Source organism: Chroicocephalus ridibundus, chromosome 2, assembly GCF_963924245.1.
Source record: "Chroicocephalus ridibundus chromosome 2, bChrRid1.1, whole genome shotgun sequence".
Taxonomy (NCBI): domain Eukaryota; kingdom Metazoa; phylum Chordata; class Aves; order Charadriiformes; family Laridae; genus Chroicocephalus; species Chroicocephalus ridibundus.
Window position 1 is genome coordinate 19,480,901 of NC_086285.1, and position 144,179 is coordinate 19,625,079.

Below are 144,179 nucleotides of genomic sequence, written 5' to 3' on the forward strand. Positions count from 1 at the left end.
ACAGAAGGGAATTCAGGAACACGGGCCTCGGCAATTGTTTCTGGGGAATTGGAGACAACCGTATAATAAAATTGCTTTCATAAGTTGATCAAAACCCATCTTAAATTAAAGTGACAGAAAATTCACTGGGGGAAAGTTAAGGGACATTGGAGGTTAAAGAGAACAATTTTTGTCTTTTTGGTCCTTACCCACACAGCCACAGTAGCCATAAGGCACAATAACTCGTCAGCTTCTCAGCTGCACAATTACTTTTAAGCTGTTCCATTTATATGGAATTTGATTTATGAAACAGATCATGCAATTAATACAAGGAACAAAACCTCATCACTAAAGAAGATGATGCTTCTGCTGCCCCTGAACTGACAGAACAGCCACCGCTGTGGGAGGCGGGAGACCCCCCCTTCACCCCGTAGGCCTTGCACAACAAGCTAAGTGCTAACAGAAGGCAAATTTTATTTTGGATGGATTTAAAAAAAAAAAAAAAAGAAACATAGTTTATATTTCTTCATTTCCCCCTGTCAGCCGTCAGCTGTGCCTTGCGGAAATGAGTAACAATTTGTGATATTGGGCACTACAGAGATCTTAGTAGTTTGTGAAGTAGTTTTCATCTAGCTTTTATACCAGCTCTATACAGCATCGGAAAGTTCACTTTGCACTCGAGATCTTTCGGCTCAGCTTCGCCACTCTGCATTTTGGAAAGGGGTTGACTGTGTATTAGGTTTGATTTGCCTTTAGTAAAGTAGTTCTAGTGTCAGGCCAAAGTATCACAGTGGATAATTGTGTCTGCTTTATAGTCAGGCGCTTTTGAGAAGGAAGGGACCTGTACTTACAACTATCTCTTTTCACAATAATATAAATGAATAAGAAAGTAAGAGCTTTACTGTCAGTGACCCAGCAGCACAAGGAACAGAGATGTTGGCAATTCAGGTGCTGCACACTTCCTGGAATCCAGACTTAAAAGATAATTTTAACAGTCTGAAAATGTAATATCTTTTTGCTTTTTGTAAAGGAAGTGAGGACTGTTTTTCTGTTTTCAGTCATCATCAGTGTATCTTCAGCATCCAATATAAATTCAGAGAATCCATCATACTATTTTGATCACAGATAAAGAAAAATTATACAATTTGGAAGTATATTAAATATTTAAGTATCTGATAATTTTCTAAAATGTGTATTTCTAGATTTCTGAGACTGAGGAAGCGAGAGACTGAAAGAGATCGTGTTACTAACTTGGGGAAGAAACTCTCCATGTTGCATAATGACTCTTTTATCCCACCTATTTAAAAACCTCATGGAAATGCTTTATAAATCTAACTTCTTTTCAATAGGCAAACCTGGTCATCTATTGAAGGTAAACAACTCATTTCCTTTGGAGTACGAATTGTTCCAGAAAAATCTTTCATCGAAAAATGTAATCCAGAGTGCTAAATCATTTAGAACAATAAAATTACTTGCATGAACAAACACAGCTTCTGTCGGTAATTGTGCTTGCTTGCCTTAGGCATAAGTTTGTTACATATGGGAAGTGATAATACTTGTGGTTACAGTTCCCAGTACCGCATTTTCCTTTCCCAGTTCACACTTACTCATAGCTATGCTTATCCATCAGCAGTTACGTAAGATGCAATTCCAAACATTTATAATCCACCTCTTGCAAACTATAAACCACATCAAATTAGTCCCTGCGGTGCTTTGTACTAGCAAAGCAATTTGCAGATCTGTCATGAGCTATCAGTACTATTATTTGTCAGCAGTCAGTATGGCCATTTTTTCTGACGGTGTTACCTGCAAGGCCTTGGTTATATGAACTTATAGTGGCTGTCATGTAACAGAGAGACCCTCAGGGACAAATTTGGTGTCATTTATTTATCAATTTCTGCAAGTTGGAGTACATATCCATCTGATTTGACATCATGAGATGTCCCATTGCAACATCAGCAATGGTTGAGACCACCGATTTCCAGAGGTGATGTCCATCACACCCTATTCATTATGGCAGTCTGGGGAACCCTGAACCCTGCTGTTGCTTGACGAACCTGTTTCACTTATTAGCTGTGTATGTTTCTTCTTACAGACTGTCCTTCAGGATAAGCCCTCTCCACATGCCAGCCATCAGCCCTTAAGAGCAGAGAATGTTTCTTTCCTCAGTACATTTGTTTTCCCTTTTTTCAAACCTCCTCCGTGGGACACGTTTCTTGCTCTTCTCAGTGGAAACCTGTCCCCATCTACTCACCTAGTGCTATGCCTAATTACTACAAAGAAAATTCGGTATCTAACTTAACTTGAAGGGTAACAGCAACAAATAATTCACTTCCTCATCAACATTTCATAATTATTATGTATAACTTTCTTTGTACTAACATTTCCATGTGCCCAAAAAAGTAATTTTCACTTCATCACATTTCTTTAAAATTTGCAGCAAGTGGGAGAAGTTCAGGCCTTCAAATTTTACTGGTAGTCAACATCATAGAATCATAGAATCTGTTGGGTTGGAAGGAACCTTTAAAGGTCATCTAGTCCAACCCCAACATGAGATACTACTACCTCAAAAGGTTTGCCTCTGCAGTCCTCGTGCCAGATTCAACCAGCCAGGTAGGTTCTACCAACCCGATCATCCTGAAAGTGTTTTTTTGACTGACAATAGTTTTCAGCAAACAAAAATTTATATTCTGTTTTGCATAACCACCTTTGAGAGATGGTAAAGGTATAAGAGCACGTTGGAATAAAGAACATCTGCTTAATGTCAAAGTAGTACCTGCTCACTCGGCAAAGACCGTCATCAGTGGCAGCGGCGGATGCAGCCACTACTCTGTCCTCCCAGTTGTGTTAAATGATAGGAACCAAAACCAGAGGTCTGAGGCGTTGGCGGTGGGTGGCACATGGAGCAGAAGGATTAGCAGGAAATGTACACATGCATTCGAAAAGATACCACGGAAGTTTTGCAACCACAAAATAATTTAAAAAAGAAAAAGAAAATTAGTATATCATAATCTTTTTTCTTGACTTGAAATAGACTTGAAAAAAATTCCACAACTTACATTGGATTCCCGTTTAAGCACAAACTGAAGGTAAAGTCTTTTTTTTTCAAACCAAAATGCAACTAGGGCACTGGCTAGAATGGAAACATAAATGATTACTTAGCTCAGGTCTAATCTTACAGAGTCAGCAAAAATAAGCCAAGTAAGATCAGAACCTTAACCATGGGGAAAAAAAGCATGTACAATATGCATGTGTCTCTGTTATATAAAGTCTACTGCACTTGTATTGGTTTGGTAGGTTGTATTATGCTCCTTTCATGCTTGCATTTAAGAAAAAAGAATAACAAGGTATGTGATTTTAGAACACAGATTACATGAAAGCAAAAAAGATATAAAGCCTGAAAGAAAGCTGGGCTGCTTGTAGGCTCTGTTATCAACCTGGCTGACAGGCATTTGAAAGTATGTTGCTTGGTCATTTTAACATTAAGCTATGAAAAATCCTCCCCTGCACAGCAAGACACATAATTTATACTGTTTTTTCCTGCAAATACTGTTATCTGTTCATTATCCCAAAACTCACTACAAGCCCCACATGCTGCATCATATTCAAAACCCCAAACGCTTGGGTTTTGCATATAAGACCATGGTATTATTTGTGCTCTTGATTTAAATATTAAACAATTGAGGCGTTTTTATTTTATTTTAGATTCTTATACTAAAGCAAAATTGATTCAAGATTTACAGTTTAAAAGTCTCTAGTAGCATATAATGCCATGAATTAATGTGGTGTTTCTCTGACCTGGAACCATCACATATTTCTGGGTATTCCACATATTAATGAGTATTATTAACCTAATTATCATTAAGGTTGTTTACTTAAATATAAAAAGCTCATGTAATATTACAAATGCTTATGATAGCCGTTTTAAAGCCCTTCAAAAACTGCAAGAAATTATCACGTCTAGCAAACTTCTGTTAGGAATGCCATCTTGTGGTTAAAAGCTGTATATAACAACGATGCAAGGTAATTTTAACTAAATTTTTACTTGCAAAATACCATTTTTGCAGAAATGAGGTATTCACGTATGACCTTTCAGAACTATATAGTATTCTTTCATTAACCATTGTGGATGAAAACGGTTGTGAATATGGCTTTCCTGTCCTCATCTGTATATAATGCCGATTAATTATGCAGGGAGCACTAGTTTCATTAGGAGATGGGATGCATTTATTAGCATTTTAAACAGAACCAGATTGCCACATGTACTTGGTAAAAAACGCCACTAAATGCCTAGTCTATTTAGATATAATTTAGAGAATTAGTCTAAAATGTATAGAAAATACACACACTTTTCTCAAAATATGTTTCTAGAGCAGAACCTGAAAGTGCACTTTACCTTTTCTAAGCTTTATGGAGCATCTTAAAAGATCAAATTTAACTATAAAAAGGAAATATTGGATTTTTCAATTTTTTTTATATAGATCTTACTGTAAACTGAAAATGAATTGAAAACGGTCACTTTGATCATGAAAGCAGAGAGAGATGCCAGGTAAGCAAGAAGGGAAAGAAGGGCTCCAAAAGCATCTAATAAACTTTAAAAGATATATAACTTTTAAAAGCCTAGAAAAATGAATAATAATTAGCTAAATTCAATACAGTTGACATTTGCATAGGCACTTTGTGTTTTCACTTCATTTTCATAATGAAAGTATATATTGCCCAAACCATCACAACACATACTGTATAATGAAATTTAAAACTAATGAGCCATACCCTAATAGCCATGAGTCAAGTCAGGGTGTGCATTAGTAGTCCATTTGCAATTCTCTAGAGACAGAAAGAACAAGGCTAAACATATCCAGTAGCCTATTTAGCGCACAACTTCTTCTGTGTTCTGATAACATGAGAGCAGAACTGAAATGAGTTCACAATCTCTAGCACTCAAAGCGCTGTGAAATACTGTTCATACTGTCGTTATCATGCAGGTTACTCCTGGGGCAGCCAAAAAGGACTGACGTGATTATTTAGTTTGACCTCTTGCCTAACATGGATCTGACTCGTCTGAATTAGTCCACTTTCTATCAAATCACATCTTTTCAGGAAACCATCTAACACATCACGACTAGGGAAACCTTTACCATTCTGTTACGTGCATTTATCTCTTCTTGTAACGTGTCCAACCTAAAATTGCTGGATCGCTCTTTCTCTGCTAGATGGAACAGACCTTTATTTTATTCAATTTTTGCTCCAAAGATGGTTCTGCTAGGCTAACTCCCCTTTGCTAAACTAAGTAGATTCTGCTTATTGAGTCTCTCATGCCAGTGCTTCTCTTTAATCCTTTTATTGCTCTCATGACTCTTTTCTGTCCAATTTTCCAGCATTACTGGAAATTGTGACTATTGGAGTTGGACATAACATTCTTCTAAAAGGTTACACCGAAGTCAATTATAGATAGCAATATTACTTCCCTGAAAGTATTTCCATTTCTAAACTTGAGGATCTCACTGGTCCTTTTGGCCACAAGGCATGCTAACAATCCATGTTTAGTTGAACATGCACATCATCTCCAGACACCGCTCAAAGTCAGCATTTCCTACAGCAAATTGTTCTGTTTGGTATGTCCTCAAGCCTCTGCTCCTAGAGACAAAGGTCCACTTTAGACCACAGTGAGATGCAGAGTATTTAAGTTTTGTGGCTTCTGGAGATTTTTTTAAGCCCCTGATCTTGAAACCATATTCCAAATGAACCAAAGTTGCTCTACAACTGTTAACACACAAAGAGATCATCCCTCCACTGAACTAAGCGTGAATAAGAGTAAACTGTCGGGAGATTTCCTTTTTCATATTAATTCCTCAGAATACGGACCTTCCACACAGTACCAGACAAGTCTGTGGTGCAACATAAACAGAGTATTTAGACATATGCTATTTTTGATGTGGGTTTATTTTTTTATATATACTTTCCTTCCAGGATGATGCAAATTAACCCACTAACATCTGTCAATCTCAGCAAAGTGAATTACTCTATCATTTACTATACACCTAACTTTCAAGTAAACACAGGACAGAACACGCCTTTCAAGATTTAAGAATATCGAATTCTGAAATCAATTATTTCAGTGGATTTTCTTTATATCACGTTGATAAAGATTTAAGAACATATTTGCAAAGAAAGTGCTACAGAGTGGATCCCACGGTATTTATTTAGAAAAAATATAGTGGATACAAATCACTAATGCATATTTCAGGCATGCCAAACATGATATACTTAATAACAATGTGTGTTCTTGATGTCCTTGAAAAGCAAAGTTGACCTCTTGAAAAAACAATCCTCCGTTTAGAGTTCCATCTGCTAAAATACTCCATCACCTCAAAAACATAAATAGCAATTCTTTCTAAATCATAAGATACTAAAACAGAACTGTCTTTTGAAGTCATCCCTAACTGCTCTATTCACCCTTTACCTCAAATCACTCTCTGTCACCCTGAGAAGCAGGACTGTGACTAAAGGCAAGTAATGAGCAGACGGTAAGTCTGTAAGCAAAACAAAGTGTTTTCCGTATAAATATTCTAATAAAGTGTAAATGTAGACATTACCTTTGTCCTTAGGTTTTTCATGTTGTATCAGTGTTCAGCAAAGATTTATCTATAAAGAAGAATAATAGCTTAAGTAAAGCTATGCTATTACTCCAGGTCAACAAAGCCAGAGGAAATGTGTATATATGCATGCTCACACTCTCTGTAAACCTGGCTTATGTTGATTTAGACAGCGACATCCTATTTTTAGGCAAATAGGAGCAAATTGTGTATACACCAAGCCTAAATGGCTTAAAGAATCCTGCCAATGATCACAATGTAGATTTGCTTTTGTGCATCATTAGCACAGCATTTTTGCCTGAAGAAGTTAATAGAAAATATTGCATGACAACAATCAGCGTGCACATCTGCAAAAGACAAAAAAACAGCACTTGTGTCCACTCTTAATCATTAATGCCCTTTGAACCTTTCATAATACTGATAGTGGGGGAAAAAAAGTGCAATAACAGCAGCACAATGTTTGCTGAACCACAGTATTTTGCTGACTGACATTGAGAAAACCTGGGCTGGGAAGGAGGAAGAATTGCTTCCCTCACTAGCCTATCCCCCTGCAGCCAGCTACAGCGAGTACACTGGACATATTTTCTGTTTCACCCCTCCAGGCCCAGCAGGACAAGGCAAGCCAGAAGATTGTACGTTACAGCTACCACAACAGGGCACCAGCACTTGGTCACAAATACTGTGTACATTCAGGATCACAACACTACTGCAGGCATTTTACAGCGCCCATAACTAGAATCCACAAGCAGATGTGGCGCACAAAAATAGTTCACTGAAGTTATAAGAAAGTCCAAAAATGAATTCTTTTTTTTTTTAGAAATAAGTAAATACTGTATTGTAAAAGCCTTTAGACATTCTGAGAAATGTACTAATACCATATATGTTCTTTAACCACTGCCTTTATACATCTTAAGTCCACACTGAAAGCCCATAACTAAGTATTACTGCTCTTTTTTTTTACTTATGCAATTCATATCAACTGGAAATCGTAACTACAAATTTTACTAATACTTCCTGCTTCAAACCAAGCTTACTGCCATGAACTTTGAAATATTGAGCGTCATACCAAAATAAATTCTATGTTAGTTTAGTTCTGACTCTTTTATCTAATAATCAGATAACTCAAGGTAGGATGTTGGCTTACAACCTGATCTTGTTTACAATCTCAGCTTTTCTTTTAGGTACTTTCTGTGAAAACAAGCTCTTCTTTGTAGACATTTCTATAAAGTAACAGTGTGTGACAAATCGCCCTATGATGTCAAATGGCATTAAGCCCTACAGACCCAGGTACTGCAGGATTTCCCTAGAGTCCTTATGCTGAAACCAATTCCCATTCCAGTAATTCAATCCAGGCAGTTGGGTTTCTTTGGGGTTGTTTGTTTTTTTTAGGATTTTTTTGTGGTTTTGTTTTTTTGGTTTTTTTTGTTTTGTTTTTTTTTAAGATTTGGAATCCTGATTTTGTACTGAGCACATCCAGAGAAAGCAATGTATTTTTTTTCCACTTGGAACTACTGCGAGAATCAGAAACATACAGAAACACAAGGTGGATGCGTATGTACCAGCTACACAAATAATGCTTCTCCTTTGGCAATATGATTATGCAACTTTTTCTTACAGAACTTAGACTATTTTTTTTAATTACATATTTATGGTCTTTCTCACGTTGTGTGTAGAAAATGATGAGAATTCCTCTGCCCAATGAGGAATGGCTGAGCGAGTTAGGTCTTTTCACCCTGGAGGAGAGGAGGCCTCAGAGGGCACCTCATCAGTTTTCCAGTACTTAAATGGTTGCCAGAAGAGGATGGACGCTCTCTCTTCACAAGGAGTCACATGAAGACAAAAAGGGTAAATAGGTACGAGTTGCACGAGAAGTTTCATCTGGATATAAGAAAGAAATTTTTCAGAGTGAGAACACTCAATCGCTGGAATAACCTCCCCAGGGATGTGGTAGAGTCCCCGTTGCTGGAGGTTGTTAAGATGTGACTGGGCAGGGTGCTAGATAATCTCATCTAGGCTCAATATCACACAAAAGGTTGGACCAAATGTTTTGACATCCCTTACAACATGGGCTGTTATATGATTCTGTGAAAACAAAAATAAAAATATTATTTTCCAAAGTTAGTGCAGAAACAGTGAATGAGGACTGAGCGGAGAAAAGAACTAGAAAGGTCCTAAAAAGGCATCCAAGAATGGCAGAATCTAAAAATGCTATTGTGTTACACCTTTGTCATCACCTACATTTAATTCTATTGTAGAATGTATTCACTGTGGCAAACACACATCATGCTTGGGTCTTTTACCTTACACTAGAAGAAAAAATTTTTTAAAATAGTTTGCTAGATGGTGTCTTCTTCACCTCTAATGTGGCAAAACGTAGAAGCAGACACACAGAGGAAGCTGGGAGATATGGCAACAGTTCAAAGCTCCAAATAAGTCCTGACATCTAGGAGATGTTGCCTCTCAAAGAGGGAAAAAATATTACCAATTACCACCTCTCTTGCCAATACTTTCCCTGTTTGAATCTTGGTGGGAACCACAACCTCCCATACCTATACATCCTCACATCTGATGACTCTTAGCTCTTTACCTGTAACTGCACACCATTTCTCTTAGTGTGAAATGTAGTTATATTTTGCTCCCTTGCCAAATATAATTACAGTTAGCAGAATAAATTTGTCCATAATCACACGATTTCCTATGGCAACCTGCTCTATTTTTTTCTGATGCAAAAAAACAATAAAGAGCCTGTCATTAGCAAAAGCAGATTGCTAACATAGGTCTATTTTAGGTTAAATAATGAATACCTCTGATGCTATCACATTTTCCAGACACTGGGATTCATCTTTCACTCTCCTTGATGAGATGCCAAGCACTTTGTGAAGCTTCTTTCTTATATTAATTCATGCAAAGTAGGAACAGAATAGAATGTAAAGGAAATTAGTTTAAGAAAAACATGAAAACAGAAGTAATTAGACCCAGAAAGCAATATGACCTCTAAGATAAACCTTATATTCTAAAAAGTTAGAATGCAAGAAATAAATGTAAATAAATGGTGGTCTGGTTCATATTTAAGGAGACTGCTGCTACTACTAGCAAATTCTTCTATAGCATTTAAAAAGGATTCTAAAGTTGAAAGTTTAAATAGAAAACATATAGGAAAAAGACTACAACACACTGGAGGAAGAGTCACATTTCAAAAATTATTAAAAATACCAAATTAAGAATTCTATTTTATACAGGAAAATATCTAGGAGGAAAAAATGCCTGAAAAACAAAATAACCGGATTTTTTACACAAATGCTGGCCTCACAATACATAAACATTATACAAGAAGATAACACCAAATTGAATGGTTCAATGATTAACAATACAAGTATACTTGAATCTTTGTAGTGAAATCAACCCTCATTAGTAACATACTAACATCATTACAATGTCTTATTATGTTTCAGTGCTCTAAGTGAAGAGAGTTAAAGTTTAACTAATCACCCACTGACCAAATGATCACATCATCCTTGCAGCAAAACAAGAGCTAATAGTTTCAGAAAGGTCAGACTTCATTATCTTCCTCCTTCCATGGAGAACACTTCAGGCTTGTGAAGGAGATGGCACCGCCAAGGAAAGGCGGCACTACTGCTGTCTCTACTATCTATGACCTGCAAAAAAGTATTCCAGTCTTTTATACTCTCAATTCACAACCTTTCACCACTACTAGAAATCTCACGCACGTTACTTACAAATACTGTTGAAAACTTGATAATTGAGTATAAAACTGTGGATATTATGCTGTGGACTGGACACAGGCCAGACGAATCATGACTTTATTAAAGCATGCAGCCTGTTATGAAGGCATCTCAATTGACACAGTGGACCTCTGATCAGTCGCTCAGAAAACTTTCATAAAATGATTTTGAATTAAGGTTTCTATACGGGACATCAGCATACTCATATCAGCAGCACAGACTTGGTGATCATCATTCCCTTTCCTTTTCAGGGTCTCTAACAGGCCCCAGTGGACTGGAGGCAGAGGGCTGTAAGAACTCAGCAAGTGAAGCTGACTTAATGGATTCTGTTTTATTTCTGCAATCCTCAAGGCCCTCAAGATAGCAGGTGCAAACTTAGAATAATGAGCTGTGGATGAAATAATAATTGGGCAAGTTCTATCTTGTAATCTATCTGCAACTACTTTAGCAACAGCTGTGTGTGTATCCAAAATATATCCTGTAGTACTGTACACAGAGTGAATGGCAGCTAGACAGTCCTCCTCAGAGCACCATCCAGCCACCAAGTCCTGCTGAAGCTTTTCAAGTAGATCTTTCCGCAGCTGGAAGTGGCCCTGATTTTCCAGCTGGTTATATAATTGTGTCACCAGTTGTCCATCCTCATTAGCAATCAGGTGCAAGTATCGCTCAAGATTGGAGGACTTCAAAATATCTACTGCTGGTGAAAAAGTGGGAATTAATTTTCTTCCCCTCAAATCATAAACACCTGTTCTTATGAAGTCAGTCAAAACATTGTTTTCATTGGAAGCACAAATACATTTTCTAATAGGAATTCCCATCATTTTAGCATACAAAGCAGCTAATATGTTGCCAAAGTTTCCTGTAGGAATGCAAACATCTACAGGGCTTCCAAAAGGAATAATATCTTGATGAACAAGATCAAGGTATGCAGAGGCATGATAAACTATCTGAGGAAGCAGTCGTGCCCAGTTTATGGAGTTTGCCGCAGCTAAAGCTGTTCCATATTCTACTGTAAGAAAGCCAGTATAATCAGAATTAGTAAAGATTTGCTTTATAGCTGTCTGGCAAAAATCAAAATCAGATTTGACGCCTACTGACCAGGCATTTTCTTTCTGACAGCCAATCATCTGTGATTTTTGAATTGGGCTTACTCCATCCTCAGGAAAAAAATTCATCACAGCAATTCTCTGTTTGTCAGTGTCATGGAGACGACTAAAGCCATCTAGGACAGCACTCCCTGTGTCACCAGAAGTAGCTACCAGAACCAAGTAATTGCAGCTTCTGGGAATGCAGTATGCAAATATATGCGGCACCATCTGTAATGCAAAATCTTTAAATGATGCTGTTGGTCCATGAAATAACTCAAGGAGAAACTGATTGCCCACCAGATGCCTAACTGGGGCTATTTTAGAACAAGTAAAGTTTTCTCCATAAGCAGTTCCAATAATTTCTGCCAGCTTAGAAGCAGGAATATCAGCAGGATGTATGCATCTTTCTAGTATCACCTGGGCTCTTTCAATGTAAGTTGCTTCTATAAGGCTTTGCCATTCTCCAGCAGTGAATTCTGGAAGTCCTCTCTCAGGAACAAAGAGTCCTCCATCAGGGGCTAAACCCTCAGTAACAACATCACTGAAATATTTGTGAGAGTCTTTTTCCATACTCCTTCCAGACCTACTAGACCTAGTTGAAATGAAAGTTTCCAGTTCTGAGTTTTGGTATCTCTTCACAGCATCAAGTACCCTTTCTGCTACAACCTCTGGTGCAATATCCCCTCCACAAAGAACACGGATGTCATACCACCTTTTGTAGAACTGCTTCCTGAACTGAAGTATGTCCTTGAGAGAAATACCAGGAGACTGTCCCACGATGCGATCCACTTTCATTGATTTCAACCTGCTCATAATGACTGCTGTGGGCACATCCAGATATACAACTATTCCATTTTTCTTCATATGCTGCATGCCAGCAGCATGCATTGGATTGGACCCAGTAAGGGAAATGACACTTCCAGATGCTGAAAACTTCAACAGGGCTTTTCCTTCCTCCTCTAAAAATTGCTCATTACCAACATCCTGCAGTTTTTCTGACACACTCATGTTCCAGGTTGTTTCAAGGACATCATCGTCTATGTCTATGACAGGGCAATCTAGTTTCTGACCTACTATTCTCCCGATTGTTGTTTTCCCAGCACCCGGAGGTCCCATCAAGAGAATATTTTTGTTTCCAACAAGAGAATGGCTTGAGAACCATGACTTCCATATCTGTGCAAATGCAGCAGGTCTTGAAAGCATCAGTTTTAAACACATGCTAGAAAGACTGTTTTGGGCTATTTGCCTTAAAGGCCGGTACTGAACAATGTGAAACATCTTCATCTGCTGGGTTGTTTTGTTGCCTTTTTTTTTTTTTCCAAGCCAACTTGACAAGCCACTTAACTGTTTCAAAAAGAAAAAAAACACTAATTAGTCCTTCAGCAAGCATCTAGGAAAAACACCTAAAGGATATGAAATTCATAACAACAAGAATTCAAACATAAATCCAGTTATGACTTCATCAGTGCCAGGGAAGTATTTTTCAGAATAAGACTCATTCCCTTCTCCTGCATAGCTCCAGCTCACTTCCGCTGACATATCCAACTTCAAACAGTCCATGTCCTCAGGGTAAACAGAGACATCCAAACATAACCCTACAATACTATTTGCAAATAATATTGTTTATAGGAATTCAAAACCAATTAGTTTTTTTCTCTAGTAGATTTACTTTTAAGTACACATGTACGAATAAGAAGATTAACTGAATTACCTTCTTGTAATCAAAGTGTTAACAAAACACGCATTTTCCCAGCTTCCCAAGATGCCTTTGATTTCTTATATCATCTTTCTGAAAAAAATAAATGCAAGACTGACTTAAATACACAGAAAACTCACAGACCTGTGCAACAGCAAGGCTGGAAGAGTTGCATCCAATTCTCTTCTGAAGCAAGCTATTTGAAAAGAACTCCTATAACAGAACTGCATTAAGCATAGTTTGTGTGAAGTAAGAGAGAGAGAAACACGTCATGAAGACACTCTACCCTCAAAAAAAAAAAATCACTAGGAAAATTGGATCTCCAACAAAGATTCTAAGTAAGAGACTCTCAACATGGTATTTTGTTTGCTTAGAGAAAGCAACACCATTATCAGCACAAACTGCAGCACAGGATTTGTGCGTATTTAGGGCAAAGGGGGAAGAACTCTCAAAATGAAGGGACAAGGAGATGGCAGAAATCAGCACAAATTTACACAGAAAATCCCTACAGAGTCATTTTTCATTTTACGTAGGCAAACAACTATCACTTTGCTGTTGTTACTTATTCATTGTTCATGACTAAAAATGCTTAAAGGAAAGCAACACTGAACTTCCTTTTAGGAAATTAGTGAGATTTTTGATGTAAATATACAACTCGGTGCTTACTCATAAATTCTAAAAAAATATTTTTATATATATATATATTTGCCATATATATAAAATCAGCATTTTTTAGAAATTATTATTTTTAGTTGCCACAGTATGTAGTATAAAGAGATGGCTGACTAAGCTGCAGGTTGTATTTATTTTTTTTGTCCTGGCACTGTAACACGTAACCAAAATGGTAATCAGCGATTTCTAATAACTACATTTTAAAGACTCAATCTAGCTGCTAGCACCCCAGCATTTGCTTTGCCATGTTTATTAAAAGATTTACATTTATATACTAACTACTTTTACCAGTGAAGAAAATTTTAATGAGAAAGTCTTTCCCCATATTAATCAAGACAGACTAAATAGAACTATTAAAGGAATTCACTATAGAGTAAGTTTCCAAATCCTTCAATTGTTCAGTGCCTTTTCTCCAGATGCTGTCCAATGCAACAGCCTTTTTATCACTGTGGAAAGCAGGTCGCCTGGAATTGCAGTAGAAGGCAGTTGAGCACCAAACAGGAACTGCATCATCTTCCAAAGACCTACTCATGATTAACCTGTGTTTACAGTTGTCACACCAGTCCTTTAAAGACCCTGCTGTTCCCCAAGAGAGTGCATAATATCAAATGACTTCAGAGACACAGGTCACAAACTTCAAAAATGACACAGAAGCTCAAGTTTTGTAAGAGCAACCTACAAAAACAAAGACTCTTCCAGATGCTCCTTGCTCTAGATACTGCTCTATGTTCCTCAATCTGTCTTTGCACTCTACTTCCTTTACCAAACTATTAGTGTACGTTACAAAGTCACAGTACTTCTAATAATTTACAGCTTTGCATTTGCTCACTTCTGCATGGAGAGACGAGCTTGCAAACAGTTAAGTCTCTGTCTGCACCCAGTGCTGTGACATGATGAACACGCTGTAATTACAAGGCATAGATCAGAGTGAAGATGGGCATATCCTACTGCATAGCTTTTTTTCTCAATCCTTGTAAAGTATAAGGGAATCACCCTGTGTAGATGCATTATAAGTTTTTTGTAGTAGTTATTAAAAAGAAAAAACAATCTGCAAGGACTAATTGTAATATTCAGAATCACTATACAGCTGTACTGCAACAGTAATGCATTCTAGCTCTGTAAGTATATATTCACTAGAGGGCCAGAAAGAGATCTTTGTGTTAAACTTCCAGATGTAAATAAGTTATATTCAGGATTAAAAAGAATAATTAGAGACAATATTTTAGTGATTTTATTTCTTGGACATAAGAATCACTTTAAGCGGTATGTGTGAACTAAGGGAGTACAGGCCGAGCACAGTGGCCTGCCTATCATGTCGAGCTGCACTACAGATTCATTTGGGGTGCAGTCACTTGGTATGCACCACACAGCTGCTGGATGCAACATCTGGACTGCTTTATGAATCTAGGCCATACGTATTGTTTGAAATCAACTTAGTTGCAAGGAATTCCTTTATGCAGCTACTCAGTTCAGCCTATTACAGTGTAATCCAATTTGGCACCCACATAACAAGCTTGCAACCACTGAGTGCGACCTGTTTCTCTGAAATCGCTTCTTGTTCAACTGGCAAAACTTTACTGCAAAAACAATTCAAATTAGACTTTACGACTAGCAGAGTTTACCAGACTAGTTAGAACACCAAGCCATCCAACTTTAGTTATAAACCCCATGCCAGAAAGGTGGGGGTTGGGGTTTGGTTTTTTTTTTGAAGCAGAGCTTACCCCTATACCTCCAATGAAATTTTAAGTTTTGACAATACAGCTCGACGCTTTGCTTAGACTGCTGACACCACCTCCGCATCATCAGCAATTACCCGCAGCTTTAACCACCACTGCGGATGACAGCAGTTCTGGTGAAAACTGTACTTTCACAGTGGTATAGACACAAAGCTTGCAACAACATAACCTATGCTTAAAATTCAGCACCCAAACAAGTCAGTGGCAGTTTGCAGCTGTCAAAGACCTCGAGGTGGGTCAAGGCTGACAATTACCACATTTCAAAACTGTTAACACAGGGCAACTTCCAGTTGACTTTTCACGGAGCTTTTATACAGACAGAGAAAAATTTAAAAATCCCAAAGTAAACCATTCAACCTCAGCCTCCTCACTATCATCCCACAGACCACGACCCTGCAGAGGTTCCCGCCTCACCGTTTCGACGCCCAGAAAGTGTCAAAGGGCGACGGGGGGAGGAGGTGGGGGGGGCCGGGCCGGGCCAACGCGGCACCACAGAGCCGGGTCGGTCGCACCCTCCCGGCCAACGCAGACCCAGACTCCCGCCTCCCCTCAGGAACGACGACGGCGGCCCTGCCTTGTCCCCGCGCCTCAGACCGGCTCGAACCGGTTCCCCTCGCCCTCAGGCTCCCCCCGGGCGGCGCGCGCGCACCTACCGGCGGGGGCGGGGACAGCTGCCACCGGTGCCGCGGCGCGACCCACGCGCCACCCCCGCCCTCCCCACCGCGCACGCGCGGCCACCTGCCCGCCCCGCCCCTATCGCGACTCCGCCCACAGCCGCGACACAGCGCAGGCAAACCGCCCGCCGCCAAGTGCGCCTGCGTGGCTCCACCTCCACCGCGCCTGCGCTGCCGCGCCCTGGCCCGAGCCGGGAGCCGTAGGCTCCGCCCCCTCATGGCGGTGTTACCCAGCAACGGGTTCCCCTGGTAACCGCGGGGACAACAGTGTGCCGGCCTGCCGCGGCGGCGGCCTGAGGGGGTGGCCGGACGCAGCCGTTCGCTGGAGTGGGCCGAGGGCCAGGAGGGAGGAAAGGCGAGGTTCCCGCAGCGAGGTGGGCGGCTTCCCCGCCTCCAGGGCCCTTCAGTGAGGTGGGCGGCTTCCCCCGCCCCCAGGGCTCCTCGGCCGGAGGATGCCGGCGCAGCGCGCCCATGAGAGCATCCATAACCTGCCCCCCCTGGAGGAGAAGCAGCCTGTCAAACCTCCCAGGTACGTGGGTGTGACAGCACCGCTTGCTGACACGGTGACTGGTTCTGGCAAGGTAATGCCTCTTGCGGGTAACAGGTATTAAAAAAAACATCTAGTTTTTGCGTAGTTATTGCTCCTCCTAATGAGTCACTACCTAACATCTGAGGGTTTGCAGCCTGCTCCGTGAGCTGATGATTCAGTTTGGTATCTTAAATGCCAGCATGTTCATTGACAAAGAACTTACAAACACTCTCTCCACCCGGAGGAATTACGTGACATTTCTGTTATTTGCACTTATAACAATTTTTCAGTGAGCAGCTGATTACCTGGAGGTTTTTTACATTTTTCTCAGTGCCACACTTCCCTTCTTTTCATGTGTCAGGTGTGTCTTCTGACATTTTTTCTTTTGCTTCTCTTTCTCACCCCTTACCTTAAAAACATTAAAAATGCCTTTTGCCCCCCTGGTATTAATTTCTTTGAGAGTTTTTATAAAGTTCTGATTTGATAATTATGCAAACATATGTTGTTTTTTCAGTTCCTTATTATTTTATATGAAAGAAAACTGTTACAGTTTGCATTTTCAGTAAAAAGTTAACATAGGTCATAACTCAATAGCTTTAAAATGAGTAAAAATATCAGTGACACTCCTTAGAACAAAGATAGTTATCCCTTTTTGGGTAAAAAGTTTCAGATTGGTGAGATTCCTAGTTCTGAACCTTTTCCATGTAAAAATAGATACTACATCTTTTTTTGTTTCCAATATGAATGGAAGATACTTTTGACCAACAGAGGAAAGTGAAATGACAATATGGCAAGGCATACAGCACACTAAATCCATTCCTGTCTTAATATCATTCAAGGATTTGGATACTGCATGACCATCAGGTTCAGTTTAGGCAAGGGATTCCTCAGGTTGGATGCAATCTGACTAAATCCCCTTCTGATCTCGTTGCCTTCTGTTGTCACCCCGCTTCCTGCTTTGGTTCGCAATGTGCCAAATATCCAGCTGGTACAACAGTGTTGAACTTGGTTAGTAGCATGATCTGACCAGTTCTAACTAATGCATACAAAATCTAGGGTCTTTTTTTTTTTCAAATGAGATCATACATACTTCACTGTCAACTGACCAGGTACTACTCATGAAACCAAGGCAAGCATCCTCATTTTCCCCAACTTTGATGTCCCAAGATAACACCTAAGGAATAGTAACTGTCTTCTTACATATGTGTTGTCTTTTCTACCCCTTAATCCAAATGGATTAAGATTCTCAAGTCCCCCATAACCATGTTTTCTTCCTTGCAGCCCTCTCTAACCCTATTGTTATTGATGTATGACAGCATTTAGCCACTTTCTTGGCCTGAAAAGTCACTGAAAAGGTACAACTGCCAAAAATTTGAACAATTTGTCCAAAGGAATGCCTCTAGATGTCTACAAAAGACATTTTTACCTTATGCCAACATGCAATAAACTCAATACCTGCTCATTCACTTTCTCATTCAAAGACTGTGTGAACCCTACTAGGTCAAACTCCCCATGAAGTCATTGCCTTTCTCTACTGTGTGGCTACAATGCCACTCCTAGCAAATGGTGAGGAACGCAATTATTTATCAATGCTTGTGCCTATGTCTATAGCTGTTTGCCATGAATTAACAAATAACAGAAAAAAATAAATAAAACCTTGTTCCTTATAATTAGAGGTATTTCTGGAATAATATATAATCTTATGTACGTAATCTTCTTTCTGATTTTGGAGACCAAATCTCCAGAAGACAAAATAACTCCACATTTTTAATGAAGTCCTCTTCCATATTCTAGTGTTATGATCAAGTACAAATACATTATCAGACATTTGCAGCTGACATATAAAAGTTTTTATCAGTGTTGCTACTATGAATCCCATTCACTGGCCCAGCATTACATCATTTCATATTTCAGTATCTCCATAAAATACGTTGCATTGTGTCTAATTTTTCTGTTCTTTTTTTCCTTACCTGAAAACATGGTGTATAGTTTTTTCATAAACACATTTTTTTCTGTGAAAGAAGAGTACAACTGTTCATCAGCTTTTGTCTACCATAAATTAATATGACATGATTCCTAAAGATGGACAGATTTAAAAGGTACAATGAGGTAGCCTTACCTTCAGGAGCAGGGAGTTCTGCTCCCTCAGGAAAACATCTGTGACAGCTCAGTCCTCCAGATAGAGGCAAGGCTCTCCTAATCAGCTAATGATCAGCATTTGTCTTTTTTTGGAGAACGTGTTTACATAGTTTTGATTAAAGCAGAAGTTACAGTGCCATATGCAACATTACACCAAAACAGCAGTGTTTGCTTACCATGTACATACAGCTTTTTGTGTCTGAGCTCTTACTGATTTTCACATTGGCTGTTTCAGTTAGTGCCAAAACCAGCACTGATTACAATAGTTTAGGGTCATAATTTGATCTGTGGAATGTAAGAAATATACAGTGTACTGTGCTATTTCAGAGCAGTCATCCGTCTCATCTAATCTCTTATAACGGTCTGTAACAGATGATCGAACAGGGCCACTGTGACAATGATACAATGGACAGTAATAAGACAAACTGATGATCGAGGACATTCTGTCCAACCCTTGACTACAGTTGACATGTTTTCTGAAGCATGAGGTTTTACATACCTCTAAAATATGTTTCATCCCATAGGATGAAGCAGTGACTGTTCTCGTAATCAATATAGATCTTATCTTTTTTTAAGCCAACTGAGCTTTTCCTTAAATGTGTTTGGTTGCTGTGTAAGGCCCTACAAAATGGCTTCTGACACAGCCAGCACATTTGCATCCTTGTCACACTACAACCTTTCAAATATTGAAAACCTGGTAAAGTAAGTTCATGATTACTATTTTCCTGTAGATGTACAACAGCTGCATATTTTGGATGCATTTTTGAACGCAACAAATAGACACATTAAAAAAATTTTTCAAAACGAGTTAATTAAAAAATAAAGACCAAAGTGTGTAACGCACAACCTCATAGAAGTAATGAACTCATGCAAGCAATACTCAAAGCTGTTTATTTCCAAAATTTAGGGTTTATTGAGTTTCAAAATGTCTATGTTCAGTATTTATATAAACAGTGCGTACAGGAACCATTTCCCAAAGCGTGATAGTACTGACCTTGGAGACACAAGAGAAGAAGGAAAAAGCAAGCTAACTTGAGAATCAGAAAAACCACTTGTCAGTGCAGTGCTGGGCTTAGCCTTAGTATGGAGTTTGTATGAATTACAGCCCTTATTTGGGAGAGATTACAAAACAAACTAGCTTAGGCTTTTGGCATGAACTACTGCAAAAAATGTATATTCTTTGAAGAAGTATTTTTAATAATTTTCTGATATTTATCTTCTTTATGGCTATTTTTTAATGTCTAAGGTATATATCCACATTTAGACCAGCCGTGAAATGTGAAGCAGAGAAAAATAAAGCTCAGTGGAAAACTATGGGACCAGCAAAAGTTGCAGTGCCATCTCCAAAAAAATTCCTGCAGAAACATTCAAAGGAACCCAAGCTACCAGCAAGTAAGTGTAGACATGACATTTATGAAATCTGCTGTATTTTTTTTAATTTTAAAATTTATATTAATGTTGAAAATAACAGTTATGGAGAATCAAATTTTTAAAAAATTTAGTCATTTTTGTATGCTGAGGCAGTTTCCATTGTTCCTTCTATAGTATCTATGATACCAAAATTATTTCTCTATTTTAAGAAAATGTTTCTTATTTATTGCATAAAATACTGAAACAAGCAACAAGGAGATTATATATGTGATTAGAAAATACAGTAAGTATTTACTGTCATGTGGTACAAACCCAGCTGAAATATAAAGAAAAATTATCTCTGTTTTGGCTGCAGCTATTCAGATGTTGAAGATGTGTCGATGGTATGTCCTATCCTACTGATATTTCAATTTGTAATTATATAGTTTAGAGTTGTACACCATTCTTTTCTGCAACTGATCATTAATATTAAAGTAAATAATATGAATGGGGGTATTAAAAGTGAACTAATTGTTTTTAATGCTTGAAGAGATATGAGAAATGTATGTGTGCCTTTCTTGATGTTATAAGCAACATGCAGCTTTTCTCTTCAGCACTCATTGTTGGCTCTTAATCCCATAGCATTAAATTGGCTAGCAGTGTTCAAAGCATAGGATTTTTTTGAGAGCTGCATGTCACATAAATAAGAAATTTGGAATATTTTGTTGCAAAATGCGTCCTATCTTTGGGCACAAACCATAATTCTGGGTATAAGGAGTTGACAGTTCTAATGTTCAGCCTCATGGCTGGCTCTGCAAAGGTGGAGTGACCTTCTTAGTGCTGCTGGAGTTCTAAGTACACTGCTGTCAGAATTGGTAATTGAGTTCTAAAGTTTGAGCTTGAAATTGTTTTTAGCCTGGAAAAATAGAAAAGCTTAACGTACAGTATATAAAAAAAAAAGCTGTCTAAGAGAAGGTAGGAGTCTAACACCCAAATTTGCGTGGCACATGCAAATGGCTTTAGCACTGCAAATACAAGCTGTCCCAGGAGGCTTTGGAGGCTTAATGCCTCAGGCAATACGGATTATTAGAACCTTAAAGTAAGCTTTGATCCCAGAGGTCCTGTAGGCATCCTGGGTCATTTTCGAATAAAGCCTTCACTTTTTCAGGAAATCTGAATAGCATTCAGTATACTGGAATGTAATACTGCTTGACATCTGAACATGAATGCTTCCAAGCTCCAGACCTTGTTAAATTACCACACTGGTGGTTTAGATGGGCATAGGAAAGAAGGTTGATTCACAAATAATTTGGAGTAGTCTGTAAGATCCCTTTTAAATACTTGTATTATAAAATTACTGTTATCTACTTCAAATTTGCTATATATTGAGATACAGCACTCTGACTCATTTTCCTCAGACAAGCAGCTCACAATATTTCTAGTTCAACTTGTTGATTCAGGGCTTCATAACAGCAATATGTGCTTTGGTGTTTGCATTTGGAGTCAATGTACCGGAGCCTATGGTACATCATAGCTTTGATCCAGACTAGTAATTTCATTGCCGTGATTAGATCCTAACAGATCTTGAGAAGGAACTGTATCATTAACTCAGAAAGTTATTGTACCTTTGTTGGATGGAATTACATCCTTACCTCAGAGAAGTTACACTGCTTAATCACCTCTTTTAAAGCATGGCACTTTCATCATTTGGAATTTAACTACAGTTATCAGTTGTCTAAATGGAATTCTGGCATTGTGTTTGTGGTATCTGTGCCACCTTCAAAACTGGGTTTGATCCAACTATTTAAAAATTAGATTGCAAGGACAGAACAGAAAGACTGAAATTTTTTCCCTGAAGTATGGAATAGTGTCATTCTTTCAGAGTCTGATTACTCACCATTTCCTTACAAAAAGATGTGTTTCTTAACCTTCAGCTGAATCTTATTGTGTTACTGGACTCTGGCATTCATTTTAACCAAGCTCGGTTCCTGGCTCCAGAAGAAGTGAGGGCTCCCAAAACAGCAAGTGTACACCAGTGTACTGCAGATAAGGGTGAGCCAGGGCTCACTGAGAAGCTGCAGAGATATTGTTTCCAAAAGGACATCCTAAGAGAAACAGACATTTAAGTCTGTGTCCTACAGTACTAAGTTATGGCAAGCTATCAGGTTGTAAACCAAAACCCAGGAAAGCACTCGTTCATGGTGTCAGTATCAGGAAACCAGGTGTTGTAGGAATGAGCTCTGTCACATGTGACTTTACACTTATTTTCTGCCAAAGAAGAACATGAACTCAGACCTGAATCAAATCATTATCTCTGATAATGACTGTGAGTTTGAATTATATTTAGTGGGAAATATGGTGGGAGATGAACTGTCTTTCATCACTCACCTGAAGCCAGACTACTCAGGAGATGACTGACTTTCTGTTGGTGCCTTGGAGCAAAGATTACACTAAAAAGGAAGAGTTTCTATAGTGTCTGGAGAAAGGATCATGAGAAGATGTTTATGAGTGTTAGGGAGCAGCAAGAGCGGGGCTTTTCCCTAAGGGTAGGTGAGGCAGAAATTGAGGGCACTCCCAATGCAGGCTGGGCAACAACCTCACCAACAGAGTGCAGTCCCACCACACCAAAGGCAGGCAAGCAGAACAGGTGGTGATGAAAATGTGTCCTATCAGTAGCCTAGTGACCATCATGAAAGATGGGATAATGGGCCAAGCCCATCCACTGGTTCCACACAGCTCTTGAGGAACAGGACTAGGAGCAGGCATGGCTAAGACAGCCACCGACAGCCCAGGGCTGAGCTGAAATGGGGTTACCGAGCCTAAGGGTGTGGGGTGGATGCCCCAGGTGAGGCTGCGCAGGGCCATTAAAGCCTAAGGACCTTGACAACAAGCATCTGTAGTAAATGAAGTTTTGGTTGCATTTGAAAGAAGTCCCGTATTACTGCAGTTAAGAGGAAATGAGTGGCTTTTTATATGGCAAACCCATCTAAAGCAACATAGTATTTCCTAGGTTATGAAACTTCTGTTATGCTAAATAAGCATAATCATTTTCATTATAGTACATTCCCAGTCAATTCTTTTATTGTAGATGCAGTTGGCTTCTATTTTTGTGTAATTTTGTACATAATTTTTCCCTTTTGAAAAATGTGATAACATTAAATTGCAAAGCTCTTCATGGTTATTGCTGAGAATGTTTACATGCTCAATTCACAGGAAAAAAAGAACAGGATAGTAAGAAACTGCCTGCGTTATCAGTGCCACGGAGGACAGATCACCCAGTTATGGGAATTCAGAGTAAAAAGAATTTTATAAATACAAATGCAGTTGCTGCTATCACGGTATTGCCTAAAAAGCCTCAACCTATTTATGTTGATAGAAGACAGGGAGATAAATATCTGCTTGAAACTTCAGGCCTTGTTCCAAAATATATTAAAAAAAAGGTAAGTTTTATTAAATTATAGTGCCAATACTAGTAGCAATACCTATTTTAAGTTCTCTATTGCATTCTCCTATGAAATCTTTGTGATACTTTTTGAGATGTTTAGATACCACTGTTGCTTGTGGTAGTCCTTTGAAATTTATCAAGGAGAAATCACTGGCAGTAGAGTTGTGCCTTGTCTTTGCTCTATATTCACTTGCCTATGCTGTCGTCAAAAAATTGGCAGAATGATGCTCCTAAAGCAATGACATTTGTGTTGCATTGGAAACCCACAGGGTATCTAATAGGGAGACAAATGGAGTTCTGTGGTGAATGAATGTTGTCTCTTTAGGAAAGGCAGGGAAGAAGAGAAGGGGTTGCCCTTTGGATGAAGGAGCTATTGAAATGTATGGAGCTCTTGTGTAGAATTGGCAACAGGCTGATTGAGCTTGTGGGTCAGGATCAGAGGAAAGGCCAGTAAGTGTCAAAAGCATGTTTGACAACACAATGGGATGGAAGCAATCCAAAAAGTTTCCTGGAGCGTGTCAGCAGCAGCTTCTTAACACAGATGGTGGACAAGCCAACTAGTGGTCATGCTCTTCTGGTTCTGCTACTTACAAATGAGAAAGAACTGGTCAGAGGTGTGATAATCAATAGTAGTCTTGGTTGCACAGGCCATGAAGTAGTTAAAGATCCCTTCCTCAGGAAGGCAGGTAGTGGTGTGCAGACCCAGTACTTCAGGAGAGCAAACATCAGCTTATTCAAGGAACTAGTAGGTAGGACCCTGTGGAAGACAACTCTGATAAGCAAAAGAGCTTGAGAGAGCTGACATGCCTTTAAGGACAACCTCCTCCAAGCACAAGAACAGTCCATTCCACTACTCAGGAAAACAAGATGTATCAGGAGCCTGGCTTATCTAAACAGGTAACTCATGGCAGACCATTATGCAGAGAGGCATAATGACTTAACTCATGACAGAGAAAATGCGAAAAAGTGAACCTGCAGCCCTTGCAGTACCTTTGCATGGCTAAACGTATATATAAATAATGCTAGTCATAGTGCTACCAACGCTAAAAGATTTGTGAATCATTTAGCATTTGGTAGAGAGAAGGAAGACTCTGGTACCTTCTGGCAGAGCTAGAGAGGTTTCATTTTACAAAGGATAAGGCAAAATAGATGTGTTCCCCCAGATACATTTGGGATATTCAGAAATTATTTTTCCTCCCAGAAATACAGTTCTGCCACATCCAGTATAGGATAGTTTATCATTCCTAACTGGTCCAATTTTTGTGTATGTGTTGACACTATTCACTCTCCTCTGTGGCATGCAATGCTCAGCAAAAATCAGGATACAGGAAGACCTTTTAAAGAAAGTATCTAAGGAATGTGTTTCAGAACATAGAATCTGACATCATATAAAAATTTAAAATAGCTTGCTATCATTAAGAGGTTTCAAACACCTCACTCGACCATCAGTTCTTATAAATAGACATTTTGGTTTCTGGATTCTGTTGTCTTCCAAGGTTGCAAAAGGAAATTGAAGGGAATTGTGTATACGTTTTGCTCAGGCTACAATCATGTTTGATACTTCTAAGGACACAGTGATTTAAGATTTTATTGCTCACTGGCACAAAATTCCGTTTTCAAGCTGTCTTTGCGAATATAATATACTATGGATGACGGGTATGTCTTTGTTTCCTTCTTAAAAGCACATATAAGAAACTTCTTCCTTACCCTTCTAGGATTATGGTGTTACACCAAAATATATAACGCGGAGAAATGAAGAAGTGAAGAGAGCTCAGAAAGAATATGAGGACAGTATATTGGAGCATCTCAAGAAAAGAGCTATGAAACGGCTATCTGATGAAGAAAGGAGAAGTCTTCTGCAGGTGCATATTTAGATTTAGTGTAATTAGTAACATGTACAAAAGATTAATAAGGTATTGTAAGTCCATATAAATAATAAAAGTATACTAGATTTTTTACTACTTTTTCACTAGATGGAGCTGTAGAACAATTGTAAACTGGACTGAAGGGAGCTGATCTAGCTACAGTTTCAGTCCAGTTTTACAATACTTCAATTCTGTTAGATTCCTATCCCCCTTAATGACTTGGAATTTCAGTGAAACTTCAAAGAAATGCAGAAAATTATTTATATGGATTTAGTGACAGTTCGGACTCTCCACTTCTGAATCATGGAAAAATACAAATTGGTTTGGGGTTTTTTTTCCTGATGCATAATATTGCCACTTTTATTGGCAGTTTCTATCTTCACATTGTGACCTCACTGACTAAAGCATAAGGCCATGCTTTAAAATGTGGCAAACCAGAGTTAAATTGCAATATATTCGTAGAACTATGACTGGAAAAGATTATATTTTGTCAAGCTCTTTCGGATCCTGTCTTTCATACAGTTTTTATTGCACAAGATTTTCTAAAGAGAAATAATACCATAAAAGAAGTGGAAAAAAGACATTTTAAAAGTACATCCAATCCTTGAACTGTAATTTCTCATGACCACATTTTAGCCAAAATTCCTATGAAAATGAGGCTTACATTACAGTGATATCTGTTTATCAGCCTGTTCCTTAATAACTTGATCTTAGCAGCCCCCTGAAACAAATTAGCAGATGGATGGACATCTCAAAGACGCTAAATTCCTACCAAAAAGCCAGCAGAATATCTAGAGAGAAAACACAGTGTCTAACTCACTTGCAAAGATTAACTGGTTAATCAGCAAGATCCAAAATAGCTAGCACAATGGTGTGTCTCTTGCCTATGCAGCAAGCTAGGAATGAGTATGGGAGAGGAGAGGGTATTGCATTGACAGCCATATGAAGAACATAATAGCAAAAGTGAAGATTAAGATATTTTTATGGTGGGAAAGGCATGGGACAAGCTGATGGTCCAGCAAGTTATCTATGCAGCAAAAAGATATGTGCAAAAAGGCATGTGACTTCAGCTGCTCACAATTCTGCATTTAGTTTGATTAAAATTATGTTCTGTATTTTTAAAATACAAGAGCACACTGAAATATTTTTTTAATTAAAAAGTTTTAAGATTATTTTTGTTGACTCAATATTTTCTTTTATTTTTTTTTTTAAAAGTTTGCTCTTTCATGGGCCAATTTACTCATACAGTTGTATTGTCAGGAGGAATTAGTGTCCCCAGGGTATATGGCTTCTACCCAGCGCTCAGCTGTAGACATATGGGAATTCCTGCCTTTTAAAATAATTAACATTGCTAGTGAACACATGCATGCTAACTGATTTGAAAGAATATGTGGCAATAGATGTCTGAGAACAAAATCAAGCCTCATGAACTTACAAAAATAAAGGGAAATAATTTGTGCCAACATTTTTTTTAACTTTCTCCTTTAGGCTTACTTTGGTTGGGATTTTATGAGAATAAAAGAGTATGTTGATAAATGCAGTACATATTTCTCACTGATCCGACATGTATTAGAATTCCTTATATAGAGTTAGATACCCTCTCAGTTTGTGATCTAGCCCATAGCAATAGGGCTCAGCATATTACATTGCTGTGGGGGAGATTTTTACACAGGGAGTCACGATCTGCTTTTGATCTCTCCATTCTGTAGGGATAGAGTAAATTGTGATGAGTGCATGCTCTAATGTGTTTTAAAACTCATTGTTTTCAATGATTTCCAAATCATTTTTTACTAATGTACACAAAGAAGAATTATTTGAAAGAAGCTACGAATGACTATTCTATAAAAGTTTTGGAAATACCGCATTTATTTTCATGACTATATATTTGTGAACTATACCTGACGCCTGGTAGAGCTTTATTTAAGTACTTTACAGCCTTGGATTGCAAAGACAAGTAGCATTACAAGACAGTAAATAAATAAGCTTGTTGCTCTTTGTTTCACATGTTGAGGTAGGGTTTTTGAATTTGTGTAGATATTTGTATATGAAGATTGTTGGAATAACCTTTATGGACAACACTTAGTTGCTTAATATGAATATGCAAAAAGCACGAATTGCTATGCAATGAATACACTGCTTTGAATCAGTAAAATATTAGTTCATATTAAAAAGTGTGTCAGTCTGGGAGAAAAGGTGCTTGACAATAGTGGAGAAGAAGGACATGAGGTTGGAAATCACAATGTGCCATAAAATTAGTATGTCAGATTAATCCAATTTTAGTTATGGAGGAGAACTGAAAACTTTAGTTCCCAAGAGAGTTACTTCAGTTCTTCATTTTTTAAGATACTCTGTGGTCTCCCCTAAGGAAACAGAACTGAGAGCCGGAAACATTTTGGAAAAGTGTTTTCTCACTGATAGCCATATTGTATTATTTACTGATTGCTGCATGAGTTTCTTGTAGCAGGTGTGATTATTAAGTTCACCCATATAGTTTTCATGAGGACATTTGGTGCACTGAATAAACTCTACTAAATCCTCATACATGCATGTATAGGATGTTTAGATTTTTATTATCCTCTTGAGGAGAGAAAGTAAGAGCAGTTGTTGCAGTAATTGTGAGGATGTAAAGGATTTTTCTACCACAGTCTGGTTCCATTCAACATATATTGGTGGATAAAAATTTGTCTCTAACGTTGAATTAACAGGTTTATCAGTACATTTCAGATAATTGCAAAGAGTTTTTTGAGGCAGGGTTCTAGTCTTGGGCTTTTATGATATGGAAGATATGGTTCACTTTGTCTAGTAAGGTAATTCTTTGCATAGCAGCATTCAAGAGAGGTGGCAGTTATTGAAATTATTGTTGATAGGGTCAGTGACAGCTAGGGTTTTTAGACCACATGATAAATAAGTTGCCTATAGATGTTACCGTAAATGTAGATTAGGAAGGGAATGCAGTTATTCAGAATTTCTTCCAAGTAGTTCAAGTAGTTAAAATATGTTTAAAGAACAGTTTGGTCTCTATGGTCTGAGCAAAGTCTCAATTACCAAACATGAAGCTGGTGGTGAGATGATCTGAGACTGCCATTGAATTTTGGTTGAAGTTCCAAGTATTGGTACTCTTGTGATTACTTAAGGTAGGTAACACCACTGTGTGTGACGTGGCGATATCTGTGGTAGCCAGGTAGTTTATGGGGAAGGGATTTCCGTAGTGCAGTTTGTAAGACATTTCCTGTTGCATTTTGGACAAAAGAAGGCTGAGTGATATGGGTTTTGAGGCAGCTTTTATGAATCCTAGTAGTTCCTCAGTGAGCATACTAGAATTAGATACAATGGAGCAATGAAAGTTGCCTATTTGTAGATCACTGAAAGCATAGAAAGTCTCTTATATAGAATAAGGAAGAGTCACTCTTTATTTACCTTACGCAGTTTTTCTTGAAGGTACTGAGGAGTGGAAATGAAGTGTACAGGCTTCCTTGAGTTCCTGGTAGGCTATGATTGACATAATTTTTTCAGTTTAGCATTTCTGTGGCTCGTCCTTCATTGGCTAATTTAATTACTATTTTGTTGCCTCTTAAAGACGGTAATTTTTTCTCTCCAAGGCACCAAGTTTTTTAAAGACCACTCTTTATACTGCATCGGGATGAGTCAAAATTATTTCTGTTGCAACTAATTAGACTTTGAAGCATTTAATCAATTTAGTCCTATACGATGTTTAAACATTATCCATATATTTAATTATTATTTTAACATTGCAGTGACACTTATCAAATGCAATATTAACCAAAACCCCTAAGTACTTTATGTGCAAATTATTCTTAACTGAAGTAAGTTTTTCTCATATATTTCCTTTTCATGTAATGGCACTAGGGGCTGAAGAAGAACTGGGAGGAAGTGTATCGTGACTTTCAGCGTCTTTCGGTAGAAATAGACACCATACCCAAGAAGTTATATAAAGAAAAGCTGGAATTGCAGATGAAACAACTGGAGCATGACATAGAAGTAATTGAGAAGCACAAAGTTATCTACATTGCAAATGAGTAAGGACTGTTTTTCAGATATTGCCTCTCTCCTCCTTTTCTTTTTTTCTATCCCTACATCTCCAAGAACCACCCCCCTAAATTCTCAGAAGAAATTGACACCACCAACTATTCTGAAGGAAATATTTAACTAATATAAGTACATAGCTTCTTAGAAAAGTTGTTACATATAGCCGTCATCTGTTTTGAAATAAAATTCTTAATTAAACTTTGAGTATAAAACCATTAATTTAATCTATTATTCTGTGTAATTTTTATTAACTACTTAGATTTCTATAAATGTCATACAAAAAGCATGAAAAATACTGTTTCATATGCTTCGAGCACTTCTTTCCTTGCATAGCCAAAACAAAGTGAAATAACTGGCTGCTGAAGACAGCTCGGTAAACATAACTTCAGGGTGGGATGGTTTCTGGACTAGTTATTAAAGAGCTGTTGCGCTTTACTTGAAAGCTTGAGCAATTGTATTTCTAAGCAGCTTGGCTTCTGTGTACTCTCTTTTTTATTACCAAAACCAATTTTTATAGTGGAAGCCCATAATAATATAGACTTCACACAATTCATATACTACATGTAGCTTGCTGTGTTTATGTATAAATAATTCTGTAATACTATAGTAAATCTCCAACCAAAGTAGAAAAATGTGTTTCGATTGCTATTATGTGTGTAGCGTTAGAATGAAAGCAATATCCCACATAGCATGTGAGTCAAGGCCTAGGCAGGAATTATATCAGCACATTATACTGCAAGTATTTGCCTAAAAAGAAAAATTGTTTTTCTTTCCTGCTGCTTAACCTTTGCTTCAGAACACAGCTTTTTCTGTATGGTATCAATCATTACCACCAGCAGCTGTTGTGACATCATAGTATCAGACAGCAGCAGAGGATGCTCCCCTCTGATACATGTGAATAGCTTCTGTCACCCTATGTGGAGGTTATAACTCCTTCCCTCTACTTTGGTGTGTATTCCACACAACCTACCAACACTTCTTGATTATGGAAAAAACATATTGTAATGAAAACCATTGAAAATACACACAGAAGGATAACATTCTTACCCTTTAACTCTCTCTGGGAAGTCTGACAAAATAAATTTACAGAATCCAAAGAATGTAAGAATAACTCTGTATTTAGATTTTGAAGAAATGCCAATAACTGAAGGTGTCATGTTCATGAATCAACTATACCATCAGTATAACTAAAGCAAAAAGGTGAGTAAACTCGATTGTTCTGATGGAATTGTTCCTTCATAAAAGATACTAGATATAAACAGAGGCAAGTCTGTCCACAAGCTAAAAGGTAGCATTAGCAGTTGAAGCGTTGTCTAAATTCACTGGTCTGTTACTGATAACCAATGAAATAATAAGAAAATCATCAAAATGCTTCTAGTACTTCATAATTATTTTATCAAGCTGGCATTTTCAAATGGTGCATGTTAATTGGGTAACCATCACAAAACACCTGCTAAATGGGGTATGAATGCTCTATTGGTCAGTAAGAGTTATGTTGCCACAAACTGAAACTATTTCCTGTTGGAAGTTATGCATGACAAAACTGTGTATCTATTTTTTAAAAATAGCAACATGAAATTATGATAAATATCTCACTGGCTCTTCTTCAGAATGAAACTATTTATATCCAGGAAGGAAGGGATCAGATATGGCATCATCACAAACACAGGGAGTTCCTGATTGTATGGCTCCGATAGAGCTGCCTCCAGCGTGCATCGGGTCTGACAGGAGCATATGGGCTCCATGTGGCTGGTCTCAAGGCATGGTGGTTTCTTGGGCTCCGAGTGCATTCCTGGGGACTAAGTCTGGGACAGTTCCTCAAAATCTTCCTTGCAGAGGGGTAACCTCACCCCCCTGATGAAACAGTAAGGGGCAAAATTCTGTGGGAGAAATAATATGGGAGAAATTCCTCACTGATTTCATTTCCCTTAGTTTCTGTATGTGGGTATTATAGGAGGGCACGTTCTGGCCCTTTGTCTATTTTTGTGAAAAATTGGCACCACAAATCTAAAATCTAGCCCTTTCACTGGTACATGTTTCAGGGAAAACAACGTATCTGAACATTTCAGCGCTGATGAAGGCAGACATCTTTCAGATAAGAAAACTTCACATATATGCAGATCAATGGGAGTCCCGTATAAATGTTACTCCTAGTCAATGCTTTCATCTTCGGCTTTATGATGCCTGTAATACTAATAATATAATTACAGGAGAGACAGGTGGCAAAACCTATTATTAAGGTTGCCTGACATTTCCCATAGCCAGGGAAGCCAGCTGCTGAGCTCTGCAGCTGATGGGGACCACCCGCTCCAGTAACAAGAGGCGTATTGAGGAGGGAGGACTGGCCATTTCTCCCCAAGAGTGGACATCCGAGGGAGTGATCTATACTTGACTGCTGAATGCCTAGATTGTAATTTTATTTTATTTTTCATTCTGCCTTGATCTTGCTCCAGCTCCTTTTTGTTATGCAATGTTATGTAAACAAAATGTGAGCAAATTCAGGGCTTTCGTCCTCCAGGCTAAGCAGTGGCATTACAGTAGGAATCCAAAGTGAGAGGAGTTTCTTGTTTGTGTTTTTTCTTTACTGTTTAAAGGGTGCTGAGATATGTGACTGCCATTTCACCAAGTTATAAAAAACATACTTAATTTTTTTTCTAGACTGTACCTCTAACAAATGGTTGTAGACAAGCAGGCATAGCCAAACAGTAGACTACATTGATGTCAGCTGGTGTTGTTGATGCTGCTACGAGGATGAACTTCTCTTCAGTCACAGTACTAACCTCTGTTGTTAATTCAATATTCCATGCCTGCCTCCACATTGACTCCACAGCATGGAAAAACGCACACAAATACGCAAACACTGGAATCACTTTGTCTTCAAATCCTTCCTCAAATGTTCTTTGCAACGGTGCCCACCAAAAATTTAACAACAGCTAAACTGCTGGTGAGCTGAGATTAGGGCTTATCTTGCTGACCTGCACAGTTTCCTTGAACTCCCCTGGCACTGTAGCCAGTTCTTTCTTGTTTTAGGCTTAGATTGTAAGTTATCTGTCATGTGGATCATCTTTTTCTCTCTTTGCTTAGTGTCTGACACAATAAAATTTTTGTCTGTAAGTAGAACTCCTACGTGCTTATAATAATAATAATAAATATGATCATCTGGGGATGAATTAAGACGATGCAATAAAGGGAAGGGATTCAAGTTGTTTACTAAAAGGATCTGTGTTCCAAGAACCCTCATCTCATTTGTTTCAGCAACTGGAAAGTAGGAGTTGAAGGAAGAGAAATGAGATTTAAAGCACTTAACTTATTCCCTGGAGCAGTATGGTTTATTCATGTCTTTGTCATAGAATGTTTTTGAAATACAATGGTAAATGACTTATACCTGGCTTTTTCACTGGTACCCATTAATGCTGCATTTCTCATTTTGGGGGTTCCTGACTTCTGCAATTTGAGCCCATATGTTTTAAATATGGGAGATGGGTGTCTGAAGTTAGAATCTATGCTTTGAACCTAGACAGCACTATATAATAGTTTTGAAAGCTATCACCTCAAACTGCTCAGTCAAAATTAATTAAATTAATGTTTAATTTACTCTTGCTAGGTGAGAGCCCCCATATGGAAAACTCAGGCGACTCAATCCTCTAATTCCCAGAGCTGCTGTAAAGATAGACAAGTACCTCTAGAATTGTTCCCATATTGCTTTGAAAGACACATAAAGCTGAGGAAGCGATGTAATAATTGCCTCTTCGGAGAAAAAAAATTCAGTAGTGTTCAACATGTGGTCCCAAGCACTGCACAATGAGGAAACAACCATATTTTGCTGTTTGCTCAAGAGAATGGTCTGTTTTTTACACAAACCATAAAATTAGCAAATGGTCTAAATCCAGCATTCCAGCACTCTCAGGGAGCGGGTCATTCTGTGCAGCAAGAGAGCTTGGAGGTTGGCCAGCCATGAACATTTATGGTGCCTACGCTCCAGGAGAACTTGCTGGACGAGGTTCTGCTTTTCAATACACTTTTGTTATGGCACTGTTTATTCTAGGCAAGCTGCAAAGTACACAGAATTACATCAAAGACGGACGGAGCTATTCTCGAAAAAAAAAAAAAGTCCTTAAACTGTTACTCGATTACTTGTTTAAAACACTCAGAATTCTTTTGTTTTGCAGATTTTCCCAAATTAGCTGAAGTTTATTTAAAAAAAAGGCAAAAAGACAGATGAAGCCAAGTGAACAAATTCTTTCAAAAGAAAACAAACTCTAATAGTTAAATTCATTACATTGGGTGTGATCCACTATATATTTACAATTGCCTGACCAGTTTTCATGGCCGTATGTGATGAATTTGTCATAGGATATGATGTGAGCAGCAGTTCTTGAAAATAATGCTTTATAATTCAAACGTCAATATTTCTCAATAGCTGGTTAGGGGAAATATTTGCATAATATTAAGAGAAATAAAGTTTATTCTAGTATTAAAGGACAAAAGGAAATTTTTGTTTGGATTTGTTTCAGCTATAAAGAACTCTATTTTAATAACATGAACCTGAAAAGCAGGAAGAGTATCTTCAGGAGCCAGGAAATTGCAAAGTGAAGCTCTCGCTGCTCTAGTTTGGCACAGTGAGATTAATAACAAACAAAAATGTAGTTTTGTATTAAAGATGTTTATCATGGACCAAATAAGTCAAAGCACAGAATTCTGTCAAGCAGTGCCTAACACTGATTTAACGATCATAAAAAATTAAAAACCAGATTAACATCTTGAATGGCAGCTTTTAGCCATTTTCTTGATATCAAAGTTATCGTAGTTCATTTTCAAGGCCTAAGTCAGTCTCGTAGACTCAGTACAGGTTCCCTGTGATAGCTAAAATGCTCTGAGTTTCCCTTGTGGATCTTAGAAGCTGCAATTGCTCTAAAGCTGAACTTTGCAGTTCCCTGGGGTGCTAATTCTGCTGAAATTGAAGGTGGACAGAAGCTAGATTCCAGCTTGCAGTACCACTCCACCACCTGCTGTAGTACAGCAGTCACAAAGGAGAAGTTTAGCATCTATGCTATGGTACATCATAGCTGCCTAATTGGTTGGCTTTTCCTACGGTCCTCTTATGCTCTTGAATGTTGGGGAACGGTTTGAAAAACTGCTTCATGTTCTCCCATATTTATGAAATACTGTCTGGTAAATACGTTCTGCTGTACTCAGGGTCTTCAGCAGCCACCCTATGGACGAGGTAACTGCCTCACATAATGCGAAAGGACTCAAAATTATGGAATATATTAAAGCTGGATATGAAAAAAATTTAGAATTCCTTTCAATGCCCTAAAGTACTGTATCTGCTAGACTTTTGTTTTTAATATTCTCTTCAGTGACCATTTTACCCAAAAATCTCTTTCTCTGCAACAACTGTAGGTGTTTGCTTACCTTGTAACCACTAAGAAATGCAGGTTTATGCTTGATAAGATTGTTTACAGTTCTGCTGCTCACATAACAGCTGCAGCAACAGGCAGAACCAGAATAAGAGCTCTTACTTCATCGCCTAATTGGCAAGCCTCTACCTAGGTAAGCCATACCTCTTGAAATATTCTGGATTTTCATGCTTTTCTTGTCTATTTTTGGTGTTTACATATTAAACTGAGTTGTCAAATGTTTGTTATAACTTCTTGGGAGGAGAATACATAATGGAGTTGCAAAGACTAACAGGTAACTCCATGACAATGTTTGTCTTGGACTGCTTTCTTGATATATCCCTGCCACCAACCTTCTATTTTCAATATTTCTTTACATTAGAGTTGTGAAAGGGTGGATACTACATGTCCTGCTTTTATCAGTATCAGGATAAGAGAGGAAAAGATGCGTAACTGAAATGATAAAGTTCATTCTGTAAAGGCCCAAGATATAAATACATTCACAAGGCATTTGCATATAAGTCCTAACTCTGCTTTGTTTCTCTGTGTGTTGCCTTTCCCATCTGCTCGTTTATGTCTTTTGGCTATGTGTCCAGACCTACCCAGATTGACTTCTAAGTACGATCTACCCTATTTTCTTTGTTCTTTCCCACTTTGATCATTTCCCATGGTTGTATATCTAAAAGTGTTTATTCTTTTCCTCCTATCTTTAGTTTATAAACAAACAGCTAAACAAAGATAATAGGAAAGTTTTTCAGAATGCTTACAGTCTTTTTCACAGTTAAGACCCTGATATCATGTTTTAAATAATCATATTTTGGCCCTAATTAAAAAAGATTTTGAAAATCTATTCTAGATTCATTCATTCTATACTGGCTTATACTGTAAAAAACAATGTAAACAGTAAGTGCATATACCTCCAGAGCAAAATCCTTAGCAGCTTCATATCCATCTAGCAGCAGTACCCTCCAAACTGTACCCAGCTTAATTTATCTAGATTTCATTTACATATTCTTATTTATTGTTATTAGTGAGACATGACACTTCATTACACTTCTTAAGTGAGCCCTATAAAATTGTTGGAAGAGAAAAATACCAAAAGGAAGGCCTGACAAAATGCAGTCATCCAACCTTGACGGGAAGAACAAACATTTCCTGCTTAAGTTTTTCAGCACAATGCCAGAGGAATTTATTTTTTAGTATCTTGTTCATCTTTTCCAAATTGTTAAGCTTCTGTCTGTGGTGTTCTGTCTGTGGTGTAGTTAAAACAATCTCCTGTATTCCAGCAGTCTGATAAAGAATGTGGTTAAAAAAGACAGAAGACTGTAATAGTAACCCAACAAGTCCAAAAGGTAGAAGAAACCAGTACTCATATAGCAGTGGCAAAATTAATCTGAGATTCAGGCTGAAATCCAAATAGCTTCAGCACTATAGAGCCTAGTTCTGTGATGTTTATGCAACGGCAGCTTTATCTGTAATGTGGTGGTAAGTAAATCAGATTGCATTAGCTTTAGGCTGAATCTGGGCTTTAGAAAGGGTTCTTGCCCCCCTCTAGGCAAGAAGAATCTTCAAATCTTGAAAAGTGTTGTGGGTACAAATCAGTAGCATTTAATCCCAAATTTGGAAACATTAGCTTTTCTTTCTCAACAGTTGTACGAAAAGTTGATATGCACTGAAATGCAAAAGTATTTAGGGATTTTGCCCATTATGAAAATCTATATATTTTACGAAAATATTTTTATTTGCTTTATGTAGGCTTGTACAAATCTGTATATGCTGTTTATCAAATTCACTACTTTTTATTAAGTTTATTTTAAAGCCCTGTGAACAGAAACTATTTTTTTCCAGCATACCTCAAGTCTTCATATACAGGCATCACTTCCGAGGCAGACATATTCTGCAGTTGGTCTCTCTCACTTTGTAAACCTGGTCCTCTGTTTTGTCAGACACGTTGTCAATTGTAGCAATAGTTCTTCTAAGAGTAGTTCCTTAACCCACCAAAAAGCAAACAGATCTGGTGTTATATAAGAAACAAAGATCATCACAAGATAATTTTCAATTGCTTTAGTACTTATCCAGACTTTAATTGGTGATTCAAGTACAGAAGCCTTCTTAACACCATATTCCTAAGCTATTATCCTACCAGTTCTAATGTAAGTGCACTAACAGGATGCACCTAAAAACCAGCCCATGTTGGGCTCCAAACTCCTACTGTAGACACACCCAGGGTGTTCTCTGGATTCATCAGTTATGACTTGTGACCTACAAGTGTCAATGACTACATTCTAGAATAGAAGTGTACCAAGTTGAAATGTCTTCCTACTTGGTCAGTAACAGCCCCTTCGATCTCACTAAGCATATTTCATTATGCCCATATCTCCCCTAAAAGCAACTTTTTTTCCCCTTTACTGATTTCTAGTATAGTAACAGCAGAATTCTACCAGTTGTACATTTAACAGATAAATACCAGAAATCATAACCAACTTTCACTTTTAAGAAAGTGAAAAGCTGCAATTTTACCCACAGTGGACTGGGACGCTGTTAGCATTTTTCCCAAAAGATGGGATACAAAAAGGATAGTGCAGGTCCAAATCTGAACAGCTTATATGGGAATGTAAAGGTAGACAATGATCAGAGGAACCAAAGAGAAGAAACAAGCTCCTTCTCCTCTGTAAGGCTGTGAAAGCAAAATATTAATAATAATCTTAACAGAATTGGAAGGGGGATGGTGGAAGGCTCTGTGGCTCCTGATCTGTTTTCCTTCTACTGGACAGACAGCATGAATGACATGGCCGGGGGATGAAGGCATGAGGAAGACATAGCTTGCTCCAGCATGTAGAGAGCAGTGGGGCAGAAGGAGCTCCAGTCCAGAAGTCAGCAAGGTTAATGAACTATTGGAAATTTGCTTTCTGGCATCCTTTTTTCCTCCCTAGAGTATAATCATAAGAATATAACCTGTTAAAATGTCAGTTTAGACCACACCAGCTTAATCTTATCCACTAACTTCTTCAGCCCAGGCCTCTTGCCCAGCTCTGCCCACCATCCTGCGGGTCTCCCACCGGCACTGGCCTGTCCAGGCGCCTCCACCCCGTCCCCGGCACCAGAGGTGTCCAACAGCCCTAGCGACACCGCTGTGCCCCACACACCGCTTTCTGAACACCCGTCCCATGCCTTTACGCACAGTTTAGCTGATGCATTACAGCCTATTTCCTCATCTCTTCAGAGAGGCAATTAAACTTTGTCACGGCATTAACCAAGCTGATGACCGCCTGTTTGGCGAGGCCCGGCCGCCGGCGGGCACACCGTAGGCCCTGTTCCCTAGGGAGGCGGGGGACCGGCCCCAAACACAGGGGGGCAGCCTCCTCGGGCTCCCCGCAGCTCGCCGGGCGCCGGCCCCCCTCCGCCGGGGAGCAGCGGCGGGCGCAGCCCGGCCCCCGGCCCGGCCCCGCCCCGCCGCAGCCCCTCGGGCGGGCGCGGAGGAAGATGGCCGGGCAAGGCGGCAGCGGAGCCGAGGCGCGGAGCGGCGGAGGCCGCGGCGTTGTGGTAAATGCAAAGCGTCGCCCGGCCCGTCTCGGCCGCTCGCCCCCCCGCACCGCGTCCCCGCCGATCCTTCCCGCCCGTCCTCCGTCGCCCGCCCCTCGGCGCGGCTCACCCGGCGCTTTGTGCTTGATCCCCCGGCACCGCGCTGATCCCGCTGCCCGGCCCCCGCCCCGAGGCCGCCGCTAGCCCCCGCCTCTCCCCTCACGTCCTTCCCGCCCGCCGAGCCGCCCTGCGAGGGTCCCCGCTTGCGCCGCGCTCCCCCGACCGGCACTCGGGCCGCGTCCCCTCACCCTGCTCCGCTCCCCGCGCTTGCGTTGCCGCCTCACGCCGCAGCCCGCCCTGGGGCTGCCGGAGGTGGACGGGGACGGTGCCGGCCCCGGCGGGAGGGTGCCTGTGGGCTGCCCGGGCTAGGGGCGGGCAGGCCGGGCGGCTCCCCAGGCTTCCCCGGGCTTTTGGCTTCCACCGTGAAAACGCCGTCCTGAACGATCCCGAGCGGCGGTGTCGCCAGGTTGCCCGGGTAACTGAGATCCATCCCTAGGGCTCCCACCGAAATGCTCAGAGGCCTTTGGGGATCCGGGGGGGCTGCACAAGCTCGCCGTTGGGCTGCCCCTTGTTTTTCTGCCGTGGGAAAAAGCCCAAACTTCGGCAGTGTGTTTTGAGTACTGAAGAGGTTACGCAAAAATGAACGAATATGCTCCTTATTCTGAGGGACAAACCAGATTTTCCTGTGGAGCAGATACCCTCGCTGCCACCCCCTCAGGTACGTTCTTTACTGTGGCGTTGGGATTGTAGCCCGCTTGGAGAGCAGCCGCCAAGGCGGTGGCCCAGCCCATGCCAGCGTCCCCCCGTCCCTCTTCCGAAGAAACCCATCGCTGTCTCGGACACCACTGTGCATCAGCCACCTCCCCTGACACCTGTGGGGGTAAATGACATTTTTAAAGCGGGTGACTGTGTTTAGCACCAAAGCGACGTGAGGGTATTGCCGAGGAGGAGATGAGTGCCCATCACCGTGTTCTGCTCTCCTGATCTCATTTCTGCTGCTTGCTGCACACAAATGTGTGCATGCGCTCCCCAACCTCCCCAAAAATTAACCAAAAGTAAGGCCAGTGCAGTATGATTTAAGTTTACAAAAGGTGGACTTTCTTGATGCTTGCCCCCTTATTTTATACCAAAGCAGAATCTGGATCATTGTCGCTTTGAAGCGAGCACTGCGCTCAAACCTCAGACGTACCCACTTTGCCAGACAGCAAAGCTAGCAACGTTCTTCCAAAGGTGTTGCAATTGAGTGTCTCCAGCTTCTCTCTTACTCCTCAAGGGAATGCTTTCGGGTATTGCCATGTATTTGTATTCCTTCTTGTATACATTCACATCAAGTTTTTAAAGACCTACTGAAGAATTTCTGCTGGGCTGCTTGAACATGCCAAGCCTGAACTTTAAAAATAGCTCTTTCTTTCACCATAGGACTTTCTTTACACACTTGTGTACCATTATATTTAGTAAATATATTTATTTATCTGGTTGAATACTGTCTTTTTATTGAAACAATCACAAATATTTCCTTCATATTTTCAAGGGCTAAAGCCAGGAGTTTAATAAAAGTTGAGTTTAATTTGGGGCAGATATTTTTTATGCTTAGCTATTAAACTGAGGATAATTGCACTTTTTTTTTTTTAATTAACAAGCAGACTACTCATAAAAATTTACAGTTACTTGAAAATTATCCTATAGCATAATGCTGTGAATAGCTGTAGGATAGATGATCATAGCTAAGTCTTATTGTTGGGAAGTGCCTGTCTAAAAGAAAGAAGAATATGAAATAGGCTTATTACATTAGAAAAATAAGTAATTAGAAAGTACGTGTGAATTTAATCTTATTTGTCAAATGCCAGTGAGCACTCGTAAATGAGAACTACTATATTATTGCAAAGTGATGCAGTTTATGTTCTTTTATTCAAGAGATCCAGAAGGGCAGATAGGAGAATCAAAATTTCATCCTGATCCTGTTTCATAAAGGACTTATTGTAACCTAAGTAAAACCTATTGGCTCGCATGAATTCCAAAGTGGTTTCCATCCATTTAGTTTGATCTTCTGCATCACACCGAAAACATGCAATTTGGCGAGAATGCATAAGCAATACTGACAAAGGTTCTTAGTGGGTGTTTATAGTACTTACGCAATTTAAAGCACTATCTGAAATTGTTTCATTTTCTGTTAAAATGCTTTTGAACAAAACCATGCCAGACAGTTCATTGCTACAAAATGTTTAAAAAGTGTCAGCCACCCCTATGTACTGAAAATGAAGGTGGGAAAATAGGCTTCCCAGGCCTTCTGCAGAAGTGTTTTTGGAACAAGATTTGCCTCTAATTAAAAACCTCGCCAAAGAGGATATTTATAATCTCCCGTTTCTATGGAAATGAGGAACATAACTAAGTAACTTTTTTCTTTTGTGTAGTTTCAAGGCTTGTGTAAGTCAGGGGAAAAGCTTTTATTGATTCCAGTGACCTCCAAGTCCTGCTCTTTATGGGCAAATGTTCAATAGTAGTTACCAACAAATAACTTTTATTGATACAGAAACTAATGGGCAGAGTTAAGAAAACACGACAGTCGAGGTGTCTGTAGCTGTCAATTAATATGGAAAAAAAGGCCAATCAAACAAAAATCCATGAAGCAGAACACTGTTTCAGTACAGTGTGAGGCAGGGCTATGCCTAAATTCAGGAAGACTGGATGTGGAGGAGCAGCTCAGCATCAGATATGTTGTGTTAGCCTGGATATTTTTGAGATATTTTTTATTTCTCTACTACATGAAATCATAAGCAGAGGTTAGCTTCAGTGACAGTCCTGTAAAGGACCCTCATATATTTAGCAGAAATGCCATTAAGACGTGCACTTCACAAAGGCAAGTTTCTCACCATTTATCCTTCTACTCAAGGTTCATGTGGCCAAAGCTGTAGGAAGAAGGACGATATGTGACTTGAGGAACATGATTGTGAAGAAAACCTATTAGGTGTTGCTTTTTATCCTGAATCAATATCGAAGCAAAGCTTTGTAATGATTCCAAGATAACTTGTGAACCTGCAGGTCTTGTCTTTCATAAGGAATTGTGACAGTTGTTCATTTGGAGTTTGCTTAGTTCTTCGTCTGCTGGCTTTGCATGCTCGTAGCTTTCTGAAGGCTTTATCTGTTGGCTGATTTTTGCCCCACTTAATCTCTACTGCCACTGTATGCTGCAGGATCTCCTAATTGTTGTATTCTGATACTTATGAAACTAACATATATTAAATCTGTAAAATATTTTTTTCTGTCAATGTATGGATTTACAGACTAGCTGATAGTGACATGAGATGCAAACATTTTGTAATCACTTTGATGATTTACCTAAATTAAGAACCTCACCTTTGGCACGAAGTACAGTCTCCCACTGATTTGTACAGATACTGTCATTCATGTAGCATGTAATTTATTCTCCCTATGTGCTGTTTCATCTGTATTTATTTATTTATGTGTGACTTTAAAACCAGAAATGTACAATTTTAGTGTATGATTTTATGACTTTTAATCCCACTGCCTGAATCTTCCATTGGAGAATCCCCACTTACTGGTAATCTTACATTTGCATTTTGAGTTTGAAAGTAGTAAGAAACTTAGACTTGACACTAGTTTAGTATTAAATATTTACTCTTTCTATCTAATTGTTTGCAATTTCAGGTGAAATTTCCCAAGTTCTGGGGGGAAAAAACTGTGGCATTTGCTTTCTGAGATACACTGAGAAGCAAAATAATTAATAGGAAAAGTGAAATAGTAAATTATAACTGAAAGAGAGTATGTCATACAATTAATCCAGCCAACAGAGTGTACTAGAACGCTGATTTTATATCAGTTACATATTGTCAAACACCATGAAGTATTCTTAACAGTGCTGTTTGCTGTTCAGATTTCAGACAATTGGCCTGGATACAGTCTGGATTTGTTCACTTATCCTCAGCACTACTATGGAGATCTGGAATACGTGCTCATACCTCATGGCATTATTGTTGACAGGTATGTGTAGTTTGAATGTTACTAAATAAATTCTTTGGTCAGTAGTATTATTCTTTATTATTCTTTTTTATAAAGCTTGTCATTCACAGACAGTGTGCATATAACATTTGTCCTAAAATATTATATTAGCAATTATAAAAATACTTTTATTTATTTAATTTGGAAAGTAAAAAAAAATGCTTGAAGGTTAGGAAATGCTAGACTTGTGGGTTGCCTTTGCAACTCCCTGTCTAATTTGTTTCACCTAATTTCTGATTTGGGCACTGAATGAGGCAGGGGTTCCAAAACAAGGAAAGTGTGATCATATAGTGAAAATGGCATTGGAATGTAAATTATAAGAGAGCTGAACTGAAGATGAAAGTGCAGGTACAAAGCTTTGTATATAGTTATACTTGAATGTCCCACTTTTACTCTAATCATCCTGTGTTTTTAATTTAAAAATGAGAAAAAACTATGCTCAGTTATGTACAGCTTTGGCAACTCCCCAGTACGAATTATTAATGCTGAGTAACTTAATGGTTCCCGACTACACCATTGACTTTTGCCATTCAGCACAACCAAAGAGTGTGTCGTGGACTGTTTGGGTCCCCATGCTAGGTTTGGAGGGTGGCAGTTGGAAAGCTTGATCATCCCTCATTCCTTACCTTGTAGTAGTTCCCATGTGCTCTCAGTGTAGGCTTTTGATGGTGCTTTGGTATTTGTACAGCTCAGTGTTCATGCTCAGTTACTGTTTTGAAGTAAATCTGTTAAAAATCTTATTAAAAAGTTACAAAATGGAAATGGTAATTTTCAACAGTGTATTTATTGGGAATATCTGAATGGAATTTCATGGGACATTTTCAACCTGCAGCTTTCTACCTACCACATTTGGACAGTCAGTTGCAAGTACTGAAATTGTTGGAACTCCTTGAAAGAAGTTTGTAAACATCCATCATAAGGAAGAGTTATGACTCTTGTATTTATTTTTAAACACAAGCTTTCTTTCATTGCCTTTTCAGTTACCATTGTGTTGAATTTTTCCTCCCTTTTGTCTAGAGTCAACTGACTTTTAATTCCTCTTTTTTAAATAAGTATGTTAGAACTTCAGTTCTCATAGAATTCAATATACATTTTTTGAAGTAAGCATTGAACTCCAGTGTTGTTGTACTCCAGCAAAATGAACACCACTGTTTTTTCTTACTCCAGCTGAAAAGACTAATTCTGTTGTAACGGAATAGGATGTGGAACTGAATATATTGTGATCATGCAAAATTTTCATGTGGGAAGAAGGCTCAGCACTTGAGAAAATTCTCTTGTCAGCTGGTAGCAATTAAATACAGGTTAAAAAACTGCTATGTTTTTATTTGGAAATTAAAATTAGTACATTTTTGTCTATGCTGGAATTTTTGGAAATTTCAGTTCCTCAAACAACTTGAGGAACAAGATTAAAAAAACGAAAATCACCAGAGAAATGTTTCTTCTTAATGAGAAGCTTTCCCCATTATTCTCAGACTTGATAAAATATGATAAAAGACTAGTTTACTAATCTTCAGTAAAGTAAGTGAAAGTCTTTTAGTAATCTTCAGTCTTACATCAGTAAAAGGAATTATCTATTTCAGGTGAAACAAGATGATCTAATGATATCTTCTATTTTTCAAATCTAAAAAATATTAATTACTGCTATATGGAATTTACTTCAGCATAACAAATACAGAGATGTAAAAATGAACCGACAGCTTTTGATCATAACTGTATATTATCTGCAATTTAGAGCTTATTCTTGTCTGGCACATGCACACGTGTAGATTTCGCTATAGTTCAATGTATTTATGTAGCGGCAAATGGATTCCCATATTACAGTGGGTATAGAAAAAAATACGAAAAATGTAATCATGAAAGACATGGGATAAATTATAGGATTATTTAATAAATTGCATCCTGTCAAGAAGTCCACTCTTATTGAAACTACTAATCTAGTTCAGAGAGCTGTCAAATAAATTTCCAGTTAAATTGTTTACAGAAAATAATGCACTGAGCTTTTTTTCCTCAAAACATCAAACGACATTGTTTGGTTTTCTGTTGATGCCTGCTGCCTGCTTTACATCTAGAAATGACCTGGTACCCTCTTTTAGGTCTAGAAATGCCATCTACCGTGTTCTTTAGAAAGCAAAGCTACCTAAGATAAGCATTCGTGTTTATTATTTTTATCTTGAAAATTTATGTACTACTTATATGGCAGAAATGTGTATCTTTTGGGTTCAATCATCTGCCACATTGTGTTCTCAATGCAGAATTGTCAAAGAGAAGACAGATATGGGAACCCTGCAATTCCGGGTTCATTGAAGCATAACCTTGATTATTCTTACGTGTGTGAACTTGAACAAATCACTTAAGCTCTTTGCACTCTTCTTTTTTGCTGTAGGAAATAGTGATGATGTGCACTCTTTATAAAATTTTGATTGATGCTATATTTCTTTATAGTATTTGTGTATATCTTTATTAAAATTGTAGGGGTAGCGTCTTCAAAGCCTATCAGTATGAAATATTTCTTATAATTCTCTTTCCTATCTTTCACTGAATTTATTGTTCTTGGGTAGTAACTAACATAACAAGTTGGGGACTGTACAGGATTATTTTATATTGATGTTTACTGTGAGGTAAAACTGAAAGCTAAGTCACATTCTTTACTCCAAAGTCTCTGAAACGCTTACAAATCCAATATATATTGAGATGCTCCCTTTTCTATAGCTGGGGAATTTATGCTTTTAAGGTTAATCAGTTTGATTCATAAGCTTTGCATCTTGCATCCATCACTTTATATCTGCCTACTGTGAACTTGATCCAAACCCAGACAAGTCAAGTCAAGACCCTTAAAACATTGACTGTCAGTCAAGCCATATACTCACCGTAGGGTTTCTTTGTAACTACATGGAAAGCATATCGTCAACCTAGAGAATCTGCATCTAATGTTATTTTACCCTTATTTTTTTTTGCCCCAGGACAGAACGATTGGCCAAAGATATTATGCAAGACATTGGAGACAATGATATTGTGGTTCTCTGTGTCCTCAAAGGTGGCTACAAGTTCTGTGCTGACCTTGTGGAGCACATTAAAAATCTCAGCAGAAATTCAGAAAGGTTCATCTCCATGAAAGTTGATTTTGTTAGACTGAAAAGCTACCACGTAAGTCAACAACTTATTTATGTAGATTCTCGTTGTATGTTCATAATAAATAGTGGACTTTTGTAAATGGGAAATTTAATTCCGCCCCCCCTCCAAATTAGAAGAAAAACAGTGTGAAAAATATTTTTTTTAAAAAAACCTGTGAGGTTTTTCTTCAAAATATTTGCTTATGTCCCTTTATACTTTATGGATAGTATGAATGAGGATATGAAACATCCTCATTTGTGCCTTTTTAGCCTTCACTTTTGGACAGAAAATTATTCAAATTTCCGTCATGTAAAATGTCGGCATGTTGTTTGTTCTCAAAATCCGCAACAGTTCTGTCAAGTTTATTTCATGTTACTTCATTTTCCACCCCCGCTCCCACATAGTTTGGCATCACTGCAAGATGATAAATCCATGTCTTATTTTAAATGTTTAATGCTAAGCAAATGAAATGCTTTCATCTTCATAACATGCAGTTTACATAGTAGCAAAACATACCACTAGATGATGATAGTGTTTTATAAGAAAATGAAATAAGCCATTGAACCAAATCCAGTGTTGAAGTAAGGATCAAGACTTCCTGTTATCTTCAGAGGAAATTATGCAATAATGATTCATTTGTTTCAGTGAGGCAATGGTAGTGAGATGACCACGCTTTTTTCAGAATGCATGATTATAATTTCTATTTGCATAAGCTATACATTTATATTCCACCTTGTAGTGCATACTCCATAGTGAGGGAGCATTTCTAGAAGTAAGTTGTCCTAGAAATGTCTGAGGAAGTATACTAAATAAATGGTGTGATAATACAGTTTCTCTCTGAGCACAAATGCAACTTGCTGAGTCCGATAGTTCCCACACTGATTCTACATCCTTCACACAGACAGGGGTTGGTTGGCATTTTGCTCTGACCCCAGTGACCATAAACTTTTCCTCATTTTCACAAATATAGTCTGAATTTTTTCTGTCATGGAAGAGAAGTAGATGAGAGCCTTTTGTAGCCATTTGGTTAGGATTTGGTCCTGGGACTTCTCTTTCAAGAATTAGGTTTATGAAGGACATGTGCAATATTAATTTTATACAATTTCTAGGTATTTAGCAGTATTGTAGAACTAATTAATAAAGTAAAATATAATGTTTGTCTCACATAAAGGCACATGGAAATTATACTCAAATTTTTTTGCTGTAGTAATGATGACTTCAATAATACTGCCTGGCGAATAGTGGAATTATTTAAATTGGTTGTTATTTTGCACATGCTTTTCCTGTTGGGTTATCTCTTATCCAATATAAAGATACCCTGGTTCTAAAATTTCTTTCCTTGGTGACAAGTTAATTCTTATTAACCCTACTAATCCATAACCAATGAGTGTCAGGAGATGTATACCACAAAATGGAAATCTTAACGTCATTGCTTAGGAAATAAAATAAAAGCATGTTATGTTAAGCTGAAACTGCAATACAAATTTTGTTATGGAAGGATGCATTTATCAAGACTAAGTCCTAGATGATCCTAGCATTTAGTGGCTGTGCATATTTTGGATCTTAGCCTCCTGCTTTAGCAGGAAGGTGGTGCCTTCCCTAGAACTAGTGCTTGCATCTAGTTTTCAGAAAATAAGTATTTTTTTTTACTTGTAAGTGCTTCTGAACAGATATCATGTATTTAGAGCCTGAAGCTGTGCTTGATTTAGTGCTTGGAACAGTGCTTGATATCTGCCTGGCCTTGAGAAGCTGAATGACACTGCAGTATAAATTTGAAATGACATTAGTATTGGTAGATTCCTGCCATGAGATATGCATAAATGTAACACTGACTAAAGTACCAGTACCAGCCATCCTTTGCATTTTGAGTTATCGTTGTGTCCTGTCCAATTGCAGATTTTAGAGAATATATCCATGTCAACATAGCTGTAGTCAGAACACTTGAGGAACTCGCTGCTACTAGTTTGAGTGACTCTTTATCCCAGTCTTATATGAGACTCCCAAATCCCCCATGTCAGTTTGTTCTGTAATAACATACCTCTCACAGCATTTTACACTTCAATCAGGGGCAAATAATCACAATTTTAGAGGTAAAGCTCTACGTGAAGTCTTGGAGTGTCACCAGTTCCACTCCTTTGCTTCCCTTTGCCCTTTCTGTTCCACTTTCTATTAAGACTTATTACTGTTCTCTCTTTTTATCCCCTTTTAATTTTATAGACACTGTTCTTTTCACATTATTTATCCTGCTTCCTTTTACTAACTGTTCTTTGTTTCTCTCCTGAAGGGAGTCCTGCTGCTCTCAATATACTTCCTTCAGATATGTCTCCCTTCCCCCCTTCAGCTGTTTAAATCCAACAACTAATATCAGCTCAAACTCATGGAATTTTTGAATTGTCTTATTCCAACTTCAATACTGAAAGGTTAGTTGATTTTTAGAGGTTGTAATTTAAAGTGGGATTTCATGGTTTAATCATGTAGCAAAAATGGGCTGTAACTGTGACCCAAAGTCAGGTCTTGGCATCAGTGAAAGTACATCTTAACTGCAAAGTATCAGTGGAAAATGTTGTACTTTGATGTCTGGCATATGGACATGATTACAGGAAAAGGAGATTTACAAATATGACCAGCTTTACATGGCTGTTTGTTTTTCAAACCTGTCATCATATTCCAGAATTTCGACACTTAATTAGTATGTTAAGATCTGCTTTCATATTAAGTAGATGAAAGTTGGGCATGTAAATTCTGGTTTAGACTTCTTCATACAAATGAATTGATTTTAAAAAAAAAAGCATAGTACATTTAGATTCTCTGGATATTAATGAAATGAGTGGCTGCTTCTGTAATCAGGATGGTTTTATCTGGTTTGCAAAGTATTGACATATGTGCCTCAGCCTGGACATTTTTATGGTGGTGTCTTGTTTCATTATCTCAAATTGGCATGTCAGATTACTGAATTTAGTATATATACAGGTAATGTGGGAAAATACCATTTGGTTATTATTTTGAGAGGAAACAAAATGGAATCCAACTTAGGAAAGCATAGCCCAAAAATGATGTGGTTATACTGTTAAATTCTACAGACATCAGTATTGTTTCTTAGACCTTTAATATAACTCCTGCAACTGAAACTGGAGGTGCAGCCTTGTCTGAAAGCATATTTTTATTTCCTCTAACAATCAAACTGTATTTTTCCATTTCTTTTGGGTTTTTTTCACTAGAAAGCTAGAATGATACAGTAGAGAAAGTTAAGGAGTTTACACATGTGGACAGAAACTTACAGGCTCGGGTGTAGATCAATAAAGAAAAAAATAGGTGTGCTTAATTGTAAACAAAGTTTGTAGCTGTAAATTGAGAAATATACAACTTGCAAAGAAACATTTGATAACATTTTTATAACTCAGATTTTTAAGGCTTCTTAATCAGTAAGAATTATATTAAAAATAACTATGAAATGGAAAAGAATCATGAATGGAAAATACATGGATAGTTTTGCTCCATAGAAATACGATTTTTGGAGAATGACCTTTCTTCTAGACTTACAGGTGATACACTATACTTGTTCTCATTTTAATTTTGTGTATTTAAATGAGCTCAAAATAAGAAGATTGTTTAAATGGGGATTTGATTAAAGGCTCTATGGTGACTTTACAAGCTTTGAGCACAGCAGGGAAATTACAAGAAAGCATCAAGGGGAGTGTTAGAAAATATGATTTCATAAATAAACAGATATGGAAGTATCATGTAGACTTAAGGGTAAGAGTCAGGAAGTAGATGGAGTGGAAAATAAAATCCAATGATGGAAATTTTAGATGCAGCATCTCCGAGTTTTGAGAGGCAGAAAAGAGAAAACATACACTTTTTTGAATGAACTCAAGAGTAGTGAGGCAATAAGTATAGTGGGTAGGAACTCGCTAGGATAGTCCTTACAGTAAATTTGATGCAGGTATGGAAAGCTGCATGCCAAATTTTAGGGGAAAACAATGTATTCTGGAAACACTGACATAAGAACTGATAGAATTCAACAGCTTCTTAGATACTAAATTCTAAGACATTGGATTTTAATGTAAGTTAGGAACAGCGGAATTGACTGCAGAGATTTTTGAGTTCAAAACTGGATTAATAAAATCTAATGTGTTCAGTTTTCACCATACTAATTTTTTTCCTTAGTGATTGCTCCTCCAGAGAGAATCAGAGCTCTGAAGTTGAAAAGAGGCGAGAGTTTCAGATTGATAGAAGAATTCAAAATTATTTTCAGAAACATCATAGGTTGAAGTTAAGGATGAAAAGTAATGGAGGAAGAATTTGCAGTTGGGAACGTTGTCTAAGGAGAAAGTGACAGCAGCAGAAGAGTTAAGAAACATAAATCCAGAAATTCTTTAGTATGTTTGTGATATTGATAACTTTAGCAGATTAAAGAACTAATTAGGTAGAACGCAGGGGGAAGTACAACAGAGGAAGCAGGAAGGTGTTTTATGAGGGTGTTTACAAATTAGTGGATAGGACTGGACAAGAAATAATGTTTAAGGATGAACCAGGAGAGTGAACAAAGGAAAAGAAGGATGTGGATGTCATGAAGAGAAGGGCTGAATGGGATATGTTTTTGTAAAAAAACATAGCATGAGAACCATAGCAGAAGAGCAGAGCATTCACAAACAATAATTAGAGCTTCTCTTTGTTCAGTGTGGAAGAGATAATTTATGACAGGCCGATAAAGGTAAAGGTTGAATTAAAGCTTGAGACAGAAGAGGATGTTCTGACTCATCAAGTCTAATCCCCTACTAATAGATTCAATATCACCTAAACCTGTTCCATGGGTATGCCAAAGGTGATCTTTAAACCAAAGCTCAGTTTTGAAATGGAATTGGAAAAATTAAGTGGAGAAATAGAGGAAGTACGCAGAGTCTGTAGACTTTCTTGAGAAGTCTTCAGCAACCTGTCAGCAGAAGAGAAAGTGAATGCGTGTGAATTAAGACTTCTTTAGTAGACAAATGACAGAAGCTAAAAATTGAAAGAATCATGCTACGAGTCATTGAAACTGGTGGAGGAGGCTGGTGGAAGAGACAAAAAACACCACGTGCTTTTATTAGGCAGACCAGTGTGCTTTCTACATGCATTGCTACCCGTTCTTGTGAAATGTTTAGTATTCCCATATCGTTATCCATAGATGTCTATTTAATTCTCTCAATTACTATATTTTACAAAGTAAGTATGATAGTAAATCTCATGCTTTGGGCAAGTGACTCTCAGTGGCATAGCTTTTTTTCACTGAAAACCATGGAGAGCTAAACTAGGAGTGAGACTGATACTTTTCCTTAGGACTTCTGTGATTTCTGTGGTTATTCCTTTGTGGACTGAAGTGACAGAATACCAGTAATCTCTGTTATTTAGAAATAACACTATTATAATAAACTCTGTTATTTTGAAAAATATTTTGAATAATATTTTGAATAGCTTTGTCACCCCACCTGGAGTACTGCATCCAGCTTTGGGGCCCCCAACATAAAAGGACATTGACCTGTTAGAGGGGGTCCATGGGAAGGCTACAAAGATGATCCGAGGGCTGGAGCACCTCTCCTGTGAGGACAGGCTGAGGGAGTTGGGGTTGTTCAGCCTGGAGAAGAGAAGGCTCTGGGAAGACCTTAGAGCAGTCTTTCAATACTTAAAGGGGGCTTATAAGAATGGACTTTTTAGCAGGGCCTGTTGTGATAGAACAAGGGGTGATGGTTTTAAACTAAAAGAGGGAAGATTTAGACCAGATATAAGGAAGAAATTTTTTACCATGAGGGTGGTGAAACACTGTCCCAGGTTGCCCAGAGAGGTGGTAGATGCCCCATCCCTGGAAACATTCAAGGTCAGGTTGGATGGGCCTCTGAGCAACCTGATCTAGTTGAAGATGTCCCTGCTCATTGCAGGGGGCTTGAACTAGATGACCTTGAAAGGTCCCTTCCAACCCAAACTATTCTATGATTCTGTGATTCTATGAATTTGTGCAATGCACTTCTGAAAGAGGGGAGTATACGAATTATTGATAATCAGATTATACATTTTAGTTGTTAATTCCATTTTGAGCACAGAATATTACACAATATTGATCTGTTTTCCACATAGCGTCTGAATTGTGGATTCTAGAAATGCATTTTTCATCTTCTCATGTCAAGAAGATATTGTTGAAAATCATCCCGAAAAATATGTATGAACTTCAAAGGAACGTTGTTTGCTAGTCACTTGGAGGAAATGTCTAGAGGATTATGAGGATTGGTCAATTCATGTAATTCTTTAAAATGAATCCATTATTTATGGTTTCCAAAACATAACTAATAAAAAAACGTGACCTCTGAATTGTAATCCATGCACAATGGTTGCATTGAAGTCTGTTCACAAACAAATCCATTGATACGATCTGTTTCCTCTTCAGCCTCCAGTTGTTTGAAATATATTTACAACTGTTGGTTATTAATCTTGGCATAAACACGACCATTAGTGCTGCAAAATTCTGAAAACAAGCAACAAAACAAGCATTGTTTAGTAGAAATTTGAATGTTTTTGCTATATGAAGCCACCTCAGTAAATAGTTTTGCTAAATCGCTCTACTGTAGGAGTAAGGAACAGAGGGATTTTGTAATAAGTAAGTTGAAAGCCAGTTGGTAAATGTAGTAAAATAATTCATTTTTCTGCCGTGTAGCTTTCCTTCTCATACACCATTACTAAATACTTACATCTTAAAAAACACAACAGCATGAGGCATCAGACTATAATCAGAGTAAAGAATGGCATAAAATGTGCATTCCTGCTTTGCATAATAACCTATTCTTATTCAGTATAATTTTACTGTATGGAACTTGGGTTTTTTGAGATCAGTATGAACTTCACATCTGAAAACAATATGTTGTAATTCTGACCCTAAAAAGCAACTAACTTCAAAATAGTTTTATTTATTTAACAACACAAAATAAAGAACTAAGTGTATTGCTTGCATTTAGTGATTCACATCTATACCCAGACTCTACAACAGTGTTACAATGATTGTTTATCTCCATGCCTGTGTGTCATGAAAACACAACTTATGACCTGTTGAGAAAAATGCATGTCCTTAGATGGAAGAGAATCCACATTAGCTTTTATACTTACAGGTTTTCTTTTCGGCAGGTTGTGAGTTTCCTTTATTTTGCTTCATGCACACAGTTTAGCTGATGACCATGTCATCTACTTGATGCTGGGTAGCTGTGGAAGAATTACAAATTGGAGCCTTCCTGGTAGAATGAATTCCTATCAACTTTAAGGCCAAATTCTGCAATAGTTTCAGAGGACTGAAGTCCAAATTATCTGCAAATTATCATGCAAATAAATAGCTTCAATGTAGGCAAAATGGGGTTTGTTTATTTAATTTAGAGAGAGGTTGTGTGGGTACTAGACATTCAAAAACTAAAATATATTCTTTTAACCTTTTTCAGATGCATGGCTTGCAGTCAGCACTGTAGACAGTGAACACCTGTACAGAGAATTTTGCAGCATGATATACTTTAAAAAGCTAATGGGCAACAAAAATATGACATTAATTTAGTCCACAGAAGCTGCCAGTGTCAAGGATATAGACCTTAAAGTTGTTGCTGTTCTGAGAAATGTGTTCTAGTGATTGTAGACAGTGCTGCCAAATAGATGTCTCATGGGCAAGCTAAAGATGAGAGATTTGGGACTAAGAAATCTACTCCTAGAATTGCCAAAGGGATTTTATCTCTGTGTACTTTTCCATGTCTATGAATGGATAAAATGGCATTTGCACCCTAAACTAGTACTATCTTTTTGAGTGAAAGCTCTGTGAAATGCTCAAACCTGCTAAAACAAGTGAGTCAAAGGTCCTTTACAGTTCCAAGCCAAAGATACTCCCGATTGTTAAGCAGGCACCAACGCCATCTCTGTATCTCTGAGTTAATTACTGAAGATTAGTAAGACCTGAGATGGTTAAGAAGGCGAGGAACTGTGGAAACAGATCATACTTTGTGTGGATAGAATGTTCGGAGATGCTACAATTCACAGTCCTCCTAATTGTGTCCAAATGTTCATTTTCCAAGTGTTAAGACGTGTTTAAAAATAGAATATTTTTCATGAAAGAAACAAAAACCCCACTTCTACGTGCAGCAGTGTCTTACTGCAAAATGTCAGCCTCAGAGACACTAAAGCTTTCCAGAGAAATAGCTGAAAATATGTTGGTAGCGGAAGTTGTACCAAAAACTGTTTCTTGCAACTAGCTGATGAATTTTTGAAAGAAGTTCACAAAAATATAATGAGAAGAACGGCAGTCTTATTGGTTAAATTGTGGCTGGTGTTATTAGGGTAACAGCATGATTCAGACAACTTTGAGTGTAAACTCTCCTGCCAGATTCTTCTGTGCATCAGGTACAGATGGTTAGTGGTTGGGTGTGAAAACTAAGGCACTGGAAATGGGTCTCTTTTCTGATTGCGTCTGCACTGGCTGGAACAATGACAGTCTCCAGTTCATTCCTCAGTGACTGCAGTGCCCTCCTGCCGGTCACACTTGCCAGCTCAGCTGCTTCTGAACACTTCCTAACCTGCCTCAGCTCAGATGAGACCAGTTACAAGAGGCTTTCTATTTGAACCGCTGCAGCTTTTGCTGGATTCATTTTTACTGACCCAGATGCAGGCGTGCATCTCAGCCTGGCCGTAGCCCCTGCCAGAAGGAGAGTTACAAGCATCTGGGGACGGACGGCTTGTGGGCAGTAACTTCTTCAGTCAGCACAGCTCCTGCTGGGAAAAGGAGTCTGCCCATAGTTGAGGGATCCTCGTCACCAAGGGTGCACCATGGCACGCCTCAGACTCCCGCTTCTTTATCTGAGAGATGCTCCTCAGAGGTGTCAGAAGGAGCATGGATATTTCAACCCTAATCATTTTGGAGAAGCAACCTATTTTTCATAGTGTTCTAAGGCAAACGGGAGAAGGCTATACTGTATGTAATAAAATGTGACCTTAAAATTCAGTGTTGTGGAACTTCTCAGGTCTGGAGGCAGATGCTCTCCTTTCTAGGCATCTACAGCTTCCATTTAACATGATGGCAGAGTTGTGGGATATGACACCTTAAATTCGTCACTTGCTTGGGGCTGTCTTGACTGTAAGGAGGAAGAAAATGTTTCTGATTTAATTTATTTTAATTAAAACATACAGCATTTTCCTGTTGGACACCGCTTAGGGGCTTGGAGTGTTACTAATAATATAAGTAGGCGTTAATTTGTGGGCATAGTTCAGGAAAGGTCACAATAAGCCTATCATACAGTCAGTTTATCAAGTTTATCTGTAATGTAAAACTTACTCATAGAGAGGTGATCTCTGTAACTGTATGCATCAGATAACACACCTACACACCACTTAAATATGTTAGCACCATCTGAATTCTTGATGATTTTTTTTAAGTATGAGTAAGTGTTTCAGTGACTCACATATAAAAGATTTGGGGGAACCAAACAGCTCAGCCGGGGGAGAACTGAGTAGGAAGCGGCCTGATTGCCATGGGGACAGAACGAGAGCAGATGTGGCAGTGAAGGCAGAGCGATACTGAGCTGTGCTACAGCTCTCCAGCAATATCAAAATACTGTTTTAAGGCATTTATGGGGCATATTAAAGCAAGTAATTACTTGCCTTAAGATACTTCTCATTTTTATCTATTGTTGCCTGCTTAGGTATTACCTTCCTTTACACTGATTTGTGATTTTTAGCTGTGGAATTCTTTCTTCTAACTGAAAAATTTTTACAGTTTTCCTGTATTGTGGGTTGACACTCTGTTCTTCTGGACTTCAGATCTAATGAAAAGTCCGCAAGAGGTATTTTCTAATCTTTCCGGAGAAATTTGTCTCCCCAAGGGTCACATTTTTCTAAGAAGCTGTAATGTTTTCTTTTGAAAAATGTTTTCTGATTTGAAATAAATGTTTTAGATTACAGTATGTTACAGAGGGTACAGCTACTATGGATAAATGGAGTTTTAGATCTGAAGTTAATTTTTCATAAGTTTTTTTTTTAATATTTTTTTCATGAGCTTAAATCTTTGGTATTTTTAAGCAATGCAGGTTTCTGGAACATCTTGACATTTGAGAACATGGATGTTTTTAAAATTGGTCAGTTTTAGAACAGATTTAAAGCATCAAGGGATTTCATTAAAAGCATTCAAGAGGTCATTTTTTCAAAGAGTTAGATTCTAAAGTTCCCCTGGATACAATATTTGTTGTAAAGCAGTGGTTTGTTACAAAGCCTGAAAAATTGGAATTTAGTCTTAGTAAAATATTTTGTTTCATATTCTGCCAAAAATACAACAAGCCACTACTAAATTATGACATTTGCAGCATTACTATATGTCCTCATTAAGAGACACCATAGTCCTTATTTTCAGGGACATTGTACAGGGACCGGGAGATAGGCTTTTCTGTATAAGAAAAGTCCAGAACATAATGGTTACTAATACTGTTCTACAAATAAGATCTGACGAGTTTGAAAGTATCGTGATATATTTATGCATTGGAAAAATATCACCTTGATTACTTATTTGGATGCTAATAATACCATTTAGTGTGTGGTTTTTTATATTAAGATCTGAAATGGGGCAAAATTAATTAAAAGAAGCCGGAGGGTTCTAATTTTCCCAAGGAATTCTATGACTCTCTTTTACTGGCATCTCTTAAATGCTGTTTCTTAAAACAGATCACAGCATGTGCAATGTTCGTGCAGTGCCACACCCCAAGGGTGCTGTAAGGCATAAACCAAAAAGGTTACTTTAAAGGAATATAGCAATAACAAGTATTGTTGCAGTGCTTATCTGTGTGACAAATACAAAATTCTTTTCTCCTCATTTGATAGACAGAAGTTAGAATATTTAAATAGAGAAGGGATGCTATAAAATAAGCTTGCAAGAAAACTCACAAAGGACCTGTGCGTTATCAAAAGTTTCCAACTTGTCACTAGCCAAGGGACTAAACATCATGGTATGAAAGAGAGCGCTGCCGAGTTGTAAGAGTCAATGATACACTAGACTCCAGATTGCTGGAAGGGGCTAAGCATTTGAGGTTTTTATCAGTCTCATCTTTTGTGAATTTGCTTACACCTATCTATCTGTTTTCTCAGCCTGTGGCTATTTGACAAATTTGAAGATTCTCCTACCTTCCTTTTATCACCAAATCCTAGGAGCTGCTGATAGTCAGGGTCAGAAGGTTAGTACTTTGTGCTTAGTCTAGAGAAAGCTGTTTTCTCTTGTGCTTTCAGAACCCTCCAAGGGACAGGATTTTTAGTACGGAGCTACAAATCCACTATACGATTTTTCGCAATGTTCATTTACTTTTGTTCATTTCTTTACAAAACATTTCAAAAAATGGAGTAAGAAGGTACACATGGATCTAGTAGTGTCCCGACTGACATGCTGAGATTCTCTATTGATGCTGGGAAATGTGACTTCCAGTTCTGGAGAAGACACTTCCTAAATTGTTCTTTTGCCTGTAAGTTTTGAATTTTATTTGCTTCCCATCTCTGGAGACAAAGTATGAACCTCACCTCACAGGACTGAACACCCCTATGAAATTGATAGTACCTTTTCTCATCCTGGAGCATATGCAGATTTTATTTCTATGTTTTAAATGTTATTTTACAGAATAAAAAGTTATAGTACAAGGAAACCTCAGACTACACTCTGTGGAAACTAACCCAAGTTTTGCGGATATATTGTGTTTCTGATCTATATAGCATTCAAAACATTTGGTATCACATGTTCTTCATTTCAGTTCTTGCTGATCTTTTTAAGTGTACAGGTGCTGCTTGTGCCATATGGTTATATGTGGTGCTGCAATGTCACTGCCTCGTTCTTAAACGAAATAACACATTAAACCAATACCAAGCAAATATAGAAAACTTAATTGCTAAACCAGAAAGGAAAATATTAAATAATTTATGGTCTACAATCCTTCTTAGCCAAGATAACTGGTCTAAATACTGGTGCAATTTACAACAGTTTGGCCATTTTCCTGTAGAGTTACTTCCTGTTTATACCAATAAAACTGAAATAATATCTCTGTTTAGACATTTTAAGGCAACTTTTAAGGCAAGTTTTACCCACAATAAAACTACAGGGATAGATTATGTATGCAGTCATGTTTTTAGAAAATTTTCTTTATTTGAAATCTCTTTATTCTGTACATCTACAGAACATTAATAGGTGGAAATATAGTGTTAAACACATGCTTCCAGCAAAATAAGAGAGTGGAGAGAATTTACAGCTTTTAACATTTGCCCCTAGGAAATATGTTCTTAGTTGCAGGTATAATCTGTATTAACCTGTGTTATCTGCATTAACATTGCATGCGAGTTCACCTTTGTTGATGTCTGAAAGTACACGCAAGAAGAGATCGATTCCAAATGCCTTGACCGGGAAGGCAAAGGCTTCAATGGCAGTCTATGCTTCATTACATACCAGAGAATGTCCATGGAAGCAACTCCTCTAGGGGATGAATTTTCTGATGGCTATTTCAAGATACCTTACCTTTGGATTAAATACAGAGAAGGCATGCAAGAGTCCTGGTACACAAGAAGTTACTGAATGTGTGAACAGATGATTGTAAACAATCCAATTTATTAATTTTAATAACTTACTGTTGCCCTGAGAGTTGTTTAAGCTGAATGATCTGCCGTGCTTTTACAGCAGAGAAGAAACATACACGTGTTACCACAGGTCAGCTGATAAGGAGTTCCTTGCTGTCAGTGAGTTTGTTGTCTGCGTTTCTCTGTCCAAAGCCAACTTCCTCATTGCAGAACTCTCGCCTTTCCTGGAACCGGATAGACTAGCCTGAATTTGAAGCACTTCCAAACCTGTGCAATGGAGTTTTTTGTTAAGGAATAACAAGAAGGAAGAAAAAGAATAAAAAATAAGCAAAATCTTCAAATTAGTTATACTGCAGATCTAACCGTAGAGATATAAAATATGTCTTATGCTATAGTAACTGGAGCTCAGATAGATATACCTATACCAGTATAAATTTACTATCTCAGGTTATGCTGGCAATAGCAGTAAGACAGATCTTGGCCCATCATAGTCAGTGGTGTGGTTGCTGACCAGCTCAGGAAGGCACCGCAGCCTCAACTTTAAAGCTAACAGAGATACACAAAACCATCACTGCTTCAGTGCAAATATACCTTTACTGTCCCTGCAGGAGGGGTGGTGTTCTAACAGTGGGTGTATGCCAGTTTTCTGTATTTGATTTCCAGTTGGTTCAGCATTGTGGGCTTGTTTGCAAGGTATTCAAAGCACCTACAAATATATCAGTGACCTGGCACTTGATTATTTTGAATGTGGGTGTGCCCCGGAGGTTGCAGTCTGCCATTTGGTATACATTTGATTCTGGGGAAATGAAGGCATGCTTTCCAGTCTTTACTGGGAAGCGATCCATAGCATTCCCACTCATTTGCACAAGTCTCCAGCTTAACAGCACTTACTATTTGTCCTCTGAATGTTGCTACTCTAAGCCTGGATAGTCCTTCTAGTTGCCTGCTACGAAAACCATGACAGTCCGTGCTCTTGAGGTCTTTTGTTCTTAGCTGTCGTTCTTCAGAGAAGAAACTGAGAATAGTATCGGTTCAAGTGTATGTTGCTTCTCAGTACAGCATCTTATGTATTACCACTCCACGGATGTTCTTCTTCCTTCTGCTGATATACTGAGAATAATTTCATAGCCTATACTTTATACGTCAGTTTGACTTTACCTAGTAGTCAAAATACGTTAACAGATGATGTAGATGCCATACTGATGCTTCCCCAACCAAAATATTAATATATTGAAGTACTTCTCAGGAGGCAGGCTGCAAAGCAAGTAAGCTTCATACTAGGCATCATGATCCAAACTGGAACATCAAAATTTTCATTTTAATTATTATGTTCATGACTGAGATGGTAGAGCATGGTCATGTAGCAAAAGATATTGTAATTATTGAACAGTATATAATTTCAAAGCAGAAGTCTTTATACTTGCAGATGCATCTATCCAAACTCTGCCAATACCTGCAATTAATTTCTGCAATGCTTTTTTTTAAATGCAGAAATCTTGGTTATATTATGAATCAGTTTGCTGCAGCTAAGTCACATCAAATTATTAATTTTCTCTTTAGAAGTTGTGTGACAGACATTGCTTCTGTGGTTTCGTTTTGAAATATATTAACTGGAAAGTAATTTATTGTCATATCTGCTCTGATTTCATCTGAGTCTTATGTTTCTTCTCAACTGAAAAACATATCTGTAATATGTGTTAATTTGTGTGCCAGAGTATACAGTTCTGCTTGGGGTTTCTGTCATTTTCAATTTCTGTTGCAGCACTGTATGGTAGCCATAGATCTGAAAACATATATCCATTTCATATGTCAGTTGTGGCCATCTGATGTTTCAGAGTCTCAGCTTTTCTTTACTGTATGCACTACTAAGAATTTTGTTCAAATCCTCATCATTCATTACCTTGGTAATTGTCATCTCCTCTTTGGCTTTAATACCATATACCTTGTTCCCTCAGTGCCATTCAAAATGCAGCTGTTTAGATCACCTTCAAAGTTACTATTAGTGTAGCCTACCCGGTTGCTATCCTTCCTCCAGTATTAAATGCAAGTTATTGTTTTATTGAGGCTCATTAAAACTCCATTCTTGATGATCATGAACCCCCCACATGAAATCCAATTGTTTTATAGGTAAATTTCTATTTCTGCTCCAAGAATTTTAGAGTGTAGAGGCCTATTAATCATCCAGTGCAGTTTTTGCAGAAAATCTGCAAAGACTGGTTGCTAATATTTTTTTCATGACAGAAGTTGGAAGAAAGATTGAAATAGTATCTTTTGAAATCTCTCCTCAAATATATTTCACCTAGATTAAAATGAAACCTTTGAGTAAATGTGCAAGCATATTATCCTGGGGTGGTACCGAGGGGAACTGTGTAAAGCGTTTGTGTGAGACAGACCCTAGAGTGGATAGTTCAGGATGTTACTAACGGACAATAGTCAAGATCATTGCTTCTTATGTGCCTGTGGTAAATGTGACTGAAAAGAATTTCTTTCTGAGTGGTCAGTGAGGTTTTTAGGAAGAAAATACTGATCTCATGTCTTAAGCTGGGATTCATCTCACCTAACTTCAGATTTCTCACAGTCAGATGTCTATGTTTAGGTTATTTGCTGTAGATATCCCATATGGTGAAACAGATGATCTATCTTGTTTTCTCCATTGATTAAAAGGGAGCCCAGGATGCATAGATTTAGATGTCTTAACTTTCAGATGCCTAAATTAGGAACAGAATGATCCTGTCTTTAATGAAGACGTTTTGAGGTCATGAGGTCTCACCCTATGAGAACAGAAGCAGCATAGATCACACGCAGCCTTAATGACATGGACATAACGATATTTCTTAATGGAAAATAAAAGCTGAGGCAAAGTAAATGTGACGACTGAACTCTATTCTGCTTTAGTGGACATGTTGCACCAAATCTACTGGTGAAGAGGTGCTTGACTCTTGCTTTTCAAATTCTGTCGATTGTGGGTCAGTCACAGTTGGGAACGTCACAGGCAGTAATTCTGTCTTAGCCATTTCACTTGGCCATTAGGGAAGGATAAGAGAAGCCTTCGAGATGCTCTGTATTCAATGGCTTGAAGTTCCAAGGGACAACTGAAAGTAATGGTCTGTCAACCACTTCTTTTTCGTCAAAACCTTCCTGGAAAACCCAGCTGTGGGACTTGGGATGATGGTGCAAAATTACAGCTGTCCTCAGGTTAGCGGACCTGCTGTATCAGCCAAGTGGCAGAAAGCAAAGCAGAACAGGTCAGATGGTCACATCCTTCTTTGTTAAGAGTTTCCACGGTGAATTTTAGGAGAAAAAGGTAATTGCATTTTTTCCAAGAAATTCCATACGAACTGTGCAGACTATAGTAACTAAATGTGTGATAATGACCCGGTGTCCATATTTCATAATTTAGTTATGCATTTAAACTGTTATGTTAGAGCTTCTTTTTTTGCCATGATTGTTTCAATGAGCCCAGTATTAATGTGCTCCAGATTCTGTTTCTTTAGAAGAGTAACAGATGTTCACAGTTTGGGGCAATTTTCAGATGAGCAATGCTGTTTATAATAAATTTTCCTGAGACCACCCAACTCATTTCACTTGTAACTTGAACTATGTCCAAGTGTTGATCTCAGGAGATGTAATAATTCTGTGCCCCACCCAGTTCAAAAGACATGACTTAGTATAGACGGAATTTAAATATCTATACTTCCAATCAACATAGAAACTCAAAGTTTTATCTTGCATGCCATGAAAAATGGAGGTGGAAATAGCAACATTCTTACTTTCATTCGTCAAGTATTCCTAGGATCTGAAGATGTATATTGACAAGGTCTGAATGAAATAGAATTAAAAACCAAAGATGAACAGGTGAAAAAGCACAACATAGCAAGTAAAACCAAGGAAAGTGACATTTATCCTGGAAAATGCAGATTTATTAAACACAGGAAAGAATCAGAAATGCAGTATTATATATAGCTTGCAATGCGACAAAATGCATCATATCTTGTTAGAAACAGCTGCAATAAATTTTGTGCTGCACTAACCACAGTGGGATTTTGATATGTCTCTATCTAGGACATTATATTTAGTGTCAAACATTTAACAGCAAAAATAGTGTTGATAGGGTTTAAGGATGTTAGAAAGCAAGTATTGAGGAACTTTGGGAGACGGAAAATGAACCTTTAATTAATGTCTCTGCATTTATAAGAAGTCCTAGAAACTCAATTGTATCAGTTTTGTCAAGGTATGGAACAACTCCGAAAGGAAAAAAGAGGCTCTGAATGACTTGAGGACATGAAAATAAAACAAACAGTTCTGAATTGACAGTAATTGGTACTGAATGAAACAGTACCAATTCTTTTTTCTTTCCTGACATTTATTGCACTTTATACTTAATATTTAGTGCAGTGTTATTTTGAGATTGTAAACTGAGAATTCAGCAAAAAGCCTTGAGAGGTTCCTATGGCAACCATAGTGTGCATGTTATCTATGTGAATATTATGATTACGCTAATGTGACATCGTGGTATTGAGTCTTGCTGTTTGGCAGGTATGTATTTTACAATACGAGTTAATTGATGAGCATAGTTATAGTTATAAATGGCATTAAAATCAGGCATCTGAAATTTTTTTTGCAATAGAATTACTCTAGTGCATGATGCAAGTAATTTTCTTTACATTTCTTGAAAGCACCTTGGCTGGAGGGTTCTCAGCTGCATTTTTATATGTGGTTTTTAGGCACAGTGAATACTCAACCCTGTCCTCTAACAGAGATCATTCTCCAGTCAGAACACGAGGATTTTCATAATTGTGTGCAATTGTGTCACAACGGCCAATGTGTGAATACGCGGCTTGACAGGATGCTCTGATCGCTCAGCTCTCAATGGCTTTTGTGTTTGCTTAACTGCTTGCCAGCAATGAAGATGCTATTTCAGCATCTTCCTTTCAGCTGGAGCCAGAAATACCAAATGCAAAGGAAACAGTGCTGCTGTGAAGACCCCCGAGATTTTTTTAAAGTTAAATATAAATAAGTTCATTAATCATTGCACCTCACTGTTGGGATTTTTTTTCTCTCTTGTTTTAAACTAGCAACTAAGGGCAAACTGCCCCTTCGGTAATTCCTGTGTGTTGGTTGTTACTGAAATTCCAGTCTTTCTTATTTGGAATTGAAAAAAAAAATGTCGCCGCATTGGTTATACATACCATGATAGATATTAGAAACTATCTGCCTTTTATAGTCTTGACCTGAATATGTCCCTGACTTTTGAAGAGTGACCTGTCTTGCTCTACAACAAAAGGTTTACGCTTTTAAGCCTGAACGTAAAATCTTCTCTATTTCCACATTTTATTTAGTTTTAAAATAATATTATAGGAATCGGTTGCTTGCTTTGTTGTTTTTTTTTTCTTCCTGTTTTTCTTTACAAGAACAAAAGAAATGTTGAAACTTATATTAGAAAACATATGGGATGCAACTTTCATTCCTGGTCTAGCTCCGTTTCCCAGGAAACAAAGCAGAGCAGCATGAAAAGGATCTAAAGCTCCTAGATCCGGTGGAGAAAAAGTGAGGGCAGGTCTAAAATGTGTCTTTCAAGGCAATGACTACCAAGGACCTCTTACAAAGCTGTGGTGTGAGAGTTTTTTGGGCAGTGGAGTCTGAGTAAAAGGGGAGCCTTTTGGTGGGTCTGCAGCATGCAAACCTGGAGAAATTGTCTTCTGGGCAATTCTGCAACCTCTACCTACAGTTACTCAGGAAGGCTGTATTAATTTAGACAACCTGTTCCCATGGGGACCGCGAATAGTTCCTGGGGATGTCAGATTGCTTGTGATCGGCTGGCTGCAAAGGTGCCTTGGAAGTCCCTGGATTTTTGCCACCTGGGCTGTGAGCGTGGGCAGATGCGGTTTCTGTCTGCACAGGCGTGCGGCTGGGACCGTGCCGCTGGTGCTGGTTTTTGAGGGGAAGAAGAGGAGCTATAAACCCCTTAGCCCAGTAAATCCTCACCTACCTTCGAAGTCCTGCTGTCCCATTTTTTATTTGTGGAAAAACATCTGACTTCAGAGCACTGACTTTACAAAATAAAAGCAAAGTATTCAAGTACTGCATTTTTGTCAGTTGTTTGTAATGATAAAGCTTCCTGATGTTACTAGTAAATTGCAGTGTCACGTCGTGGTGCTGCAGCTATTACTAAAATAGGACTAACACTGTCTTCCTACAGGTAGGGAGATTAGATTAGCACGTGCACCAATTTGGCAAAAAAACCCCATTAACTATACTTAGTTTTGCTCTTGCTTTGTTTGGAAAGTTCATATAGCTTGGCCATGACTGTATATTTTTTAATTTGCTACCTTCTTTAAGGCCTCTTTGTCTTCCTTTAAAAGTAGGGCTTCTGTATGTCTCCCTTATGTGGTCTTAACTCTATGTGCTGCTGATCATGAATTCGAACTAGAGCTGGTTGAGACTTCTCTATCAGAACAAATTTCAACTAGAAATGTCTGTGAAACAAATTTATCAAAAAAAGTTGTTTTACTGATTTTTTAAAAAAAATACCTTTTCTAATAGGAAAATGAAAGCATACTTTTATGTTGTGTTTAGTTTGACCTAATTGGCAGTATTTTATTTTATGGAATTGACCTCAAGGATTCTATCTTTGAGTTTGTTGAAAAAGCAAACCCAAAACTCTTGAAATTGTACGGCACACTGAAACTATTCTTGATAACAAGTGATAATTTTTGAAAACTTCCCTCCCCCCAAAAAAATACTTAGTGAACGTCTTCAAAAATAGCTGAGTTCTCTGTGTGAGTGACAGATGTGAACACATTTTGCCTGTGTTTCTAAAGACTGTTCCAAAAAAAGAAAGTGCTTACAGGTGTTTGGTCAAGTGTTGAGATCCTCCTGTCTTCCCGTTGTGAAAGGGACAAGTACATTACTCAACACTTGTCATATTAAGAAATAGCAAGCAAGGGAACATTATTTATTTTAAAAAGAAAGAGGCAACTTTTTCTAGTTCAGTAAAGCCTGGAGCTTGATATTAGCTTAAATACAACCAGGAGATGACAGAAGCCACAGGAACAAGTGAGAGTGTGGTTTTGTCATACACCAATACTAACCAGCATTAGACAATATTGATTACCAAGACTCTGAAAGATCCAAAAAAAGTTAACATGTTTATACTTGTATTTTATACAGTTACATTCAATTACAAAGTTTTGTCTTTCTTCTTTCAGAATGATCAGTCTATGCAAGATATGCAGATAATGGGAGGAGATGATCTTTCAAAGCTGACTGGGAAGGTTTGTTAATTTTAAATTTAAGAAAGAAAATACATCCACTGGAAACACTTGACAAAAGCTGGATAATTTTGCACGTGGACTGCCACATACTAATATTGGAATCAAAGAAAGTTATTAATCTCTATTAAATTGCTGTAATGCCATTGCTTTCAGATTGCAGCTGCCCCAAAAGGTCAGAGTGTTGCCCCTCCATCCTAGTGTAGGGGTTTCCCAATAGTGACGTACATACCATCAGTGAGATTGTGGGCAAAATTTGTACTGGAATGCTTGCCCTGAGCTTGTTTATGTCGTGGAGCCTTATTTTTTCTGCCCTCCTTGAGTGCATGCAAGCAAATTGCATGTTGAGTATCCCTGCTGAATTCAGCATATGAGGAGTTTAATACAATTTTGCCTACTGTACAAAGTTCAGTTATGGAACTTTTCACTCAGATAATCAAATGGGAATTTTTTTTATTTCAACATCAGGCTGGCAGTATGACTGAATTTGCTTTCCACTGTGCTTGAACATAGTGGTAATGAGAGAGAGTGGTTTGAGTCAGTGAAAAGGCTATTTTCATCCAGCCATGGTAATACAAAGCAGTACTTTGAAGAGGAAGGAAGGCTGATTTCATTAGGCAAATGGTCTGTGTGGAAAATGGTCAGAAATGGATTCTTTACTTATGCATTAAGGCAACATAATACTTATCTTGTTATTTGTACTGTACATGCAGTTATGCTTTTATTAGCTGCCACTAAATAATAGCATTTTCTTCAAAGCACTCAAATGTAGCACTAGCAAACTCATTTGTTTTGTTGTACTATAGCACACACAAAAAAGAAGACAAACTTAACTTTAAATATTTCATTAATATTAAATAGGTTTTGATGCAACTAGAACTTAAATGAAAAAAAATGCTGTTACACTCAGAATATTTTAGTAATACATATGTCCTCAATTTGCACTTCTAAATATTCCTTCTGGGTGTTTGTTTCTAAATGATCACTAGAGCATTAATCACGTTCTTGGAAAATATTCATTTGCTACTTTCTTATATTCGAACACTGGAGCTACCTGTTTTTCTATGATGACTTTGCATGTTTCTCTACCTCACAGGCAGAACTGGCAGTGCACCTATTCATCTTACCTAACCTATCTCTTTCCCAGATAGTCTAAACACTTTCTCAGCTTCCAAGCCCAGCTCCCCTTCCCCATCTTCCAATTCCAAATTTTCTCCATGAATGGTTCCAGTTATTAATATCTTTTCCAGATATAATCTTTCTGGTATCATTTGAATTCACTGGGGCAAAACATTATTTTCTTTTGCGGGACTTTTGTGTATTTGTGTGTGTCCGCATATGTATGAAAGACGGAAAATTTCACCCCAAGTAATTCTGCTCTTTCCAAAAATTAAGTAAATTGCTGTCTTATACTGAAAACCGTGGTGACCCTTTTCTCAGTGGCGTCACCCTCCTGTTCCCAGGGATGGAACAGGACATAAAATTTGGCTGTTGGGAGGCTAGGACATACCTGAGGAGAAGCCTGAAGAGCAATGTAGTTTAAGATCGCTGGGTAAGGAGGCTGGGATCTTGGGTAGGCGGGAAGGGGCTGGTTTGGGAACAAAGGCGGCTGCTGATGAGGAAGGGAGCCCAGATCTGGAAGCTGGGTGTGGAGAGGCTGAAGCGGAGCAGGAAGGGAGGGCTGGGACTGCTGGGGGAGCAGACTTGCTGAAGGCAAGGCATGTTTGGCGGTTGTTTGTATGTGTGGTTGTCTGTGACACAGCTGATGTATGAATAATTAAACAGCATTTTCACTATAACAAGTGAGAATGGGGTTTCCTTAAGACTTATTTTACTGATTGAAAAGCTGGGATGCAACGCTTGAGCTCAAATGTTCATACTTACACATCTAAAGTTGGATATATGAAGGAGTGGCCTTATGTCCATGGATGCCAACTCCTCCATCTGTTGTTGACTTAAGCAATTAGTGCAAGTATTCAGCACATTTTACTAATCAGTCATTTGCAGACTGATTCAGAGCCTCCTACAGTCAATGTAAATCTTTCCTTGAAGTGTTTTTTAGTACCTTAGTTTATCTGCTGCCTTTTAAAACTACTGGCTTTAGTAACCATTCTAAGTCACCGAGTGAATTAGTGGAATACTTACCAATAGAATTCAACTTCCCTGCTTTTAATTGAGCTGGGTGCTTCTTCTGCCTGCTTGCAGTGCTTGTTAAGAAAAGACTGTAATTATATTGAAAAATTAATATGCCAGGTTAAGTCCCATTAACTTGGTGATTGTGGAAGTTGTTTTTAAAAATGCCAGCATGGGTTCGGAATGCAAGTTCCATTGAGCTTCTGTAAAGTTCAAAAGCATCAATAACGTAAACAGTTTTGAAATCTGCAGACAAAAGATTCTGAGATTTTTATCTTAAAGTGCTCCTCATTAAGTAATAATACCTGGAACCTCCGCTAGCCTATAATCTTAGTGAACAACTAAGTAATTTTCCATGCATTACTTATTATTGGACAAAAAGATTACTGAGTATATTCATGAAGGTGCTGTTCTATAGCAATGTTTTTTCTGAAAAAGCTTAAAGAAAGCCAGAAATTTTAAAAGCTAATTAAAAAGAGGCTGTTAAAGATAATAGCTCTTCAGAAGGAAGAATATCTCCTCTGTACTTCTCTACAATATGCTTTTGTTTATAAAAATATTATAAGCCTAGGAAAACTGTATAATGACCCAAACCATGAAAAATATAAATATTCTGAGAGAGGGGAGAGTTACTATATAGACCCAAACTGTTACCTGAAGAAAGTCATCCACAATATGAAATTCTTCTTCTGTGAAGAAGGTCACAGAGGTAAGAATGAAGATTTCCGTGGCATGAATCATTAATAAAGGCACTTGAAGAATGAGTCCTGATATAGCTTAAGACTCTAATGCTTTGTAACTATTCATTTCTATGCAGAAAAAATATAATTTCAAAATCTCTCCTTTCATGATGTAAGTGGTGAACATAAAATCTCTCAGTAGCTGATTAGTTAAGTAGCTGCTTAGTTTTCAATTACTTTAAAGCTGAAATGCTCATTTGGGTAAAAATTATCATTAATGTTTGTAAAGAGGAATAAATTTTGAAAATGGGGAGATAATTAATAGCTGTCCAGAAAACTAGAGGCGCTGTTTGAAAGCAAGAAAGCTATGAAAATTTATGTAGATGAGGTGAAAGAACAAATAATATAACCCTGTTTAGTGTTAATACTGTAATTATACTGTATAATACTGTAAAAATTTGTAACATATTTTACATTATTTTGGGCATTTAAACAAAGTAAATTTTAAAACATCTAGAAACTTCAGTAGATTCAGCTGTACCAGAGTTGTAAGTTATCACTGCCATTTACCTCTTATACCTGGACATGTGTATATTTTGTCCCAAGAGCTTTGGAGCTGGTTACGTAGTCCGAAGTCTCCACTGACAGGAACCATTCTGTATATCGCTCCATATGTAATGTGTCACAGAATCATAGCATTGCCCAGGTTGGAAGGGACCTTTCAGATCATCAAGTCCAACCATCAACCTAACTCTGACAAAAACCATCACTAAACCGTATCTCTAAGCACTATGTCTGCCTGTCTTTTAATACCTCCAGGGATGGTGCTTCAACCGCTTCCCTGGGCAGCCTGTAGGCTTTCAAAAAAGCTCCTATACCACTGTGACTTATCTCCTTGTAAATGAGAGAAGTTAAACAAAATCATAAACTTAGAGTTTATATCATTTTGCAATTGCAATACTTATTACAGTTGTATAATGTATTTGATGTCAAAAATAGATCCATGTATTTTTGTCATTATCACTATTTCTACATAACATAGAATGTGAACAAAATCAATCATTCTTATTTGTTAGGTTAGTAAGAACTTTTAATTAAAACAAAGTAGTTATGTAGTTAGTACAATACAATTATGGAGCCAGCGATTTCTGATATTCCATCTGTCTGTGATATGGGTCAATGCTTACGTTCTTTATGAAGGACTGTTCCCCTTGTTCATATTAAGTACATCTTGTTGACAGCCAGTGGTTTGGGCATTTTTGGAGAAGTGTAGAAGGTAATAAATAATGATCAAGAAAAAAAGAAAGTGAATGTCTTATATTCTCTCTGCACTTAATTGTTTTAGTTTGAGCACACCATCACTACTACTCCGATGCTCTCCTAAAATAACTGATCAGCTCATATCAAAGAGAGGTTTCACTCAGAGGAAGATATCCACCGTGCAACATTCCTCACTTCCTTCCTGCAGGATTTGTGCTATAAAATCTCCAAACTTCCTTTATATGTCTCACCTAAATCAATTTATCCACTGTCTACCATTTTCTTGCCCCACTTTTCATATGGTTCATACGGTAAGATGTTCCAGGAACATAATGCAATCTCACTTTCTTTTCTTATGCCTCTCATTTCTTCTCGTATTTTACTGAGACATTTTCTCTGCATGTCATAGCTTCTAACAACAATTCTGAGACCTGTTTCTCTAGCATTCTCCTAAATATGTTAGCATTTCAGTATTTAACGCAACATAAATGTGGCAACTGCACAACACAAAGTTTTATTTTTTAGATTTAAAATACATATTATCTTCTCCTTCACCATTCCAAGTTTGTTTCTCATAATTCTGTTGGTTGTGTATTTATTTTTTTTCAGCTTCAGTATTCTCCACCTTGACTAATGTTGTGCTTTCTCTCCCTACATGCATTCCTTTCTGGAATAATGACAATAAATTTGCAGAAAAAAATAATGGCATTCTCTTTAGAACATTATGTGCATGGGAGACTCTTTACCTGACAGTAAAGGTATACAAAATCCACTATACACTTCTGCAATAGTCATGTCCCCCATTCCTCTCTACATCTTACTGTATTCCTATCAGACGTGCTGCCTTGCCTTTTTCATCTTTTCAAAGGTTGATTTTACGTGCCTCGAAGCATTCCACATCTTCAGTACCTCTACTTAACTGCCATCTTTAGTCACTTTTGTTGTTCTCTGTTTTTTCTTAATTAGATTTTATACTGTCTACTCTTCTGACAGTTGCCATCCTTAACTGCTTTTTGCACAGCAAAAGACACTATTTTTTTTCTTCCCCAAAGTCAATCACCTTTCTTTGCACTTCCTTCTTAGGTAATCTCTTCTCCTGTTCATCATTTTCTTTTGTTGTTGTTGTTCTGGAGGAAGGAAAGTTGAAATAAAACATCTTAGGCTTCCTATCCTATTTTTCACATGGGCTCTGCTCACCCCCATTCTTCCTGCTTCTACATCATACGTGTTCATAATTCTGTTCATTTTACCTGTGTCCAGAAGATCCTCTTCCAATTCCAGATGATCAGAAAATTATACTTTTTCCTTCAAGTCAGAGAACGGAGACAGTGATCCATTCCTGCATTACCTTTAGAGTGATTATGGCCATTTTCTCTACTTAGGCACAACAGAAGCATGTTGTAAAGATGGCTGCGAGCAAAACATGTACATGTACAGCTTTCAACACAATGCTCTCTAAGAACAAAACAGTGAGAACAAAAAACAAAATGGAGAGTGTATCTCATGCCCTTCATTATGTCCCCCATTCTGTTAACTCTTGGAGATACTGAACTAGTTTTACAGACTTTAAGTAGCTGGAGTCTGTGTACGTAGACTCTTAATGCACTAACCAAGTTGCTTCCATCAGCAGCTGACACTGACCAAACTCTCTAAAAACATAATGTTCTTGATATATGATATCTGTCCTTTCAGGAATGCCATAAGATGTGGATCAGCCCAGCAGAAAAGATTAAAATCAGACATTCATGACCTGTTCTAGAACCCTGTAGAAAGCTCCTACTTAGATGTCTAATTTCTCAAAAGTCTTTCATATTATGTTCATATAACAGTCAACTGTCATCATTGCTAAAATGATGAACCTAGTTTTCTCTTCTGAATTTGGATAGCTTTTTGCCTTTCGCTGTTGCATTTTTTAATACCTTTGCCTACTAGATTGAGCAGCTTGCCATTATCAAATTTATATTGCCATATGGTTGCATATTTGCCTACCATCCAGTCATTACTTAGGCTTCTTTTAGATAAAGTAATGCACTGGGAGCCTGCTGTAAAGTGCTGGTGTTCTGTAAGATGTAAATGAGACACAGTTTGAACGTAGAATTAATAACAGGAAATTAATACTAGGCAATTGATACAGTTGTAAGAAACAAAATTTCAAGCATGCAGATCCTTCTGTTGGTCTGAACACAATCAGCAAACTTCATGCTAAGTACAGATTGAGAGAAACTCTTAATTTTAACCTAATGTGGTAATCAGTCAATTTGGGAGAAAAAAGTGATTGTCCTACATGATCACCTGCCCTGTGACCAAAGGGGCAGATAAAAACGTTAAGAATTCCTATGAGCTAAAATAAGAGAGCAAATTATCAGCTGTGGAACACTGATAAATGAGTTGGAGGTCAGCTGCAGTGGAAGATTATAATGTGCCATAAAGCCAGTATTTTATTGAGTCCATGATTTCTAGTGCATACAGCAGTTCTGAATTTTTGTTCCCAGGCTCAGCTGTTGAAGGTATTTTGTGGTCTCTTTGAGGCTGTGGGCTGAAAGGTCAAAGTTCTTTTGAGAAAAATGTTCTCCCACTGGGAACTTGGCTGTTAATTAAATAAAAGCTATTACTTTCTGCTACAAACATTACTTCACTGTAAGGTGTTTTTTCCAGGTTTCAAATCATTCTGCTCTTCTCAGTCTTAAGTTCTTTCTGTATTTGCTTTCTTTTTAACAGTTGTTTGTTTTGCTGTGTTGTTTTGGGTTTTTTTTCCCAATGTATGTGCATGTTATACTACTGATTTTATGCTGAAACATTTAAGGAGAAAATACCCTCTGTGTACCTACCTGATTTTCTTGCTCTACAGACAAGGGCTGTGTTTGTCCTCTTAGCTGTAGTATTGCATTAAGTATGATTGTTTCTTTGATTACTTAAGTAGAGTTTCTGTTTTCCAGGAAATACTCCCTCTTTCTAAATTTGTAACTTAGAATTTTACCTTGTTAAAATTTTACATTTTACATTAATTCAAAGACAGCCTTTTCCTCAAACACTTATTCAATGCTAATTTCATAGCACTGTTATTTAATAGCAATATCTCCTTTGAAATCAGTCTTCTAAATGGAACATAAAATCAAAATCTAGAAAAAATTGCTTTTGTTTTCCAGGAAGGTGAAAAATAGTTTCCATAGCACTTACTACTGTCAGGCAGGAGGCATACATGATCTCATGACTCTGCTTGGTCTTGTTAGCTGACATTGTTCCATTTATTACTGACCTGTCGGAAGGTAAACAATAGAAATGTATTGACTCAGTGCCGGAGTATTTTTCAGCTTATTACAAGTCAGAATTCTTCTTACATGTCTTATAATAAAAACCTATTTGCCGTGTATAAGCTCATGTGGCTTTGAAAAGCGGTAAACTACAGATTTTCAATTTTCGCAGGTTTCCAGTCCATTATTAAAAATGTTAAAATTCACAGGTACATTGAAATTTAACACGAGAGACAAATACACCTGGAATACAGGGATTAGAAATTATTTCTTCTTCATTTTACATAGTACTAACATTGCCAAAAAATTCCTGCTTTTTCCAGATGTCCCAAGACATGCTGCTATGAACCATTTTTACTGCTGTCTAAAAAAGGATATGAGAGCACAAATTTTATTTTTGTGTAGATCCAGTTTGCACCACAAATGTTATTTCTGCTCAGTCCAAATGTCCATCTGCAGAGTCGCAAGTTGTATGCACCCTGATCACTCAAAACTGGAGAATTTTAAACTTCACAGCACCCCTTTGCATTTAAAAACACAGTTAAGAGTACAATTTTAGGGTTTAATAACGCAGAGTACAATTTTACGGCCAGTGCTCTTTAATGTTTTTATAAATGATCTGGACACAGGCATTGAATGTACATTAAGTAAGTTTGCAAATGACACTAAACCAAGAGGAGCTGTGGACTCCCTTGAGGGGTGAGAGGCCTTACAGAGATCAGGATAGGCTGGAGAGCTGGGCAATCACCAACCGTATGACATTTAACGAGAGCAAGTACTGGGTTTTCCACCTGGGACAGGGTAATCCTGGTTACACATGCAAACTGGGGGATGAGAGGCTGGAGAGCAGCCCTGTGGAAAGAGATCTGGCAGTTTAAGTTGATGGCAAGTTGAATATGAGTCAACACTGTGTCCTGGCAGACAAAAGGGCCAACAGCGTCCTGGGGTGCATCAAGCACAGCATAGCTAGCTGGTCGAGGGAGGTGATTGTCCCATTCTACACTGCACTGGTGTATACTGTGTGCAGTTTTGGGTGCCTCAGTGGTAAGAAGGACATCAAACTATTAGTGTCCAGAGGAGAGTGACCAAGATGGTGAAAGGTCTTGAGGGCAAGACTTATGAGGAGTGGCTGAGGTCACTTGGTTTGTTCAGCTGGGAGAAGAGAAGGCTGAGAGGTGACCTCATGGCAGTCTACACCTTCCTCGAGGGGGGCAGTGGAGAGGGAGGTGCTGATCTCCTCTCTCTGGTGACCAGTGATAGGACACGAGGAAATGGAATGAAGCTGCGTCAGGGGGAGTTCAGATTGGACATTAGGAAATGGTTCCTCACTGGGAGAGTGGTCTGTTCTGGAACAGCTCCCCAGGGAAGTGGTCAGGGCCCCAAGCCTGTCAGAGTTCAAGGAGCATCTGCACAACGCTCTTAGTCATATGGTTTAGTTTTATGTAGTCCTGTGAAGAGCAGGGAGTTGGACTCAATGATCCTTATATGTCCCTTCCAACTTGAGATATTCTATAATTCTATGATTCTGTATTGCACCAGCCTACTTCCTGCCAGCTACCGGCTAGAAACAGCTGTAAACACAGGATGAATCACAGCCATGCACATATCTGTCAGCTCCCAACCATCCCTCTGATCCATCAGCAATGAAAGCTGCTGATTCTCTTGCAACGACTCAGTAGAAAGGTGTTTAAGTCTCTGAGAGTTGAGCCACCGCCCCTTCTTTATTTGAACTATATAAGAAGTCTTTCCAGGACATACTTTAAAAAACTGACTGTTCTCTGTGTCTCACTGTAAGATATATTAGCACAATTATTAGATTTCTGGACGTACTTCACAGATCGTATTGGTGAAGACGGACCTACTCAGAAATTAAGCCATCTTCGGTCTAGTTAACATGTCAGTAAATACTGCTATTTCCTGTTCTCCAAGCTCCAAAAATAGACAGAAAATATCAAACGCATGCCAGAAGGCTGGATTACTTTTCTTTTCATGTGGCTTCCTCCTCTGCAATTGCCTCAGATGTATCTGAAAGGACAAAACTGTCTTGATCTATGTGGTATAGGAGCTTCAAACACATATACTTGAAAAAAGATCTTTTCTTCAGCGTCCAGCTTTTGTCCAGCTATCAGTTACTGCTGCAGCACCACAAGGTGATGAGTTTCACCAGTCTCCTGCCCACCAGCCCACAGGTGGATTTCATGAGGAAGCTGAATAAGGTCTTTCTTGTAAATGTGACCTTTCACAAGATATGCTGGATGCAGCCAGCTATGCATTTAGGATGATGGTGACATTACTGATAATGTACCAATTTGTTGTACCCATTGCATTCTTCTTTCATCTTCTTCTATCCATCTGCTCAAGGATGAGCGAATCTATTTCAACCAGTTTTATTACACATCACCACTATCTAGTCTTGGATACTGTATGTCAAACCATTTCTTGGCAGTTTGTTCCTCTGCTGCTCTGCTATGCCATCCCTTTTCTGGAACCCTTCACTCAGTAGCCTGCTCCAACAGGAGCAAGGTAGGGGATAGGCAGCAATACAGTCATTTTGACAGCACATCATGTTGTTTCGAAGGAGGCGGTTTTTGGTATATCAGAGGGTGGCAAACCATTTTGAATGCCTTCAGTCATAAGCAAAAGTTAAGGCCTGCCTAGTCAAAACAGGGATTAATCTATCACTCTCAATGATCAGGATCCCTGCTTATTTATATGTACAAAATGTTTTCATATCTAAATATTTTATAGCGGCTTTTCCACTACAAAGTCCTTACATAAAGGATTTCTCCAGAGCACAGAAAATCCTCATCCATGTTTTGGAAATAATGAGAATGTGCATAATGCAAAACAGAATCTGTGTTTCCTGACCTAGGCAACGGCCTGGTTAAAGGGACTTTCAAAGGACCAAATCTCCCAGTGCATATCATTTGTAACTGTTGGACTCCTTGAATCCGAGGAGAAGAGGAAAGAGTAATAGAATGCTGGTCAGACAATTTCAGGGTCCAATATCCTTCCTTCTCAAGTTAGTCAATAAATATGAGATCTTGCACTTCAGCTGAAGTCACGCACAGGTGACTATCACTCTTGTGGCCAGACAAGCCCTTCAGGCATGTCTGGATCCACGGTAATCTTCTTCATATGAGTCATTTGTGATAAGAAAATGTAGACAAGATTAAATTTCTATTAGACAGATGTATAATTGGTTGGAAAGCTGCTCTCAAGAAACAGTTAATTACACTTCATTGTCAGACTGGATGCATTAAAGCATGTTCTCCGGGGACTATACAATATTTAGTTCATGATTTAAAAGATAGAATTAGCACTTAATGCTAGTGATACTACCTGGAAAAATACTACAAGATATTATTATGATCTTAAGAAATTATTTCAAGAATTTGGTTCAAAGATTGACATATAATGACAATAAAGATGAATACTAACTTCTCTGTTTGTATAGAAGTAATCTTTTGCATAAAGGCAAGTGAGGAAGACTGACTAAGCAACAGTTCTGAATGGGAGACAATAGGTGGATCACTTAGGTGGGCACGTGAGACAACAGCATACCTTTATAGGAGATATAACTGTTATACTGGAATATATAGAAAGGAGGAGTATTTATAAAGCATACAAAATGGTTCTTTTATTCTTGACACTCAAAAAGGCTTCTCTTTGGTTTGGGGCACCACAACTGGAGAAGGACTCTGACCAACTGGACAGGTTCCAGAGGAGAGCAGAAGAATGGCCAGAAAGCTAGAAAATATAATTTGTGAGAAAATGTTGAATAAATAGGGGTTGTTTAATCTGAAGAAGAGGAAAAGGGAAATACATCTGTCTTCAAATATAGAAGAAGTTAAAAAGAGAAGAAAATGGAGCTCTTTCTGTGTCCACTGCAAAACAAGTTCAGGCCAAATAGCAACAGAGGTTTTCTAACTGTATTTTGGCTCTTAGATGATGAGGCACTGAGACACATTGCCTGGGGAGGTTCTGAAGCCCTCATCGTGTTCAAGAACGGGTAAATCAGATATCTGTGAGGGATAGTTTTAAGTTGATTATTCAGGCCAACAGAATAGTCTTGATGAACTTTCATGGTCTCCTCAGCCCCTTATTCTATTAGTGTCTATGATTTTTTTTCTCACAAGTTCATTAGTAAGGTCTGCTCCTCTCTATTGGTTTAATCCCAATTCCATGGCCAGGGAGGCTGCTGTCCCCTCATTCTGTCTAATTTTATGATTTCCACTTATGAGTAAGCAAGAGAATCCCTATTGCTGCTCACGATAGGATAGCTGGAGCAGATGTGGTAGCAAAAACCCATATTTGTCTATCAACAGACTGTCCCAGGACCATGTGTTTCTCTCAATCTGTCACAGCCCTGTGTGCACAAAGAGGCCTTAATAGCCATGACCTGTGTCACTTGGGGCCCCTACCCTCACCTGTGAGCACAGGAGCCTCAGTTCCCCTCCACCCTGGCCTTTTCGTCTATGCCTGAGCTATGCTGTATGGGTACCTGTCTTCAGCTCAGCTACAGCCATGGCTGTGTGTTACTACAGACATTGATCCCGACCCCAGCTCACAGACTGACTTCCCAGTTTAACCTCGGACCTGTCTCATCACTGTGGTCCTGCCTGGAGATCAGTGGTCTGTGTTTGATCATGTTTACTCTCCCTGGACCTGATCCCAACCTGTGGACTGACATCCCAGCTTCACCTCAGATCTGCCTCATCACCATGAACTCACCTGATGATGTTGCACTCTTGGTCGAACAGGTCTCAGGTCTGCCCGCCCGCCTCGCTGGGGCACTGTGGGGCTGGTGAGGCCCTTGCACTGCCGGCTGTGTTATTGCCCTCAGTTCATGGCTACCCTTCACTCAGGGAGCAACAAGCCTTTGCTGCACCCTGACACAGTCTGCTAACGCAGGACTTTGCAGCCCTCTGCCATGTCAGTTTTGGTATGTCCCAACTCATGCCATAGCTGCTGGATAGGTTTTGTCACTAGAAGATCTGTGCTTTTCCTTTGGTAGGAAAGTTCTTGGCAACAGTATGAAGAGTAGCAAGAGATGCACGAAACTGGCAGATGGGTCAGGATGTCAGGTCAGCCTCTCTCACCAGGTGCCACTCGCAGTCAGCCTGGACTGCTTGCTGGTACTAAAGGAGTTCATTTCCATCTCTAGTTCTGGTGATGTTCTTTCCTTGTCAAGTCTTCTGCTCTCTCCTTATATTTTATATATATATGTGTGTGTGTGTATATACACACATAAATATTTACATATATCACCAGCTGTGCAAGTTCCCTGGGGGATGGTTAAACCATTAGTCCTGCACGTAATCTTTAGGTGTCCACTGGCTGAATCAAGTGATTTGCTTATGCCTCAGACCCAGGTGTCCTGGGCTGGTCTTTGGAAGTGTTTTTCCTAGTTATGACTTCATCCAGGAAGCCAGATGAGAGCCAAACCCTTTTTGGATCCATATGGCTTCCTTCAAGAAGAATACCTGTCATAAGCTTCTCCTGAACATGCTTTTGGTGTCTTCATCTTATCTAGAGGACTGACATACTTCCATTCTTTCTTGAAGGAAGAAATTTCTAGAGGCAGGGTGTCTTCGGACTTTTGTTGTTGAGGCCTTTGACTTTTTACCTCCACAGGGCTAGGTCTTTCAGATCCAGAGTTGTTTGTGTCAGCAGCTGCGAGGTTGAAAGTCAGGAGTGCCAAGCAGGATAACCACCAGTGAAACCTGTTATGAAAACACCAAAAAGGAGACACCCTCCAAGGTTAATACACATTCCACTGGAGCTCAGTCTAAATTAGTGGCTTTCTTGAGTGATATCTCCATTGCTGACGCTTGCTGAACTACTACCGGCAGTTTCCTCCACACCTTTACCAAGTGTTTTGCCTTTTCAGAAGCATCCAGTATATGGTAACGTGTTTCTTCAGTGGTTGATGCATGAAGCATGCTATGGCTCCCTGCCAAGCACTGGGATTGTTAGGAGGAACTGCAGTATGAATAGATATATGGATAATCTATATTAATATATTATTCCTGTTGTCAAGATTAAAAAAAATATTTACATATCAGTTAATGAAACTGTCACGAGCACACTCCCGTCACACGCTCCTTCTCCATGGTGTTTGAGTCTTTCTCAGAACTCTCAACCTTGGGATTCTCCGATGGCAAAGGAAGTTAGACAGCCTCCAGGTTACGTATGTAGCAAAGCCAACAAGCCTGACAGAAAGAACATGGAATGTAAGCTAGGCTGGTGAATACTGCAAGGATACGAAACTATCTGTCTCAAGGTTTTGCAGGACACACCAAGTGCACACGCATGTAAGATGTATACATAGAGAGGCAGATTGATACAGGAATTTGTGAAATTACTTTCCTCTTGCTATTGCAGATTTCATCTCAGAAAGTAGATCTTAATGCAAGATTGTAAGAGTCCATCCTTTTGTACATGCATATGATAATGCCCACTAATAAATAGATTTTTATTTCTTCTAATAAGGACATTACTTATTACTGCTTTTAATAGAAGAAGAAAACTCACCTTAGATATTGTGATTCCCGGAACTGTGATGTCATAAGGCTTGACATCACTGCTCTTGCCTGGACCGCTCCCCTTCTCTTCAAGTAATACTACTGGTTTCAGCAGCAGTATTTGAAAAGAAAGGGTGCTTTGAGAATGGGTGGTACAACTTGGCCTGTAATCCTTTACTGTGAGGTTTCTGGAGGGCGAGGGGAGGGAGGAAGAGCATTTATTTCAGAGTAAGAATATTATTGTTGAAGTCTCATGTTAACATTGGAAACAGTATTTTAGTGAACTATAGCGTACACTGTAGTACACGGCTAGATGCACTGGAATGAAGTGAGGCTCGTGCCATTTGGATTTCTTCCATCCAATTTTATTTTCCAAAGCTACATCTGTTCTTGCACAACAAGAATAATCTAGAGATGAATAAAGTCGTAGCCCCTGACTCCAGGGCTTGCTCTTATGGCTGGCTCTTTTTCAGGGCACACGAATCAGGAAACTGCTTGTGTCCCACCGTGTTGTACATATGCACGTGGACCTACCTGTCTTCATTTCACTTTTTCAAACATTTGTTTCTCTTAGTCTGTGAATGTTGTGTAATTGTGTTCCTTTTTGTTTGTTTCTTTCAGAATGTTCTAATTGTGGAGGTAAGTTGGGTGCTTATGTCATATTGTACTTAGATAAGTCCCATAGTCAAGGCGTGATTGTGTGCTCAGTTTCTCAAACCCGTCTGTGTTTACACTTCTTTAGCTGGGAGGCGGTGAAGAGGGAGAGAGGTTGATTTGCTTAATAACCTCCCGGTCTTTTTGCAATTGAGTGACGGATCAAACTACATTGCTGCCACTCTAATTGGTACTCTGCCTTGTAATACCCAGGAGTCTTCGTTTCTGCGTCATTTGATTTGTTCTTTCTATGGTTTCACCGACTCCTGTTCTGCAAGTTGTTCTGTTCCTTGGAGGACAATGAATTAAATGGAACGATGCCCTGCACTTCTCAGCTGCACGACTTTGAAATAGTAGCATAGCCCTGCACATGCTTTACAACTTCAGGGTTGTTCACGTGCTGGTTGAAAATGTTGGTCATTCTCTCACGTCCCCGTGACTCCTGCTCGTTAGCATTGCATCCTGCGCTGTCCCCTGGGGAGGGCCCGTCACAGATACGTTGCTGATGGAAATCAACAGCATTCAATTGGAGAGGAAAATGTGTCACCTCACTGGTGCTGCAAATTCTCTCTTCGTTAATGTAGGCGATTCTCTTCTAAAATGTCGGAAAAGCAACTGCGATGGTTAGAAAGCATGTCAGGATCTGACTGGCATTTCAGGTCCAGTCTGCTTATGTGGGAAGTAAGCTAGACAGTGTAATGAAGGAAAAGCATAAATGTTGGAATGTCTTTTCTAAGCAAAGGAGGGAAAAAAAGTCATCAGCCACAGAGATGGCTGGGTACCCGAATAGCTGCGAGGAGCTCCATACTTGCAAATGCTAACTGCTGTCAGAGAAATTAATAACGTCCGCAGCAAACTTTGTTAATGCTGGGATAGCTGGGAAGCAGAGACAAGGTGTGCTAATGAAAAATCCACACCCAGAGAGTTCAGGATCAACAGCTCCTCTCCAGGTCACGCTCGGTTTTGTAGCCAGGTATCTCCTGATCTCATTCAGATTAGCCTGGGTACAGCAGCTCTGGAGAATGTGCATTTGTACTGGACTAATAAAACAACAAATAGGGCAGATTTAACCCTGGCATGGAGAGATGTTGACATACTGTAGTCTGAGCGTAATATGAAAAGTCTGATCCCTGCATCCTTGCAGTGCCCCGTGAAGTCATCTCCAGACCCATGTTACAACCCAACTACTAGAAACACAGCTATTTTCAAGACAGGCCTCTAACTGATTATTTTATGAGTATAAAGTGCTTGCTTGAAAGAGTGTGAGCTCAATTATAACCTTTTTTGGATGTGGCTCACAATACACTGGGAAAGATACCTCATTTCCACAAAATAAGAAGGTGGAACTGCTCAGTCATTGTCCAGATTTCCTCTTTTCAGCTTTCCTTTGTTTTTTACTTCTTCTATTTTTCATGTTTTGTAAGGATATTGTTGGAACTGGGAGGACTATGAAGGTTCTGCTTAATAATATAGAAAAATGCAAGCCAAAAATGATTAAAGTGGCAAGGTGAGTAAAACGATCACAAAACTTAGTAATTAATTAGTCTAGCCCAGCATATTTTCCAGTGGAAGCTCGCATTCTGAGATCCGGCTTTAATTCGATGCTGCAGTATCGCACAGGGAGCTCTGCAGAGGAGCTGCCTGAGTCACGAAGAGGAGGGTGGAGGAAAGGGGAGGAAACGCTGTTGCGTTGCTCTGCAGTGGCAATGACCCTTCAGCCGTCTCAGGGCTGGCACTGATGGACTTTGAGAGGGAATACACCCATCTCTTCCCTGCCATCAGGACGTTGTCGGGAGGAGAAGCAGAACAAGAACAGTGATTCACATGGCTCGGAAGTTTTTTGATAAAGGGAATAGTTTTAATGCATGTTATTCAGGTGAATACCTAGATTTTACATGGGGTTTATTTTGTTTTTGATTACAGTTTGTTGGTGAAAAGAACATCTCGGCCTGATGGGTACAGACCAGATTGTAAGTGTTACTGTGAAAATCTGTACATGACAGTACAAGAAGTTACCATTACTCTACCACTTGCCTTTCATATCATTCTACGGACTGCCAGAAGCATTGTAAAATATCAATTGTCAATGGGACAATGGAATGCAATGGAAGGGCATGTATAATGGTGGCTTGCAAAGCCTAACTTCCTTGTAGTCTGATGTTTTCTGCAGAGTGCTAACTTTATAGGGAAGTTATGAAAAGGTTTCATTTTATTCATGAAAGGTGTTTATCTTCAGTTCTGACAAACTATATAGAAGAGAAAGTCCATTTCTTCCTTTTCTTTCCTCATTGCATCTCTGTGGAGGAGCTGCAGGATTCCATCTGAACATGAAAGGTGTTTTATTGTGGCCTAGTTATTCACAGGTTTTACATTTTTGTAACAGAATAACACTTTTTATTATTTTTTGAAAAGTATTATTGTTTAAAGGGTGAACAGTAATATTATAATTAAATCCCACCCCCCAAAAAAGCAAAAGATAAATTGGGCTTTTTAAACTTCCTCCCGTTGCTCTGTTGGTGTCACACCAGCACCACTTCGCTCTGAATTATTGGTACCTGTGCTATGATGAAGCTGTAAATGGAGCTATACCAACCTATTGTCATTTTAGACTTGTTAGAATAAATGATGTAATAACAGGTATGTGGCTAAATAGTGAAAAGAATAGATCCATCTAGAAGAGATCGACCAGTATTTGCTACTGAAGAAGGCTCTGGTCAGCTGAGCTGGGGAGGAGGGTAGAAGGAGAGTAGGCAGGTGAGTACCAGGAGGCAGCATGAAGGGTCTTGATTTGGGATGTGGGAGAGAGGGAAACTTTATGAAGCAAAAGTCACTCCACATTGGGCACGGCCCCGCGGTTTTAGCCCAATAATCTGAACTGTGACCCAAACATTTTGTTGTGCAACTTTTTACACAGTGGTATTTTTAACCTTTAGAATTTAATCCAGTAAATTATATATTCAACTGGATTCACTAATGTTAAACATATCAAAAATACAACAAAATTACTTCATGAAGGGTAGCGTAGTATTTTTATGTTGTAAAATGAAACAGGTTTTATCCTTGTTTATTCATACTGTGATTCATTTTATAAAACATCAGAGATCACTCTTGTAAAAATCAGACAGTGCTGTATCATTTGCTCACTTGCCCGAATTTATGATTCCAAAGTGTCTATTATCCACAATTTTTAACAACTGAATAAATTCCTTACTTGAATACCTGTAAAAATTTTTATGCTGACCTATTTTTGCATCCATAAGGTTGTGCTTGTCTCTAGATACCTAGTGAACAATTTGGAAAGAGTCTAACTTGTTTTATGTAGTGCTGATACCGCACAAACCTTCACACTCAAAAAAGATACGTGCCTATGCTCAGCTTGAAGTTTGTGAGTTGTGGGATTCAGCTACTCTGCATGCATTTACTTTATTAAGCATGTGCATGAGCCTTCGTAAGGTTGGGGCTTTAATTTAAGAAGCATTTGACGTGTTTTGGTCGCATACTATGCAAAAGAGTTTTTTCTCTTCTCAGAAGAAAATATATAAATCTCCGAAAGTTACTTCAGAATGAAAGTTGTACTTTTTTTTTTTTGTAAATCGTTAATGTGATACTGGACAGTTGTCATCACACGTGTGCCAATGGAGTTTCCAACTGTAGGCAGAATTTTTTAGCTCTGATTTTGGCTTCCTTCCGCAACATATCTGTTGTGCCACTGATAACGTACAGAACTCTCCTACACTGACTGCTCACATCCCTGTCACAAATAGTCTGTGAGTGGGAACTGGGTATAGGGCCACTGCTGACCTTCATGTCTCAAAGTCAAAAGTAGCATGACCTCAAGTGATTACGTATATCTACAGTTTGCTTGTCAGAGAACCAACATATGAATTTAAGGGCTATATAATTGCCACTGATCTTGTATTGATGGTGTTTGTTATTTGTCTCAATACAGATTATGGATTTGAAATTCCAGATTTATTTGTGGTAGGTTATGCCTTAGACTACAACGAGCACTTCAGAGATCTAAATGTAAGTTTCTTTAAAAAATGGTTTAAAAAAATCACTGTTTTGCTTTTCCAGGGTCTCTTAAATATCCCATAATTTGCGTCCTGCCTGGGGCCTTAATGTCATGGTTGGGATCCTTTCAGTGAGTGTAGAACTCCCTGCAAAACCTGAAGTAATCCAAAGGAGTCAGAGCTGTGCCTGGTTCCTTCCCATCTCTTCCCCCTAAGAGCAGAAGTCATTCCTCTGCTACACTTCCGTCTTCTGTGCCCTAGGACTTCACAGGGCCACCATTCCCACTGCGCGCAGAGACAGCAGTAAATAGTGACACACAGCTACAGTTCAGACAGGTTTGGACTTTTACTGCTCTGTTGCCTACCTCTTTTCTCAGTGAGATTATGATGGAAAAAAGGTGCAAGCCTTGCCCACTCCCGGGGGTGGACCTCAAAGCTGGGAATTGCAAGTGGAAAAACTTGCTGTAGCTAGAAAGTGAAATCAGTGTCCAATTGCAGGTCTCTGGAAAGGAAGGGGTAATTACAAGATCACTAGATTGGTCAAGTGAAAGTATTTCTGAACAGTGTATTAATAACTAATAATGTAATCAACTATACTGTTGCAATCAGTGTTATATTTTTTTCAGCACATATGTGTTATCAATGATCATGGCAAAGCAAAATACAGAGTCTGAAGCAGTAACATCCTCACCTGAAGATCTGGAAGCTCAGTGAAGCAGCAATTTGACTACACTCCCTCGAGCATCTCCCAGAAGAGCAGGGCAACTGACTCGTGTTTCTTTCAATTCAGTATAATGAGTTTACTCTAGAGATACTGATTAATATTTACAGAAGTGAGAGCTCTTACCTAAAATGTGAAGTAGAGGGCTTTTAAAGTTATTACCTTTTTTAAGTATTAAAATTACTGTATAAGATGCCTTTTGACTAGTAATTTGCCTGCCTCGAGTCTCATTGTGCCAAATGGAAAACATTATTTTGATTTAATTCCACAATTCAAAAGTTTCAGCTGAAGCTGTACGTTGTATGGTAATACATTTCTGGCAGTTCACTACTGCCTCTTCCGAACGGAAGTTTCAACTCTCAGAACGTGCTGGATTAGATTGCTGGTGCAAAACGAACCTTTGCAAGACACTGTTGATCTGAAATGGGAAGATGTCATGGTTTTGGTGTGTCATGTGGCCATAGAATCTAACCTGTTCAATGTGCCGAATTGTAATCAGGACAAAACAATGCCAGGCAGGTTTCAATTGCTACGTGGTATCCTTTTACTTCTATAGGGCACAAACAAGTAAAAAAATTAACATAGTGTTCTCCTGGGCATATATTCTTAATTAAACCTCATTAAGCACAAAAGGTTAACGCTAGTCAGAAAATTATTCAGTTATGATTTGATTTTTGTAGCATGTCTGAGTTGAGACTTTTTGCAACCATTTGTTGTCTTTAAGAATACAGATCTGACCATGTTGGAGAAGAAAAAAAATACGTAGGAAAACACAGAAAACCAGTTAACTCATGAATAGGGTAGACTCTAGGTATTCCCTCCTTCCCTTATATGTCGTGTTTGAAGAATTTTGTTAATTTCCATGCTGTATTAAGTGTGAAAAATTTACTTCTGTACTGTATGTAACTGTTCTCAGCAACTTCCCGAGGGAAGGCAATGCGAAGGAAGTAGCTGTGTATCGATAGCTTTGCTCTGAACTGTAAGAGGCAGATTGTTATTAGTTTCGGGTTCCTTTAAACTAATAAAGAAATATTAAGAACACTTGTTACATTGCACAGTTGGTTTTTTTCCTGCTTCAGCATATTTCACACATCCCATAAAAGCTCTTCAAAAATATGTATTTAACTGGTAATCCAAACATAACTTATGTATGTGTCCTGTGGCTCCTAAGCTATTGTTATTTGGATAAAATCCATGATGTTAATGGAATGAAGAAGATCAAAGAATTATTTTGATTGCTAGCGAAATGCTTTAGCCCTCTCTTCTTTACTATTTTAACCTATATTTTTAAAGATTTCTGTTGAAAAGCTTTCTCTCATAGAATAACTTTGTTTTAGAGAAGAAAGGATGCCCGTACAGCCTCTGGGAGAAGCTGGTGAAAAGAGTTTAATCTCTTTTTCTTTTATGAGAGTGTTAAAATTTTTCTTAATCCTTCTGATTTCTATGGATTTAGTAGTATCGGCACATTGCGTAGGCAGACAGGCTTAGGCTTACGCCTTACGTTATTTCCTTTATTTCCTCACTCCTTAAAAAGTCACAATCCATTTTGCCTTGCTGCGATGATCAGCCTTCAGCAACAACAACAACAACAACAAACGGAGCAAGTGAATTAGTGTGAAATTAGTGTGAAAATCTGAAGTTCTGCAGATGCACATAATTTAGACTCTGTTAAAGTTGTTTCACTGGATGTTTCAGATTATTAAAATCTACTTACTTAATAGAAAAGAACAAATTTATAGAAAAGATAAGAACTGGAATGTTTCTTCAAATTAATTTTATTTTCTCCTGCCATCATAATTTTAACCTTGTGAAAAAGCACCATACAGATTTGAGTAGTGAATTTGCACGTGCAGTTATACAGTGAGTAAGAGGTGTTTTTCTCTTCTAATGTCATATTTCAGTTTTGGACCCTTATACATCTGAGCACGTCCAGACGTCTCGGTTGGCATCCACGTTACTCTTTGCTTGAAGCACTTCCATCTGAAAAATTAGTTTTCAATTACATTAATAATCAGATTCCAAAATACCATTAGTGTAACTGAGGAAACAGGTAGTTACGCATTATCTCTGATTAATATTGGGTCTAGTTTCTTCAATGTGCTCAGATAGTTTAAAAAAAATCATATGTTTTTTCTGCAGCTGTCTCCTGGTTCAGTAACAGTGTTGGTTCCGTTCCTTTAACTAAAAGGCCACTAAACATTTCTTCAGTTGCGGTTGCACCCCGTGGCCCACAAAGCAGGGTGGGCTTTTTAAAATGAGTTCAGCAGCACCTGTTACTAAGAGAGAGGGGATGTTCTTTACAATCCAGTGTTTCTCTGGCCATCGTGTTTATGTATTTGGTGGGCGTCCGTTTTTATCTCAGTTTTTCTTCTCACGTGCTCTCAACCCTAGCATCCTTTCCCTACCTGTGGAATACAAATCGACAGGGGCAGTAACGTGGTTTAACGTTACATAAACGTTTAGCAGCCATCAGGTTTTAGACTTTATTCAGTTCGTTCATGCTTACAGCTGGTCCCATTCCAAAACATCTGAAAATGATTTTCTGGAAAATAGGAAGAATAATTCCTGCAACTTGGTCAACTCAGTATCATTTAGGATTTCATGTTACAAACTATAGATATGGTCTGAATATCTAGTAGTTTCTGCTTCAGAAATAGAATTTAAGTCGTCTCAAAAGTCTGTAATGAAAATATTTTTTTCAATTCAATTAGCTGCTGCGTTCTTGTACTTAGAGTTGAACAAAGTACAAAATAGTGTCTGGTTTTTTGATTGATTACTATTAGTGTTATATTTCCTGAACATATTATGTTAATCCTCAAAGTTTTATTAATAAATTTCTACAATGTAAAATTCCAAGATTTCCTTCCAAAATACAGTGTTAACCGTGTGTGATATTCAGCTGCAGAACAGTTTCTGATCTGTGAAAGAGTCAAATCATCACAGTTTATACACAGTAAAATGCTTAACTTGGAGATGTACTTAGGAGTCATCATTATTGCTCTGTGGTGAGAATAACAGTTACTTCCATAAAAATATTGGAGTTTTAAATTTTAATATTTCTTTATACTGGAGAAGATACAGGCCAAATCAGCTTTTCTGCATATGCTTGCATATTGATTTTCTCAGATAAAACAGCAGTGAAAACCCCTATTGTAATCAAACTCGTTATACACGCAGTGCAATCGATTCTAGCTACCAGAAAACGTTTAATTTTCAGTTTCAGTTAAATACGAGAACTTCAAAAGAAAAATATTAGAGGGTAGCATAGCAAGGGATGGAGGGGTCCTTCCCCTTTTGTAAAACCATCACATTTGGGAATGTTTTTTCCCTTCTTTTACCTTTATAAATGTTTTCCAAAAACTCTGACAGTCTACATGTAAAGATCAGAGATGAGCGCAACATCTCAGTGTGCTGTGAAAGCTGTCTTGAATTCTTCTTCCCCTTAGGTTGGAGGGAGCAATTCAGGCGCGTAAGTTACTGGAGGTGTGTGTTACCTCAGGTCGCTCTCCCCAGGGCCGGCTCCGGCTGCGCTCAGCAGAGCGCACACACTGAACGAGGGGCAGTCAGCCCCTCTCCGTGCTGATTGCAGCGGTCCCCGCTTGAAACCCGGTAGGTGAGAGAAGCGGAGCGTCAGGCACTTCACCCATCCTCCCCACGAAATGAAAATAAAGCGGAGGGAACGTAAAAACTTTCACCCTAATTTCACAGACCTTTCACAATTACTCATTTAGTGCTATATGCCTTCCCCCGGGCAGTCAGCCACACGCTGCGACCTCCGTACCTGAACCAGGAGCGTTTGTACCACCAGGGAACGACTGCTGTGTTCGCCAGGGGCACTGAGAGCAGCGAGGAGCAGCGCAACAACATGTGGCCAGCTAGAAAAGACTGGTCACAAGCCATAAACTACACTGGGGGATTATTTTGCGGAGTTAAAAGGACAATTCTTTGTTAAGGAAGAGCAATATTCTGCGCTTATCATACATGATGAGAGGGGGAAGAAAGATAACCACAGCAGAGAAGGAAGTGCTAACACTGGAGAAAGGTTGTCCTTTATTTTGCAGAAAAGATGGAGAACACCCAGTATTTTTTAGAAGGGGAAGAAGGGGACCTCAGTTCTGGGTGAGGCTCCGGAAGCCCCTTGAAGGTTGTCAGCTGTCGTTCAGATACTTATTTGTGCCGGCCTGAAGCCCTGGCTGACACCACCTTCCTTTCCGTCCATAAACCGGTGCTTGGCTTCTTTGTACCTTCACGGGAATACGCATGCGTCCACAGCTGAACTTTTCACATTGCCAGCGGTTGTTTTGGAACACAAAGGGGGTTCCAAATCTGCAGAAACTTAATTAGTTAAATACTTTGCTGTCATGGCTTGTTCCTTCTGCCGCTGCACGGAGCAATGAACTACTGACAAACTACTGGAGTCCGCAGTACAGCAATTTATTTGTAATACTAAGAGAGAAAAAGGTTTGGATACTGTTCAAAGGCTGACCTTTAGTTTGTTTCAGGAGTGGCATGAAAGATTTCCCTTTTTTCTGCACAAGAAAGAAACAAAAATGACTTGTAGTATTGTGATCTACCAGTCTCTCTTAGACCTGCGTGACTGGGCCTCTGATAATGGTAAGAAAAATCTCGTTTCTAATCATGACGCAAAATTTCATTACATTAAATCATTACTACAAATGTTCCAAAATCCATCGGTCCTACTGTTAGTAAAGCTTTGTACACTTGTCAGCACTGTTAAGTCATGAGGTTATACAAGGGACAACTCTCTTGCTGGAAGATATATGTTATGCCTTCGTGGCTATTGAATTTGCATAGAAAAACATTGGGACTTAGCGAAGATGTTTTGGAAGCAATGCCAGAAAACAGAGTTGTCTTGAAGCACCTTTCCTCAGTACATTTTCCTAAGCTAGTAAAAGTATTAATCTCTTTTCTTCAGATTGCTTTTCTCCAGTTACAACTTATTTTTACGTCGTGTTCTATCCTGGTCTCTTTTAACCAGATTCTTGCCAGTCCCATGGGTTTTAATGACACTTACAAATGTTTGGGTTTTTTCCAGGAAAGATAAGCGCTTGTTCTGAAACATTCAGGGGCAGATTTTCGAAGATTCTTAAGCATCCAAGAAAATTTTACGGGATTTCACCTGCTTGGCCAGGTGCCTAGCTGCATCCTTCTGTGAGTATGTACCTTTGAAAATATGTTTCTTGCCTAATCTGGATAAACTGGGAAAACACACAATAATGGAACTCAGAGTGAAAACAGGAGGTACCAGAATAAAAGGGAGAGGCAAGCACAATTGTGTCATTCTTTGATGTGGGCATGAATATCTCTTTGTCTTTCTGAATCATGCAAGTATTGTTTAATTGATTTATTTGTTTGGGTTTTCATGTGAATTACTGTAGTAGCGTTTCTGCTTTTTCTTAGGAGATTTGGAGTGAGGTGAGAGTGCTCAAAATTCAGCTTTTGGAAATAATAGTTCAGCATAAACACTAGCGCAGAGAGACAAAAGGCAGACCAGATCCAAAGGAATATTCAGCAGTAGCATAAGCAGCGGAAGAGTCAAGGAGGGTAAAAAAAGATCTGTCATTGAAAACTTCAGCTGTGGAGTATTGAGTGGAATAGATCCATCAGTGAGGACCCAGTAGAGGAAGGATATTAAAATCGATTAAATATGACCTGCTGAATGAGAGCGGAGATGGAAGGCTTTCTGCGGAGAGCCAGTTTGGTCCTGGGCCCTTTTGTGCCATATGGGAAAGAAAACCATAATAAACTGAAATTGTTTATCTTCCTCCAGAAGGCATTTCACATAATAACATGACGCTATTAATTGCATTCAAGCTTTTAACTACAAATGCCCAATATAAGCTTCCAGTGTTATTTTGCCTAAACTGCGTATGAGGCAGTCTCAGCTCTGTAAAGTCAATTTGAATCTCTCTGTGTCTTAAATTTCATCAGCCACGTTAGACACCTACGTGACCCCATCTGAACAGATCTCAGTGTTGTTACTGACAGTCAGTCCCCCATCTTATTTTCTGAGGTTTTTAGGTCTTCCCATCTCAGGCTTTACCCTATTCCTTAGATCTTTATTTCCATTTCTCCCAATTCCTCTTACCCCGTGTTGGGCAGAAACCTATTTACAAGCTCAGCAGGTGCTGGGAGTGAGGTGAAGGATGATCTGGAGACGTGGCACAAATGCGGGCGAGTTTGCAGCCCTTAGCAGAAACAAACCCCACAAACCGCCGAGACCCTCTACTGAGTGGCAGTTGCTGGTCTGTCACGAGAGATTATAAGAAAAGAAGAAAATATTTAATTTAACGGGAAAAAAATCCTCTGATTTGTGCGCGAAGGTACCAGAGTGGAGAAGCTAACTGGCTTGCGAGGCAGAGCGAGAGGACTCTGTGTGCCACCACCATCGCTCAGCCTGGTTTCCTTGTCTCCTGGAGCTGAGGCAGCAGCTGGGGCTGGAGGAGGGATCTGGCTATCGAGACGCAAATCAGCGCAACAAACATCCCGCTTCGCGGCAGCGTTCCTAGCTGCAGCACTCAGGCAAGCACAGACGAGGGGTTCTCCAGGCCAGCTCTGGCACGCAGTTGATTCTGTCGGGCCTCAGCCGTGTCTTGCAGCAGCCTAGCCAAAATACACCTCAAAACATTTTGATGTTTTCCCCACACAGGTTGCAAATTGGAGTCCAAAGTGTTTTCCTGATTGTGTTTCCTGTGCAGAAGGGAAGACAGAGGTCGAGGCACGTCACGGCACTGCCCCAGGCTGATCTGAAGTCGTGGGTCTGGCACGGACTTACCGGGCTTATTTTCCACCCCTTAAACCGTGTTTAGACCATCTCAACTTCAGCAGTCTCTGAGACATGTAAATTATTTTATGCAGAAGCACAATGGCATTTTGTGAAGTCAAAAATAGGTTGTGAAAACTGCACGTAAAGCTGCTCAAGAAGACGGACTGCGTGTTCTCTGTATTCGAATGGCAAACTAAGGCCACAGCGCACGGGCCCCGCTCCTTCAGGGCAACACAGACCGACCGAGCGCAACTGCTCACACGCCCCGAGTTAAGCCCCTACCGAGCCTTAGCAAGATCGGAGCCACGGTTTTGAGTTAGTATAGGTGTACACATGAAAACAGTGTCATTTTCCGTGTACACACAAAAATAGTATCATTTTCAATGGGGATGTTATTCCAAACGGTCCTTAGCCTCCTTCAGTAGAATGGCATCGGCCTAAAAATAGGATTGCTTGTACTGCTGTTAACTACTAGAATTTAAAGTTTTGGTACAACATTTAATACACTAGTAAATGGCATGGAAACGCGGCCATGCAGTTCTTGGTATGACTCACCAAATGTTCATCCCCCACTGTGGAGTCCGGGCTGTTGAGGTAAATCCTCACCACCTGAGGAGAGAAAGGCACGTCATAGCTGTTCTCAGCCGTCATTACGTAGACCTTCCAAAGTTCGTAACTAAACCTTCCATTTCTCGTAAGAAAAACGAATAGAATATAAAATCTTGTTTATGAATCATAACGATCAGCATGGATCACAGCTGCTTTTCTCTGCGCTGTAGTTCACCTGCTCATAAATGCCTGAGCTTTCTTCCTTGAGGCTCCTCAAGACCAAACCTGGCCTGCCTAAAGCCATAGTTTCACCCATGTCGCAACGCAGACATTATCCTGACTGAGCAGGCAGAGTCTCTGCATCTTCCACCTTGATTTGCAAAGAGAAACCCTTCCCCAGTCAAAGCACTAAACCATGTAAAATCATTAAAAGTTACATATTGCAGGAGTGGCCGCAAAGCATTAGGTATCGGCTAAGCCTGTGGGGTAAAAGATGTGGGCTGAACCAGGGCGGGGATAGTTGCATTTTACCCTGCTGTTTTTGGAAGGGTTGGGAGGAGAAGGAGGACTATCGTAGTCTGCTTTACGCAGCAGCCCGAGTGCCTCGCCAGAAGCAGGGTGCTCCCTCAGGGCTTGGAGGCTCTTGGCAGAGCAGAGGCAATGACACAGCTACCAGTGTCACCTCCAGCATCCTGCCGAGGTCTCCTGGTATTTTCCAAGGTCAGCTCTCAATGTTAGAGCAGATGGGATCACAGTTTAAAACTCTAAAGATGTAGGAGTTAGCTTTTCACTGAGAACAAGCTCTAAATAAAACATGTCCTAAAGTTAACTTCTTTAAACATCCCTGCCCTTCTCCCGGGGGTTTGCGCTGCCCTCCCCGACTGCCAGTGCTGTCTTTATTCAGCTTCTTTCCAGAACCAGTTTTTCTCATCCTCTGCTGGCTCTTGCTTTTGCCCCAGACTGCTCCAGAAATCTGTATTTTACAGTCCAAAAATAACATTCCTGACTTACCATTCTCTTGTCATCCCGTGGCTCCAACTGAAATAATTAGGGGGGTGGGAAGTATTTTAAAAATCAAGGAAGTAGGTGATTTCCATGTTTAGGTTTAATCAGGATTATAGTACCAAGACATGTGAAACACTAAGGCAAAAGGCCTGGCTAACGTCCTCTGCTGCTGCTGAAAGGAGCTGCTGCTTTTACGTCTTCAGACAGTTTTGATATATAGTAGTGTCCCAGTAGATAGTACTATATTTATCCATAACATAACTGATAGCTACCAGATAAAGAGCTGCAAACTCATAAACCATTACTTAAGAATTTAGGGTTTGGAGGGGGGTTGGCTTTTTTTTTGTTTTGTTTTAACTTTCCTCTGCCCTGACACACTTTGCAAAAGCCCTTTGCCAGCATATTTTCAAAAGTCTTCTAATTAGTCGTTCCAGGAAAACAAGCATTTATGATTTGATCTTTTGTCCATAGGTTCATCTAAGGTGAAAATTCCTGGGAAGCTGCCATCACTCTTCTGAGTTAATTCAATGCAAAGTCATCATACCAAAATTGCTCAAAAGTTAGTTTGAAAATACGCAATTAAGCATTCATATGTCACAGTCTGCATTAATTGCTTTGTGAAAGACAAAACGTAGTTCTTATTTATGTCTAGTATTCCTATAATAATGATTGTCAGCAGAAATGTGGACATAGCAAAACAGCTCAAAATAAAAATAAGCATTTTTATCCCTGTTTTTAATAAAGTCTAAAAGGTGTTTTTCTATTTGTCATATTCTGAGTTATTTTCCAGACCTCTACCTGAACTTCTGCATTCAGCATTTTAAGTCTATCACAGGATTCCTGGTTGATTGCCTATGGAGTGTACTTCATTACCTTTACTTTATTTACCTTAGAAATTACAGTTAAGGGAACCCTCACGAGCCTGGTTTTAACTAAGGATGCTCACTTTCCCTCCTTCCAACCAGCATATCTCAGAGGTGGCATCCAGATTGTTCATCCAAACTAAATTTCTTTTTTGTTCTTCTTTGTGCTTTCCACAGCAGGTCCACTTGCCCTTTCCGATACATCTCGTGTGTGCCGATGGCGCATCGCGGTGCTCCCGTTTAACCGCTGAATAGGAATGCTGCAGGAAATTGTTTTCTCTGGCTCCAGTGACATTTTATGCCACAACAAGGCAGCCTTAAAGTGAGAACAACTGCCTTTAGAGGAATAGCCTTCATCATTTGAGCCCTTCTGGCCATCACAATAGCATAAAATATACTCTGGGCCTCATCTTAATTCCTGGCCTGGATTTTGGTGGGAATGCCAGAGCTCGCTGAACCACAGCTATACCCTGCTTTTCACAGTGTGTGGCAAGGGGCAGTTCCCTCGGCAACCCCAGCTTCGCTTTCCCTGACCCTCTGCTCCTGCACAAGCCTTTCCCAGTGCCAAGATGCCGTAACCTCTACCTTGCTCCCACCCTCAGTACCTGGGTCACACACAGGAGCAGCTGGAGGATCACAGCCCGATGCCTCGCGCTTCTCCTACTCTTTTTACTATTTGCGACACCTGGGCAAACTTCTAGAAGTCCTGCTTCTGCTTTTAGGGTTCTTCCTTCACCTGCGTGCCAGCTCACTCCTCTTTGTCTCTAGAGATCTGTCAGTCTGTTCAAAAACAAGAACTTTTTTTTTCCTGACAAAGCCAGATTCTTGGCACATTCTTCCAGCATTCCTTTAAACAGCCAGTCAGCAAACAACAGCGCAAACACTCGCCTGCCCTCTCATTGTCTCCTGACCCTGATTTACGAGAGGTCAGCGTGATAGATGTTTAAACTAACCACAGGCTCGGTTTATGCCAGGCCACTCCGTCTGAGCTTTCATGTCATATTACAGGTCCTTTAAATTCCATTGCAATTAAAATCGAAAGCCACAGTTGTATGTTTTCAGCATCTCCCACCCAAAATATTGCGTATTGCTTGAGGCCAGACTCTGCCCTTCTCCTTCTTTCTGGATATCATCTTCCCTTCTATTATTCATATTTTCAAATTGCTCTTGAAAAATGTGGAAGTTCATCTAATCGAGTGGACAGCCAAGTGCAGTGACATCCAAGAGCAAAGTGCTACTTCAGATAAGAGCGTTACAAGCTGGCCCTTTGCAGACATTTTTAAGCTGGCTTCCACAACACAAACATGGGATGTAGGCAAGCATACGGTCTTAGATTTTCTGTTTTGAAAACCGAGAAGTTACAGCCCTGATTTTAGAGATACATAGCAGCTCTGCTTTCAAGCTATTAGGGAGCGTGCCACAACAAATGAAAGCAAAGTGCTGTAGGAGCCGTAGTATCAATGGTTTTTCATATCCAACAGTGGCACTGCACATGGCAAGGTGTCCTATTTAGCAGCGACGTCTTGAGGGGACGCCCTGGTCACAGCACTGGCCAGTTGTGCGGGGGTTCAGCTGCTCAACCCCTTGCCCAACAGATCAACTGCTGGATCACACTCTGCTTGCTGCACCTCGGCCTCTTCCTAACACCACCCCCTTTTCCCTCGCTGCATTTCTTTTACTGTCTTCCTTCATCTCTTGTCGTAGTTTTAATTCTGCTTTGTCTTAATTTCACTGGAACTAGCCGCCTTCTGCTGGGCTCTCAGACTCTGAAGGATCTGCTGTACTTCCTCTCTGGTCTCGCAGGACTGCTGCTGAAGCTTCTGGCAGAATTTCTTTCTTGTAGCTTATTTTTCCCCCAGACTCTACTGAAATAGCTCTTTGACTTTCCAATACGAGACGCTGCATTACTACCAGGAGCAGGTGGTTCTCATTTCAGAAATTTCAGTCAAGAAACCAAAGCATGTGACATCTTGTGAATCACAGATTTTTGCTTTCTGTCCTGACATTTCTCTTATCTTTTTGCGTTGAAGGCTGATCCTTAAAATGGATAACTAAGTGAAATCGCATACCACGCCACTACAGCCCAGCCAAAAAATATCTAGACAAACAGCTTAGGTGGAGTCACTGCAAAATGCAGAATTAAAAAAGATCACTAGATTTTGGCCTATACAATATTTTTATATTTGTACTATTGCTTTCCAGATGAAATAAAAATGACATAGCCTGACAACTCCTAAGTCAGTGTTTAAAATCTCCCTACATCTTATCTACCAGCATAAGCCTGTATTTATTTTCTTTTCCAAAAAGTTCAGCCTGAGATCCTATTTGCCATTTTGCAGCCTTTCTTCACTCCTGCCCGAAAACCAGAGTGCTGGCAACCCCGGCCAGCCGCCAGGCACTTCAGCTTGTTCCGTGCTGTAGGAAGTCAAACTGGAAATGTACCGTCCTAAACCCCACAATCTGTCCAATGAGAAAAAAACACGTTAAGGAAAAAAAAAAAAGCAAGACATCATAGAGAAAATTATTTTTTAAACATACATTACAGAAGGTTGTCTACAGCAAGAGAGGATATCAGATTTAAACATCTAAAATTCAAAATGTGAATACTTTACACATTTTAAAATGTATCTCTGGGCTTAGGCGTCTCTGGCTGGGGCCTATTTCTATTTGGTGTTATCTGGATTGAGCTAGTTGAAAGGAGATTCTGCTGTCTCCAGATGAGTTCATCCTGTTTCTATCACTAGCCCATCACATAACAACAATAACTTTACACTTAGCTCATGAAGATATGCCAGAGAATCTTCTTCTGCACCTCGCTGCTCTCCAGACGGGCTGGAAGGCAACGCAGTGTCCTGGGAGTAGCTGTGCCTGAGCCCAAAACAACTGGTTTTTTTGTCCTACTTAGTATCTGAATGTTCTTTATGTTTTCAGTTGTGTACAAAGGACAAGAGCCCAGAGGTTGGGCACGTGCTATTTGAGCGGCCCTCGATAATGTCAGTGCCACAGAGTTACAGTCGTTATCCCTGATAAAAGTCATGTTCTCTGGCTGCCTCCTCAGTGGATTCACTGTGACAGCGGGAATAGCGTATCTGCAGGTGCAAGGAGCAACGCTTCCCAAGGATACTGGAGTCTCTCCCAGCTTAAGAAACCTGTCCTTGACTCCAGTTGCCCGTCCAGGTGCTCTCTCCTCGTCGCTGCGGGTCTGCTCCTTGAGCGGCACACCTACAATCATTGCTCATAGTTTTCTTCTTCGGTTCTGACCTAGATCTTCCCTGATCTGGCTTCTGCCACCTGCGCTCCACTGAGTCAGGGTGCTTAGCTCATGACTTCCATAAAGTTCAGAACTGGAGGCAAGATGAGTCTTTCATTCTAATTTTAAACTGTCACTTTAAAAATATTTTAAACTGTTACTTGTAAAACTCGGGTATTTTAAAGACAAGAGCTCATGGGGGAAGGAGAAGGAATAGTGCATCTCTCTCAGCAGCTTCCTTACGATGAAGGCTAACAAGGAACAGACTCTTCTATTGATGCTGCGTTTCAGCTCAAGCTTCCGGAAAGCCCAGTTATCTCTTAAGGGTCCCACAAAGGCCTCTATTGATTTATTTCCAGCTAATACTACTGCTCTCTCCCCTGATCTGTCTCCTTTCTTTCAAGAGATTTGCTCAGGTTACTCCTCCTGCTTTCATTTGGCTTCCACAATTCCATTTCAGCTTCCGCGTCTTTAATCTTTCTTACAAGGTGTTAAGGGATCCTCATTCTCTTTTCAGCCTTTTCTGCAAATTCTGTTTTCAGTCACCTTCTCTGCCCTCTCTGTACTTTGCCTCTGAAGGATCTCACTATAAATACCATTTCAGCAGCTTTCTCCATGCTTATGATTCACCAGCCTTTCTACTTCACATGTGTCATATTCTTTCCAAGCGAAAATCTTGCCTCGTCTCTCTGGCATTAATTGCCACGCTGCTGTCTGGTGTTTCCTAAGCTGAGCTAGTGCAGCACCCACATTGAGATATTTTCAGTAATCATTTTTAATGCCACTCCACTAAACACATTTTCCTGCAACTCTTTAGCTTCTGTGTCCCCTTATTATAGAAACCTGATTTTGGTTTCCCACATCCGTTCCTCCCACCTTGTATAACATGTTCCCATAGTTCTGACGCAGGTAGGAAAGAGGTGGTAGGTTTGTGTGGGGTCACGAGTCACGGTATCCTAAAAAACATGAGCGGGCCCCAGCTAGGTTTGGTGAATGGAAGTAGCTTAAGTCTTGAAAACACCCTTTAAGAGTAACTTGCACTATCCTTTGCTCGTTTCTTGTTTGTTTGTTTGTTTTATCTCTGCATTTGAAAAGGTTAATAATATATAATCAAGCCTACTAGATTTTTCTAAAGACAACTGTATCCGACTGTGAAGGTGTAAACACAAAAGAGAGGGGCTGAGCGCCTAGCACTGACCGACGGGGAATAACTGGGAGTAATGAGATTAAACTGAACAAAGGAAAACCACTGAAGGTTGAACATGAGGAAAATATCCTGGCCGTGTCTATCAGACCATGGTCTAATTTCCCACGGGAAGTGGTGGAAACTCCATCTCTAGAGTCGTTTAAAATTAGACCAGATAAATCACTAAAAAACCGAGGGCTGGGAACAACCCAGTTGGAATTGCAAGGGGATGAACTAGACGGTTTCAAAAGACGGTTTTAGTCTCAGTTTCTCTTATCCTGAAATTAAATAAGATGCCTTGTTTAGGGTCTGTTCATGCAGGACTGCCAAACCTGCAGCTGCACTGTGTTCTCCTCATTATGATCAGGTTGAAATGCTAATGTGGCTCTAACTGATCATTTTTCTGTGTTGTGGTAATGTTACAGCTCGAGCCTGCTAGCGTAACCAGAGGAGCCCCCCACGGGCCCTCCTCCTCCTCCTTTTGCAGACCTGGCTGGGGACTGTCATAGGAATTTCTGCCAAAATGCTTCTTTGTTTTGGACCGATTCCTCGTTATTTCCTCTACCACGTACCCTGTTGGGCTGAGCTCCCCTAGATGGCAGAGCTGAAGCAATTTAAAATGCAAAATGCTCTGCGCAGCCTTGCTCTAGCAGGGACTGCCACAGACAGGCTGCTAATTTCTCGAGAGCTACTTGCTAGGAACAGCTTCTGTTGTCACGGCTCACTCCGCTGCACGTTGGACGGTCCAACTCCACGTACAGTTAATGCAGTTAGGATCTGGCCCCAAAAGGATATTGTTTTCAAGTTTCCAGTTCTGAAAAATAGCAGGCCACGAAAAAGGTTCATTTATGGTTGTGTCGTTAGCAAACCCCCCTGGCCTGACTTTTTGAAAAAAATCATCTTCGATACAGTTGTGCAAATGCTTGGAAAAGCAACAAATGTGATGAGGCAAGTTCAGAGAAGCTACAAGTGACCTTCTTGTCCATTTACGCTTTTCAATCCTTCTGTAAACTACAGGTTATCCCATTAGCAGCATCAGTCCACACAGTTTTTCTTTCTGTCCACGCACAGGTGTTTTTCCCACTAATTGAATTCTACTGTAACGCACCTTTTTGGGTTAAAGTGCTGGAGAAAGTTGAACCCAAACCGGATCACATTTTGGGGTCTTCTATTGAAAGTACACACATAACCTTCTGTAAATGTAAGGATTCAACAAAAATTATTTGACTTCTGTTACCTCCAGAACTGTTTTCATTTTGTACACTTTGCAGAAGAGGACAACAGGTCAGGGGATTTTTTTTATGTGTTCTTTCTTTTTCAGCTGAGCAGCTCCACGTGGTGTGTTGTATTTCTCAGCTGGCAAAAGACTTTATTTTTTTTGAACTATTGTTGGATTGGCACGAGATGCCTGAGAGTTTCCCATCTTACAGCCAGAGACAAGGTAAATAAACTGATAATGGCTATGGTAGATACACAGAGGGAAAAAGGAAATTACTTGGGAAGAAAGAAGATTGAGCCGAATTATTTCAAGAGTCTCCTTCTCTTACATATCTGAGCATGTAAGTTCAGGTAAGTAACACAATTCAATTCAAGAGTTGTGAGTAGAGCATAGTAAAAAAATAAAATATTTTACCTGTGTTGGCAAGTCATCGATTCAGAATCGGGCTAATCTTCTTAGCTCTGAATCTGTAGAGCTTCACAGTTTATTCCCTGAAGAATTTTCTTCTTTGTGTCATGGTTATTCTGACTGCTCGCACCCGTTCTTTTACTGATTGTTTCCTTATTATTCCTTCTATCTGTTATACTTTCCATTATTTTCATCTCTTTCTTGCTAAGAGTTTTACCATTTCTAATTTCTTACTCATCTTTGATTGTCTCCAGCTCTCTTCACATTTACTTTACCTATTTTGTCAGCTTTTGCTTCCTCCTTTTATCTCTTATCTTTATAATTCCCATATATCTTTTTTGATTTTCCACAGCACAGCTTCACAGTGTCAAATACTCATGTTGCAAAATTTCCCCTCGTATAAAGATCAACAATAAGTTAGCTGGAAGTCATCCGTATTTCATTATATTTGGCACTGAGAAGTGCAGCTTTTAAAGAGCCTCCACCCTACAGCTGCATCTCATCATTGATCCATTTAAACGCACTAATCTAGCCAAAAAGCAAATGTTTCCCATTACAACCTGTCTCTAAATGACATCTATGTGCTAGTTTAGGAATAGATCTTCGTAACAGAACTACTTTGGAGGTAAAACAGGAAAAGATATTCTTCTGGTTCAGTGCTAAACACTTGCATGCTTTTAGCCTGAAATAAGTATGGAGCCATGTACTTCCATCCAGTTACATCGTGGGTAAAATAAACATTGAAAGCGTCGCTCACTGAATACAAGTCCTGTAATTACGGGTTACGTGTGTGACCAGCTAGGTGACTAGAAATTGGCTCCTACGTTTGTAGGGATTTCTCCATGGAAAAGGAAAATAATGAAAACCCCTAAAGTTCGTAATGAACATAGGGCAGGATATCTAACATGCTGCTGCTGCTATCTCAAAGGGCCTCAGGTCTTTATAAAGGTGATCATACCGCTACAGCTTCATGGAAGCAGTGGTGAGGCCTGATCTGCTCACAGGCTAACACAAGAGTGTGGGAGAGGGCCTGTTAGTTTGTTTGACTTCACTGATGTAGATATACTACTGCAAATCCTGCTAATCAAGATGAAGTGTCTTAAAAAATGAAAATGTGGGTTTTGCCGATCCTGTGACACAGGAGCATTTTGATGTCAATTCACAGAAAGCTCCAAAAGGTGTTTCTTACAATTAAGCAGGAAAATAAACAGTATATTCAATACTGTATTCATTATTTCACTTATGCATATGTTGAAATAACGATCGATATCCAGTAAAGATTACCTTTCAGCCCTCACGCTGCCTGCGTACTTCTCGGCTGTCGGTGGGCTGCAGGACTCTCCCCCAGCACTGCTCCGTTCCAACAGCTGTCGCAGGAGAACGAGAGGTTTTTATAATAAGAGAGTGGGCAGCTGTAATTTTGGTACTCAGGAGCTCGTGGGAGTCTGTTTCTTGACACCAAAAGCAAGCAGATAGAGGAGAACATGGAGTGAGAGATGCACAGGCTTTGGAGCACTCTGCAGGAGCTGCTACCAAGCGATCCACAGAGGCTGTACCCAGCTACTTAACGCGTTCTGGCACCTTTTGAAATACTATGGTTTCTCCTGAAGGCCTTTCTTACTGCCAAATGCTTTTCGCATGTGTTAGATGGGTCCCTGAATCATAGTTTCTGAAGTGCTAATGCTCACAAAACTAAGCCTATTTTTCATCACACTGGCATCTCCTTTCCAAAACTTCTTTTCTTCCCCTTTAGTCTACAACTGTAGTCAACAGCCCCTTTGACCTCTGGTGTACCTGCCCATACACTTAACCGTAAGGCAGACATACTATTAAAACCCTGGGTTGTATTCGCTTTCTGAATTAACATCCCGGCTGTGATGAACGTGGCAATTCTTGGGTATCGAAGTTATCATTTCATGCTGCTTGCTAACAGCATCGGGAGAATAATTGCAGTGGTCTCAGTTCTAAGTCACACACGGAAGGCTGTCTTTACAGCCACAAGGACTGAAAAATTACCTGCTGTAGGGAGGCTTTGGTTCTCAGTCCCAGTTCCATGAAAGGGACACATCTCCAACTACTGTCTTGCCCAGCAGTGAACAAGATAAGGATTTATTCGCTCCTTGCTACAGAATAGTTCAGAGAATATTGGTACTGAAAATCTTTCTACGATGCTGACATACAGAATGGATCCGCAATTAACAAGAAAAATCCAACCCTTGTGAGAGTGTGTTCGGTGAAAAGACAAGATTTGGATTCAGTTTTAATTACTTTGGCACATAGTATATGAAGCTTAACTCTTCACCTCAATAGAAGTCAGTTATATCATGTCTTAATATTTTACTTTTTTCTAGACTTACACACAAGTCGTTTGAGAAACAGATCTCCTTATAATTTCTTATGGTACCGGACACCACTGCTCAATTCTTTATTACTATTAAATGGACTCAATTTCTATGTCAATAAAAATGACATGTACTAGGCATATTGTTTCCAGGGTCACAACCATTCCTGGTATAGTCCTCGACAGACAGACTGCTAAATTTTGTAACATGATGAACGGAACTAAACTGAAAATCAATGTTTTCTTTTACAGAAGCTTTCAGAATACAAGTCCTGATGCCTTGCTAAGAGTAAAAAACCCTTCCTTACTAAAAGCAAACCTCCAGTAATACAGCTCCTGCGTCTCAGTCACACTGTTGCTCTCACCCCACAAAACGGCGTGACAATTTATAAAGTGATAAGCCAAAGAATTACGAAATAACTAATTAACATAATTGAAATGTCTCAGTTAATATCCTTGGTTAACAGCAATGCTACCGGGACAAAATTCCCCCTACACACTTGGATGAAAGCCTTACTGTTAACTCATGTAATACTTATTTCTTAATATAGAAATAATTAATACTTGTATATATACAGTTACATAGAGCTGAATTGCACAGCTGTCCCCTGCTAGTTACCAAAGAGATGCTGTTTTACACACAGGAATAAAGTGTTAACTTTTATTGTAATATCTCAATATAAGGGTGGACAAAAAGGACATGGGCTAATATGTGATTACAGTTAGAGTAGTCCGGGCTCTCCCTGAAGTCCGCAGAGAGACAGGCAAACCCGAAGAAGTTGATGCAAGCGGCCTTAAATAATGGTATGAACATGCCTGATCAGGTTCTGTGTCTCCTAATTGACTATTGAGAGTGCCCAGCTGATTAGCTCAGATCAAATTAATAATTTATAGATGGCTAAAATCAGGTGTCATGAATACCATCCTCAGTGTCTTGGAGAGCACAAGGCAGGCAGAAAATTTCCTTTTCCTCAGGATGTTAGGGGGTTGTGTTATCAGGCTCCCTGTTTGCTCACAGTGTCCCCTTGCAGCCGGATCTGTAAGGACTTGGCGCACCTGGAGTTAGCTACAGTGGCCATGCTGGAACACCTTTATCCAGAAAAAGAGCACCTCATTCCTGTCTTCACAGTGAGCTAAACTAAATGTGAATAATACAGTCATATTTTCAAAAGAGAGTACCCAGCATACACTATGCTAATCCATTAATGTTTTCAATATTTCAGCAGTGCTCCTACTCTGAATTGCAACCAAAAGCAAGTCTTTTCATTAAAAGCCAGAAGGAGAGAGGGAGTATGAGATCCATTTAATTAAAACATTTCCAGTCAATAGGCACGTTTAGATTCTGCACGTATCTTATGCATAGCCAATAGAAATTGTATGAGCAGGGGCTGAAAAGGCTTGGAGGAAGCTAATGTAAAATGAGCAAGGACTACAATAGTCTAGACATAGATTACAAGAATAAGGCTCTGGCATTTATCAGAGAAGAACCAAAATATTTAGTTACTAAGTGGACCCGCTGCCTGTTGAAGAGTGGCATGTGAGCCCTGGCGCAGTTCAGACCAGCCCAACAGTCTGCTCTGTGCCGAGCGCCACATTTGACAGGAACAAGGTGTTGCAGCAACTCTTCTGCAGAGGATGCTGCCAGGAGCAGTGCCACGGACCAGCACAATCCCCGTGTCCGCAAGTGCCAGTCTCCCTACAGCTGGTACGTCCTCCGTCTGGGTCGGGTTTTTCTATACCCTCTTTCAACGCAGAGCAGCAGAAAAGGTGGGGCGGTACTTCATTAGTCCGCCGGTCTGTGAAATAACCATTTGGGTCTCGGTGTAGCTAAAGTAGGCAGCTGTTTGAGGTAGCTGTCTTCAAGAGACACTAACATAGACCACCCTTTCCCAGTGATCCAAGCAGCGTGCCTCACTCTCTGCCCTCATCTTTGGTCTTATAAGAACAATATTGTCATGATCAAGAGCAGAATCCTCCAAGCCAGAGTCAGAAAACATCTTGCAGGAGGAAAAGCCAAAAGATGACTGCTGCAGTGTTTCCACTCAGTCCATCCCCCTCGCTAAAGCAGCTAACTATTGGTGGGGGATTTGAGGTCTGCACAGCTGTTATTTACCTCTGTTTTGAAATGCAGAAAGTTGCAGTAATGTGTTTATTTTTCTTTAACTCTTTTGTGCTTTGGAAGTATCACACAGTTCAAATTTTGAGAAAATTATTGCGCTGGCAGTGTTTTAACAACTGTTTCTTTGTAAAAGAAAAGTAATAAATAAGGGAAAGCAGATTAAATAAACAGACGCTATCAACAGCGCAAAAATGTCTTAGCAAACAAAGAAGTTTGACAACTGACAACGGGTGCAAATCTTTGCTATTTCTCTTTGCTATTTGCACAACGGGTGCAAATCATGTGAAGATTTCTCTAAAACTTAAAGATGTCTCCAAAAGAGGAGCCTGACACATTGCAAATGGAACAGAACCTGCTGCTTCTGCAGCTGGTCCTGCAGGTCTGGGAAGGAGAAGAGCAAACAGGAATTAGGCATATAGGGGGTGGGGGGTGGTGGGGGGGTCCCTTTAGATTTCTTTTTTATATTAATCAGACCCAGCTATTAAGGCTAATTACCTTTGTAGAAGTTGTATATTACTTGTGGCCCTCACCTCAGCCAGTTAGGTAGTCCTGAAATCTAATATTCCATCCCTACCTGACCAAAAGGAAGGACCACTCTTACTGTATCAAAAAGATTACGCCCTGTCCTCAGACTTTGGGGAAAAATGCTTTGCATTACTGTGCTCAGAGTTTGTTTTGTGTTTTGCTTAGGGCCTAAAGACCGCCTTGAGAATTAAATTAACTTGGACTATTTCCCCTTGTCTCCCTTGTAACGCTTTGGTCTAATCCTGCAAATGACCTTTGTGTGGACATACTTTGCATCCACATGGAACCATTTGGAGCCTGGTGCATGTGAAACAGCACAATACTGCAGCGAAGAGCTCAAGTATATCTAATGAGTTAAAATATTTGGCTGCTGCTTTCTTCTGGGAAAGCAGTTCTGAAATGAACATCTGAGGGTGTCTCAGCAGAAGACTGGGCTGAAAATATTCTGTAAACGTGGCTTTGTTCCTTAGCTTATTACTTTCGTTTCGACTTCTCTCAGCATTATGTTATTGCTGATCAGATTTCTGGATGGATTTTTGTCTAGATTTGCAACTCTAAGTCCATTGCCAAACAGGGACAAACTGGTGGAGGGTGCTAACAATTAATTTAGTCACACTAGAAACAGGTTATATTCAATGCTTTCTTCAGTCAGTTCAAAAGCATGTTTCTTCTTTATATATTGCAGTTTGCATAGACAGTCAACATAGCCTGTTTACAGAAAATTAATGAGTGTTTCTGTTCATTAGTTGCAATAATTTACATGGATGGGTTTCTATGGTTTCTTTTTCTATACAGGCAGATGAGGCACTTGGAACCTGAACCCAACCCCAGGTGTCCCTAATTCCCCCAGTTGTCTTTGATGGTAAAACTAGAGCAGAATCACTCATTAGATAATATATCTAACTCTGATCAGCCAGCATCTACTGTAGCATTTGACATTTGTTCAAAGGGCTTGTAAAACACTGGAAGAGAATGAAACCGATATTTTCTTCTCCTTGAAAGCAGCTTTCATGGACAATCCTTTCTCTGGAAGTAGGATATAGCTTGCTGGGGAATTTGAAATACTTCTAATATATTTCCAGGAAGTTATGGTGGCAGTTCAGCTCTGTTAAAATACCAAACATATTCCTAATCCAGCCTCTTCTGGAAGATTCATACCATACAGACATAAATACAATCCAGCTTGCCTCACAGATTTTTTTTGCAGGGAGGGGGTGTCATCCTTTCCTGGATACTGTCTCCCCATTTTTAACTCACTTTTTAAAAGCCAGAGCAGGGAGCTAGATGGTGGGAAAGCCAGGGGGTGGGGGTGGGGGTAGGAGAAAAAAAAGAAGAGTGTAATATCACTTTCAGAGCCTAGTCCCCATAAATAGTAATCAGCTTACAGGTTTTAGAGACCTCCTGGCCTTTAGATGGCTCCTGCTGTCCCGGAGAGCATCTCTTGTGTCTCTCTCTCCAGTGAAAAGAGAGCTGAACAGTGGCCGCTTGGCATAAGTGGCAGCACATGGAGTCAGGTTTAGAAGCCGGTAAGAGCTGAGTACCTGGTTTCTACAGGGTATTTGGTTGTGAGGTTCTGATGATCTTAAAGTGAAGTAAAAGCTCTTTGGCAGAGTAGGCAAAATAAGAAAGCAGCAACTGATTCATTGCCTTTGGGTGGAGCACATCACTGTTGGAAGGAAGGAAGGTTCTGATTAAATCAATCTATTCGCATGATATAAATGTATCATTTTTACTCCTGAGCTGTTTCTCAATGCCTGAAAGCTATCTTGATCAAGCCCCATTTGTAGAGGAAGATCTATTTAAATGGCAGGGCTCAGAAGAAAGCTGTCACACTTTGTCCATCTAGAGGGAAGGTGTAGATAGTCAGACAAAAAACAAGATGGGTAGCCTGAATTTTGGAGACGGCTGTTAACATCTCTGTGCTGCTAAAACACGGTTTCACTAATCACCAGATCAAGCTGCTGATTATGTGATAAAGCAAGGAGAGAGTGATAACACTGTTGTCAATTCATCACCAGCTACTTCCACCTAAATTGTCAGTTCAGTAGTTAAACTAAACATTTTACAAAATAGGGCCGATTTGTCACCTCCCAGTCAACAGCACAGAACCAAACATGGAGCTGTTATTTTGGTAGAGGAGTTAAGGTAACCCAAATTGTAATTTCACGTTTCTCTGCCATTTGAGCACTTAAACCTTTTCTGTCATGGCCAATTTTAAATAGATTGGGGATTTATTGTGTTGAACTCTTTTAAACTGTGCATGTGTGGGAGGGGAGGGTTTCTGAGCAAAAATGCTGCACATCTAATAGTCCCTGCTGGCTTTCTAAAACAAGTTAACGTTGTTTGACCTAAAGTGAATAAACCCTCAGCAGAACTGAGGCTGATGACTTTATCTGTTAGACTCTGACTCTAATTTAAAACAAATGAAAGAATGGAGATAGTGAATGCAGAAGAGATGGGAGTGATTTTTTTTTTTCCCCGAGACCTTTACAAAATTAGGAAATCTTGCTGTAAACAACAGGCATGGCATTTTCAGAAACAAGTTGTTATTCCACAGTGACAGTTTTCAACAGCAGAACATGAAAAACAAGAGTTTTGCTTTGCTTATGGTTTCAGAGCGTTTCAGTAGATTTTCATTGCTATGAACCCAAGTTAAAGGTAAAGTGAGTACTGATGGGCTCCTCCTAGCCATAATCTTGCTTGCTCAAATTTTACACTGCAACTAATTCCCCTGGGCTCACTGAATTATACTTGAAATTGTTTTTGTCCCTGGCTGGATGATGGTAAATTCCTGCAGGCTTGAACAATTTTGTATTTCTTTACAGAGTACCAAGTTTGCTGTTGGAGCTGAAATACCGATGCCCCAAACCCACCAAAATGTATCAGACCCCAGATGCAGAACAGCAAGGATGGCTGGTGTGAACAACTGAGGCTTATTGCTGCAGAAGTCATGCATCGGCCCGCCTTGGCACACATCGGTAGCCTCACATAAACTCCTCCAGGTCCAGCTCAGGGAGACTACACACAGGCACGCACAGGAGCATGAATAAGTACCAAGTTAGACTGCAAATTCGCAAGACATCAGAAACTTTTCAACACCTCTGGTTTGGACACATTTCTCATGAAAGAATAACCCACCTCACTACTTGGTCATCCTTGCTTTGAGGGAATATGAAATACCGTGAGCCTCTTACCCAAACACAGCTTCCTCTCTGTTTGGTGATGGATCAGGGATGCTGGCCAGGAGGAACAGTCATCTCGCTCTCAACTCCTGGCTTCTCTTTGTGCCTCGGACATTGTCACCCAGGCTGCATGAGAGGCAGCAGCCGGACAGAGACAGTTCTCCCTTCACACCTCAGCTTTGTTATCTGAGACTACACCAAAGACTGGAAGATGCATCAGCCGGTACATTGGTTTTCACAGGGTAGCTAGCTGGTTCCCAAAAGTAGACAGCTGCCAGAAGCCAAATGGCTCCTTTCTCCCTAAAATCCAACAGGATAAGAACTAGATGCCCAAAAGTCCAGCCAAGCTATAACGTCACTCTCTGTTGGTACCCTCAAACCCACAAAGTATTTTGAGAGCATGCAGTTCATTGCCTCCTCTTCCAAACCTGGGGTTTTAGTCTGTGCACAGACATACTCCTGCGTCATTGTGGTCACGTCACATCTCCTCTTTGCAAAGGTGTTGCAGGCATATGTATGTGCGCGCACAAACACACACACACAGACACAGACACACACACCGTCTGTGCCTCTAAGGAGAACCACGCAGAGCCTAGACTAAAAAAAAGAATAAAATCTCTTTCAGGTAGCACTTCCAGTTTCCTGCCTCAGAGAAAGCTGACCCAAAACCACGATGCCTGGCAAATGACCTCTCCCTCCATCTACCACCATCGTGCCACAGCTGGTATGGGAGGAGATGGCCTGATCATTTCTACACACATTTTAGGTCAGGACACCAGGGCTATTACTCACCCTGTTGGATAAGTTCTGCGGTCTCATGCTGCTACCGGAAAGATGCTGAGGTATCCTCAAAGCAGTGGATGGGGGAGTTGTCCTGACACAGGATAGGAAATGAGCCCAGGGAAGTCAGTTCCTGGTAGCTCCTGTGTAGAAGGGGCAGTCGTCTTCCCGTGGACATCTCTACTCAATGGCCACAATCTCAGGACATGGGTCCTGAGAGAATAGCCAGAAATATTCTTTCACAGCTTCACTGAGCACACCCAGTAGTGATCTTCACCTCAGGGTCCTGGACCTGCCATGCATTTATGCAACGTCACACTTCAGCTGTCTCATTGCTTCAAGTCATTTACAGTTATGCCAAGAGGAAGGATCACAGGGGAAGGCAAGAGGCTGCATTGCCCATCAGACTGGTTAGCTTAGTGCTGGAGGATATTTTGAGGACATACAAGTCACTAGTGTCACGCTTCCAGTCTAACAGAGAATCCCTTTCTCTCCCACTCACTTGTATTCAGCAAGTGATGCTGGCTCTGGTCTGCTTTGATGCCCAAGCTCTCACAGGAGGCTTTGTTCCCCTTTCTTCAAACCCAACACTTGCCCGCAGGCTTGCCCTGTACCTGCTCTGCACATCTCGTTATCCATGGGCACTGCTGGCACTCAGCCTCCTATCTCAGATTGGAGCCTCTGCCATACATGTTTTCCATGCCTTCAATACATTCTTCTTTTTGTAGTATATCCATTTTCTTTTGATTTTATCCACCTGGACTTTGCTCCAAATGGTTAATCCTTCTCTGGATGTCTGAATTATAGTCCTCTTATGTCCTGTCTCATTTCTTGTGCCTTGATGGTCACCTCTTGCAAGGTCTGCTACTTTCTGTTGCTGCCTCTCTGTTCATAGGACCTTAGGATGTCCCTGGTCCTAAGCTGGCCACTGTTCCAGCTCATAGCTGACACCTTAACGCTCTCAAGATGCACACCCCACCACACATCTTAAGCATCCTCCTTGGCTTTCTAGTAGGCAAATGCCTCTTTTTCACCACGACTTTAGATAAGCAGAGATTTTCCCTGAGGGATAAGTCCCGCAGAATACTGTATGCGCTTAAAATGGTGTTACTTCTAGGGGATATTGCCTAGCACCTGTGACTGGTGAAGACAGGATGATGGAAGCTTCAGGATGCCAAAATCCTCTCTTACTCTGGACCCAGTGGCAGGTCTGGCTGCAATTCTCTTTGGCAGTGCTCTGGAGCACTTGAGAAGCACCAGCATGGGGCCCAAGTGAGGTAGGTGTGATCTCCTGTGAATAGAAGATTGAAATAAAAGAAAGGAGACACTTTGGCCAGAGTTCAGTGTGTACATGGGAGCCAAGACATAGGCATAGCAGCAATGACATTTATTTCTGTTGCCAGAGTGTAGGTGATAGCAGAGTCCGTAGAGTGAGGGGGGAATATTGTCGTACAGTTACCAAGAAAACAGCCATCACCAGGGATGCCTAGGATGAATAATGTACTAGTGCTGGACAGGAAACAGATGCCTATATCATGACTGAATCACAGGAATCTCAATGCAGAAATCTGTAAAGCAAATACAGTTGCTTACAACAGTCCTATTACTATGTAGGTCTAGTCATGATTTCATGTTTTTTACATGTCTAGGAAGGAAGGGACTGTCTACTAGCTGCAGTTATCTTGGAAATATCAATTAATGAAAAATGTGTGTGTCATCCACTTCTTGATCTCCCATTCTGGGGAGAATCTAATGACCCGTTCTCACATGAAGCACCTGTCAAGATCCTCAGCAGCGGGGAAGCTGTTAGACTGATGCCAATCGGTGTTCTGGCCATGTACTGAAAAGCCTGTAGCCAAGGTGCTCACAGCGGTGCTCGCAAACGCTTTCAGGGACATACTAGCATTCATTACCTCCAAAACAGAGGAGATTGCAGAGGTGTCCGTGTTCAGCCTGAACCTCTCAAAGCAGGCCCTGACCACAAGATCTAAGCAGATGGGATCTATGGTAGAAAGTGTTATCAGAACGATCATTACCTCGACAGTTCTTACGAGTGACAATTCCTGAGAGCAACCATCAGTACAAACATCTACTTGCTTAGAGGCGTATCTCCTCCCACTCACTCTTCCTTTCATCCCCAAACTCAGGCCCTGTTACACTCAGACCTTTTCTTACTTAACTTTTCAGACTTTCTAGTCTGAAAAGCACAAAATACTCAAGATTCACTGCTATCTCCCACTACTGCCTATCTAATCTACCCTACCCACGTGCTCCACACTAATCTAATCTAAAAAGCCCTGTAAGAAACCTGCTCTCACTTCAACTTCTGTTTCTCTCCACTTGTGTTGTTCTCTAACCCAAAGGTAGGGCGTTTGGGACTGGCCATGCCCAAGCCTCCTCACTGCTCATGGCACATCACGTCTGACACATCACGGTGGGCTGAAGGCCCAAAAAAAGAGAAGGCCTTCAAGATGGCGAGAACAACATAACTGCTTGGGAAGTGAGTTGCTTCACAGTGGGCTGGGTGCAGGTTAGACATTTAAACCCGTGTTGTACATGTGAGAGAAAGGCATGCCCCTCGGCCCTGCTAGAGGCAGAGGTTAAGGACCACGTGGGAAGGAGGCAGGTACCTAAAACATATTTAAGATAATGAATTTCAGCCCTCCACTCTACCTGGCCAAGTGAATTTTTATGTCCACAATTTAGCCTCTAGAATTTCTATATTCTTAAGATATCAACACCTTCATTCAGCAAATGATAGTTAAAGAAGACAGAGACCCATAATTGTGCCACCACGGACCCAGCTGAACAGGCAGAACAGAAGGACTGCGCACACCACAGCCCCTGGACTGCAGCGCAGGCTGAACTCTGCTACCTCAGCAACTTAAATTCAGCTGCTAGACTTTGCACTGAAGTGGCAGAGATGCGCTCAAAGATGTCTGCACTTGCTCTCCTGTGGGGATGATACTCTTTAGCAAGGAGTGATAATAAACAGTAGGATGGTGCTAACACTTTAAGCTGCTGCAGCTGTCTGCTAAGTGAATATGTGTCAACACCTTCAGACTGGAAGGTGAGAAAGTGAAATTATAGCTTCCAGTTACCCTAATTCTGCTTTTGTAACCTCTTTTATTAAATCACTTTCAAGGGTGGTTAAGGGACTCTGAGGTTTTGTTATGTACCTGAGATAACGAGCATGTTCCTGAAAGCTTGCCTTTCTTTAAGTTGCCAATCTTTAAGTTTTTTTGTTGTAACTATGACACCATATTTAGAATGAAAAATTACAGCAGCATAGCCTTATACATGAAAGTCATAAAAACACCCCAGCGTCTCAAACAAAAACATCTGCCACCAAAAAAATAGAACACTGTGATTAAGAGGAAGAAAATGAAATACACAGATTAATAAAGATTTGCTGAAGTAAATATTCTTTTGATAATTACACAAATATAACCTTCTCAGAGTTAATAACAAGATCTGTTTCCTCAGCCTAGCTATGAAGTAATTTGTGATTCTAGGATCACATTTTCCTCTGTGATATTTTCATCTCCCTATTATAGTTTGAAAGCTAAAGCTAGAGAAATTGATTTGCCATGTAAGAAAAGTAAAAATGGAAGATTTGTCACTGTACCGATGTAGCTGTGCTGGTATAAATAGAGACTTGATAGATACTAAATGATCACTCTGAGTCTACTTGTGGTTTAATCTCTCTGAGACATTCTCTAAACCTGACAGCTTTCTACATGGATGTTAGTTATGATGCTAATTTAGATTTGGAGTTGGTACTGTGGCTCCTAAAGAAAAAGTGAGTACTACAAATACACAGAACTGATTTTATATAAATCATGGATTTCTGATGATGTTCTGCAGATTGACATGATGACTACAATGCGGAGAGTATTATGCAGCCAAGCACACAGCTACACTTCTTCGTTCTGCTTGGTAACAGCTTCTAAACAAGAAAAGTGTCCTGACTGTTGCCCTTCTCCACTCTTCAAAAATCTCAAGTGATTTTAATTCAGGTCTTTTCAACTTTTTGATAACTCTGGACTATAACAGTTTGCTCAGGGGCTGGGTGGCAAATAAATCTTTAAATGTTGTATGACAGTGAGAAACAATGAGGGAGCTGGACAGAACCATCCTGCAGATTGCCAGCAGCACAGCAGTATGCTTATTTAAAATACATATATATAATCTCTGGTCCAGTTCAGATTCAGCCACAAAGTAGTCTCTAACATCAGAAATTTATGAGGAACTCAAATTCTTCAGAAAATACTACAGGTTTTTAACTGTACGTACATCCAATGAAATCCATGTCAGCACACAGAATAGTAGGCAAGCACCTGAAATGAGGGCGATGGGCCTAAAGTTGTGACACCCTTTTAAGCACGGCCTTGGTTGACAAGAATCAGCATTTGGACCTTGAGACCTTTACTCCAGCTACTGGATGTAAGCTTTTTCCTTGGTTCTCCAGATGCCAACGCTCACGCCTGCTGCCCATGCCAGTTGCTGATGGACAACCAGCCCAGTCACCCCTTTTCAGAGGTCACTTCAGAGGAGTATAGTAAAAAAAACACAACCCAAAACGTTATTGTTTTGAGAGCACAAGCAAGACACGATCTTTCATTTCACACAAGACCTTTACTATTTCTTACAAACACTTTGTTTTCCTTCGTTCCCTTTCACAGAGACCTTCTCCAGCCTCTACACGGAAAATTACCATCCAGAAAAGGAAAAAAAATCAAGTCGCAGACCCCGATACTGATAGATGAATTAAAGAAAATGTTTACATTTACTACCTCCGCAGAGACAACAAAACCAAGCTCCCCCCAGCCTGGAGGCCGAGAGGCGGCGGCAGGACTTCAGCCAGGCCCCGTCCCAGAGCACCCCGGGGGGCGGCCGCGACCGCCGCCGTCCCGCCGGGGGAACCCTCAGGAAGCCGGGTGCAGGTCAGAGCTGGCGGTAGACGCCCTGGATCCCGAGTTAGGGCGGAAAACCTAATATGATTCCTGTGTGAATCCCCCCTGAAAACGCTCGGCGCGGGGGGGGGGGGGGGGGGGGGGGGGGGGGGAGAGAACGTCGCCGCCGCCTGCCGCCTCAGGGCGGGCGGGGGGCGGAGGGCGGTGGCGGGGTGCGGGCCCGGCGGGGCTCTGCTCTCCCCGACCGCAGGGCGGGTGTCCTGGAAGGCAGCCGGGAGCCAGTTCCTGCCCTCGCGGTGTCGTCTGAGGAGGTGGGTGGATTTTTTGGAGGGAACAGTAACCGCCGGCCTGGAGGCGGGGGAAGGGGACGGCGACGGGCTCCTCGCCGGCCCCAACAGCGGAGGCAGCGGGAGCCGCCAGCGGCGGGCGCGCCTCGTCGCCGCCGCGGGGCTGAGGGGCCGGAGCCCCGCGGGCCGACGAGTAAGAGGGGGGCCAGCGGGGGAGTCGGCCCGTCGCCGGGTCGCGCTACCGGCCGGGGCTCGGCGGCCTGGGGACGGTTGCCGCCCCTGCTCCTGTCAGGGCGGGGTCCGCCGTGAAGCGCTGGGGCGGACGCAGGGCCTTTCCGGGGGTGGGGGGGGGGGGAAGTGGGGGCCGTGCTTGGGCGTGGAGGCCACGGGCTATGAGGTGTCGCGCCGGCCCGGGGAGAGATCGCAATCTCTAGCGCGGAGGAGGCGGTTACTCCGTGCAAAGTCCCGTGCCTTCGGGAGGGCGCTGGCTGAAGCTCCTGGGCCCGCCCGCGGCTCCCCCTCAAGCTGGGCTGGGGCCGGAGCCCAGCGAGCGCCCCCGCCCGCGACGGCGGGGCGAGGCCGGTGCCCAGGTGGCCGGGGGCGGGCGGCGGGCGCAGCTGGCGCGGCGCGATGGCCCCCAGCACCGAGACGCCCTAATTGGCGGCGGCGGAGCTGGCAGCGGGGGGGCAGGGCTGGCCTGCAGCGGCCGCCGGCTGCCGCTGTCGGGGCGAAACGGCGCGTCTGTGCGGAGGGAGGCGTGAGGGGCGGCGGGCGGGGCGCGGTGGTCTGATCGCGGACGGCTCCGGCGACGTAGACGCGGGGCGGGGGGAGGGGGTCGCCTGCGAGCGGGGAAGGCTCGCCCGGGAGACAAAAGGCGAGCGGTAGGCTCGGCCTCACCGCCCTTTTGTTGCCATCTCCTAACCGGAGTTTGTGCGTTCCCCACCGCCCCCCCCCCGCCCGTTACGGCCGGGGCGAGGACCACGGGCAGGCGGCGGCTTCCGCCCGGCCCGGTGAACGAGCGGCCCCCCGGCTGCCTGCCCCGTCCTCCACCAGTTGATCAAAGTTCAGCCGGGCCGAGGTGAGGAGCCACCGGCCTGTCGCTCCCCGCCCTGCTCTCTGCGGCCCGGGGCAGCGCTCCTCCGTCCCCGCTCCCTCCCGCGGCACGAACGCCCGTGTGTGTATAGCGAAGTAGGAGGGAGTGGGCGCCTCCCTCCGCCTGCCCTCTCCTCCCCGCGGCTGGGGCTCTGGATAGGAGGAGCCGGAGGAAGAGGAAGATGACGAGCGGGTGCAATTAGCCTAACAAGGGACGGGTGGCGGAGGAGGCGGCGGCGGCGGCCCCGCGCCGAGGACTGACACATCTGCTCTCTCTCTCCCCCCCTTCCAGCCATGAAGGCAGAAGCCGGGGAGCGCTGCTGAAGCCCAGGGCCGTCCCGCCGCTCTCCCCTATGGCAGCTGCGTGAAGGGGCCGAGCCCCCCTCCCCCGGTGGCGGGGCTGGCCTCCTCGCCTCGGGTGTGCGCGAGTGGCTCCGGCACTGCTTCCCCCCTCCTCTCCCTTCCCTTCCCCGATGCGGGCTCCAGAGGATTTGCCCGTCCTTTGTAACCGGGAATGAAATAATGGCGACCCGGTGGGCAGCGGGGCCACCCGGCGGAGATGGAGACAACGAGCCCCCCCCGGGCGGTGGCGACGGCGCCGGCGGCCAGGTAAGGAGCGGCGGGAGCGGGCGGGACTCGGGCTGCGCGTACGCGGGCGGCGAGCGGGGCCGGGCGGCCGCCTCCCGCCGCGGGGAACGGCTTGGCTGGAGCGGGCTTCATGGCCGCCCCCTCTCTCCCTCCCTTTCCTCCCTCCCTCTCTCTTCCTGCCCGCCCGCCCCGGAGTAGGACGCTGGGAGCGGTGCGGGCGTGCGGCTCCCCGGCAGCCGGAGGGGAGGCTGCCGCCCCGGCCCAGGGCTCCCTTCGCAGGCGGGGCGTCGCTCCCGGGTCGGGAGCCGGGGGGCGCCTCCGCTGCCTCACGGGCCGGGCGTCGGCTCCGCTTCCCGCCCCGCGGAGCGGCCGCCGTCCTCATCCCTCGAGGCGGGGGTTTCCGTGGGGTCCGCCCCCCCCTCCCCCCCCCTGCCATCCCAGCCCCGCGGTCCGCTGGCGGCGTGTCCCCACGCTCAGCTTCTCTGCCTCGTCACCGAGAGACGGGAGCGCTTCGCTGGGCGGCACAGGGGTACGGCTTCGTCCTCCCCCGCGTCACGCTCAAACTGGTGCTTTTTAATAGAAATACGGGCCTGGCCTCTGCCTCCTTGTAGCCAGTACTTGCCCCCCTCCCGTCTGTACGCAGTGGCTTATATTAAACATTTCTCTCTATGCCATTTGTTGCTGGAATGGGTCGTCTGTGTGTTTAGTTTAAAAACTTCATAGCATGCCCTATGGTGGCACCATTGCATGTTCAGACTCGCAGCACACGAGTTCTTAACGCAGAACTGTGTCTGATGCTTCCTTCTGTGCTCCCTATTAATAGTAGTAAATGTCTACGACACAACTGTAACCTCAGATCCAACAAAATATGTATAACAGTTTCAATGGAGTTGTTGTAAGATCTGTCTTAAACTTTATTTACAAAGACAAACTTGTTTTTGTATTTCTCAAAGTTAGGGCATATTGTGTCGAAGACTGTCTTAAACCTGTTTAGGGCTGTGAAAGGGTTGCTTTCATATAGATGTTTCCCTTTTGTTTGCTGAAATTGAAATACAGTAGAGTGATTTCAAACCTACAGAAAGTGTGGGTGGTGGGGTTTTTTTATATCTTCTTAGATTTTTTTTTTTAAGACACCAAGTTTTAGTTTACTGCTGTCCTCAATTCACCCTTTTGCCTTGGTTTCAAAGTTGCACATATGGTATTGTAATATTTTCCTTCCTGCCATCACCTCAATTAAGAAATTCACAGTCTCTTAAAGCAGGTGGGTTAGGTGAGGACAAAATGTGAGCCTTAAGTAAGAAAACAGAAGACGTTAAGATTTAAGACTTCGTGATTAACTGTGATTCTTAATTTGCATGTAGATCTAATCATGCATTATTCTTGCTGATGTCCTTAAAAACGTAACTGAAAACAAGGCCATTTTTGCATAATGTGTCCTTTAATACTGTTCAAATAGTGTGGGAAGAGGGGGGAAAACCACATTTCTAGGTGTAAAAATGAAAATCTGCTTTTTAACTCTATCATATTGAGACTGCTGGTCTTTTGGCACTGACACTTGTCATAATCCACCTATCCCTACTGTGGTAAGCCCTAACAAGGCCTGTGGCACTTTTGGAGCTCATCATGTTAAAGGTGCCTAATTGGGGACTACTAATAGGTATGGAATTGCAAAATAGACTGCTCTGCCTGTTGTTTTGCCTCATACCTTGCAGTTAAAATGTAACTGCTAGAAAACATGCACTTACACTGATGATTGCCTTAATCACAGCAGGCCTGACATAATCTTTGTTTGAACATAGATGGCTCTCATGAATGCCTAATCAAGGTTGCAGTGCTTTCTCATTTACTTTAGTACATGTATTGCTGTGTGGCTTAAAGTTCAATTTATTTTCTTATCACTTCATAGATTGGTGTAAAATGCCAAGAGTGAGTGAGGATTTGTGACTTGGGGTCTGTTGTCTCAGTTCATTTGATTGAGCGGTTACTGTGTGTACAGTGCTTGATGCGCTACATGTGAACAAATTTCTTTAACTGACATCTTACTTTATTGAACAGTACGATCCACTTTTCTGTTGAAAAAATCAGAAAACATCTTTAATGAAACACAATTACTATAAAAAAGGAATTTTAAGTTTGAAAAAAAAAGTTGCTGCAGTTGCAGTGTTCTACAGTGTGCTAATACTGACAAGCAAGTCATTAGCAATTTTGTGACATGATTTATGTTTTTGGGACACTGTATCCCATATGGTGTTTGCATTGTAATGCAGTATTAACTCATCTACATGTAATGTTTAGCTGTAGACCTATATATGCACAGCAGGTTGTCACAAGGAAGACTCCAAGCATAGCCCATGTTCATCACAGGCAAGGAAGTTGCAACAGAAATTAGGATTTTCAGCCAGTTAAAGATTTTTTAAATGTATAGCTATAATCATCAGGGCTTGATGAAAGACTGGAAAACTTTTCCTCTGGATTCAGGATCAGTAGTCAGACAAAGAAAGGGAATGTCTGACTGAGAAGCTAGCGCTTCTGTGTATCTTTGCATACAGAGGTGGGAGAATTGAGGACATACGATTGGACTCCTTTAGGTAATGCATGTGTTAGTTGATAACTGTTTTTTGTTTTGGATGCCTGTCTGCTCTGGCATTGTGTTCCATTTGGTCATGCCTAGCCATGATTTCTATTTTTATTTTTGCCTTTTTTCTTTTTGACACTGTACCTGGTGGTCTTTCTCACTTCAGAGCCTCTTCACTGAAATGATTGTTGAGAACAAAGCTCGCTCATTCAGGCTCGAAGGCTCCCATCTGAACATACAGCGCCTGTTCAAAGGGACAGATCACGTATTCTGTGCTCTTGGGGGAGTTGGCAGAGAGGGCCAGGGACTCTCAGGGCTGTTTGCCATTCTGTTTGAAATCTGACACACGTTTGCAAATGGGTGCAAGAACTGCTGAGCTTATGTTCATAAGGACAGATAAGCGAGAGCGTGTTCTTTCTGCCTTTTAGATTAATAAGCATATACTATCTCTGTTTCGTCAGGTTGTAGTAGTGTTTTGCTGTAGTGATTAAGCCCTGCTGACAGTACAAGCAGTACTACTTCAGTCACAACATCCCAGTCCAGATTTGAGGCTGGAACTGACTTATTCGCTGGTGTAAACTTAATCTCCCTTCCTCTGCCTAGAAAGGCACAAGAAGTGATTTTTTTTTTTTTTTTTTTGCTTTTCTATTCCTTTTGTGTTTGCCTTAAAAGAATTGCTCAACCTGTTTGTGGTATAGCTTTCTGTTAAACTGTATTAAAATAACATTCAAAATGTTATATGTAGGATGAAAAAATATTAACCACAGCATGTGTGGCTTTAAAAGTCAAACTTCTATTGTGAGCAATAAAACATTTATTGTAAACAACAGTTTATGAATACTAAAAATACTTTATCAAATAATTTCATTAAGAGTGTTTGATATTTTTCTGTTGGAACTCACTAGAGCATACATTTATTGCAAATTTCTAGAACTTTACTGCAAATGTGTGTTAAGAGTGTGGGGTTTTGGTTCTGTGGGATTTTTTTTTTTTCTTAGCAGCTGAGTTGTTTAGAGATTCCTGAGAGTTTCTGTATTTGGCAATAATTAAGAAATACATTCCCAAAGACTTCTGCAAAAGAAAAGTCAGAGGTTATTTAGTACTTGCTTTGTAACCAAAAATACTAAATTTCAGAAAGGGGGAGAAAACCCCACAGTATTTTCACTCCAGCACCTTGTAAGAGAGAGCGCAATTGCGTAAACTGAAGAGAAGCCTGTGCTGGAAGGGTCAGGAACCAGAGAAGGGCAATGGTGATACTAAAAATAGAAAATGATTGGCATTCTCCCTAACAATAATTAATAGATTGTTTACTATTTTAACAACCCGGTTGGGATGACATTGGTAAACTTTGAGTGGTGACTCGCAGGTGTTATGTCTCTATAATATAGGAGCACAAGCACTGAATGGCTGTATTTTGATCCTGCATTTCAATCTTTACGTAATTATGCCTGTAAACATGTAAACTGTTCTGGAACTCTATTGTTGGGTATCAGTGCTTTTTCTATGCCTGATGCTTAGAGGACGTAGGGGTTAACCACAATGTTAAAAATCAGAATTAGAGAAATGCATTTGTAAGTTGTTTTTTTTTTTTCCTTTGTCAAATAATACACAGTACCAAAACTAGTTGTTAGAAGTATATATTACTTACGGTGATAGAGAATTCTGCACAAACCTTGCATCAAGGGAGAATAAATTCAATATAAATACCAGTGTTATCAGGAGTAGTGGTTGCAACTATTCAAAAAGTTTGAGTCAAATCCTGTTTAATCATGCAGGCTTAACACTGACTTCTGCTCTCATTTATGTCGGAGTAAGCCTAAGATAATTTGACAGAATGTGGACTGCTTCCATGAGGAAGTATTACGTATCTGATAAAAGACAATATAAAGCAGTGAATAGTTCCTTCAAGAAAAGGAAGTTATCTGCCTTTAAATGTAGCTGCATGTGATGGTTTTTAAGTGACTTTTTGCTTCCCAAAAATATACCTTTGTTGATTGTACCACTTTAATAATAGTCTGAAAAAATGCAATTTTTGCAAGAGAAACCTGATGGAGTGAGGAGTATCTTGAACTGTGTCAGTACAAAATAAGTGCATTTATTGCATACAGTATATGCATTATAAGAGTGAACTTTAGTGAACATCAAAGCACTGAGTTGACTTTTCCTTGTATAAGCTATTTTTAATGATTTCTGTTATTAAAATGTGAAAATAACTTATCTGTTACTTCATATGTATTATTTTTTGTCTGTTGTATTTACTTGCTTACACAAAAAACAATTGAGGGAACAGTTGGGGAAGAGAAGGTATTTCATCTTATGCACTGTATACGTTTGTGTTCTTGTCCCACTTGAATGTATGAAAACATCTTCCTGTAGGGTGGATGACCAAATCATAGAATGGTTTGGGTTGGAAGGGACCTTAAAGATCATCTAGTTCCAACCCCCCTGCCATGGGCAGGGACACTTCCTGCTAGACCAGGCTGCTCAAAGCCCCATCCAGCCTGGCCTTGAACACTTCCAGGGAAGAAGCATCCACAACTTCTCAGGGCAATCTGTTCTAGTGCCTCACTACCCTCATAGTGAAGAATTTCTTTCTGATACCTAATCTAAATCTACCCTTTTCTAGTTTGACACCATTATCCCTTGTCTTATCGCTACATGCCCTTGTAAAAAGTCCCTCTCCAGTTTTCCTGTAGGCCGCCTTCGGATACTGGAAGGTTGCTGTAAGGTCTCTCTGGAGCCTTCTTCAGGCTGAACAACCCCAACTCTCTCTCAGCATGTCGTTGGAGGAGAGATGATCCAGCCCTGTGATCATCTTCATGCCCCTCCTCCGGACCCTCTCCGTCAGGTCCATGTTGTTCCTGTGCTGAGGATGCCAGAGCTGGACACAGTACTCCAGGTGGGGTCTCACCAGAGCAGAGTAGAGGGGGAGAATCACCTCCCTCGATCTGCTGGCCATGCTGCTTTTGATATAGCCCAGGATGTGGTTGGCTTTCTGGGCTGTAAACATGTTGCTGACTTGTAGCTCAGCAGAACAGTATGGGCTCTGAAAAGAGTAAAAGCTGGTCATCTTTTAAAAAATTTTTGTGAATACAGAGATATGTTGCTGTGTAGATGACGATTAGAATATAAACATGCAACCTGTGAGCCTTATTAAAGGAAAAACTTTCTGTATCTCTTCCTAAGGAAGTCTCTGTAGCAGCGTTAGACTAGCCTGTTAGGAATATATACTGCTGGTGTAGCTGGTGGTTTTTTTTTTTTTTCTCTGATAATAACTGGGAGAAAAATTAAGGTTTTCTAGCATTTGGAGGTTCTGCATTATTCTTCCTTGCAGTTGTTTGTATATTAAATTGCATAGGATAGGAAGCAGATATTAAAAAAAATATAGGAAATGATGTTAAATGAAAACAGATTTATTTCCTGTTGTTAACAGGGGTCATTGTTTTTAAAAAGCACAAGTTAGCCCTAGTATAAATGGTGAGGCTTCTGAATTGGTGTTGAGAGTCTGAATTGACAGCACTCCAGAAGTCAGTCTGATGGGCTGTTAGGTATAACTCCAAGGTTGTAGAAGGCGTCAGGGCCTATGATCTCATCAGATCCTTGAATTCAGGGCCTTACTACAGAGGAAGCGTTTGTCTGCCTACCATAATAGGCGAGAGATACATATATATATATATACACACACACTAAATAATATGTTGTACCAAGCATGGTAGATAAACAGTGGATGAGGCTTATGCTGTCAGGTGAGACTGATGGATGAATGGGGATAATCCAGTCACACTGTGCTTGTTTGTTATACAGAATGTAGATTAATGTAAATACTGTGCATTTCTCCTTGACCAAATCTTGTCTTTTTTAATAAAGTTCAAGTCTTGTCTTTTTTAATATTTTTGCAAAGACACTTCTGTGGTATTTTTTCCCCACCATCTATTAATAGGTACATACAGTAGAAGTGCAGCTGATGGGTGGGAACAGCGACATCAAACGGGCTTTGACTGTGTTCATATCAGAGGCTCCACACATTTTGTAAACCTGAAAGTGCCCAGTTGTACAGTTGCAAGGTGGAATAAGCTGCTGTATATACATGGTTTTTAAATACTTAAAGGTTATTTAATGGAGAGGCTTCCTCTGTTGTGTTCTTCTTTTTGCTATTTTTTTTAAACCAGAGTGAAATGCATTCGTCCTTTACTCCAATTACATAGGAACTCTAGCTATTGCCTGAATTGTTTATCATCTTTCTTTAGTAATGGTGAAACAATTTTCTGAATTTACTGTTTTATCATTGCTGTTAGATTTGAAGAGTACTCTTCTGGGGAGATGATACTAGAGTTTAGAGATTGGATCACTTTGTAATAGGAAAGTAAAAACTAGGCACAGCTATATGCTTTGTTCTCTGAATCTCTTTATTTGTATTGAGGGGCTAGAACTACTCCATCTCTCTCAACTGTTACCGTTTTGTATGTCATCAGCGAATTGTGTTCTGCAGGAAATGTTGCTGCTTTATATTTTCTGTTCTTGATTTTTGCATTGAAAAACTTGTAGTTCAGAAAGTATTTATGAGTGAAGCATTGGGAGCTGTTGCTGCAGCGCTCTCAACAGCAAGATGTTTGAGAGAGCCAGATACAAATCGTGTTAGTAAATGTTTGGCTATGGGCATGAGAGATTCTGTGCGGGCATTTGGGGAAAAATAAAAACAGCTGTTTAGGTTTTGACCCTGGCTTGCAACCATGAGCATACACCTTTGGGAGTGTAGGTAGTAGGCTTATTTTTGTTCTAAATTCCTTTATTTCCATTTGCCAGCAGCTGCTGCTTTGCTGAGAGAAAATGAGGTGCCTCCTTAGAGGCCACGGCTAATTACAGATTGGCTGTTGGTGGAGGGGTGCACTTTGAGATAGACATTTTCTTTTATGTGTGTGTCATTTGCATAATGTGTTAGGACACACAGTATGGACTGCATTAAGCATTAGCAAATACACTGTAGGGAATAAGCTTGCACTGGCATCACTGAACTGGCTGGGTGACATAATCTTCCTTATTTTAAATTCTGAGTTTTGTGCTTTTTTTTTGCTTGGAGGGCCAGGGAGGAGAAACCAAATAGAAAGCTTTACATTTTATTGCGAGAGATTTTTAAACACTTTTGAGTAACAGTTGCAGTTGGTACAAATCAGTTGAAAACAGAAACCTGAGCTTGTTTCTGAAGTAATGTGGTCTTTCTTTTGTTGTTTTGTTTTTGTTTTTTTTCCTAATAGAAATGGTAGCGTGCCCTCCTACTTATATCTGTTTATACTTATTTGTATACTTTAACAGTGTACTATTTCTTACTGAAATTTAATTACAAATCACCCACCCTTTGAAAGACTGTATTTTATCCTTTTCTATTTTAATTTTTCATCTAACTATACAAGACTTTTTATGTTACACAGTTGTTGAGAACATAAGAGAATGAACACTCAAGTACTAAAAAAAGTGCTAAAAAAATCCCCAAAGCTTCTTAGACTGCCTTAATGTTAGTGTTGAATATATAGATGTTCTGTACTTCAAATATTTGTGTACTTTTTTTATTCTAAGTGTGAGGGCAGAAAAGGCTAAAATAAAAATATTTTTTTGTGACGTGATTTAACACTTTGTGGTGAAGAGGTGTCTTGGGTACTACCTGTTCTGACCATGGTATGAGCTAAAAGAGAGTCTTTAAATTCTCAGAAATGCCTTCTAGATCATTTGGCTTGTGACAGACAGACACTGTCTACTCAGTGATATGTTCATGGTATTGAGGCAAACTTCTTGATTTTGAGAACTGAGCTCAATCTGTAACTTAGGTTGCGTTTTTGTATTCGCATGGAGAGATGTCATTCAGAAACTAGTTTATGGAGCCAAAGTCACGAGGATTTCAAAACCATAAGACAGTTCCAGTTATTCTTGAGGAAGACATGATGTTTTAACTTGTCCAAGGACTGCCCTGTTGTAATGGAACATGGAAGTGGTTGATTTCCTAAGAAACTTGACTAATATTTAAATACAATTCTTTAATTAAACTTAAAGTCTATTATAGTTTAGGAATGTTTAAACTCATATGTTCTCAGTTTTACCATGTTTAAAAGGACTAGAGTTCAGTTGGTGCTTGCAGGGGTGCGCAGAACTGTCAACATTTCCTTGTAATGCAAGAATTGGAACCGAAATGTGGTGGTGTTGTTGTTTCGGCCAGTGAAAGAAGCAGCAGATCTAGAATGTGCACCTCAAGCAGGTGGCCCTTACTACCTGTAGGTTCTGACCTGTTTTTGTGAGATAAAGATCTGGTTAAGGTTATCTCTGAAAGGAATGCCACTGTTTTCGCGTAACAAGCTGTCCCATTGCACTTCATGCTTTGTTATTGTTGCTGTGCTTTTCTTCTCAGCTCTCCAATTTTGATGCAACTTTAATAGGGAGCCTGTGACTCTGGTGAAAAGTATTCCCATGTGTAGCCACAAACATTTCTTATTCATTAGTAGTTGTAAAATCTTACTTGTTCCTTCTTGCATGCATTTTAAAATTTTATTATCCTCAATCACCATGGTAAAAGGTGAGTAAGTAAACTTTTCCCAGAGTAATCAATTTTCATGGCAATTTTACAGGCCTTCTGCTCCATTCTGTGTACTTATGCTATTTTCATATGGGTCTGTCTGAATACAGTCTCACATTTTCTGTTCACTTCAGTTATTTTTTAAAAATTTGTTGAAGTTGTTTCGTAGCTGCCTATGGGGTGGAATTTGAACATGATCGCCTTGTCTTAAGGAAGGAATAATGAATGGCTTGTGTACTGCTCGTGGGGTATTGAAGTATCCCATCTTGCCAAATTAGCATTAATATGAACGTTTGAAGAGTGAAACAAGTTTACATGAATAGTCTTCAATGTTTCTCGCAATCTGTGCATCTGAATCAGATGCTGGAGTAATTCAGTAGCCATAAATAGTTTGGCAAGGTGGTGTTCTGATCCTGATGTCATGGAGGTAGTCTTACAAGCTCGTTAATTGTATCTCTTTTGTTAGCATTTTAACTTTTTAAAAAATGAGAAGTAATATTACTGCTTTTTAAAAATAACTGCATACCTGACCAAAATGGTCCTTGTAGCCGAGTTTGTGGAACAAAGGGTTTTTCTGTATGCAAGTGTTACGAAACATGACGTTGTATAATGGATGCGCGCCAATACTGGTAGCATTTCATAGCCCATGCCCTTTAGGTGTTGTTTTTCCTGACTACTTTATAGGTGGTTTTGAGTAATTTTCTCTCTGTTTGCACTGTGACTGAAAATATGATTCAGCTGTATATCTAAATAGGCCTGATAGCTTTCTGCTGTTTTCATGAATTAAATGGCAATGGAGAGGTAAAGTGCTTATTTTTCTGTCTTCCCTTTTTACAGAATTTTGCTTGATGATGTTGTTGTTCATGTTAGTGAAGATGAGTTTTCTGTGAAGAAACGTAGAAAGACCTTTTGATGTTCATCACTAGTTGATAAAAAATAAAAACTCAGGGTGCATAAATGTCAAGTAATATGTCACATATGACATACTGAGGGGTAATGATTAACTAGGAGCTCATGGGTGAGGGCTTAGAGTTGTGATAGATAACTCTAAGGATTAAACAGCAGCTTAATGTTCTGTGTTGGTCAAAAAGCAAATTGTCATCCACTTCCTAATAATTTTGAACAGTTAATGTTCTCTGTCATGCCTCAGTGTATAAATCAATAGTACACTTGGAGCTAGTGTGCCTAGGTCTAGTTCTGTTCCTTCCCCCTTCATTTTTCCCCATCTCAGAAACAATACACTAGAGCCAGAAAAGTCTCAGAGAAAGGGCGGCTATAATAATGGAATATATGGAGTTGATTCTGTACCAGAAACAAGTAAGGAAGCTAGGACTTGGCAGATTGGGAAAGAGGAAACTGTGGAGATGGAGACATGGTAGGTTTCTCCATTTCTCATGAATTTTTGTGGATCAGCGTTTTACTATCTACTCCAAGAACTTGGGCTGTCAGATGAGCATGGTGGAGTGAGAACAAGCAAAAGGAGATGGCCCTTTGCTTAAAAGATAGTTAAGCTTGTTACTCTGCACCGTGATATTTTGTGAGCTAAAAGTGTGTGAGTAAGCTGAAGGATAACCCAGATACATTTTTGGAAGGGCAGTACTTACAGAGTTACTAAATACCCTCGTAGTAGAATGAATTATGGATTTGCGAATAATTGAAGCAAGGAGGGTATTGTAGTGATGCTTGCTCTTGTGTTCTTTCCTAATTATCTGCAACTATCTGCATTTGGTCACTGTTGGAGATGGGCTAGGTGGACCTTTAATCTGACTTACAGGTGTTCTTGTATGTTACGATGCTGGTTCCATGATAACTCATCAGGATTCCTCCTGCTTTCAGGAGGATCTGTACTAAACCTGTTGAAACAAGGCAACTGTTTGCCATCAGCATCAGGAAGTGCAGTTTTTCAAATATTCAGGACTTGGACCAATTTTTGCTTCTTGAAGGCACAGGCTATAGATCAAACTTAGACTTTGTTTTTACTCGCTTTTGTGAAAATTGCTGTTAACTCTTATTGCATCATATGGGTGTAATGTTCTCCAGTTTTGATAAGCTAAATTGAAATGCACAGCTACCTGCTTTTGTATTCACCCCATCTCTTTCTCCATCCCCCCTCCCAGTTGAAGGAGAAGCAAGGTGATTGTGTGGCTTGTACGCACAACATAAATATGCTGTTGTAGTTCTCATTGCTTTTGTACTTGTTTGCAATCAGGCAAGTACTTTTTTTTTTGTCTGTTGAATTGTTTTCTGCGTTACTTCTTTTAGGGGACTGCATTACATTGCAAGACTTCATTCTTGATTCCAATTCTTGCAAATATGCATCAGCAAAACCAGTAAATCCTCAAGAGCCAGTGGAAAACTCCTTTCTACTTCTGTGGTAAATAATGCTACTGGGTTTTTTGTTTGCTGCAGTATAGTTACTCCTCTTCCAGTCACTTCAGTTCTGTGGTACCAGCTTAAGGAAAGGAAATGGCACTTTGAAGGGCTACGCAGCAAGATACACAGCTTCAAAGGCTGCTGCATGGAACTGAGTAGCGTTACAGGTAGGGAAAGAACTGGAGGGAGAAGCTCTACCTGGCAAAAAGGAACTTCTCCCTTTCACCAATCCTCAAAATCAGTTATCAAGAATGTACAAAAAAAGAAAGTAAACTTTTGCCTAAAGAACTGTGAAATGAGGTGGCCACAAAATAGTTTTGCTGAGTTGGGGTTTTTGTCTTTTGTGGGTGGGCAAACCAACAACCCACACACCCCAAAACTATTTTTAAAGCTAGATCTAAAATGTTAAAAGGCATCTGTGGCTAAGATGGTTTCTGCTCTTGTAATCAGTGATTCACGACTCTGAGAAACTAAATTCTTCAAGGTGAGTGAGTAGAGACAGTGGTAATATTAGACAGTTACTCAGCCAGGCGTGTTCAGGGTAAACAATTCTCACTGGTAACTTTGTATGTAGGGAATCATTTTTTCCTCATTTCATTTAAACTGGGGAGTTGTATAAATTTATGGAAAAAATCTTGCGTTCAGTTTAAGACTTACTTCTTGGAATTCATTGATGCCTGTTTTTCACACTATCTGGCGTGAGTTTATTTGGGAAAAAGATTCTCCCCCTCGCAACTCCCTCCACATGTTACCCTTTATCCATTTCATGGCCGGTTGTCTGTGGCTTAAATTGTGGATGATGCAACATCAGTCAGTGATGTAATGGTTGTCTGTAGGCTTCCTTGCAGCTCACAATGGGAACCTGAAGTTTGGAAACAGAATTTTATCTGTGTATTGTGTTCTGTGTCTGCTGTGAGGGAGGTGAAGCACAAACACCGCAATCGTCTCTGTCTTGTTTTGGATAGAGCCAGAAGGGTGAATCATAATGTTTTAGTGTGGGGTTTTTTTGTTTGTGGTTTTGGTTTTTTTGGGCTGGTTTTTTTTTGTTGATTTTTTTTTTTGGTGGTCTGGTGTTGTGTGGGCTTTTTTTGTTTGTTTGTGTTTGTTGGTGTGGTTTTTCTGCCCTTTTTTTTTTTTTTTTTTTTTTTAATTCAAGCCATTAATGCCACCGGATGAGTTGAGGGGAAGGTATTATGTGTGAGATTAAGAACAGGATTTGTGGGAGTGACTTGACCTTAAGTTCAGTTAATACTGTGGTCACTTCCCCCACTTAGATAATCTGGCCTGGCAGATTTCTCTTTGTTGCTTAGGACCATGAGCTTTCATTCTTTGGAAGACTCTTGTAGTCTTCCCTACTTTTGTAAGTGAGAAAGCAGGGATTACAAGAATATGTCCTCGGCTGAGTATTACTGGCCTTTTCAACCCATGAGGAGCAATGGTGGTTCTTCCTCTGTATTCTTTATCACATGGCGCAGTTGTTTTTTGAGGAACTTGTTTTTTTCCTCCTGGAGACTCTTCTTATTTGGGAAGGGAGTGGGACTAGTTGCATTTTAGAATGACTCACTACGGAAGGATCTTCCAATTAATTAAAGCCTTTCTGGGATAATTGCACATTCTTTCACAAGCCTGTTTTTTCACTGTTATGTTATTTTACATATTGCTATTACAAAATGGTAGTAGAGGCTTTACTGTTCCGTTAGGTTTTTTTTGTACTTTGAACTCCATCCTGTTCCAAGAAGTTCCATCATATTTATTGCTGAAAATGATCACAGTCCAAACTATTTTTTTTTTATTTGCAAGTGCTGATTTAGGATAGATGATTTCAGAAATCATAAAAAATACGTGTGTAGGAAGACATCTTGTGATGGCATATGTTATTAACAGGGTTTTTTTCGTAATTGAAAAAAAGAAAAAAGTATTCACAGTCTCATTTAAAATACTGAAATAGGAGGGGAAAATGACATTGTTCCTACTTCAGAAAGTAACCCGTGTTAAGTCCTTTCAGCTGAAGATTCTCATGGACTTCAGCAGGCTTTGGATCAGCAGTTCTAATAAATGAGCCTTTAAAAAAAGCCTTTAGTTCTTGCAAAAAACCAGTTGTGTGTATTCTAATACTGTTCTTTAAATAAAGCTGACTGCTTTTTGTATTATGTGCTAGAATATAAATAACTAACCTTTATCGTATATTTTCTGCAAACCTTCTTTCAGAGGAATTGGTGCCAGGTTTAAGCACAGGTAACTCTAAGCAACTAAGATTTTCTTCAAGTATTAGAGTAGAAGGCCTACAAATACAGGTTCTATTTCCTTTTATAATGCAAAACCAGATATAATATCTAAAATCTGACATGCTGTTATATATGAAGTCACAACACGAAAATATGAAGAATGTTGTAAAAACAATAGTATTTTGAAATTATTAAACACATAGTGGAAGTAGATACGTTTGTTTCGGGAACAAAAAGTTGATACTTTTCTGTTACTCCTGTTAGTCAAATTTAGCTTGTCTCTTTAAAGGAAATCTGGGAAGAATAAGAACTGCTTTTTTGAATGTCTACAACTTGAAAGAATTATAGATGCTTCTCCAAAACTAGGCAAATAAGACTTCTTGCTGTAAACGTAGTACAAATTATGAATTTATAAATTGTAAATTTAATCTAAAAAAAAAGGTATATATATTCTTGAGCGTCTTTCCGTAGTGAGTCATGGAATGAAGTATAACTACAATTCATGTAGTGTATCCTTCCAGGATTAACAAAGTCTGCCTGTTTTAAGAGAATTCTCTCTTCCTGTTTGTTTTGGGGTTAGGTTTTTTTTTTTCAACTTTATAAAACCAAGATTTTAATATTGGCAAAGTAAAGCTTATAGAAGCCTTATGTGCAAGGGGCATAGGTATCACACCTGGAAATAACAGAATGGATGGTTAATTGTACTGCTTAGGCACTCAGCTGGAAAAGTAGTAAGAATGTAATAATGCTCTATTAAGAAACACTGCTCTTAGGAGTTTTTTATTGCAATTGAATTTTAGCTGTCCTTCTGCTGTGTGATCCTTTTGCAGCTCTTTGTAGTCAGCTGTGAATTTTTGAAGGCTTTTTTCCTGCCTCCTGTTGGGCTTTGGCTAATGAGGTTGGATTAATGTGGAAACACACCTTATTAAAGAACATAGTTATAAATTTGGTAAGTAGGTTTTTGTATAGCCTGAACTTCAAGTAAGAGGTAGTCAGAAGACTGCCCACAGCGGCAAAATACAGGTATCAGCTGATATGTGATAACTAGCTGTGGTACAAAGCAAAGGCATTTCTTTGGTGTTCACATGATTTCACACAGAGCCTGGAAACCACTGCTATACCTGCTGCAGTTAGTCTTTGATATTAGATCTTTCTATGACTCCAGAGTTTCTGTTTCTGAAATCAATATCAAGGTGAATTTGTTCTTCTGTTTCCTTTTACCTTCCCTATATGTGTGTGATAATATGTTGTAATTGTAGATCCTGTAAGTGGTTGCTGAAGCCAGAAGTTTGAGAAAAGGATGATAGTTGCATGAATAACACTTTCAGTAAAATTAGATGAGAATGACAGGGACGGAATGGATTCACCTTTATGCTTACCTTTAAAGGCTTATGCACATGTTAGCCGAGAGTACTGCCGGACATGTTGGACATGAGCAATTAGGGAATGTTAGAGAATTGAGCTAGAATGTGGTGTTGTGCCAAAAAACAGTCTGAACCTGATTTGTCTGCTGCTACTGTTTGCGTAGCTGCTGCATAATGCATTCTGACCACTGAAAATAAGGCGTGGAGTTAAAAACAGCTTTCACAGTGTCAGTGAATCATTGAGGGTGAAAAGTGCTTCCAACCTCATCGTTGGAGATCACTTAGTTTGATCGGCTGGAGCAGACTGCCTAGGACTGTGTCCAGGCTGGTTTTGACTCCAAGGATGGAGTCTCAGCAGCTTCACTGGGCAGCCTGTTCCAGTGTTTGATCGTGCTTACAGTAAAAGGGTGTTTATTTAATCATAGAATTGTCTAGGTTGGAAGGGACCTTTCAGATCATTGAGTCCAGCCATCAACCGAACACTGGCAAAACCCATCACTAAACCATATCACTAAGCACGACGTCTACCCATCTTTTAAATACCTCCAGGGATGACGATTCCACCACTTCCCTGGGCAGCCTGTTCCAATGCTTGATAACCCTTTCAGTGTAAAAATATTTCCTAATATCTAGTCTGAACCTATTTCAGTTTGTGTCTGTTGCCTCTTGTCACTTCATTTTTGTCCCCACTGAGAGACTCTGGCACCTTATTCTTCACCTGTCTCCCTGCTTCTTCCATCAGGTATTTGTACACCTGGGTAAGTTTCTGCCCTGCCCCACCAGGACTCTCCAGGTTCCCTCCCTCAGCCTGGCTTAATGGAGTCCACCAGGCTGTCAGCTTTCCTTGCTGCAAGGCCACATTACTGAATCATGTTCAACCTGTTGTCCATATGGGAACCCTAGGGCCCTTTATGCAAAGCTGCTTTCCAGATGATTGTCCCAAAGCCTGTTCTGGTGCTTGGGATTATTCCTCCTCAGGTGCAGGACTTGACATTTCCCTTTGAATTTCATGAGGTTCCGGTTTGTCCATTTCTCCATCCTCTCAACATCTGCCTGAATGGTGGCATGCCCATGTGGTGTACCAACCATTTCTCCCAGTTTTGTATCATCTGCAGACTTGCTGAGGGTGTACTCTGACCGATTATCCAGGTCATCATGAAGAGGTTAGTTTTGGCCCCAATATTGACCTCTGGGGCACGCCACCAGTGGCTGGCCTGCAGCTGGACCTCTTGCTGTAGGTCATAACCCTTTGAGCCTGGCAGTTCAACTAGTTTCCAGTGGAGCTCACTGTCCATTTATCTAGCCCATACTTTAACTTGTCCATAAGGACATTATGGAAGACAGTGTCAAAAGCCCTCCTGATGTCAAGATAGACAACGTTTGCTGCTCTTCTCTCATCCACCACGCCAGCCAACTCCTTACAAACGGCTGTCAGGTTGATTAAGATGTTCTCCTCATCGTAAATCCACCTTCTTGTCCTTTGTGTGTTTGGAAGCCTTTCTTGTTGCCCTTCATGTCCCTTCCCAGATTGCAATCCAGGTGGACTTTGGCTTTCCTATACTCATTGCTGCATGCTCAGTATCTCTTCCTCCTGGATGTCGTGGGTCTTGCTTGCGATCCTTGTGTGCTTCCTTTTTACATTTGAGTTCAGTCAGAAGCTTCTTGTTCATCCATGCAGGCCACCTGCCACCTTTGCTTGACTTTTCTGTGCACTCATATGGACCATTGTTGAGCTTGGTGAGACACTGTCCCAGGTTGCCCAGAGAGGTGGTGGAGGCCCCATCCCTGGAGACATTCAAGGCCAGGCTTGATAAGGCCCTGAGCAACCTGATCTAGTTAAAGATGTCCCTGCTCACTGCAGGGGGGTTGGACTAGATGACCTTTAGAGGTCCCTTCCAACCCAACAGGTTCTATGATTCTATGATTGGAGGGGGACATCCATGAAAATCAACCAGCTGTCCTGGACCCCTCATCTCTCTAGGGCCGTCTCCAGGGATCAGCTTGGAAGAATCCCACAGAACAGTCATGTTCTTCTGAAGTCCAGGGATGTGATGCTGCTATTTGGCCCTGTTCCCTTCTCTCGGGATCCTGAACCCCACTGTTCATGGCCACTGTAGTGAAAGTTACCCCTGAACTTCACACCCCCAACAGTTCTTCCTTGTCTGTAAGTATGAGGTCCAGCAGATGTCTCTTCTTTTTTGGATCCTCAGTCACGTGTCAGGAAGTAACTTTCATCACATTCCAGAAATTTACTGGATTGCCTGTGTCCTGCTGTGATGTTAATAAAATGATTTTAAAAAATAATATTTTTATTACATACACTTTTCGTGAATACTTTCTGAATTGGTTTTGTACAAGGTAAAATAGGCACTGCCCTCACAGACTGTTGGCCAGGAACTTGTACAGAGGAATTAAATGCAAAGAAGAGGCAATTTCATTAGAGGATTCATCTGTTTCATCATAGAACAAAATTTAAATGCCAGGGTATAAAATTTGTAAGAAAACCAGTGAAAAGGATTGGTAAAGGACTGTTAAATAAAGCTGATACAACAGTTTGCATTCCTACTATTAAGTAGCTTTTAGTTACTGTTTTATGTCTGTTGCATATTCAGAATCTGGTTGAAAATAATTTGGTAAATTTTGCCATTTTCATGTCTTGCTGCAAGTTAGTGGTGTGCACGTCTTGTATCATTGTTTGACATAAAATATTCTGAGCAAGCAACTTGTGTTTTTAGTTCTTGGAATTTCTGCTATTTGATCTGAAGTTGCAGTGTGGTGATTTTAAAAAAAAAAAAAAACAACAACAACAAAAAAAAACGTTTCTCACTTGAAAGACAAGGTTAGAAAATACATAGTCCTTTTACAGACGTAGTAAAAAATGAAAACAAAGACCTCCGGAAGAGAGCCACTTCTCTAGTACCAGATATTTTTGCACAGTCCTATTACTGTCACTTATGTAATGGAGAGCTTGGCATGTGCATAGTAGCGTTTCATGACTGATAGGTCACCGTGTGCGTACTCACACTTGGGACAAGACTGGTAAAAGACATTCCTAAGATGCACTGTGAACTTACTACGACACTAAGTAAATTTGTTGTGAAGGATCACGACCTGCTGTTGACTGAAAGAAGGTTGTGGTGATACAAGGCAGACTTTCTGCTGAAATACAAGCAACTCTGAATTTAATTCATGTGACTTGCTGTTTGTTCCGTAGTCAAGCTGTAGTCTTTCAGTAGTAAACCTCCTGCTTGCTTCTTGGTTTCTGCTAGTATGTTTGGTGGGGTTTTTTTCCTGTATTCCACACATTCAGTTGTGCTTGTTTTTCTTTAATTTCTTTTTGAATGTTGGAGTTTTCAATAACTTGTTTTGTAGGATTTCTTGGCTGTAACATTAGTACTCCCCTGAGCACTGACAGAAGTCTGATACCTGATACGTCATGATTGATTCAGGACTGGCTTGTTAAAATGGTATGTTTTTCTTGAAAATGTAATTTCATTAGGTTTCACTGACAAATTAATTTCAGGCTTTGAATATAGCTCTTGCAGACTGTCTAGAACTTTTTGATGGCATTTTGTGTGGTGTGTTCCTTCACATACAGAAAATTTGTTGGCAAGTGAACAGCTTTTTAGTTTGAAGTATACTGGTTCAGGTGGATTTATGTGCTGTTTCCTGGGTTTGTGCACCTGGATTTCTGGCTTAAGTTGTTTCATTCAGTCTTTAATTATTAGGAGTTTCTTTGAGATTTCAAGTGCTAGTATTTATTTCATATTTGCTAGGAGCCTTTAAGGGTGGGATTTTTTGCCTTTTTTGTTTGTTTTGCATTGTAGCCCTGAACTTTTCAGTTAAAAGATTAAAATAGTAAAAAATCTTTGACCCTTAACTCTATCCAGCTTTTGCAGAACGGGAACCTGTTATTCAAAACATACTTTGTGTTTTGTATTCAGTCCAGAGGGAGAGTTTTTATCATGATAAATATTACAAATTCGATCATTCATGTTCTATTAAGTTCTTGGGTGCCTCTGTATGATGTTAATCACTTCTGCTGTTGTGCAACTTAAAAATGAGGACTGGTTAATGTCCTCTCTCACTCTGTTCATAGAATCATAGAACCATAGGGTTGGAAGGGACCTCTGGAGATCACCTAGTCCAACCCCCCTGCCAGAGCAGGGTCACCTAGAGCAGATTGCACAGGAACGTGCCCAGGTGGGTTTTGAATGTCTCCAGAGCTGGAGACTCCACCACCTCTCTGGGCAGCCTGTGCCAGTGCTCTGCCACCCTCAAAGTAAAGAAGTTCCTCCTCATGTTTAGGTGGAACTTCCTATGCTCGAGTTTGTGCCCCTTACCTCTTGTCCTGTCCCCGGGCACCACTGAAAAGAGCCTGGCCCCATCCTCCTGACACCCACCCTTTAAGTATTTATAAGTGTTGATAAGGTCCCCCCTCAGTCGTGTTTTTTCCAGACTGAAGAGACCCAAATCCCTCAGCCTTTCTTCCTAAGAGAGGTGTTCCAGTCCCCTAATCATCTCGGTAGCCCTTTGCTGCACCCTCTCCAGCAGTTCCCTGTCTTTCTTGAACCAGGGAGCCCAGAACTGGACACAGTACTCCAGGTGCGGCCTTACCAGGGCAGAGTAGAGGGGGAGGATGACCTCCCTCAACCTGCTGGCCACACTCTTCTTGATGCACCCCAGGATGCCATTGGCCTTCTTGGCCACAAGGGCACATTGCTGGCTCATGGTCATCCTGTTGCCCACCAGGACTCCCAGGTCTCTTTCAGCTGAGCTGCTCTCCAGCAGGTCAGCCCCCAACCTGTACTGGTGCATGGGGTTATTCCTCCCCAGGTGCAGCACCCTACACTTGCCCTTGTTGAATTTCATAAGGTTCCTCTCTGCCCAAATCTCCAACCTGTCCAGGTCTCTCTGTATGGTGGCACAGCCTTCCAGTGTGTCGGCCACCCCCCCAGCTTTGTGTCATCGGCAAACTTGCTGAGGGTGCACTCTATCCCCTCATCCAGGTCATTGATGAATATATTGAAGAGGGCTGGACCCAGTACTGACCCCTGGGGAACACCACTCATCACTGACCTCCAACTAGACTTTGTACCCCTAATCACGACCCTCTGAGCTCTGTCTTTCATCCTGACCTCTTCCTACTGAACCATTACTTTCCCCATTGTTGGGGTTTCTTTCCATAATTTAGTGCATGGCAAAGACTTTCTCTTTTAATGGGTAAAAGACTTGAGAAAGGCTCTGGAATTACATGCCAATTTTGCAGCTCTGGAGGGGATAGTTCCAACAATTCAATGAAGAAACAAATTAATACTTACTACTGTGAGTAATGCTGGTGGTGTAATTGTTGTTGCTATACCTGTGTAGCATAGTAATATAGTTGGTCATACTTATTGTTCACAACATTTGCGCTCTGTCATCTTCAAAACATGCTGGTGCCATTCCCCATCTGTTTGGTGTTATTGAGGTTCCTCCCAGAAGACCATGGCCAGTTTTTGGCCCTCCCTGAAGGACAGGACACACTGGAGAGAGGGATGATGTTCAGGGGCTGGAGAGGACTCCAGCTTTGCTCAGCCTGGAGCAGCAAAGGCTGAGGAGGCAGCTGGATGGGGTCTTCAGCCTCTTGAAAGTAAAGAGACAAGAGGGAACAATTTCAGTAAGGGAGCTTAACTCCAGGTGGTTAAGCACCGGAGCGGGTTGTGGGAGGTCCTGTAACCTTACTCTTTGGAGACTTTCAGGATTTAACTGGGCAAAGACCTCAAAAGCCTATTTATCAGTAGTCTCCAGTGACAGTGACCGTATTTTTCTTTCTCTAAATAACCTTATGTTTTGTTACATTGTAAAAACCTTATTGGCATGTGCTTTCTAATAAAAATAAGAGGTATTTCTTAAAATATTTATGCCAGGAAAAGGACACCTGAGTCGTAGAGTTCTTTCTTAAAAAATTGTGAAAATGGAATTATATTCACTGCAAAACACTGACTTCTCTGTCACTCTGAGTTTGATTTTTATTTTTTTTTTCTGAGGCCCACCTGTATAGTACTTCATGAAGAATAAGTTTTCAGTAAAGCTCAGCAGAACTGTGTTATTTTGGACTAGTGGGGGTGGTGTCTATTTTAGAGGTGAAGGTGTTTCAGAGCTAAGAAAAAAATAACAGATGATTCATCTTGATCTTAAGTCTGTCTCGAGAACTTCAGTGTGATGACTGAAGAGGAGATGGCTTTTCATCATCCAGCATGAGTTTTGACTAGGGTGATGATTAGGTCAAATTTATGGTTCCTCTTTATCGCCTATCTTTACAGGATTAAGTTTTAGTAAGGAAAATTAAAAGAAAATAAGAATAAGGTTGACTTTCTTGGGAGCTATCTGGTCTTTATGGCTCCTGTATTAACTACCTTTTTGCAGAATCAGTGCTCAAGTAAAGCGAAGGTACAAGTCTGCTTTCTAGTTTCTTTTTTTGCTTATCCTTATGTTGCTTAATTCCAGAAATTGTATTTTAAAATAAGTTCTTGGAAGCCCTTTGTGTGTTTTCTCATCATACTTTAATTTTTTAGTGTAAATCATTCTCTTTTGTCAAGATCTCAGGAATAAGGAGTTAGAAAGATAGATCTGAGATCAGCGTGCTTCTGAGAGTGATAACCACCATTACCATGAATGATATAGGCCATCGTACCGCAGATACCATGCTTGTCCTTCATTTATTAGTGAGATTACTTCAATGAATGCTGTTACTGGTTTCAAAAAAAAGTTAAAGCTAACATACGTATTTGCATGCAGGGTTAGAGATAGGCTTGTGAATAACTCTCAGCTTGATGGGGTGGAACGCTTTTGGCCAGAGTTTTGATATGTCTCTGCTTATAGCCTCTCATATTGGTAAGCACTCTAAAATATTTTAAGCTAAAAAAAGTAAGATTTTTGCATAGTTTTCTCCTATATAGAAAGTTGATAGGAAAACAAAATTATTAGATAGAGTTAGAAGTTAAGGGAAGGTATCTCCAGTCCCTACTGACTAGAACAGAGCAAGTCCTTGCTTCTAGACTTCATTTCAGATGAAGGTTTTTACGTATTCATTGTTATGAATTGAACAAAGATCACTACCACTCAGAAACCAGATTCCTCTAGTTCCTAGGAAGTTTTTCTTGCATCTCCTCTGAGGCCTGGCTGCGTTTCTGGTGCTGTTCTTACAAGTCTCTTGCTGAAGTGGTTCACTGAAGGGTCAAACAGCAAGCAGTTAGGTTGGCCAAGCCCATCACTTCTAGAAATAAGTCATGTAGGCTTTTCATGTAGACTTGACAGATCATTTGGAAAGTGAAATGTATTTATTAGATTATTTGTTTTTAAGCTGGTGAATGCTAACACGAGCAAACTTCTGTTTCTTAAGATGCTGCCTACTTTGACGCGTCTTACGTTGAGGGAAGGTATAGTATTCTCTATGTCTTACCTTCCAGAGGATACGTTGACTTTTTTTTTTCTTTTAAGAGTCTTGGAAGGAAGAATTGTGCCACCAGCATAGTGAGGTTTAAAAGTATAATTCTAAGTGACACGTTATATTAAGATCTACTTAGATACCATCCCTGTGGAGTTACATGTGTTGAGTCTGTGGTTTTCTGCAATCAGTGTATTTCCTTTTAGTGGTAACCACTAAAAATTACCCTGGGTTCACAGTGTAATTGAAATTTTGAGGCCAGAGGGTGAAGCCATTGACTTCCTCTGTAAATGTAATGGGGCAGTGCTTTTAGTTGAGGAAAAACAGGTCTTTACCAGTGCTACAGTAGTATTTTGCATAATGTTTGTTTTTGTCATAAAAAGCTTCTTTTATCCTGTTGTTAAGAAATAAAAAGGTTTTAAATTCCAGTATATGAAAGAATTAAGTATCATGTCAAGTCTCTTTCATGCCTCAAGTAATTGCTTGTTACATATGGACAAATTCCGACACCTGGCTTCTGCGCTTTTGATCATTTAGACACACATTACAGCAATGCTTAATTTTACATAGTGCTTTTCACATTCTGTCTAAAAATATGTTCAGTTGTCTGAACTCTAGAAATAAGTGGGATTTTGGATGTACTTCTTTTTCAGCATAATATATTGCTGCTTCTAGCATCAGCCTGGTCTGTACTTTGCTGTTCGGAATTTCCTTACCAGATGCTTAGATCTGTCCATTGCTGAGATAGGAACCTGAGCTCCTTGCATTGTAAACTCCACTCCAGGAGCTATGCCCCATAAAGTGAAGTGCAACACCACCTTTGCTGTGTATATGTTTTGTGAATTTGAGCTTTTGCTCTCTAGAGAAGGGTGCTTTCTGCAGCTCTTCTGTTGTTCTTCCTTAACAGACGTATAGAAAATGGGGAAAGTAGAATTTAACCTATTGGAAAATGAATCTTGATCAGAAAAAAACAGTTTATTGTTCCACTTGTACTCATACAAATTTTCAATGAGCCTGTAAGCCTTTTCTGACTTAATAATTTTCAGTTTCTATGTGTGTTTCTGTTGTTTGTTTGTTTTTTTTTTAAGAATTCACATGAGCATTGTTGTATTGAAAAGTATTAAAAGCACTAGCCTACGGTTCTGCAGCTTTCTTTTACTTCTGATGAGAAGATCGCGATCTCTGCATTTCTGTAGGATGATTTGAGAATGATTATACCATAAGACTGTGGAAAAACTATGAATGGAGTAGAGAATTGGTTTGTTGTCCAAAAAACAAGCTATGGAATGTAGCTTGTCCAATAATAACTGCATGCTGAAGGAGTAGAAGGCAGTATGGTTGAAAATGCAGGGCCTGTGTTCTTCAGGCAAAAAATATGGTAGGGAGGAAGCGATGGAGTGAAGAAGGAAAAATTCTTGAATCTGATTTCTTTTGTGTATGCTCTCAGTCTGTCCGTCTGTTAGTTCCTCTACAGTTGCTCTTGAGCTCATTGGCCAATTTTGGTCAAATTTCATGACAGGAAAAAGGTCTTGGAGATAATGAAGTGCCTTGAAGTTTGGAGGAAATCAACAGGTAGGTAGAAGAGAAGCCCAGGTCAGTGCTCCACACTGGAGGTGAGATGGGGGAGCTCTGGTGGCCAGTCAGCACATGCATGACTGCTGTCTAGCCAAAAACCTCGTTCTTTCCTTTGTAGGGAAACTGACAGGAGGAAAGAAGATGAGGGGGAGGTACAAGATGTATGAGTCCAAAGTCAGTTCTACTACTCGTGTAGCAACTTGATATGTTTAATTTGTTTCTAAAATAAAACTTAAGCCTTCTTAGAATTCCAAAGCTCACTGGAAAATATGTTAACTTCTTCTAATATCTATTTTCTTCCAAGTCAATCCACCTTTGGATGAATGAAGGCTTTAGTGAAAGGGTGGAAACTTGCACAATGGTGGGGAAGAGCTTTGATAAGTGCACCTATTTTATGTAACAAAAAATACTGGAAGTGATTAAAGTTAGTTTCTGAATATGTCAGATGACTGATCTGATAACACTGTTCGTCCAAAACTGGGCTTGGTGTACATGGAAAAAATGATGCAGAAACTGAAGTAAAATTTGGATTTTTGAATTTCTTCCAATTGCCTAAACTGCCTGGAGAGATTACTAGATAGGTAGGATTTATAAAGCATAATCTTTGAGTTCTTTTTTGAAAGTAAAGACTAGGGTCTGAACCTCTGAAAACACAGCGTATAGAAGCAAGGTTTTAGGGTCTAAACTAAATTTTATTTGTAAACTTGACTGCAGGGGTGTTTGGGTTTTCTTTTTTTCTTTGTTTGTTTGAGGTACCTCAGCTTTATCTGAAGGGGTTTATGATGATAAATTCTATCAAAATTTGTTAGACTAGCCTTTGGCACTGTGCAACTTTTTAAATTTGGGTGCAGTCAGAAGAGGAAGCTAGACATAGCAGTCACCAGGCTGTATTAGTTAACAAGCTGTTTTTATTTAACTCTCCTTCACTTAGGAGTGACAAGTGGTGATACTTGTTTCTCTGCTGGGTTCTGTAGCTAGAGTGTGATAGGAGTTCTCTGTACTGCATTATGTTAACTGTAATCAATACAACAAAGTGTCTGACAGGTTTGAAAATCTAACCCATAGTAGCTTTATTTGGTAGCATATGTTAGCTACTATATTTACAATTTATCCCCCTACCAAAGAAGAGTGCAGATGTGAAGAATGTTGCTCATTAGTAATTGAATGTCTTAAAATCTACGTCCCCTGTCCATACATCTACCAGTAAAAATGTGCTAATGAATGACTCATTTCCTCCTTGGCAAGCTGTAGGTTTCCAGTCAATGGTGTTCTCTTGAAGACCCTCTTTTTATATATACTCTATCTATAGAGAGTGATAGTTTTTAAATGTAATGTTTTTAAATTTTGCTTGAAAATAGGGGTGCTGCTTAAATATTTAACAAGAGTTAGGCTTCAAACTGCAGTAAGTAATTCAGTGCTAATAATGCTACCAGGTGGCACCTTTTTCTAGCATTTGCATAATGCTAAAAATGTGTGAGTTCCACTCAAGCATTAAATTTATGAGACCACAGGTGGGAACAGGAGAAGGGTGTTTGGAGAGACCACAGATGGGAACAGGAGAAAGGTGTTTGGAAAGACTCCTGTGAAGGGTACTTTGAGATCTCTTTTGGTGTGGAGGAGAAGAGGCCAAGGAGGGCGTTCAGCATTCCTGGGCCTCGCCAGCTGGAGTGTAGCTGCCTTCAAAGAGTTTGCTGTAAGAGCTTGGAGCTCTTGTTGCTGTGGGAAACCTCCAGCGAGGTGTTAAGGAATGTACCCACCAACTGCATGTAATGTTACAGCTTTTTACCTAGGGTTTTTAGGATATCTGTGTACCATGACTCTGATAATTACCTGATTTTCAAGAGAGCTATTCTGGAATCTTGAAGAACTAGTGCTCAATGTGAAGTTACGTACTCGTATTTGAGTCTTTCTCATTCAGGTGTTCTTCTTCGTTGGAATGGAAGCAGAATGGACATGTAGCATCTTTTCTTTCTTGATGTAAAAATGGTGTGTGCTTAATCATATAGGCGCTAAAATTCCAATCTTCTGCCTTTTTAATGATTTTTCTCTTTCTATGTGGCTACATTTGGAGGAAAAAAGGAAGTTAAAATGATAGGGTACTGTAAAGATACAGGGAAAGGTAAGACTTCAGACAAATAGTGCAAAAATACATTGTGAACTAAGATAACATAATTAAAAACAGTGCTTTGATAGTGCAGATGGCAAAGCTTAAAATTATAGAGATTGACCATCTCCAAGGGCAGGTTATCTTTTCACATAAACATGTTCTTGTTACTCCAGTACACTCATGCAAAAACCCCTGTATGTTTAGAATAGCAAAATAAAGATGTTCTATGAAAAATAAGATAAATAATACTACGTAGTACATTTTCCAGCATGCCAAAACTGATTTTCATTTTTTTTTGTGTTGTTTGTTTTTTTTTTTCCAGTTCAGTCAGTGATATTAGTTAAGTGAAAGAAATGTTAGGAAGATCGTAACTGTAGTTAAGATTAGACTTCATCTTTCTTGGAATTGGAGCTTACCTTTCTGACTGATAGCTCTATGTGGTCCCTTTCTTGCTCCAGCAGTAGACTGCCTTCCAGCTGCGGGAAGAGGAAGGCAGGGGAAGGAAAGGAGGGGATATTTTCCTAGCTGAAAAACTCGAGTTGCTTCATGCTCTACTAATTTTATTTTAATTAAGATTATATTTCCCCATTTTAGTTGGCTTCAGGAAGAGCTCAGCTACTCTAATGGCCTATTAAGTGAGGCTTTCTTAACTTCAAAATCTGTACTTTGTGTCGAAGGACAGTCTGCTATTATTCCCTATGGAATGTCAAAGTTGTGTTTTGAAGCAGATCATCTAGTGAAGTCTTGAGAACCCACTATACTAAACTCAAATATGAATATTTCATTGAAAATGTCTTAGCGTTCAGTAGTTCTTATTTTTATCCACAGTAATAATTTTTAATTGTGGTTCTCTTCTTACAATCTTAGTTCAGAGAAAGCAGGAATACACCTTTGTTCTGATCGGGCTGGCAGTGTGTTTTCGTGTGCTGTGTGGCGTAGGTGTCACTTTCTGGCATTGTCTTGCAAGAAGCTCAGGCAGTTCTTGGTACACAAACAGTTCAGCCTTCTGAGCACCCCCTGGCCTCAATAAGAGGATACTGGGCTGTAAATTAAGGTGCTTCAATGTGGTCACGCTTGGTGATTAGCTTTATCCAAATCTTGTATTTAGAGATTGCTAGATTATTGAGAAGACTTAACTATATTATAACAGATTTGCTGTGTAAATCAATGTCCCGGTACATTGAAAGGATTTTCTTTATAATCACCAGAGCTAGCACTATATTTTCCTATGTGTTTCTATATACTTTAATGTATATTCGTGTTTCAAAATGGAAGTTTTAGGATTCTGAAGACCAGTCTTGGGCAGGCGAGTAACTCGCATAGTTCTGGCTTTGGGCTCGGATCAGAAAATAGCAGAGCTGATCACACGGCACTGCAGTGTAGTGAAGAACATGAAAACAACAGTAAGTACCTATTAGAATTGCTCGTGTGGTGGGGCTTAAGCCAGTTGTGGATCCATGTATGTTCAGATAGGATAACTAGTACTGTAAATAGAAAACTTTATTTGAAAGAAAAATATGTGTGCTGTTGGTACCAAAGACATTAAATTTGATGTGAATTAATTTAGATGCTTTTAATATCATTCCTGGGGTTGGGGCAGTCCCAAACACACATACAGTCTAGGGGCAGAACGGATTAAGAGCAGCCCTGAGGAGAAGGGCTTGGAGGTATTGGTTGACGAGAAGCTTAACGTGAGCTGACCACAGAATCATAGAATCTTCATGGTTGGAAAGGACGTTTGAGATCGAGTCCAACCATACACGCAGAAGAAAAAGACCATGTCTGCTCACAGTCCAGAAAGCCAACTGTGTACTGGGCTGCATCAACAGAAGCAGGTCGAGGGAGGTGATTCTGCCCCTCTACTCCGCTCCGGTGAGACCCCACCTAGAGTACTGTGTCCAACTTTGGAGCCCCCAACATAAGAAGGACATGGACCTGTTGGAGCAAGTCCAGAGGAGGGCTGTGAAAATGGTCAGAGGGCTGGAGCACCTATGCTATGAGGACAGGCTGAGAGAGTTGGGCTTGTTCAGCCTGGAGAAGGCTCTGGGGGAGACCTTATAGCTGCCTTCCAGTACGTAACGAAGGCCTACAGGAAAGATGGGGAGGGAGTCT

The 144,179-nt window shown here is 40.2% G+C and overlaps 4 protein-coding genes and 1 long non-coding RNA gene across 26 annotated transcripts in view; 3 read left to right on the forward strand and 2 right to left on the reverse strand.

The window, feature by feature from the left end:
- Positions 1-6,085: 6,085 nt before the first annotated feature.
- THNSL1 (threonine synthase like 1) lies at positions 6,086-39,021 on the reverse strand. 8 transcript variants are annotated; one of them, XM_063324633.1, is made up of 4 exons: positions 38,789-39,021; positions 36,812-36,946; positions 13,118-13,195; positions 6,086-12,750 (listed from the first exon to the last, which is right to left on the reverse strand). In XM_063324633.1, the coding sequence occupies exon 4, from the start codon at positions 12,688-12,690 to the stop codon at positions 10,462-10,464; it is 2,229 nt and encodes a 742-aa protein (XP_063180703.1). In that variant the 5' UTR covers positions 12,691-12,750; positions 13,118-13,195; positions 36,812-36,946; positions 38,789-39,021; the 3' UTR covers positions 6,086-10,461. The 8 variants fall into 8 exon arrangements, with proteins under 8 accessions (XP_063180703.1, XP_063180702.1, XP_063180700.1 ...); XM_063324632.1 differs by lacking the exon at positions 38,789-39,021 and adding an exon at positions 38,611-38,669; XM_063324630.1 differs by lacking the exon at positions 38,789-39,021 and adding an exon at positions 37,669-37,737.
- Positions 16,437-31,140, forward strand: ENKUR (enkurin, TRPC channel interacting protein). Its single transcript, XM_063324641.1, has 5 exons — positions 16,437-16,713; positions 20,099-20,244; positions 23,416-23,642; positions 25,363-25,509; positions 29,380-31,140. Exons 1-5 carry the CDS (start codon positions 16,637-16,639, stop codon positions 29,551-29,553), a joined length of 771 nt encoding a protein of 256 aa, XP_063180711.1. The 5' UTR covers positions 16,437-16,636; the 3' UTR covers positions 29,554-31,140.
- On the forward strand, positions 37,881-85,804 carry PRTFDC1 (phosphoribosyl transferase domain containing 1). Of its 10 annotated transcripts, XM_063324638.1 has the most exons (10): positions 37,881-38,501; positions 39,037-39,258; positions 42,433-42,539; positions 45,518-45,701; positions 65,462-65,527; positions 79,997-80,014; positions 81,454-81,536; positions 81,953-81,999; positions 83,979-84,055; positions 84,669-85,804. In XM_063324638.1, the coding sequence occupies exons 2-10, from the start codon at positions 39,190-39,192 to the stop codon at positions 84,714-84,716; spliced, it is 699 nt and encodes a 232-aa protein (XP_063180708.1). In that variant the 5' UTR covers positions 37,881-38,501; positions 39,037-39,189; the 3' UTR covers positions 84,717-85,804. The 10 variants fall into 10 exon arrangements, 3 of the variants coding, with proteins under 3 accessions (XP_063180708.1, XP_063180707.1, XP_063180709.1); XR_010069802.1 differs by having other exon boundaries at positions 81,953-84,055; positions 84,669-84,740; XM_063324637.1 differs by lacking the exon at positions 39,037-39,258.
- Positions 85,805-86,562: 758 nt separating this feature from the next.
- Positions 86,563-93,643, reverse strand: LOC134510579 (uncharacterized). The gene is made up of 3 exons (XR_010069664.1): positions 93,111-93,643; positions 92,106-92,159; positions 86,563-86,743 (listed from the first exon to the last, which is right to left on the reverse strand). It is a non-coding gene; the product is annotated as an uncharacterized LOC134510579 (long non-coding RNA).
- Positions 93,644-114,065: 20,422 nt separating this feature from the next.
- Positions 114,066-144,179, forward strand: part of ARHGAP21 (Rho GTPase activating protein 21) — a 126,528-nt gene continuing 96,414 nt past the window's right edge. Inside the window, exons 1-2 of one of the 6 annotated variants that reach the window (XM_063324643.1) lie at positions 114,066-114,204; positions 115,565-115,881. In XM_063324643.1, coding sequence (XP_063180713.1) covers positions 115,795-115,881 — 87 coding nt within the window. In that variant the 5' untranslated portion in view covers positions 114,066-114,204; positions 115,565-115,794. Of the gene's footprint in view, positions 114,205-114,229; positions 114,374-114,615; positions 114,628-114,753; positions 114,771-115,239; positions 115,259-115,392; positions 115,882-144,179 lie in introns of those variants that run through there. The other 5 variants (XM_063324644.1, XM_063324642.1, XM_063324646.1 and 2 more) reach the window with 5 other exon arrangements.

Excerpts from the sequence above, each read along its gene's own strand:
- THNSL1 (XM_063324633.1), bottom strand. The coding sequence starts at position 12,690 with ATGAAGATGTTTCACATTGTTCAGTACCGGCCTTTAAGGCAAATAGCC.
- ENKUR (XM_063324641.1), top strand. The coding sequence starts at position 16,637 with ATGCCGGCGCAGCGCGCCCATGAGAGCATCCATAACCTGCCCCCCCTG. Across the intron at positions 23,643-25,362 it reads CAAAATATATTAAAAAAAAG|GATTATGGTGTTACACCAAA; the intron begins GTAAGTTTTATT and ends TTACCCTTCTAG. Across the intron at positions 25,510-29,379 it reads AAAGGAGAAGTCTTCTGCAG|GGGCTGAAGAAGAACTGGGA; the intron begins GTGCATATTTAG and ends TAATGGCACTAG.
- PRTFDC1 (XM_063324637.1), top strand. The coding sequence starts at position 38,220 with ATGACCGCCTGTTTGGCGAGGCCCGGCCGCCGGCGGGCACACCGTAGG. Across the intron at positions 42,540-45,517 it reads CATGGCATTATTGTTGACAG|GACAGAACGATTGGCCAAAG; the intron begins GTATGTGTAGTT and ends TTTTTGCCCCAG. Across the intron at positions 82,000-83,978 it reads TGATGGGTACAGACCAGATT|ATTATGGATTTGAAATTCCA; the intron begins GTAAGTGTTACT and ends GTCTCAATACAG.